Here is a 144179-nt window from a genome sequence, read left to right as displayed (position 1 = left end):
CCATATAGATGTCCATATCTGACCTGTTGAACTTATTTGTGGTCAAAGTGTCCTAAAATTTTTCAAACTATATAAAGTTATAGACTCCTTTTGATGATAAGTCAGCTATACAGAGGTCCGCCTTTGACCTCCAGAACATATTTCTGGCCAAAGAGTCCTCGATCTTGGGCTTTCTATACATACTCATAGATTCCTTCTGATGCTTCATAAGCCATATAGATGTCCATATCTGACCTTTTGAACTTATTTGTGGTTAAAGTGTCCTAACATTTTTTCAAACTATAGAAAGTTATAGACTCCTTTTGATGATAAATCAGCTATACAGAGTGCCCCTTTTGACCTCCAGAACATATTTCTGGTCAAAGAGTCCTCGATCTTGGGCTTTCTATACATACTCATAGACTCCTTCTGATGCTTCATAAGCCATATAGATTTCCATATCTGACATTTTGAACATATTTGTGGTCAAAGTGTCCTAACATTTTTTCAAACTATAGAAAGTTATAGACTCCTTTTGATGATAAATCAGCTATACAGAGGTCCCCTTTTGACCTCCAGAACATATTTCTGGCCAAAGAGTCCTCGATCTTATGCTTTCTATACATACTCATAGACTCCTTCTGATGCTTCATAAGCCATATAGATTTCCATATCTGACCTGTTGAACTTATTTGTGGTCAAAGTGTCCTAAACTTTTTCAAACTATAGAAAGTTATAGACTCCTTTTGATGATTAGTCAGCTATACAGAAGTCCGCCTTTGACCTCCTGAACATATTTCTGGCCAAAGAGTCCTCAATCTTGGGCTTTCTATACATACTCATAGATTCCTTCTGATGCTTCATAAGCCATATAGATTTCCATATCTGACCTTTTGAACTTATTTGTGGTCAAAGTTTCCTAAAATTTTTTCAAACTATAGAAAGTTATAGACTCCTTTTGATGATAAATCAGCTATACAGAGGTCCCCTTTTGACCTCCAGAACATATTTCTGGCCAAAGAGTCCTCGATCTTGGGCTTTCTATACATACTCATAGATTCCTTCTGATGCTTCATAAGCCATATAGATGTCCATATCTGACCTTTTGAACTTATTTGTGGTTAAAGTGTCCTAACATTTTTTCAAACTATAGAAAGTTATAGACTCCTTTTGATGATAAATCAGCTATACAGAGTGCCCCTTTTGACCTCCAGAACATATTTATGGCCAAAGAGTCCTCGATCTTATGCTTTCTATACATACTCATAGATTCCTTCTGATGCTTCATAAGCCATATAGATGTCCATATCTGACCTTTTGAACTTATTTGTGGTCAAAGTGTCCTCAAAATTTTTCAAACTATAGAAAGTTATAGACTCCTTTTGATGATAAATCAGCTATAAAGAGGTCCCCTTTTGACCTCCTGAACATGTTTCTGGCCAGAGAGTCCTCAATCTTGGGCTTTTTATACATACTCATAGATTCCTTCTGATGCTTCATAAGCCATATAGATTTCCATATCTGACCTTTTGAACTTATTTGTGGTCAAAGTGTCCTAAATTTTTTTCAAACTATAGAAAGTTATAAACTCCTTTTGATGATAAATCAGCTATACAGAGGTCCCCTTTTGACCTCCAGAACATATTTCTGGCCAAAGAGTCCTCAATCTTGGGCTTTCTATACATACTCATAGATTCCTTCTGATGCTTCATAAGCCATATAGATGTCCATATCTGACCTTTTGAACTTATTTGTGGTTAAAGTGTCCTAACATTTTTTAAAACTATAGAAAGTTATAGATTCCTTTTGATGATAAATCAGCTATACAGAGTGCCCCTTTTGACCTCCAGAACATATTTCTGGCCAAAGAGTCCTCGATCTTATGCTTTATACATACTCATAGAGTCCTTCTGATGCTTCATAAGCCATATAGATGACCATATCTGACCTTTTGAACTTATTTGTGGTCAAAGTGTCTTAAAAAAAATTCTAACTATATAAAGTTATAGACTCCTTTTGATGATAAATCAGCTATACGGAGGGCCCTTTTTGACCTCCAGAACATATTTCTTGCCAAAGAGTCCTCGATCTTATGCTTTCTATACATACTCATAGACTCCTTCTGATGCTTCATAAGCCATATAGATGTCCATATCTGACCTGTTGAACTTTTTTGTGGTCAAATTGTCCTAAAATTTTTCAAACTATATAAAGTTATAGACTCCTTTTGATGATAAATCAGCTATACAGAGGGCCCCTTTTGACCTCATGAACATAATTCTGGCCAAAGAGTCCTCGATCTTGGGCTTTCTATACATACTCATAGACTCCTTCTGATGCTTCATAAGCCATATAGATTTCCATATCTGACATTTTTAACTTATTTGTGGTCAAAGTGTCCTCAAAATTTTTCAAACTATATAAAGTTATAGACTCCTTTTAAAGATAAATCAGCTATACAGAGGTCCCCTTTTGACCTCCTGAACATATTTCTGGCAAAAGAGTCCTCGATCTTGGGCTTTCTATACATACTCATAGACTCCTTCTGATGCTTCATAAGCCATATAGATGTCCATATCTGACCTTTTGAACTTATTTGTGGTCAAAGTGTCCTAAAAAAAATTCAAACTATATAAAGTTATAGACTCCTTTTGATGATAAATCAGCTATACGGAGGGCCCTTTTTGACCTCCAGAACATATTTCTTGCAAAAGAGTCCTCGATCTTATGCTTTCTATACATACTCATAGACTCCTTCTGATAATTCATAAGCCATATAGATGTCAATATCTGACCTGTTGAACTTTTTTGTGGTCAAAGTGTCCTAAAATTTTTCAAACTATATAAAGTTATAGACTCCTTTTGATGATAAATCAGCTATACAGCGGGCCCCTTTTGACCTCATGAACATAATTCTGGCCAAAGAGTCCTCGATCTTGGGCTTTCTATACATACTCATAGACTCCTTCTGATGCTTCATAAGCCATATAGATTTCCATATCTGACATTTTGAACATATTTGTGGTCAAAGTGTCCTAACATTTTTTCAAACTATAGAAAGTTGTAGACTCCTTTTGATGATAAATCAGCTATACAGAGGTCCCCTTTTGACCTCCAGAACATATTTCTGGCCAAAGAGTCCTCGATCTTATGCTTTCTATACATACTCATAGACTCCTTCTGATGCTTCATAAGCCATATAGATGTCCATATCTGACCTGTTGAACTTATTTGTGGTCAAAGTGTCCTAAAATTTTTCAAACTATAGAAAGTTATAGACTCCTTTTGATGATAAGTCAGCTATACAGAGGTCCGCCTTTGACCTCCTGAACATATTTCTGGCCAAAGAGTCCTCAATCTTGGGCTTTCTATACATACTCATAGATTCCTTCTGATGCTTCATAAGCCATATAGATGTCCATATCTGACCTTTTGAACTTATTTGTGGTCAAAGTGTCCTCAAAATTTTTCAAACTATAGAAAGTTATAGACTCCTCTTGATGATAAATCAGCTATACAGAGTGCCCCTTTTGACCTCCAGAACATATTTCTGGCCAAAGAGTCCTCGATCTTATGCTTTCTATACATACTCATAGATTCCTTCTGATGCTTCATAAGCCATATAGATGTCCATATCTGACCTTTTGAACTTATTTGTGGTCAAAGTGTCCTCAAAATTTTTCAAACTATAGAAAGTTATAGACTCCTTTTGATGATAAATCAGCTATACAGAGGTCCCCTTTTGACCTCCAGAACATATTTCTGGTCAAAGAGTCCTCGATCTTGGGCTTTCTATACATACTCATAGACTCCTTCTGATGCTTCATAAGCCATATAGATTTCCATATCTGACCTTTTGAACTTATTTGTGGTCAAAGTGTCCTAAAAATTTTTCAAACCAAATAAAGTTATAGACTCCTTTTGATGATAAATCAGCTATACAGAGGGCCCTTTTGACCTCCAGAACATATTTCTGGCCAAAGAGTCCTCGATCTTGGGCTTTCTATACATACTCATAGACTCCCTCTGGTGCTTCATAAGCCATATAGATGTCCATATCTGACCTTTTGAACTTATTTGTGGTCAAAGTGTCCTAAAAAAAATTCAAACTATAGAAAGTTATAGACTCCTTTTGATGATATCAGCTATACAGAGGTCCCCTTTTGACCTCCTGAACATATTTCTGGCCAAAGAGTCCTCGATCTTGGGCTTTCTATACATACTCATAGGCTCCTTCTGATGCTTCATAAGGCATATAGATGTCCATATCTGACCATTTGAACTTATTTGTGGTCAAAGTGTCCTAAAAAAAATTCAAACTATATAAAGTTATAGATTCCTTTTGATGATAAGTCAACTATACAGAGGTCCCCTTTTGACCTCCTGAACATGTTTCTGGCCAAAGAGTCCTCAATCTTGGGCTTTCTATACATACTCATAGATTCCTTCTGATGCTTCATAAGCCATATAGATGTCCATATCTGACCTTTTGAACTTATTTGTGGTCAAAGTGTCCTCAAAAGTTTTCAAACTATAGAAAGTTATAGACTCCTTTTGATGATAAATCAGCTATACAGAGGGCCCCCTTTGACCTCCTGAACATATTTCTGGCCAAAGAGTCCTCGATCTTGGGCTTTCTATACATACTCATAGACTCCTTCTGATGCTTCATAAGCCATATACATTTCCATATCTGACATTTTGAACTTATTTGTGGTCAAAGTGTCCTAAAATTTTTCAAACTATATAAAGTTATAGACTCCTTTTGATGATGAATCAGCTATACGGAGGGCCCTTTTTGACCTCCAGAACATATTTCTTGCCAAAGAGTCCTCGATCTTATGCTTTCTATACATACTCATAGACTCCTTCTGATAATTCATAAGTCAAATAGATGTCAATATCTGACCTGTTGAACTTTTTTGTGGTCAAAGTGTCCTCAAAATTTTTCAAACTATAGAAAGTTATAGACTCCTTTTGATGATAAATCAGCTATACAGAGGTCCCCTTTTGAACTCCAGAACATATTTCTGGTCAAAGAGTCCTCGATCTTGGGCTTTCTATACATACTCATAGACTCCTTCTGATGCTTCATAAGCCATATAGATTTCCATATCTGACCTTTTGAACTTATTTGTGGTCAAAGTGTCCTAAAATTTTTTCAAACTATAGAAAGTTATAGACTCCTTTTGATGATAAATCAGCTATACAGAGGTCCCCTTTTGACCTCCAGAACATATTTCTGGCCAAAGAGTCCTCAATCTTGGGCTTTCTATACATACTCATAGATTCCTTCTGATGCTTCATAAGCCATATAGATGACCATATCTGACCTTTTGAACTCATTTGTGGTCAAAGTGTCTTAAAAAAAATTCTAACTATATAAAGTTATAGACTCCTTTTGATGATAAATCAGCTATACGGAGGGCCCTTTTTGACCTCCAGAACATATTTCTGGCCAAAGAGTCCTCGATCTTATGCTTTCTATACATACTCATAGACTCCTTCTGATAATTCATAAGCCATATAGATGTCCATATCTGACCTGTTTAACTTTTTTGTGGTCAAAGTGTCCTAAAATTTTTCAAACTATATAAAGTTATAGACTCCTTTTGATGATAAATCATCTATACAGAGGGCCCCTTTTGACCTCATGAACATAATTCTGGCCAAAGAGTCCTCGATCTTGGGCTTTCTATACATACTCATAGACTCCTTCTGATGCTTCATAAGCCATATAGATTTCCATATCTGACATTTTGAACTTATTTGTGGTCAAAGTGTCCTAAAATGTTTTCAAACTATAGAAAGTTATAGACTCCTTTTGATGATAGATCAGCTATACAGAGGGCCCCTTTTGACCTCCAGAACATATTTCTGACCAAAGAGTCCTCGATCTTATGCTTTCTATACATACTCATAGACTCCTTCTGATGCTTCATAAGCCATATAGATGTCCATATCTGACCTGTTGAACTTATTTGTGGTCAAAGTGTCCTAAAATTTTTCAAATTATATAATGTTATAGACTCCTTTTGATGATAAGTCAGCTATACAGAGGTCCCCCTTTGACCTCCTGAACATATTTCTGGCCAAAGAGTCCTCAATCTTGGGCTTTCTATACATACTCATAGTCCAACTCCTTCTGATGCTTCATAAGCCATATAGATGTCCATATCTGACCTTTTGAACTTATTTCTGGTCAAAGTGTCCTCAAAATTTTTTCAAACTATATAAAGTTATAGTCTCCTTCTGATGATAAATCAGCTATACAGAGGTCCCCTTTTGACCTACTGAACATATTTCTGGCCAAAGAGTCCTAAAAGATTAACCCTATACATTCAGACTGATATCTTCGGATGTTATATCATCCTGACAAAAGTCCATATTTGACCTACCGAATTTTTTTCTGGCCAAGGAGTGAGTACTCGAAACTTGACCTTTCCATATATACTTGTTGACTCTTTCTGATGTTACGTCAGACATACAGAATTCCATATTTGACCCAAGGAACATATTTCTTGCCAAAGAGTCCTCGATCTTGGGCTTTCTATACATACTCATAGACTCCTTCTGATGCTTCATAAGCCATATAGATGTCCATATCTGACCTTTTGAACTTATTTCTGGTCAAAGTGTCCTCAAAATTTTTCAAACTATATAAAGTTATAGACTCCTTCTGATAATAAATCAGCTATACAAAGGTCACCTTTTGACTTTCTGAACATATTTCTGGCCAAAGAGTTCTTGAACATTATCTTGCTATACTACAGATTGACTTCTTGTGATGTTATATTAACCAGCCAGTAGTCTATTTTTGACCTACTGAACATATTTCTAGCCAGAGACCGTGAACATCAACTCACTTTACATATAGACTGACTTCTCGTAATGTAAAATCAGGCAGACAGTAGTCCACATTTGACTGATTGAAAAAAAAATTGACCAAAGAGTTCTCAAAAGGATTTTGTCTATCATAAATGTATAGACTCCTTCTGATGTTAAATCAGCCATACAGATGTCCATATTTGACCTTCTGAACATATTTCTGGCCAGAGACCTTGAACATTTACCTTACTATTTATATTTCTCCTACCATAAAGACTTATCGTGATGTTATGTCAGCCAGAATGTAGCCATATGACTGATTTCACATGTTTTTGGCCAAAGAATCCTCAAAATGTGTTTTACTCTTAGAAACTCATAGACTCCTTCTGATGTTAAATCAGCCATACAGAAGTCCATATTTGACCCAAGGAATATATTTATGGCCATAGAGTTCTCGATCTTGACCTTTCTATACATACTCATAGACTCCTTCTAATGTTACATAAGCCATATAGATATCCATATCTGACCTTTTGAACTTATTTCTGGTTATCAAAAGTTTTTAAACTATATAAAGTTATAGACTCTTTCTAATGATAAATCAGCTATTCAGAGGTCCCCTTTTGACCTACTGAACATATTTCTGGCCAAAGAGTCCTAAAAGATTAACACTATACATTCAGACTGATATCTTCGGATGTTATATCATCCTGACAAAAGTCCATATTTGACCTACCGAATTTTCTTCTGGCCAAAGAGTCCTCGATCTTGGGCTTTCTTTACATACTCATAGACTCCTTCTGGTGCTTCATAAGCCATATAGATGTCCATATCTGACCTTTTGAACTTATTTGTGGTCAAAGTGTCCTAAAAAAAATTCAAACTATAGAAAGTTATAGACTCCTTTTGATGATAAATCAGATATACAAGAGAGCCCCTTTTGACCTCATGAACATAATTCTGGCCAAAGAGTCCTCGATCTTGGGCTTTCTATACATACCCATAGACTCCTTCTGATGCTTCATAAGCCATATAGATTTCCATATCTGACCTTTTGAACTTATTTGTGGTCAAAGTGCCCTCAAAATTTTTCAAACTATTTAAAGTTATAGTCTCCTTCTGATAATAAATCAGCTATACAAAGGTCACCTTTTGACCTTATGAACATATTTCTGGCCAAAGAGTTCTTTATTATCTTGCTATACTACAGATTGACTTCTTGTGATGTTATATTAACCAGTCAGTAGTATATTTTTGACCTACTGAAAATATTTCTGGCCAGAGTCTGTGAACATTAACTCACTATACAATATAGACTGACTTCTTGCAATGCCAAACCAGGCAGGCAGTAGTCCATATTTGACCGATTGAAAAAAAATTTGACCAAAGAGTTCTCAAAAGGATTTTGTCTATCATAATCTATAGACTCCTTCTGATGTTAAATCAGTCATACAGAAGTCCATATTTGACCTACCGAAAATATTACTGGCCAAAGAGTTCTTAAAGATTAACACTATACATTCAGATTGATATCTTCGGATGTTATATCATCATGACAAAAGTCCATATTTGACATACTGAAATTTTTTCTGGTCAAAGAGTCTAAACTTGACCATTCTATATATACTCATTGACTCTTTCTGATTCTTCATTAGCTATATAGATGTCCATATCTGGCGAATTGAAAATATTTTTGGCAAAAAGGTCCTCACAAGTTAACTTACTAAATACTCATAGACTTCTTCTGATGATACATCACTTTAGGTATGTGACCCTCTGAATATATTTTTGGCCAAAAAATCACTGAACATTAACTATCTATACATATTGACTCAAGAGTCAAAATTTGACCTCTTTTGGTCTGATTTATCATCAGATGGAGTCTATAATTTTACATAGTTTAAAAACTTTTGAGGAACCTTTGACCAGAAATAATAATAGGTCATAAATATGGACATAAATATGGCTTATGAAGAATCAGAAGGAGACTATGAGTATGTATAGAAAGTTCAAGATTGGCCACAAATATGTCCCTTGGGTCAATTATGGACTTCTTTATGGCTGATGTAACATCAGATGGAGTAATGTATAGAAAGAAACAGCATAAGGAGTCAATGAGCATGTATAGAATGTTCAAGATCGAGGACTCTTTTACTAGAAATATTTTCAGTAGGTAAATTATGGAGTACTCTCTGGCTGATGAAGCACTAAAAGGAGTCAATGAGCTTGTAAAGAAAGTTCAAAATCGAGGACTCTTTTACCAGAAATATTTTCAGTAGGTAAATTATGGAGTACTCTATGGCTGATGAAGCACTAAAAGGAGTCAATGAGCATGTATAGAAAGTTCAAGTGCATAGACTCGTTGGCCAGAAAAAAAAAAAAAAAATGTCATTATGGACAGTTGTCTGGCCGATGTACTATCTGAAGGAGTCTATAAGTGTGAATAGAAAGTTCAAGATCAAGGACTCTTCAGTCAGAAATATGTTCAACATGTTAAATCTGAACTACTTTATGGCTAAAGAAACAAAATAAGGCGTCACTGAGAATGTATAGAAAGTTCAAAATCGAGGACTCTTTTACCAGAAATATTTTCAGTAGGTCCATTATTGACTACTGTCTGGCTGATGAAACACTAAAAGGAGTCAATTAGCATGTACAAAATTTTCAAGTCAGAAATATGTTCAACATGTCAAATCTGGACTTCTGTATGGCTAAAGAAACAAAATAAGGCATCACTGAGAATGTATAGAAAGTTCAAGATCGAGAACTCTTTTACTTCAATAGTCAATATCTACAATTGTCTGGCCGATGTACTATCTGAAAGAGTCTATAAGTATGAATAGAAAGTTCAAGATCGAGGAATCTTCGGTCAGAAATATGTTCATTATGTCAAATCAGAACTACTGCATGGCTGATGAAACACCAGAAAGAGTCTATGAGTATGTTTAAAAGGTTCAAGATCGAGGACTCTTTTGCCAGAAATATGTTTAGTGGGTCAAATATGGACTGCTGTCTGGCTGATGAATCAGAAGTCAATGAAGATTGAGGAAGAAGATTATGAATAGAAAGTTCAAGTTCAAAGACTCTTCAGGTAGATATATGTTCAGTGGGTCAATTATCTATATGGAGTCACTGAGAATCTATAGAAAGTTCAAGACAGAGGACTCTTTTACTATAAATATGTTCAGATGGTCAATTATGGACTATTGTCTGCTTGTGAAACATCAGAAGGAGTCAATGAGCCTATATAGAAAGTTCAAGTTCAAGACTCTTCGGGCAGCAATATGTTCAGTAGGTCAATTATGGACTAATGTCTGGCTGATGAAACACTAAAAGAAATCAATTAGCATGTACAGAATGTTCAAGTTCATGGACTTGTTGGCCAGAAATATGTTTAATAATTAATATGGACAATTGTCTGTCCGATGTACTTTCTGAAAGAGTCTATAATTATGAATAGAAAGTTCAAGATCAAAGACTCTTTGGTCAGAAATATGTTCAACATGTCAAATCTGGACTTCTGTATGGCTGAAGAAACATCAGAAGTAAATGATTATGATCTATAGAAAAGTTCAAGTTCATAGACTCTTCGGGCAGAAAAATGTTCAGTAGGTCAATTGTGGACATATCTGGCTGATGAAACATCAGAAGGAGTATGTATAGAAAGAATAAGATCAAGGTCTCTTTGGCCAGAAATATGTTCAATTGATCAAATTTTGAAATACTATATTGCTGTTGTAAAATCAGGAGTCATTGAGTATGTATTGAAAAATGTTCATAGACTCATTGGTCAGAAATAGGTTTAATAGGTCATATTGATACAATACAATACAATAATGTTTTGCTATTGTAACATCAGAAGGAGTCAATGTATAGAGAAATCAAGATTATAAACCCATCGCTCAGAAATGAGTTTAGTAGTCAATTATGGATCATTTTTTGGCTGAAGTACTATCTGAAAGCGTCTATGAGTAGCCTATGTATAGAAAGATCAAGGACTCTTCCAGACAGAAATATGTTCAATTGTCAAATATGGATAATAGCCTGGGTGATGAAAAATCAGAAGGAGATAGTAATTATGTATAGATAATTAAAGTTCTAGGTCTCTTTGTCCAGATATATGTTCAATGGGTCAAATTTGGACTAACAATATGGTTGATTTAACATCAAAAGTAGTCGATGAGAATGCATATAAACATACCTTTTGATGACTCTTTTGGCCAGAAATATGTTCTCTTGGTCAAATATGGACTACTGTATGGTGGATGTAAAATCAAAAATAGTCTAGGAGAAGGAGCAGTAAGTTAAACTTTGATGATTCTTTTGCCAGAAATATGTTCAGTAGGTCAATAATTAACTTCTGTCTCAATGATGAAACATCAGAACAAGCCTATGATTATGTATAGAACGATCAAGATCGAGGACACTTTGGTTATAGAAATGTTCAATAGGTCAAATTTGAACTATACTGTATGGCTGATGAAACATCAGAAGGATTGTAAGAGCAAATAGTCTAGAAATTTAAAGTTCAAGGTCTCATGTCTAGAAATATGTTCAAAATATAAAATTTGAACTACTGTTCAAATACATTGGATAGCAGATTGGATAGAAGATACATAAATTAACAAGTCTACAAGTATGTTTAGAAAGTTCAAGATCGAGGACTCTATGGTCAGAAATATATTTAATGGGTCAAGTATGGACATCTTTCAGGCTGATGAAACATCGGAAGCTGTCAATGAGCATGTACAGAAAGGTCAAGATCAGGGACTCTTTGACCAGAAATATGTTAGTAGGTTAAATATGGACTTTTGTATGGCTAATGTATTATTAAGAGAAGTCAATAAGCAGAGAAAGTTAATGTTCAAAGACTCTTTGGCCAAAAATGTGTTCAGTAGTTCAAATAGGATCCTCTGTATGGCTGAATTAACATAATAAGAAACCCTTTGAGGACCATTTGACCAGAAATAAGTTTAATAGGTCAAATATGGAATTCTATATGTGGCTTATGAACCATCAGAAGGAGTCTATGAGTTAGAATGCAAAGATCAAGATTGAGGACTCTTTTTTATCAGAAGGAGTCAATAACTTTATACAGTTTGAAAAATTTTGAGGACACTTTGACCAGAAATAAGTTCAAAATGTCAGATATGGACATCTATATGGCTTATGAAGCATCAGAAAGAGTCTATGAGTATGTATAGAAAGCCCAAGATCGAGGACTCTTTGGCAAGAAATATGTTCCTTGGGTCAAATATGAAATTCTGTATGTCTGACGTAACATCAGAAAAAGTCAACAATATGGAAAGGTCAAGTTTCGAGTACTCACTACTTGGCCAGGTAAAAATTTGTTAGGTCAAATATGGGGTTTTTTTCAGGATGATATAACATTCGAGGATATCAGTCTGAATGTATAGTGTTAATCTTTTAGGACTCTTTGGCCAGAAACATGTTCAGGAGGTCAAAAGGGGACCTTTGTATAGCTGACATCATCAAAAGGAGTCTATAACTTTCTATAGTTTGAAAAATTTTGAGGACACTTTGACCACAAATAAGTTCAAAAGGTCAGATATGGACATCTATATGGCTTATGAAGCATCAGAAGGAGTCTATGAGTATGTATAGAAAGCCCAAGATCGAGGACTCTTTGGCCAGAAATATGTTCTGGAGGTCAAAAGGGGACCTCTGTATAGCTGATTTATCATCAAAAGGAGTCTATAACTTTCTATAGTTTGAAAAAATGTTAGGACACTTTGACCACAAATAAGTTCAAAAGGTCAGATATGGACATCTATATGCCTTATGAAGCATCAGAAGGAGTCTATGAGTATGTATAGAAAATGCAAGACCAAGGACTCTTTGGCTAGAAATATGTTCAGTAGGTCAAAAGGGGCCCTCTGTATAGCTGATTTATCATCAAAAGGAGTCTATAACTTTCTATAGTTTGAAAAAATGTTAGGACACTTTGACCACAAATAAGTTCAAAAGGTCAGATATGGACATCTATATGGCTTATGAAGCACCAGAAGGAGTCTATGAGTATGTATAGAAAGCATAAGATCGAGGACTCTTTGGCCAGAAATATGTTCTGGAGGTCAAAAGAGGACCTCTGTATAGCTGATTTATCATCAAAAGGAGTCTATCATTTTATATAGTTTGAATTTTTTTTAGGACACTTTGACCACAAATAAGTTCAAAATGTCAGATATGGAAATCTATATGGCTTATGAAGCATCAGAAGGAGTCCATGAGTATATAAAGCCCAAGATCGAGGATTCTTTGGCCAGAAACATGTTCAGGAGTTCAAAGGGGACCTCTTTATAGCTGATTTATCATCAAAAGGAGTCTATAACTTTATTTGGTTTGAAAATGTTTTAGGACACTTTGACCACAAATGAGTTCAAAAGGTCAGATATGGACATCTATATGGCTTATGAAGCATCAGAAGAAGTTGGATTATGAGTATTTATAGAAAGCCCAAGATTGAGGACTCTTTTGCCAAAAATATGTTCAATCAGTCTAATATGGACTACTGTCTGGCTTATATAACATCACAAGAAGTCAGTCTTGTATGTTTTGTAAGTTAATGTTCATGGACTCTTTATCCAGAAATGTGTTCAGTGGACTTCTGTATGGCTGATGTAACATCAGAAAGATTCTACGAGAATGTATAGAAAGTTTAAGATCGATTACACTTGGGTCAGAAATATGTGCAATATGTGAAATAAGTTTGACCAAACATGGACTACTGTCTTGCTAATACAACATCACAAGAAGTCAGTAAGAACTCTTTGGACAGAAAATATGTTCTGTAGGTCAAAGAGGGACCTCTGTAGGCCTGATTTGGCATTTCACAATAACTAACATATTCATTTTTTCTTTTAAGGGAAATTATTGCATTTACCTCTTGCGTTACAATGCATAGAATAAACTACTTCATACCTCATGTGCAATGAAAACATAACATGAGTGTTGCATTGCACAAACGATCTAAGAATTAGCGTTGAATAATAATGTATTATTATTATATCAAACTATATCAGTTAGATCTTTTATGCAGTGGAATGTAACTCCAAAAATGGTATCTCTTCAATGCATATCGGAATGAGATAGTTATTGTATGTTTGTGATGCACTCATAGCTTATATGTTATTCTTCAATGCACAACGTTAGATCGTTTGTGCAATGCAATGCAACAACACACATTATCTCTTTAATGAACATGGGAATGATTTAGTTCTGGTGTGCAATGCAATGCGAAAAGTGCATAACCTATATGTTTTTCTTCAGTGCACAACGGGAGATCGTTTGTGCAATGCAATGCAACAACACACATACCATCTATTTAATGAACATGGGAATGGTTAAGTTCTAGTGTGCAATGCAATGCAATGCAATGCAACAACACACGTTATCTCTTTAATGAACATGGGAATGATTTAGTTCTGGTATGCAATGCAATGCAATGCGACAAGTGCATAACCTATATGTTATTCTTCAGTGCACAACGTTAAATCGTTAGTGCAATGCAATGCAACAACACACATACCATCTATTTAATGAACATGGGAATGGTTAAGTTCTAGTGTGCAATGCAATGCAATGCAAAAAGTGCATATCCTATATGTTATTCTTCAGTGCACAACGTTACATCGCTAGTGCAAAGCAATGCAATGCAATGCAACAACACACATATCATCTCTTTAAAGAACAGGGGAATGATTTAGTTTTGGTGTGCAATGCAATGCGAAAAGTGCATAACCTATATGTTATTGTTCAGTGCACAACGTTAGATCGCTAGTGCAATGCAATGCAACAACACACGTTATCTCTTTAATGAACATGGGAATGATTTAGTTCTGGTATGCAACGCAATGCAATGCGAAAAGTGCATAACCTATATGTTATTCTTCAGTGCACAACGTTATATCGTTAGTGCAAAGCAATGCAAATCAATATAATGCAATACAATGCAATGCAAAAACCCTCATTATGTCTTTAATCAACATGGGAATGAGGTAGTTCTGATGTGCAATGCAATGCGAAAAGTGCATAACCTATATGTTATTCTTCAGTGCACAACGTTAGATCGTTAGTGCAATGCAATGCAATGCAATGCAGTGCAAAGCAAAGCAATGCAAATCAATGCAATGCAATGCAATGCAATGCAATGCAATGCAATGCAATGCAATACAATGCAATGCAACAACACACATCATCTCTTTAATGAACATGGGAATGATTTAGTTCTGGTCTGCAATGCAATGCAATGCAAAAAGTGCATAACCTATATGTTTTTCTTCAGTGCACAACGTTAGATCGTTAGTGAAATGCAATGCAATACAATGCAATGCAACAACACACGTTATGTCTTTAATCAACATGGGAATGAGGTAGTTCTGGTGTGCAATGCAAAAAGTGCATAACCTATATGTTATTCTTCAGTGCACAAAGTTAGATCGTTAGTGCAATGCAATTCAATGCAATGCAATGCAATGCAATGCAATGCAATGCAATGCAATGCAATGCAACAACACACATATCATCTCTATAATGAACTTGGGAATGATTTTGTTCTGGTGTGCAATGCAATGCGAAAAGAGCATAACCTATATGTTATTCTTCAGTGCACAAAGTTAGATCGTTAGTGCAATGCAATGCAGTGCAAATCATTGCAAATCAATGCAATGCAATGCAATGCAACAACACACGTTATGTCTTTAATGAACATGGGAATGATTTAGTTCTGGTGTGCAATGCAATGCAGTGCAAAAAGTGCATACCTATATGTTATTCTTCAGTGCACAACGTTAGATCGTTATTGCAATGCAGTGCAATGCAGTGCAATGCAGTGCAAAGCAATGCAAAGCAATGCAAAGCAATGCAAAGCAATGCAAAGCAATGCAAAGCAATGAAAGCAATGCAAAGCAATGCAAAGCAATGCAAAGCAATGCAATGCAATGCAATGCAATGCAATGCAATGCAATGCAATGCAATGCAATGCTATACAATGCAATGCAACAACACACGTTATGTCTTTAATAAACATGGGAATGATTTAGTTCTGGTGTGCAATGCAATGCAATTCAAAAAGTGCATAACCTATATGTTTTTCTTCAGTGCACAACGTTAGATCGTTAGTGCAATGCAACAACACACGTTATGTCTTTAATCAACATGGGAATGATTTTGTTCTGGTGTGCAAATGCACTGCGAAAAGAGCATAACCTATATGTTATTCTTCAGTGCACAAAGTTAGATCGTTAGTGCAATGCAATGCAATTCAATGCAATGCAACAACACACGTTTTGTCTTTAATCAACGTGGGAATGAGGTAGTTCTGGTGTGCAATGCAATGCAATGCAAAAAGTGCATTACCTATATGTTATTCTTCAGTGCACAACGTTATATCGTTAGTAGTGATTTTGTTCTGGTGTGCAATGCAATGCGAAAAGAGCATAACCTATATGTTATTCTTCAGTGCACAAAGTTAGATCGTTAGTGCAATGCAATGCAATGCAATGCAATGCAATGCAACAACACACGTTATGTCTTTAATCAACATGGGAATGAGGTAGTTCTGGTGTGCAATGCAATGCAATGCAAAAAGTGCATAACCTATATGTTATTCTTCAGTGCACAAAGTTAGATCGTTAGTGCAATTCAATGCAGTGCAAATCATTGCAAATCAATGCAATGCAATGCAATGCAACAACACACGTTATGTCTTTAATGAACATGGGAATGATTTAGTTCTGGTGTGCAATGCAGTGCAAAAAGTGCATACCTATATGTTATTCTTCAGTGCACAACGTTAGATCCTTAGCAATGCAAAGCAATAAAAGCAATGAAAGCAATGCAAAGCAATGCAATGCAATGCAAAAACACTCGTTATGTCTTTAATCCACATGAGAATGAGGTAGTTCTGGTGTGCAATGCAATGCAATGCAAAAAGTGCATAACCTATATGTTATTCTTCAGTGCACAAAGTTAGATCGTTAGTGCAATGCAATGCAATTCAATGCAATGCAATGCAATGCAATGCAACAACACACATATCATCTCTATAATGAACTTGGGAATGATTTTGTTCTGGTGTGCAATGCAATGCGAAAAGAGCATAACCTATATGTTATTCTTCAGTGCACAAAGTTAGATCGTTAGTGCAATGCAATGCAATGCAATGCAACAACACACGTTATGTCTTTAATCAACATGGGAATGAGGTAGTTCTGGTGTGCAATGCAATGCAATGCAAAAAGTGCATTACCTATATGTTATTCTTCAGTGCACAACGTTATATCGTTAGTGCAATGCAATGCAATGCAATGCAATGCAATGCAATGCAATGCAGTGCAAAGCAATGCAAATCAATATAATGCAATACAATGCAATGCAAAAACCCTCATTATGTCTTTAATCAACATGGGAATGAGGTAGTTCTGATGTGCAATGCAATGCGAAAAGTGCATAACCTATATGTTATTCTTCAGTGCACAACGTTAGATCGTTAGTGCAATGCAATGCAATGCAATGCAGTGCAAAGCAATGCAAATCAATGCAATGCAATGCAATGCAATGCAATGCAATGCAATGCAATACAATGCAATGCAACAACACACATCATCTCTTTAATGAACATGGGAATGATTTAGTTCTGGGCTGCAATGCAATGCAATGCAAAAAGTGCATAACCTATATGTTTTTCTTCAGTGCACAACGTTAGATCGTTAGTGAAATGCAATGCAATACAATGCAATGCAACAACACACGTTATGTCTTTAATCAACATGGGAATGAGGTAGTTCTGGTGTGCAATGCAATGCAATGCAAAAAGTGCATAACCTATATGTTATTCTTCAGTGCACAAAGTTAGATCGTTAGTGCAATGCAATTCAATGCAATGCAATGCAAAGCAATGCAATGCAATGCAATGCAACAACACACATATCATCTCTATAATGAACTTGGGAATGATTTTGTTCTGGTGTGCAATGCAATGCGAAAAGAGCATAACCTATATGTTTTTCTTCAGTGCACAAAGTTAGATCGTTAGTGCAATGCAATGCAATGCAACAACACACGTTATGTCTTTAATCAACATGGGAATGAGGTAGTTCTGGTGTGCAATGCAATGCAGTGCAAAAAGTGCATACCTATATGTTATTCTTCAGTGCACAACGTTAGATCGTTAGTGCAATGCAATGCAATGCAATGCAATGCAGTGCAAAGCAATGCAAAGCAATGCAAAGCAATGCAAAGCAATGCAATGCAATGCAATGCAATGCATTGCAATGCAATGCAATGCAATGCTATACAATGCAATGCAACAACACATGTTATGTCTTTAATAAACATGGGAATGATTTAGTTCTGGTGTGCAATGCAATGCAATTCAAAAAGTGCATAACCTATATGTTTTTCTTCAGTGCACAACGTTAGATCGTTAGTGCAATGCAACAACACACGTTATGTCTTTAATCAACATGGGAATGATTTTGTTCTGGTGTGCAAATGCACTGCGAAAAGAGCATAACCTATATGTTATTCTTCAGTGCACAAAGTTAGATCGTTAGTGCAATGCAATGCAATGCAATGCAACAACACACGTTATGTCTTTAATCAACATGGGAATGAGGTAGTTCTGGTGTGCAATGCAATGCAATGCAAAAAGTGCATAACCTATATGTTATTCTTCAGTGCACAACGTTAGATCGTTAGTGCAATGCAATGCAATGCAATGCAACAACACACATATCATCTCTATAATGAACTTGGGAATGATTTTGTTCTGGTTTGCAATGCAATGCGAAAAGAGCATAACCTATATGTTATTCTTCAGTGCACAGCGTTAGATCGTTAGTGCAATGCAATGCAATGCAATGCAATGCAACAACACACGTTATCTCTTTAATGAACATGAGAATGATTTAGTTCTGGTGTGCAATGCAATGCAAAAAGTGCATAACCTATATGTTATTCTTCAGTGCACAACGTTAGATCGTTAGTGCAATGCAATTCAATTTAATGCAATGCAAAAAGTGCATAACCTATATGTTTTTCTTCAGTGCACAACGTTAGATCGTTAGTGCAATGCAATGCAGTGCAAATCATTGCAAATCAATGCAATGCAATGCAATGCAACAACACACGTTATGTCTTTAATGAACATGGGAATGATTTAGTTCTGGTGTGCAATGCAATGCAGTGCAAAAAGTGCATACCTATATGTTATTCTTCAGTGCACAACGTTAGATCGTTAGTGCAATGCAATGCAATGCAATGCAATGCAATGCAATGCAGTGCAAAGCAATGCAAAGCAATGCAAAGCAATGAAAGCAATGCAAAGCAAAGCAATGCAAAGCAATGCAATGCAATGCAATGCAATGCATTGCAATGCAATGCAATGCAATGCAATGCTATACAATGCAATGCAACAACACACGTTATGTCTTTAATAAACATGGGAATGATTTAGTTCTGGTGTGCAATGCAATGCAATTCAAAAAGTGCATAACCTATATGTTTTTCTTCAGTGCACAACGTTAGATCGTTAGTGCAATGCAACAAAACACGTTATGTCTTTAATCAACATGGGAATGATTTTGTTCTGGTGTGCAAATGCACTGCGAAAAGAGCATAACCTATATGTTATTCTTCAGTGCACAAAGTTAGATCGTTAGTGCAATGCAATGCAATGCAATGCAACAACACACGTTATGTCTTTAATCAACATGGGAATGAGGTAGTTCTGGTGTGCAAATGCACTGCGAAAAGAGCATAACCTATATGTTATTCTTCAGTGCACAAAGTTAGATCGTTAGTGCAATGCAATGCAATGCAATGCAACAACACACGTTATGTCTTTAATCAACATGGGAATGAGGTAGTTCTGGTGTGCAATGCAATGCGAAAAGTGCATAACCTATATGTTATTCTTCAGTGCACAACGTTAGATCGTTAGTGCAATGCAATGCAAAGCAGTGTAAAGCAATGCAAATCAATATAATGCAATACAATGCAATGCAAAAACCCTCGTTATGTCTTTAATTAACATGGGAATGAGGTAGTTCTGGTGTGCAATGCAATGCAATGCAAAAAGTGCATAACCTATATGTTATTCTTCAGTGCACAACGTTAGATCGTTGGTGCAATGCAATGCAATGCAATGCAACAACACACATATCATCTCTATAATGAACTTGGGAATGATTTTGTTCTGGTGTGCAATGCAATGCGAAAAGAGCATAACCTATATGTTATTCTTCAGTGCACAGCGTTAGATCGTTAGTGCAATGCAATGCAATGCAATGCAATGCAATGCAACAACACACGTTATCTCTTTAATGAACATGAGAATGATTTAGTTCTGGTGTGCAATGCAATGCAATGCAAAAAGTGCATAACCTATATGTTATTCTTCAGTGCACAACGTTAGATCGTTAGTGCAATGCAATTCAATTTAATGCAATGCAAAAAGTGCATAACCTATATGTTTTTCTTCAGTGTACATCGTTAGATCGTTAGTGCAATGCAATGCAATGCAATGCAATGCAATGCAATGCAATGCAATGCAATGCAACACACATATCATCTCTATAATGAACTTGGGAATGATTTTGTTCTGATGTGCAATGCAATGCGAAAAGAGCATAACCTATATGTTATTCTTTAGTGCACACCGTTAGATCGTTAGTACAATGCAATGCAATGCAGTGCCAAGCATTGCAAATCAATGCAATGCAATGCAATGCAATGCAACAACACACGTTATGTCTTTAATGAACATGGGAATGATTTAGTTCTGGTGTGCAATGCAATGCAATGCAAAAAGTTCATACCCTATATGTTATTCTTCAGTGCACAACGTTAGATCGTTAGTGCAATGCAATGCAATGCAATGCAGTGCAAAGCAATGCAAATCAATATAATGCAATGCAACAACACTCGTTATGTCTTTAATCAACATGGCAATGAGGTAGTTCTGGTGTGCAATGCAATGCGACAAGTGCATAACCTATATGTTATTCTTCAGTGCACAACGTTAGATCGTTAGTGCAATGCAATGCAATGCAACAACACACATATCATCTCTATAATGAACTTGGGAATGATTTTGTTCTGGTGTGCAATGCAATGCGCAAAGAGCATAACCTATATGTTATTCTTCAGTGCACAACGTTAGATCGTTTGTGCAATGCAATGTAATGCAATGCAACAACACACGTTATCTCTTTAATGAACATGAGAATGATTTAGTTCTGGTGTGCAATGCAATGCAATGCAAAAAGTGCATAACCTATATGTTATTCTTCAGTGCACAACGTTAGAACGTTAGTGCAATGCAATTCAATTCAATGCAATGCAAAAAGTGCATAACCTATATGTTTTTCTTCAGTGCACAACATTAGATCGTTAGTGCAATGCAATGCAATACAAATGCAATGCAATGCAACAACACACGTTATGTCTTTAATCAACATGGGAATGAGGTAGTTCTGGTGTGCAATGCAATGCAATGCGAAAAGAGCATAACCTATATGTTATTCTTCATTGCACAACGTTAGATCGTTAGTGCAATGCAATTCAATTCAATGCAATGCAATGCAATGCAATGCAAAAAGTGCATAACCTATATGTTTTTCTTCAGTGCACAGCGTTAGATCGTTAGTGCAATGCAACAACACACGTTATGTCTTTAATCAACATGGGAATGAGGTAGTTCTGGTGTGCAATACAATGCAATGCGAAAAGAGCATAACCTATATGTTATTCTTCATTTCACAACGTTAGATCGTTTGTGCAATGCAATGCACCAGCAAACATTATCTCTTTAATGAACATGGGAATGATTTAGTTCTGGTGTGCAATGCAATGAAATGCAAAAAGTGTATATAAAACCTATATGTTATTCTTCAGTGCACAACGTTAGATCGTTAGTGCAATGCAATGCAATACAGTGCAAAGCATTGCAAATCAATGCAATACAAAGCAATGCAATGCAATGCAATGCAATGCAACAACACACGTTATTTTTTTAATGAACATGGGAATGATTAAGTTCTGGTGTGCAATGCAATGCGAAAAGAGCATAACCTATATGTTATTCTTCAGTGCACAACATTAGATCGTTTGTGCAATGCAATGCAATGCAATGCAATGCAATGCAATGCACCAACAAACGTTATCTCTTTAATGAACATGGGAATGATTTAGTTCTGGTGTGCAATGCAATGAAATGCAAAAAGTGCATAAACCTTTTGTTATTCTTCAGTGCACAACGCTAGATCGTTAGTGCAATGCAATGCAGTGCAAAGCAATGCAAATCAATGCAATGCAATACAATGCAATGCAAAAACACTCGTTATGTCTTTAATCAACATGGGAATGAGGTAGTTCTGGTGTGCAATGCAATGCAATGCAAAAAGTGCATAACCTATATGTTTTTCTTCAGTGCACTGCGTTAGATCGTTAGTGCAATGCAATTCAATGCAATGCAATGCAATGCAATGCAATGCAAAAAGTGCATAACCTATATGTTATTCTTCAGTGCACAACGTTAGATCGTTAGTGCAATGCAATGCAATACAGTGCAAAGCATTGCAAATCAATGCAATACAAAGCAATGCAATGCAATGCAATGCAATGCAACAACACACGTTATGTTTTTAATGAACATGGGAATGATTAAGTTCTGGTGTGCAATGCAATGCGAAAAGAGCATAACCTATATGTTATTCTTCAGTGCACAACATTAGATCGTTTGTGCAATGCAATGCAATGCAATGCAATGCAATGCAATGCAATGCAATGCACCAACAAACGTTATCTCTTTAATGAACATGGGAATGATTTAGTTCTGGTGTGCAATGCAATGAAATGCAAAAAGTGCATAAACCTTTTGTTATTCTTCAGTGCACAACGCTAGATCGTTAGTGCAATGCAATGCAGTGCAAAGCAATGCAAATCAATGCAATGCAATACAATGCAATGCAATGCAAAAACACTCGTTATGTCTTTAATCAACATGGGAATGAGGTAGTTCTGGTGTGCAATGCAATGCAATGCAAAAAGTGCATAACCTATATGTTTTTCTTCAGTGCACAGCGTTAGATCGTTAGTGCAATGCAATTCAATGCAATGCAATGCAATGCAATGTAATGCAAAAAGTGCATAACCTATATGTTATTCTTCAGTGCACAACGTTAGATCGTTAGTGCAATGCAATGCAATACAGTGCAAAGCATTGCAAATCAATGCAATACAAAGCAATGCAATGCAATGCAATGCAATGCAACAACACACGTTATGTTTTTAATGAACATGGGAATGATTAAGTTCTGGTGTGCAATGCAATGCGAAAAGAGCATAACCTATATGTTATTCTTCAGTGCACAACATTAGATCGTTTGTGCAATGCAATGCAATGCAATGCAATGCAATGCAATGCAATGCACCAACAAACGTTATCTCTTTAATGAACATGGGAATGAGGTAGTTCTGGTGTGCAATGCAATGCAATGCAAAAAGTGCATAACCTATATGTTATTCTTCAGTGTACAACGTTAGATCGTTAGTGCAATGCAATTCAATGCAATGCAATGCAATGCAATGCAATGCAAAAAGTGCATAACCTATATGTTATTCTTCAGTGCACAACGTTAGATCGTTAGTGCAATGCAAATCAATGCAATGCAATGCAATGCAATGCAATGCAATGCAATGCACCAACAAACGATATCTCTTTAATGAACATGGGAATGATTTAGTTCTGGTGTGCAATGCAATGAAATGCAAAAAGTGCATAAACCTTTTGTTATTCTTCAGTGCACAACGCTAGATCGTTAGTGCAATGCAATGCAGTGCAAAGCAATGCAAATCAATGCAATGCAACACAATGCAATGCAAAAACACTCGTTATGTCTTTAATCAACTTGGGAATGAGGTAGTTCTGGTGTGCAATGCAATGCAATGCAAAAAGTGCATAACCTATATGTTATTCTTCAGTGCACAACGTTAGATCGTTAGTGCAATGCACATCAATGCAATGCAATGCAATGCAATGCACCAACAAACGATATCTCTTTAATGAACATGGGAATGATTTAGTTCTGGTGTGCAATGCAATGAAATGCAAAAAGTGCATAAACCTTTATGTTATTCTTCAGTGCACAACGCTAGATCGTTAGTGCAATGCAATGCAGTGCAAAGCAATGCAAATCAATGCAATGCAATACAATGCAATGCAATGCAACAACACACATATCATCTCTATAATGAACTTGGGAATGATTTTGTTCTGGTGTGCAATGCAATGCGAAAAGAGCATAACCTATATGTTATTCTTCAGTGCACAAAGTTAGATCGTTAGTGCAATGCAATGCAATGCAGTGCAAAGCATTGCAAATCAATGCAATGCAACAACACACGTTATGTTTTTAATGAACAAGGGAATGATTAAGTTCTGGTGTGCAATGCAATGCGAAAAGAGCATAACCTATATGTTATTCTTCAGTGCACAACATTAGATCGTTAGTGCAATGCAATGCAATGCAATGCAATGCACCAACAAACGTTATCTCTTTAATCAACATGGGAATGAGGTAGTTCTGGTGTGCAATGCAATGCGAAAAGTGCATAACCTATATGATATTCTTCAGTGCACAACGTTAGATCGTTAGTGCAATGCAATGCAATGCAATGCAACAACACACATATCATCTCTATAATGAACTTGGGAATTATTTTGTTCTGGTGTGCAATGCAATGGAAAAAGTGCATAACCTATATGTTTTTCTTCAGTGCACAACCTTAGATCGTTAGTGCAATGTAATGCAATGCAATGCAATGCAATGCAACTACACACATATCATCTCTATAATGAACATGGGAATGATTTTGTTCTGTGTGCAATGCAATGCAATGCGAATTATGCATCTATAAGTTATTCTTCAGTGCACAACGTTAGATCGTTTGTGCAATGCAATTGCAACAACACATATGTTATCTCTTTAATGACCATGGGAATGAGTTAGTTCTGGAGTGCAATGCAATGCAATGCGAAAAGTGCATAACATATGTTATTCTTCAGTGCACAAAGTTAGATCGTTAGTGCAATGCAATGCAATGCAATGCAATGGCAGTGCAAAGCAATGCAATGCAATGCAGTGCAAAGCAATGCAAATCAATGCAATGCAACAACACATTATCTCTTTAATGAACATGGGAATGATTTAGTTCTGGTGTGCAATGCAATGCAGTGCGAAAAGTGCATAACATATGTTATTCTTCAGTGCACAAAGTTAGATCGTTAGTGCAATGCAATGCAATGCAATGCAATGTAATGCAATGCAATGCAGTGCAAAGCAATGCAATGCAATGCAGTGCAAAGCAATGCAAATCAATGCAATGCAACAACACACGTTATGTCTTTAATCAACATGGGAATGAGGTAATTCTGGTGTGCAATACAATGCAATGCGAAAAGAGCATAACCTATATGTTATTCTTCAGTGCACAACGTTAGATCGTTTGTGCAATGCAATGCACCAACAAACGTTATCTCTTTAATGAACATGGGAATGATTTAGTTCTGGTGTGCAATGCAATGAAATGCAAAAAGTGCATAACCTATATGTTATTCTTCAGTGCACAAAGTTAGATCGTTAGTGCAATGCAATGCAATGCAATGCAATTCAATGCAATGCAATGCAATGCAATGCAATGCAATGCAACAACACACATATCATCTCTATAATGAACTTGGGAATGATTTTGTTCTGGTGTGCAATGCAATGCAGAGCAAAAAGTGCATACCTATATGTTATTCTTCAGTGCACAATGTTAGATCGTTAGTGCAATGCAATGCAATTCAATGCAATGCAATGCAATGCAATGCAATGCAATGCAATGCAACAACACACATATCATCTCTATAATGAACTTGGGAATGATTTTGTTCTGGTGTGCAATGCAATGCAGAGCAAAAAGTGCATACCTATATGTTATTCTTCAGTGCACAACGTTAGATCGTTAGTGCAATGCAATGCAATACAGTGCAAAGCATTTCAAATCAATGCAATGCAAAGCAATACAATGCAATGCAATGCAATGCAATGCAATGCAACAACACACGTTATGTTTTTAATGAACAAGGGAATGATTAAGTTCTGGTGTGCAATGCAATGCGAAAAGAGCATAACCTATATGTTATTCTTCAGTGCACAACATTAGATCGTTTGTGCAATGCAATGCAATGCAATGCAATGCACCAACAAACGTTATCTCTTTAATGAACATGGGAATGATTTAGTTCTGGTGTGCAATGCAGTGAAATGCAAAAAGTGCATAACCTATATGTTATTCTTCAGTGCACAACCTTAGATCGTTAGTGCAATGCAAATCAATGCAATGCAATGCAATGCAATGCAATGCAATGCAATGCACCAACAAACGATATATCTTTAATGAACATGGGAATGATTTAGTTCTGGTTGTGCAATGCAATGAAATGCAAAAAGTGCATAAACCTTTATGTTATTCTTCAGTGCACAACGCTAGATCGTTAGTGCAATGCAATGCAGTGCAAAGCAATGCAAATCAATGCAATGCAATACAATGCAATGCAAAAACACTCGTTATGTCTTTAATCAACATGGGAATGAGGTAGTTCTGGTGTGCAATGCAATGCGAAAAGAGCATAACCTATATGTTATTCTTCAGTGCACAAAGTTAGATCGTTAGTGCAATGCAATGCAATGCAGTGCAAAGCATTGCAAATCAATGCAATGCAATGCAGTGCAATGCAACAACACACGTTATCTCTTTAATGAACATGGGAATGATTTAGTTCTGGTATGCAATGCAATGCAATGCAAAAAGTGCATAACCTATATGTTTTTCTTCAGTGCACAACGTTAGATCGTTAGTGCAATGTAATGCAATGCAATGCAAAGCAAAGCAAAGCAATGCAATGCAATGCAATGCAATGCAACTACACACATATCATCTCTATAATGAACATGGGAATGATTTTGTTCTGTGTGCAATGCAATGCAATGCGAATTATGCATCTATAAGTTATTCTTCAGTGCACAACGTTAGATCGTTTGTGCAATGCAATTGCAACAACACACATATCATCTCTATAATGAACTTGGGAATGATTATGTTCTGGTGTGCAATGCAATGCGAAAAGAGCATAACCTATATGTTATTCTTCAGTGCACAACGTTAGATCGTTTGTGCAATGCAATGGCAACAACACATATGTTATCTCTTTAATGACCATGGGAATGAGTTAGTTCTGGTGTGCAATGCAATGCAATGCGAAAAGTGCATAACATATGTTATTCTTCAGTGCACAAAGTTAGATCGTTAGTGCAATGCAATGCAATGCAATGCAATGTAATGCAATGCAATGCAATGCAATGCAGTGCAAAGCAATGCAAATCAATGCAATGCAACAACACACATTATCTCTTTAATGAACATGGGAATGATTTAGTTCTGTTGTGCAATGCAATGCAATGCAAAAAGTGCATAACCTATATGTTTTTCTTCAGTGCACAACGTTAGATCGTTTGTGCAATGCAATGCAATGCAACAACACACGTTATCTTTTTAATGAACATGAGAATGATTTAGTTCTGGTGTGCAATGCAATGCAATGCAAAAAGTGCATAACCTATATGTTATTCTTCAGTGCACAACGTTAGATCGTTAGTGCAATGCAATTCAATGCAATGCAATGCAATGCAATGCAATGCAATGCAATGCAATGCAATGCAACAACACACATATCATCTCTATATTGAACTTGGGAATGATTATGTTCTGGTGTGCAATGCAATGCGAAAAGAGCATAACCTATATGTTATTCTTCAGTGTACAACGTTAGATCGTTTGTGCAATGCAATGCAATGCACCAACAAACGTTATCTCTTTAATGAACATGGGAATGATTTAGTTCTGGTGTGCAATGCAATGAAATGCAAAAAGTGCATAACCTATATGTTATTCTTCAGTGCACAAAGTTAGATCGTTAGTGCAATGCAATGCAATGCAGTGCAAAGCATTGCAAATCAATGCAATGCAATGCAATGCAACAACACATATCATCTCTATAATGAACTTGGGAATGATTATGTTCTGGTGTGCAATGCAATGCGAAAAGAGCATAACCTATATGTTATTCTTCAGTGCACAACGTTAGATCGTTTGTGCAATGCAATGCAATACAATGCAACAACACACATATCATCTCTATAATGAACTTGGGAATGATTTAGTTCTGGTGTGCAATACAATGCAATGCAAAAAGTGCATAACCTATATCTTATTCTTCAGAGCACAACGTTAGATCGTTAGTGCAATGCAATGCAATGCAATGCAGTGCAAAGCAATGCAAATCAATATAATGCAATACAATGCAATGCAAAAACCCTCGTTATGTCTTTAATCAACATGAGAATGATTTAGTTCTGGTGTGCAATGCAATGCAATGCAAAAAGTGCATAACCTATATGTTATTCTTCAGTGCACAACGTTAGATCGTTAGTGCAATGCAATACAATGTAGTGCAAAGCAATGCAATGCAACAACACACGTTATGTTTTTAATGAACATGGGAATGATTTAGTTCTGGTGTGCAATGCAATGCAAAAAGTGCATATCCTATATGTCTTTCTTCAGTGCACAACGTTAGATCGTTTGTGTAATCTAATGCAATGCAATGCAAAGCAAAGCAATGCAATGCAATGCAATGCAATGCAATGCATCAACACACATATCATCTCTATAATGAACATGGGAATGATTTTGTTCTGGTGTGCAATGCAATGCAAATGCGAAAAGTGCATAACCTATATGTTATTCTTCAGTGCACAACGTTAGATCGTTTGTGCAATGCAATTGCAACAACATATATGTTATCTCTTTAATGAACATGGGAATGAGTTAGTTCTGGTGTGCAATGCAATGTAATACACGAAGTGCATAGCCTATCAAAGAGTCCTCGATCTTGGGCTTTCTGTACATACTCATAGACTCCTTCTGATGCTTCATAAGCCATATAGATGTCCAATATCTGACCTTTTGAACTTATTTGTGGTCAAAGTGTCCTCAAAATTTTTCAAACTATATAAAGTTATAGACTCCTTTTGATGATAAATCAGCTATACAGAGGTCCCCTTTTGACCTCCTGAACATATTTCTGGCCAAAGAGTCCTCGATCTTGGGCTTTCTATACATACTCATAGACTCCTTCTGATGCTTCATAAGCCATACAGATGTCCATATCTGACCTTTTGAACTTATTTGTGGTCAAAGTGTCCTAAAAAAAATTCAAACTATATAAAGTTATAGACTCCTTTTGATGATAAATCAGCTATACAGAGGTCCCCTTTTGACCTCCTGAACATATTTCTGGCCAAAGAGTCCTTGATCTTGGGCTTTCTATACATACTCATAGACTCCTTCTGATGCTTCATAAGCCATATAGATGTCCATATCTGATCTTTTGAACTTATGGTCAAAGTGTCCTAACATTTTTTCAAATTATAGAAAGTTATAGACTCCTTTTTATGATAAATCAGCTATACAGAGGGCCCCTTCTGACCTCCTGAACATATTTCTGGCCAAAGAGTCCTCGATCTTGCGTTTTCTATACATACTCATAGACTCCTTCTGATGATTCATAAGCCATATAGATGTCCATATCTGACCTTTTGAACTTATTTGTGGTCAAAGTGTCCTCAACATTTTTCAAACTATAGAAAGTTATAGACTCCTTTTGATGATAAATCAGCTATACAGAGGTCCCCTTTTGACCTCCTGAACATATTTCTGGCCAAAGAGTCTTGAGCTTTCTATACATACTCATAGATTCCTTCTGATGCTTCATAAGCCATATAGATGTCCATATCTGACCTTTTGAACTTATTTGTGGTCAAAGTGTCCTAAAAAAATTCAAACTATATAAAGTTATAGACTCCTTTTAAAGATAAATCAGCTATACGGAGGTCCCCTTTTGACCTCCTGAACATATTTCTGGCCAAAGAGTCCTCGATCTTGGGCTTTCTATACATACTCATAGACTCCTTCTGATGCTTCATAAGCCATATAGATGTCCATATCTGACCTTTTGAACTTATTTGTGGTCAAAGTGTCCTCAAAAGTTTTCAAACTATAGAAAGTTATAGACTCCTTTTGATGATAAATCAGCTATACAGAGGTCCCCTTTTGACCTACTGAACATATTTTTGGCCAAAGAGTCCTCGATCTTGGGCTTTCTATACATACTCATAGACTCCTTCTGATGCTTCATAAGCCATATAGATGTCCATATCTGACCTTTTGAACTTATTTGTGGTCAAAGTGTCCGAACATTTTTTCAAACTATATAAAGTTATAGACTCCTTTTGATGATACATCAGCTATATAGAGGGCCCCTTTTGACCTACTGAACATATTTTTGGCCAAAGAGTCCTCGATCTTGGGCTTTCTATACATACTCATAGTCCAACTCCTTCTGATGCTTCATAAGCCATATAGATGTCCATATCTGACCTTTTATAAGTTTAAAAGGTCAGATATGGACATCTATATGGCTTATGAATCTGGTCAAAGTGTCCTCAAAATTTTTCAAACTATATAGACTCCTTCTGATAATAATCAGCTATACAAAGGTCACCTTTTGACCTTCTGAACATATTTCTGGCCAAATAGTTCTTGACCATTATCTTGCTATACTACAGATTGACTTCTTGTGATGTTATATTAACCACTTAATGGTCACCAATATCTTCTTGTGATATTATATTAAATAGTAGTCTATTTTTGACCTACTGAACATATTTCTGGCCAGTCCGTGAACATCAACTCACTATACATATAGACTGACTTCTCGTAATGTAAAATCAGGCAGACAGTAGTCCATATTTGACTGATTGAAAAAAAATTTGACTGAAGAGTTTTTTACCAAAGAGTTCTCAAAAGGATTTTGTCTATCATAAATGTATAGACTCCTTTTGATGTTAAATCAGCCATACAGAAGTCCATATTTGACCTTCTGAACATATTTCTGGCCAGAGACCTTGAACATTTACCTTACTATTTATATTTCTCCTACCATAAAGACTTCTTGTGATGTTATGTCAGCCAGACTGTAGCCATATTTGACTGATTTAACATGTTTTTGGCCAAAGAATCCTCAAAATGTTTTTTACTCTTAGAAACTCATAGACTCCTTCTGATGTTAAATCAGCCAATATATTCCTTGGGTCCATATTTGACCCAAGGAATATATTTATGGCCATAGAGTTCTCGATCTTGACCTTTCTATACATACTCATAGACTCCTTCTAATGTTACATAAGCCATATAGATATCCATATCTGACCTTTTGAACTTATTTCTGGTCATCAAAAGTTTTTAAACTATATAAAGTTATAGACTCTTTCTGATGATAAATCAGCTATACAGAGGTCCCCTTTTGACCTACTGAACATATTTCTGGCCAAAGAGTCCTAAAAGATTAACACTATACATTCAGACTGATATCTTCGGATGTTATATCATCCTGAAAAAAGTCCATAACTTTCTATAGTTTGAAAAATGTTGAGGACACTTTGACCACAAATAAGTTCAAAAGGTCAGATATGGACATCTATATGGCTTATGAAGCATCAGAAGGAATCTATGAGTATGTATAGAAAGCCCAAGATTGAGGACTCTTTGGCCAGAAACATGTTCAGGAGGTCAAAAGGGGACCTCTGTATAGCTGACTTATCATCAAAAGGAGTCTATAACTTTCTATAGTTTGAAAAAATATTAGGACACTTTGACCACAAATAAGTTCAAAAGGTCATATATGGACATCTATATGGCTTATGAAGCATCAGAAGGAGTTGGACTATGAGTATGTATAAAAAGCCCAAGATCGAGGACTCTTTGGTCAAAAATATGTTCCTTGGGTCAAATATGGACTTCTGTATGGCTGACGTAACATAAGAAAGAGTCAACTAGTATATATAGAACGGTCAAGGTTCGAGTACTCCTTGGTCAGAAAAATTTTTCAGTATGTCAAAAATGGACTTTTGTCAGGATGATATAACATCTTTAAGGGCTCTTTGGCCAGAAATATGTTCAGTAGGTCAAAAGCGTACGTATGTATAGCTCATTGTTATAACATTATGTGCTTTGCACAAACGATCTAACGTTGAGCATCATTAAAGAAACATAGGTTATGCACTTCATGCATTGCATTGCATTGCACACCAGAACTAACTCAATCCCATGTTCATTAGAGAGATAACATGTGTTGTTGCTTTGCACAAACTGTCTAACGTTGTGCTTAGAAGTATAACATATAGTCTGTGCACTACTTGCATTGGATTGCACAACAGAACTAACTCGATCCCATGTTCATTAAAGAGATAACGTGTGTTGTTGCATTGCATTGCATTGCACACACAATCAGTTGTGCATTGAAGAATAACATAGGCTATGCACTTCTTGCATTGCATTGCACACCATAACTAAATAATTCCAATGTTCATTAAAGAAATAACGTGTGTTGTTGCATTGGATTGCATTGCAATGCATTACATTGCATTACATTTTATTGCATTGCATTGCCCTAACGTTCTAACTTTGTGCACTGAAGAATAACATATAAGTTATGCACTTTTCGCATTGCATTTCATTGCACACCAGAAACTAACTCATTCCCATATTCATTAAAGAGATAACATATGTGTTGTTGCAATTGCATTGCACAAACAATCTAACGTTGTGCACTGAAGAATAACATATGCACTTTTCGCATTGCATTGCACACCAGAACTACCTCATTCCCATGTTGATTAAAGACATAACGAGTGTTTTTGCATTGCATTGATTTGCATTGCTTTGCACTGCATTGCATTGCACTAACGATCTAGCGTTGTGCACTGAAGAATAACATAAAGGTTTATGCACTTTTTGCATTTCATTGCATTGCACACCAGAACTAAATCATTCCCATGTTCATTAAAGAGATATCGTTTGTTGGTGCATTGCATTGCATTGCATTGCATTGCATTGCATTGATTTGCATTGCTTTGCACTGCATTGCATTGATTTGCATTGCACTAACGATCTAACGTTGTGCACTGAAGAATAACATATAGGTTATGCACTTTTTGCATTGCAATGCATTGCACACTAGAACTACCTCATTCCCATGTTGATTAAAGACATAACGTGTGTTGTTACATTGCATTGTATTGCATTGCATTGCATTGCATTGCATTGCATTGCATTGCACTAACGATCTAACGTTGTGCACTGAAGAAAAACATATAGGTTATGCACATTTTGCATTGCATTGCATTGCACACCAGAACTAAATCATTCCCATGTTGATTAAAGACATAACGTGTGTTGTTGCATTGCATTGTATTGTATTGCATTGTATTGCATTGATTTGCACTGCATTGCATTGCATTGCATTGCACTAACGATCTAACGTTGTGCACTGAAGAATAACATATAGGTTATGCACTCTTTGCATTGCATTGCATTGCACACCAGAACTAAATCATTCCCATGTTCATTAAAGAGATGCTATGTGTGTTGTTGCATTGCATTGCTTTGCATTGCATTACATTGCATTGCATTGCATTGCATTGCATTGCATTGAATTGCATTGCACTAACGTTGTGCACTGAAGAATAACATATAGGTTATGCACTTTTTGCATTGCATTGCATTGCACACCAGAACTAAATCATTCCCATGTTGATTAAAGACATAACGTGTGTTGTTGCATTGCATTGTATTGCATTGCATCGCTTTGCACTGCATTGCATTGCACTAACGATCTAACGTTGTGCACTGAAGAATAACATATGCACTTTTCGCATTGCATTGCACACCAGAACTAACTCAATCCCATGTTAGAGAGAGAGATAACATATGTGTTGTTGCTTTGCACAAACTATCTAATTGTGAATTGTGTGAACTAATTGTGCATTGAAGAATAACTAGTAATAATATTAATAACAACTATAGTCTGTGCACTACTTGCATTGCATTGCACAACAGAACTAATTCAATCCCATGTTCATTAAAGAGATAACGTGTGTTGTTGCATTGCATTGGATTACATTACATTGCATTGCACACACGATCTAACGTTGTGTATTGAAGAATAACATAGGCTATGCACTTCTTGCATTGCATTGCACTAACGATCTAACTTTGTGCACTGAAGAATAACATATAAGTTATGCACTTTTCGCATTGCATTGCATTGCACACCAGAACTAACTCAATCCCATGTTCATTCAAGACATATGTGTGTTGTTGCATTGCATTGCATTGCATTGTTAGATCGTTAGTGCAATGCAATGCAATGGAATGCAACATCACACATATCACCTCTTTAATGAACATGGGAATGATTTAGTTCTGGTGTGCAATGCAAGAAGTGCATAGACTATGTTATTCTTCAATGCACAACTTTAGAACGTGTGTGCAATGCAATGCAACAATACATATGCTATCACTTTAATGAACATGGGAATGAGTTAGATATGTTGTGCAATGCAATGCAAGAAGTGCAAGGCTATATGTTATTCTTCAATGCACAACGTTAGATCGTTGTTTGTGCAATGTAACAACACATATGTTGTCTCTTTAATGAACATGGGATTGAGTTAGTTCTGGTGTGCAATGCAATGCAAATTTGCCTAGTGAAAACAGAGTTTGTGTTGTTGAATCATATTTTTTTCTAGTACATCTTAAATATAGAGCTCATGACAAATAAAAGTTCCAGATGGACAAACATTAAACGCAAAACCCAGTGTGAATAACAATATCTTAAAATAAACCAGAGTGGATACACAGATATGGCCTATTTATGAATGATATTCATGCATTTATTTGTCATTTAAACTGATGCAAACAGGGAAAGAGAGTAGAAAACACTTATTGTCCTGTCGCCCCCTCTAGTGGACAGCATTGAGTATTACGGCCTTCATTGCTCAGAGAACGCAAGTCAATGGATTATTTGGGGAAAGTAAGTCTTTTTTTTATTTTTATTTTTTATTAATGTTTATTACAAACTCTCGTGGAGACAACAGCAAAGAAAAAGGCAAGGTATCAACAAAATGCAGGTTTGACAATGAAAAAGATCAAATAAATAAAATAATAAAATAAAATAAGGCATTGTTCTCAAATAAATAATATGTGTTACAGGACCAAAAACATTTTAGCAGCATAACAAATAGCTCCTACAGTTTGTTTAGAATTTTTTACAAGGTTCAAGGAGGATAATAACATACGAAATTCATTTTTAAAACAGTTTACATTTGGCAATTGTTTTTTCCATTTATTTTTGTGAATGTTCAAACCCATAATGATGATAAGGTTAATCAAAAGTGAAATGTCCCTCATCAGTTTAGAATTATAAATAAGAATATCTTCGATTGTAAATTGTTCAAGTTCACTAATTTTATTAATTAACCAGCTATGGACATCTTGCCAGAACTTCCTACTAACTGAACAAAAAGGAAGAGTAAATGTTCTGTTCGTTCTGGGTTTTCATGACAAAAGTCGCAAGGGTCAACTTCAAAACCAACTTCAAAACCAAATCTACCCCTCAGTGTCTCCACAGATGGATAGTAGTTGTTAAGAATTTTAAATTGCATTTCTTTTACTTTGGGTGCAATTGGCCATTTTATAAATTTCCAATGTTTTTCTGCAATTGTTGGATCATCTAATATTTTAAGTTTTATCTTCCTATCATAATCATGATATATATATATATCCTTTGAAAGCTTTATTTAAATATTTGTTGTAACATTTTTTGTCCATAATGTTTAATTCTCCTAGCGTTAAGTTTGGAAGTTTGATTTGGACTTTAGAAAAACTAACTGTGTTTCGATAGATTTACAGATTTTCTTATATTCTTTAAGAGAACATTGAATATTATTAAATTTGTTTTTTAAATCTTGTAACTGTAAGATTTCACCGTTTATATCTAAAATGTCATGTACAAAGATAATGCCTTGGTCAAACCAAAGCTGGTTGAACAAAGACTTTTTGTTTGATACAATTACTCTATTATTCCACAAGGTGGCACAATGAGGGCTTATTATTAAGTTATGGGTAAATTCCATCTTCCAATGATGCAAAACTTGTTTATGAAACTCAGATAATTTAAAAGGTATTTTAGAAATGTCAAAGTCACATTTCAAAAGAAAGTTTAACCCACCGAACCTCTTGAAAATACTTTTTGGAATGTGAAACCATATTGAATCCGGCTTCAATAGAAACTCTTTCAACCACTTTATTTTAAATGTTCCTAACATTGCCTCAAAATCCAATGTTTTGATCCCCCCCTTTAACCAACATCGTAGGTCTTATTTCTCCATATAAATGTATATATAATGGAGTTAATTTTCCTCGCGTTTTTTGGAGCAATGTAAAGAGATTGACATGGATAAATCAGTTTGGATATACCCTCAGCCTTGGACAATAAGTAACGCCCAAAAATGGAAAGATCTCTACTAAGCCAGTGGTTTAAGGATAATGAGAAAGTTTCTCATAATAATGACTTAACATCTCATAATAATGAGAAACTTTCTCATAATAATGAGAAACTTTCTCGTAATAATGACTTAACATCTCAAAATAATGAGAAACTTTCTCGTAATTATGACTTAAACATCTCGTAATAATGAGAAACTTTCTTGTAATAATGAGAAACTTTCTCGTAATAATGACTTAACATCTCGTAATAATGAGAAACTTTCTCATAATAATGACTTAACATCTCGTAATAATGAGAAACATTCTCGAAATAATGACTTAACATCTCGTAATAATGAGAAACTTTCTCGAAATAATGACTTAACATCTCGTAATAATGAGAAACTTTCTCGAAATAATGACTTAACATCTCGTAATAATGAGAAACTTTCTCATAATAATGACTTAACATCTCGTAATAATGAGAAACTTTCTCGTAATAATTAGAAACTTTCTCATAATAATGACTTATTTTCTAGCACTTCTACGCATGCGCAAAGCAGCTTAGCAGAAGGGCGTGCCACGCAGCGACATCCGCTGGTCAAAGCCGTGTAAATGCATCACAGCAAACATGGCACGCTCTGCAGTGAATAACATTAATGATAAATGATCAGTATATGAGACGGGCTTCCATAGCTAGATAGTCTTTTATTCATTTGTAATATTCATTTGTATTTTTGTGTATGAACAAGCAGCAACCATAGAAGGGTGATCCATGGATTTCAAATAGATGGAGGAATGATAAGACAGCACACCTTTCCAAATCTGTTTAAGAACACTTCATCTGGAAATCTGTGTAAGGGTCCGTTCATACAGAACGCGCTTTTTCATTGCTTTTCTAGGCATATGCGCACTAGACGGATGTTGCGCTCGCTCTTCTGCAGCGTCTCGCGCATGACACGGCGTTCTAAAAACGCGGCGCTCAATTGAAAAGAAGTTCAGCTTTTAAAAACACGTCTCGACCTTGCGTTTTCCCCCATTCCACTGCCCACTTATGTTTAAATGTCCCCAAAGTCATAAACATCTTAAAGGTGATTTCTGTATTGATATCTTCCAGATGAACCTGCTCATCAAATATCCTAGAAGCATCTGCAAAATACGTGTTATATATTAACACACATACCCATATATTTTATGAAGATGTTACACTTAAACTTGACGAATAAATGTAATATTCCAACTTTAATCTGATAGTTTTGTAAATTCATGTAACAATTTCCATCGGTGTGCACAAGCAGGCGTCCTTCGTTACCATGGTAACCGTCCTGCTTCTGCATTCCACTTTCACACCTTATCGTGCGCATGGAAAAGTATGGAAGATATAGGCCTACTGATGACGTTATTTAATGATACTACAGATTGCACTTAGTAGATCACACTGACTTTAATGAAAACAACTGTTTTACAGAGCGTGCCATGTTTGCTGTAATGCATTTACACGGCTTTGACCAGCGGATGTCGCTAGTTTGGCACGCCCTTCTGCTCCGCTGCTTTGCGCATGCGTAGAAGTGCGAGAAAATAAGTCATTATTACGAGAAAGTTTCTCATTATTATGAGATGTTAAGTCATTATTTCGAGAAAGTTTCTCATTATAATATGGAAGCCCGTTTCCGCCACGTTGAGTAAAAAATAAAAAATAGATTCTTTAAGTCATAATAATGAGAAACTTTCTCATAATAATGACTTAACATCTCATAATAATGAGAAACTTTCTCATAATAATGACTTAACATCTCGTAATAATGAGAAACTTTCTCATAATAATGAGAAACTTTCTCGTAATTATGACTTAAACATCTCGTAATAATGAGAAACTTTCTCGTAATAATGAGAAACTCTCTCGAAATAATGACTTAACATCTCGTAATAATGAGAAACTTTCTCGAAATAATGACTTAACATCTCATAATAATGAGAAACTTTCTCGTAATAATGACTTAACATCTCGTAATAATGAGAAACTTTCTCGAAATAATGACTTAACATCTCATAATAATGAGAAACTTTCTCGTAATAATGACTTATTTTCACGCACTTCTACGCATGCGCAAAGCAGCGGAGCAGAAGGGCGTGCCAAACTAGCGACATCCGCTGGTCAAAGCCGTGTAAATGCATTACAGCAAACATGGCACGCTCTGCAAAACAGTTGTTTTCATTAAAGTCAGTGTGATCTACTAAGTGCAATCTGTAGTATCATTAAATAACGTCATCAGTAGGCCTATATCTTCCATACTTTTCCATGCGCACGATAAGGTGTGAAAGTGGAATGCAGAAGCAGGACGGTTACCATGGTAACGAAGGACGCCTGCTTGTGCACACCGATGGAAATTGTTACATGAATTTACAAAACTATCAGATTAAAGTTGGAATATTACATTTATTCGTCAAGTTTAAGTGTAACACATATGTGTGTTAATATAACACGTATTTTGCAGATGCTTCTAGGATATTTGATGAGCAGGTTCATCTGGAAGATATCAATACAGAAATCACCTTTAAGATGTTTATGACTTTGGGGACATTTAAACATAAGTGGGCAGTGGAATGGGGGAAAACGCAAGGTCGAGACGTGTTTTTAAAAGCTGAACTTCTTTTCAATTGAGCGCCGCGTTTTTAGAACGCCGTGTCATGCGCGAGACGCTGCAGAAGAGCGAGCGCAACATCCGTCTAGTGCGCATATGCCTAGAAAAGCAATGAAAAAGCCCGTTCTGTATGAACGGACCCTTACACAGATTTCCAGATGAAGTGTTCTTAAACAGATTTGGAAAGGTGTGCTGTCTTATCATTCCTCCATCTATTTGAAATCCATGGATCACCCTTCTATGGTTGCTGCTTGTTCATACACAAAAATACAAATGAATATTACAAATGAATAAAAGACTATCTAGTATGGAAGCCCGTCTCATATACTGATCATTTATCATTAATGTTATTCACTGCAGAGCGTGCCATGTTTTCTGTGATGCATTTACACGGCTTTGACCAGCGGATGTCGCTGCGTGGCACGCCCTTCTGCTCCGCTGCTTTGCGCATGCGTAGAAGTGCGAGAAAATAAGTCATTATGAGAAAGTTTCTAATTATTACGAGAAAGTTTCTCATTATTACGAGATGTTAAGTCATTATTATGAGAAAGTTTCTCATTATTACGAGATGTTAAGTCATTATTTCGAGAAAGTTTCTCATTATTACGAGATGTTAAGTCATTATTTCGAGAAAGTTTCTCATTATTACGAGATGTTGTCATTATTTCGAGAAAGTTTCTCATTATTACGAGATGTTAAGTCATTATTATGAGAAAGTTTCTCATTATTACGAGATGTTAAGTCATTATTACGAGAAAGTTTCTCATTATTACAAGAACGTTTCTCATTATTACGAGATGTTTAAGTCATAATTACGAGAAAGTTTCTCATTATTACGAGATGTTTAAGTCATAATTACGAGAAGGTTTCTCATTATTTTGAGATGTTAAGTCATTATTACGAGAAAGTTTCTCATTATTATGAGATGTTAAGTCATTATTATGAGAAACTTTCTCATTATTATGACTTAAAGAATCTTTTTTTTTTACTCAACGTGGCGGAAACGGGCTTCCATAGGAAACGGGCTTCCATAATTTTAAGATATTGTTATTCACACTGGTTTTTGCATTTAATGTTTGTCCATCTGGAACTTTTATTTGTCATGAGCTCTATATTTTAAGATGTAGCCTACTAGAAGGCTACCTACATACTTTATTTGGTAGGTAGCCAATAAGCGTCTACATTATCCCTTACTTATAAGAATTTTAAACAAAATAAACCACTTTGTGTGATTTATTCTCACACAAAATCTGTTGCTTTCTGCAATTATACACTGGGAGCAATGAAAAGCACAAGGTGTGCCTTTAGCCCTGTTGTACCCTTACGATAATAAATACAATAATAAGTCCTATATAATCAAAACAATAGACTCTGAATAAGTTGAGGGATTCAGGCAATTACATGATGATATCGTTGTCATCATCAATAAACAGCCAACATCACCTGATCTCATTTTCTCATGGCTTTTTTAGTCACAACAAATGTGCTTTATAAGCACACAATTATAGCAGCCAGAGAAATTTTATATTAAAGAGTCAAGAGCCCAACTAAAGCAAACGCTAACCACCATCATGGTGACTTTAAAATGCAAAATATGATTTCATTAACCAGATTTACTTTATTTAATTTCCGTTTTAGTTTTAAGTGAAGCTGGTAATAAGTGTACGGCCATGCATATCACCTTTTTGTTTGGTTTATTCCAACCAAAATTCAACGACTGCTCAATGTTGGTGCTTGACGTCAAACAAACATTGGATTTAGACGTCAACCCGACTTTCATTTTCAACCAAAATCCAACGCCTGACCGACGTTCTATATCCTGTGCCTGCTGGGATCAACATCATGACATCTTGACATCAAATAAATGTTGAATTGACATTGAAATAACATCAAAATGACATCAGCAGAGATCAAAATCTTGACAACAAATTGACATCGACACTTTGACGTCAATATGACTTTCATTTTTGACCTATTTCGTGACGTAATTTTGACATCAATGTTGATGTCATATTGATGTTAAATTGACGTCAAGGTGCCCGCTGGGATGTATAGTTTAATATTTAAATAATATTATTTAATACAAGATTATCCTATTCAAATCAATATGATAAACGGGTTAGGTAAAAAGTAATATAAAAAGTCAGAAAAGTAGTTAGTAATCAAAAAGTAGTCAGAATACATTACCTAAAATGCGTAATCTAGATTACATTAACTACAATTTTTGTAAATGTAATTTTTTTTAATTTTCATATAATTTTGACTCAGTTACGGATTACAATTTGTAATTAATCTACCCAACTCATGTAATCGTGATTAATCTCATGAATTTTCAATATAGCCTATTTTTTCCACACACAACCCTTATTGTTTTAGGGTATTATTGTAATAATTACCATTTACATATAGTTTGTTTTAATTGTTATAATTATAATTGTTATAATGAATTCCTATTCAGTATTTAGTAAACATCTTTTTTTGGTGTCCAGGTGAATGAGGTGGAACAGCAGTCTGAGTTTCCAGATTTTTTATGTATGAAATGTGTAACTATGCACAAAATAAAGTGTAAGCTTTATGTAGCTTTATGTAAACCCACGCATTACCTCATGAAAGAGAAATGCCATACGTTTTTCAATAAAGCTATTTTATATTTAAAAAAAAATGGTGCAGTTTTTGTACTCATTGCTCTATATTTTTTTATCAATATATAACCATACATGGCCCATGCATATACAGCAGTATATTGAAAAATTTGAGCACTATAGTTTCCCATATATGTAAATGTATTATCTAATATAATATTGCATCATATTTTCCAGTATATTCCATACATTTTTGTTTTATAAGGGGTTACAAGACAAATAACCCAATTCTGGTGCTATTCATGGCCATTTTCTATACTTTCTTCAACAGAGAACAATTGTAATTTTACTGCATATTGTGATGAACTCTGTTTCTCAGAAATGATCTGATGGGTCATGCAGATGATTATGGTCATTGAGGTGCAGGGTTGCCAAATCTGCAAAACAAAAACAGCCTGTTGACTAATCAAAACTAACCCCAAATTCCAAAATGACATGCCACTCCCAAACCTAAAATGTATATCTGAATGATTTTCAACTTGAAAAATTGTTCTCTAGTAGCATTCATAAACACAGTCTGTTTTCATAAAGCTTATGAAAGATAGAGCTAGCAGGAGCAAGCAAAGGCTCCCAGCCAGTGTCCCTTCCTGACAAAAATATTCTTACTCTAGCACAGTTACATCACTGGTATATTAAGTGGAGTGAAATATCAGTTTTAGCATTTCAGTCAAATATAATTTATGCAATACATCAAACCTTTAACCCTCAGAAAAAAATCAGCCTATGACAACAGTTTAAAAGTAGCCCAATAGTAGACTTGGCAACCATGTTGAGCTGCGGTTATGTCTGCCATCAGAGGTGTCCCAGAACACAGGACCCTTTTAATATCATGTGATCGCTGTCTTGAAATGCATTATCATGCTTTTTCATGCAGAGAGTCACATTGAGATACAAAAATCATACATTTCTTCTTCTGGGTAAGTGCATTGGGTAAGTGCTGTTATTTGATTATTTGATTAATTACTTTCTATCATAATTGTATATTTAATACATGTAATACCTATTTGTGAAATGTGTCATTGTCTACTACAATATGTAGTTCTTTATTAAATTGCTTATTAACTAGAGGAGAAACATGGTCATTGTGTCATTATAAAGGGATGTTTAAAAATATGTCTGGTGTTATAGATTTAATATCATTTTTTTTAATTAAATAAATATCTCATTAAAACGGTCACCTTTTTATAATGCCTTTATGAATATTTGCTTTTAAAATGTTTGTAATACAGTTGCAATCAAAATTATTCAACACCCTTGACCTGCAAGACATTTTGCTGCTTTTATGAAAACAATTCAACAAAGGCAACAGTAGCCTAAACTATTATAGAAAGTTTATTTATACACATTTGAGGGATTCTGAGAATGTAAAGTTGCTGAAAAATGAAAGAAAATAAAAAAAATATAATAAAAATATTTACTTGACAAAATTGAAAATTATTCAACCCCCAAAAAGTCAAATTTTGTGCAGAATCTTTTATTCGTTACAACTTTAGCACGTGCGGTTAAATGTTTGTATAACAGCACAAGCTAATTCAGTCTTGTTATAGAGTTTCCAAAGGCTTAATTGTGTTTTAACACAATTTTGTACCATACCATACAAATAACTTATGACATAGTCTATAACTCAAAAGCATTACATATATATATATATATACAGTATGTCAGTGGCGGCTGCTGGTCTTTCAAAGAGGGGAAGCTCATTTAAAAATTGTCCATTTATTTATACGTAAATTCTGCTCTATGTTCCTTTACAAGAAAATGCTCTGTGACCCTGTCGTACAACTAGACGTATTTTCCAGTGACTTGACCAGTGTACTCTCAATGGCCAGCAGAGCTAGGTATAATTGTATAAATGTAATAATATAATAAAGGTATCAATAATAATATAATAAAGTATAATACTACTACTACTACTAATATTTTTTTAATTATTACTATTTTTTTTTAAATTATTACTAATAATAATATAAAAAATATAATAAGTAATAATATAATAATAAAGATATAATTGTATAATTGTGTGAAATGTATTATGAAAATTGGCTGCAATTTCGACAAGAAATAGCTAGGTTGCAGCAGTTTGTCTTTCAACTACATTTGCAAAATCCGCAATGGGACTGAGCTCGAATAGCTTCAGCGGCAGCGACTTTTTATTGTATGAAATCGCTGTCAATCAAAAGGAGATGCAGCGTTTCGACAGACCCTCCAATCATCCAATCATCACGCAGAAGCCCGGAGTCCAGGCCAGCCCACTCCTCCATCTACCACGCTGAGCGTCCGTGGGCGGGACATAATCGCAGCATTTATCCAATGACCGTCTAATTTCGAAGCACTAAAAAAAAAAAACTGTTCTCAACAGGGAAATGCACTGTGACGATGAGAAGGAAATCGAGTCAGCCGACCTGCAACTGATTCTGAACGAACTCGTCTTTGAGATGAACGTGTTCTGACGCATTTTTAGTCAATAAAATGTTAACACAATAGTACATATTTGACCATTAATTTTTCGCCATTATAGGGGAAGCCGAGCTTCCCTTGCAGTCTTAAAGAAATTCCCCACTGATATATTACATAGCCTATATATTGACATTATCACGTTTAATTTGCTACTAAACTGTTATAGATGCAATTAAAATTAAAATCTGTATGTTTAGAAAAGCTTACATTTGCAAATAATTACAGTCTCCGGGGGGTTGAATATTTTTGATTGCAACTGTAACATTGAATGTGTAGATTTAATGTATATACAGACTTTCAATCTTAAATTATAAAAATCCATTATGGAATTATCATTACATGTTTAAAATATCTTTTTTTGTTTTTTTGTTGTTGTTGTAGTTTTTAAAAAATACAATTATTGTGTGAAAATTATGTAATTTTTGTTATATTATGGCTGTCCTACAGGTAATTTCTACCAAAACAAACACTGCACCAAAGGTTTTTCAGATGTTTATGTATTTGTGTACCAATGAGACAAAATTTTGACATCAGTTGAGATTAAATGTGTTATTTTTGTAAGATATACCTAAGCAGTGTTGAGTAATTTACTCTAAAAAAGTAATTAATTACTAGCTACTAATTAGCCTACATATTCAGTGTATTTAGATAACTGTACTATTTACTCGCTCTAAAAAGTACTTTCTTAATCCCATATCAACCTCGACCAGTTAAACAATATGAAACTGCTCTTTTAACATTTACATTTACATTTAGTCATGTAGCAGACACCTTTGTCCAGACTGACTTACAAATTAGGATTAAAATAAGCGAGTTTTAAATAAATAATATCAAATGGCTTGGCTGTATTTTGCATATAATTGCATCATAGTATATACAGTATTTAACACAATTATATGTCATAAGTAACTGTAATTAAATTACAGAAAAATAAGAGTAATCCATTACTTTAATTTTTCAAGGGAAAAGTAATAAACTTACAATAATTAATAACTTAGTAATGAGTAATTATTACACCCAACACTGGATATAAGATACTTTTCTGAAATTTTAAATTAATAAATAAAATTACATTTTTAAAAGGTATTGTGTGCACTTAGGATAATTAAAACACTACCTATGGAATTAGCCATATAAAGTCAAGGAAGGCAGCTATTTTATTGTAAACATATTTAAAATGTTACTAAACACAATCAATTGAGACATGGTCAAAATGTTTAAAAACATGACAAATGACAGAATGTTTCTGTTGCATGCTTTTTCAGAACAAATTACAGGTAGTGTGAAAACTCAAAAGTGTGTTTTAAGAGAGTCTAATTCTTTATAAATCCACAGAGTTTCTTTGGTCTCGCCACAGTACATAAGCAGGTGCTCTAGTGACGTTTGCGAAGCCCTATAAAAGCAAAAGAAGAAGAAGATCAGATCCCCGCTTGATAGACGGCTTGCTATCCAATTACTGACATGGAGCAACAGATTTTCACCAATCAAGGTAAAGCCCAGCTTTGCCCTCCGCCAATCGCTGTGCGTCATCTTTGTATATGTGTACTTTATCCTGATAGGTCAGATTTCGCTGTTTGCTTGAGTTGACTGGAAATCAGTCTAACGTTACTAGTTCACACTTTCACAGCGAATGGACCTTTGCTCTCTGCTATGCTCATTACTATTACAAACTTCCAAACGTGGCTGTACTTCAGGAAACATGGAGCAAGTGGGGAACAAGTATTTGTGGCAGGATTATTTCAGGTGTTGTTGGTTATAGTTTATAATATTCATGTTAGTGGTAAAGCATGTTGTTAGAAGCTAGTACACAACCTTACAAAAATTCTCTAACGTTACAATCATAATGTCTAACTCATCATAGTTACTACTGGTATATTTAAAACAATAAACTTATAATAAATTATATCATAATAATTATAAGATATTAAGTCCCATATTATATTATAAAATCTCAGATATTCTCAAAATATCTGTCAGTTTTCTACAGTTCTTATTTTGGATGATATTGACTGTGATATTTAATAATAACAATAATAATAATCATAATATTTTGACAAACTAGCTACAGGATATACTGTCACAGAGGAGCTGTAGTTGTACAGAAAATTAGCATGACAGATTTTTGAAAGGGAAGGTAGCATTAGGATTACCAATCAATTTTAACATGATAATTTTTTTATCCTGAGAAAATAATAAGCAACATTTGGTTGACATTTCACTCTATTCTGTTTGATTTTCTCCATAGCTGTGCGCTCCTCAATGAACATTCAATTTGAGGATGGTATATTCATCAAAGATTACATCAAGATGATGACGTATATGATCGTGTTGTGTTTCACACTGGCAATTTCATTATCGTTCTGGGTCCTGTCTATAACTGCCAGCACTTACTATGGTGAGAGCTCACTTTCTCATGCTTTGGAGTTACTTAGTCATATCTGAATCCATAAGGGCTGTGTGTGAAACCAGCCTTGTTGCCCAGTCTGTCAGTGTATAAAAGGACCTCCTATGGAAACTGGTTTCAGACACCTTAGCATCACAACTAGTAATCTAAAAATGAATTCAACTTAATATATAATTTAACTTTATGGATAGTCAAGGGCACCTTTCGAAATTACAATTCTTATTTCTCACTAGAAATTGTGACTTAAATTGGTAAAAATGGACATTTATACATCATTCTTTCCACCATCTACACACAGGATAGTGTGTCCTTATGCTTGGGATTTTTGAAGCTTTTGCAGCAATCAGACTTAGCCAATTTTCCATCACAGAACAATTTGGCTGTTTATCATTAATTCATGTGTGTTACTTTGCAAATACAGGGACACTTTCAATAATTTGAAAACTGGAGTAAAATTTATTGTGACAATTGACAACAAAGTGTGACAACAGTATGACAATGAAAAGATGTTGTTAAAACGTAATGATTACAGTGTGCATTTCAACAAAGTGCAAAGTTAAGTTCAAAATTTATTTTAAGCATTTGCAAATAAGTGTGCTTTTTGTCATTAAATGATTGGATTTGAAAGCAAATTGAAATTGTCTGCTGCGTAAACAGCAGGGGTCCCACTTTCCTGGAAATATTAGGGAATATAAAAAGTGTCATTTCCAGGCCTAGAAATGTCGTGATAGTTAACTAAATTTCGAAAAGTAATGTTTAAGTCAGAGGATTCTGACTTTTCATTTACAATTCAATGTATATAAAATGCTGTTTTACAGGTACTCTGCAGCCAGTCTCACCATGGCGGTGGCTGTTCTCAGTGCTGGTCCCTCTTTTCATCACATTTCGAGCCTTTAAACGTAGGAGTCTTGATCATGGTGGTGCCATAGGAGGTGAGGAATATATTTTAAAGTTCAAATGGCTTTATGGGTTCATTGTAATGACACATTTTAATGTTTCAACACTCGTTACAGATTGTAAAGAGATAGTCCACTAGAATATGTCCCAAAGCAGCTCTTTCTTTAAAAAAAAACCCTCCCAGACATTTCTAACAATTTTTTTATACAACCCATAAAACAGACACGCTTGGAATTTCACATATGTACAAAAAGAACACAAAAAACACACACACACACAAAAACCCTAAACAATCTAAACCAGGGTTCACCAATCTCGGTCCTGGAGGGCCGCTGTCCCTGCAGAGTTTAGCTCCAACCAGCTCCAACACACCTGTTTGAAAGTTTCTAGTATGCCTAGTGAGACCTTGATTAGCTGGTTCAGGTGTGTTTAATTGGGGTTGGAGCTAAACTCTGCAGGACAGCGGCCCTCCAGGACCGAGATTGGTGAACCCTGATCTAAACTAACCCATCCTATCGCAACACACACCAAGATATTAATTATACACCCTTAACAGAATTGTCCTAGGCAAAAATGCTTTAGCCACTTAAATCCTTGAAGGTAAATTTAAGACAAAATGACAAATGCACAATCCATCTTCATAAGAAACATGAGGATGATACCTGTAAACATTTTTAGAAGCACTGGATCAAGAGTTACCCTCAGCCACCACCACACGAAACGTAAAAGACAACTGTTGAAAATGCAGCAATGCTAATAAAAGATCAGATCGTCTAAACAGAAATAATTCAACATCAGGACCGATATCCTTTTCAAAAGCGTGTGAATACCACATGAATATGTGAGCATGAGTTCCTTCTGAGCTCCTGCATTGATCACATAAGGGTATAATGAAGAGTAAGTTTTGTTAAGTTGTTAACTTTCAAATAATGTAACCTAGTTTCACTCCCTCTTCCCAAAAGTCTTTTGAGATTTTGACTCTGTTGTTATCCTCCCTGGCGTCACTAAGTGCCAAAGCAGCTTTTTTAACTGAACCTTTAAAAGACAACTTACTATATAGTAATTATGTTACGTATTATATTATTATAAGAACAAATTCTAAAATATAAAAAAACTAATATTCTTGACTCAAGGCCACATTATTTGGCCAAAATGTCATATTTCAAATATTTAGAAACATTCCAGATTGCAGTTTTAACTGTGACATGATTGGGGCAGCTGATTCACTGAAAAGATCTGGCTCAAAACATTGAATCATTCAAATTCATTCTCTCATGAATGTGCCAAAGAAAGCTAAGGTGTATTTTATACTTTTTTTATGTATTTTATTTTTTAAATATATGCAGTGCCACTACTTTCACTACTTCACTACTAAAGTTAGTATTAATCAGTTGTAATGTTACACCTCCAAAAATGTTACACACTGTGTAAAGATCCACTCCAAGCTACTTTACATTCATGCTTGGATTTCTGAAATAAATGTATCTAATGAAAGGAAGTTAGTCCTCAGCATTATTATTGTCAGCCCATGTTTATTATGTTAGTATATTTTAATGTTATCTTTCCTTTCTTTTCAGTCAAATCCACATTCAGCAGGAAATGTCCATAGTAGAGTCCATCTGTTCTTAATCTTTGGCTTTGAGGAAGTAGTACTGTAGGCCTGTCATGATTGTTACATAATCGCCTGATCATGATTGTTTGATCAAATTATGATTATTTAGGATAACCACAATCATTGTGCAGATTCTAAACATATATTCCAAATATAGAAATGGCATGGAATCATTATTTCTTTGTGTCAGCAGTATGTGAAATAACAAATGAATTGAGGTCCTGCTGTGTGTCTGCATCAATGCAGAATACAAGGCTTAAACATGCATTGTGAATGCAAAGTGGTTTCCTGTTATTTGGAATTCATGCGTGAAGCGCTGAAACATTATTGTAATTAGGGGTCCAAGCACCAAAGGTGCTGAGCCTTGGTGTATTTGCACTGTTTTGCTAATTATTCTTTTTCTACCCTCAAATTTTACCCGATATCAACTGAATGGGCTACTGTTACAATAATGGAAATATTCTCACATTGTGTGTAAATGAGAGTGTGTACCAAATTCATCCAGAAGGTGGTGTCATAACAAGCAACTTTACGTTTTTGCTAAAAATTAGTGCGTAAATCCTTGCCCAGCATTTTACTGGGGCAGTATGGACATCTTTGTACCTTATTTAGTTTCATAGTAGTACTTCAAGGGAACATATTACTACTCTATTTGTACATAATATGCCAAACATGAAGGTTCGATAGGTCAGGCCTGGGATGGAATATTGTGCCCTCTGCCTGAGACAGAAGGTCACTCCTTTCCGGAATCGCCCATGGCGAGCCGTCGAGGAGAGATATTATCTCCGAGAACCATACTCTGTTCGGCCAACGTGGCGCTATCAGTAAGAGGCAAGACACTTGTTGGCGAACTCTGGCTAGAACTCCTGGGAGCAGAGAAACTGGAGGAAACGCATACAGGCGCATTTTGGGCCATGTGTGCGCCATCGCGTCCAGACCCAGTGGGGCTGGGTGACTCAGAGAGAAGTAGAGGGGACAGTATGATAAGAGGCGAAGAGGTCCACCTCCGCTTCATAAAATCTGGTCCAGATCTGTTTCACTACTTCTGGGTGGAATTTCCAATCCCCCATCTGTAATTACTGCCTGGACAGTAAATCCACTCCCACATTCAGATGCCCTGGAATGAACTGGAATGAACTTCTCCTAGGCCCAGCGAAAAATCTGCCTCGCTATTCTGTTCAGATTGCGTGAGCGCAGACCTCCCTGGTGATTTATGTAAGAGACTGCCTCTGTGCTGTCCCCCAACTAGGACATGACAGCCTCTCAACTGAGGGAGAAAGTATTTCAGGGCTAAAAATTTGTAATCCATCAACTTTGAGGCAAATGATTTGCCAATCGAGATGATGCCTCATTTTTTTGTCCAGAAAGCTTATTATTTCATTTTGATAATATTTTTCTATTTTTTTAATGCAATTTTTTATTTTTTTTATTTACCTTTAAATTACTAGATTTAATCAATGAATCACAATTTCATGGCTAAACCTTTTAATTCAGCTCAAAGTATCTTACATTTTTTGTCTTTGCTGACCTCTTTTGGAAAAAAAATTATACAACATGATATTTCATGACTCTAGCCACTAGATGGCCTTATAGCTCTATATGGAGCAAATGAGCTGTTTCCGCTGAGTCCTAAAGTCAGTTTTTCTTCAGTATGCATTCAGATACACATGTAGACACATCACAAGAATTTGACTTGTGTAATTTTATATAATATTAAAGTTGGATCATCTTGATGTTGCTGCCAATGGACTTTACTGTACTGTTGATGATGTGACTAGATTAATAAATTGCAAATAAACAAATTTTCCTCCTCTTTACAGCGATGCTGGTTGGCTTTGTTCTTACTATGGCCAACATGAGCTTTTTTGCAGCTTTGTTCACCTTTTTCGTCACATCCACCAAACTAACCAAATGGAAGGGGAACATCAAAAAACAAATTGACTCCGATTACAAAGAAGGTAAGTTGCTCTAATAGCAGAAGAAATCTCTAATTTAGTTGTTTGTCTTGTGTTTAACTCACTGAATGAGTGCATAAAACGTCATTCAATAAGCCCAAAGACATTAGTTGTATTTAAATACTTTGTGTGCAATTCACATTATTTTTTAACATAAGGCAGGGATGTGATTCCGTATTTATACGGATTTCCGTATTTTCTGTCCTGAAAAGTGGGGGGTGCTGGTTATTGTATGATGATTGAAATTGTGAAATGGCCTTAAACAATTGCTAAAACTCCAAAATGTTACATTATCTGATACATTTATTTCATGGGCGTAGCTATTGACTGAAAGATTTTACTTAATATTTTTTTTATTAATATTTTCAACAGTATATATGCATATAATGTAGCTATTTTAAAACATGTTAAATAAATTAATAAATCAAATCAAACTTCCTAATGCCTCCCCCAATCTCATTTGCCTAAGAAGTTGTTGCATGACGAATCTGCATTTTGGCAGATAATAGCCTAACGTTAACTGAGATTATCATTGTCATACTTCATATGTTGTTGCAATGACATACAATTAGTCAACCAGTACAAATGTCCCATCCCACGTCCTTAACAAGGCGTCTGTGGATGAAAGTCTGAAGAAAGCACTGCTAGGATTTTTTCCTGCTCCACTTCACAGACGATAAGTGGAAGCAGAATTTTAGAACGTCACAACAGTCATTTATTACACTATGTTCATCAACAGCTCGTTCTGTGTGTCATACTTTATTACGCCATTTCTACATTATTGGACATGTGCAGACTTTTTTAATCCGGTCAAGTGTTTATACAGTATGTCCTATCGAATGGATTAAGGTTTAAACTGCTCTGCTCTGCTTGGCCCTCATAATTCTCTTCACCGTTTCTGAATTCTGCAGAGGCTTAGTTGTTTCTATCAGCTCTGGTGATATCATGAGATACATTTCAGGTTGTGTTCCGAAAATCTAATTTGGTCTGAGCCATATGGCTCTCATTTTCGACCTCAAAAATCCAAAACATCCTTAAAAAAATGATTAAGCTTTTTAGTTCTTGTTTATAGACACATCATTCCAGTGCTGTCTAACCCAACCTTTCTAAAACCACCACTGAAATTATGACAGATGTTGACTTCTCTAATCTCTGCAGGTGGCCAGAGGAACTGGTTGCAAGTTTTCTGTAATGGTGGAGTTCCTACAGAATTAGCCCTGCTATATATGATCGAAGCTGGTCCTGGAGAAATACCTGTGGATTTTGTGAAGCAATATTCTGCTTCATGGATGTGCTTATCCCTATTAGGAGCCCTGGCTTGCAGCACAGGGGACACCTGGGCTTCTGAGGTGGGTCCTGTTCTTAGTAAGAGCACGCCCAGGCTCATCACCTCATGGAGAGATGTCCCACCAGGTAAAAAGCACAAAAATGAAATTGTGGAAATTAGCAGAATATGTGGAATCAGTTTATGTTTATATAAAACACAAACTGATGCCTCAGATGCTGTAAATGGCCACAGACAATAATTATGGTCCAGGGCTTAAAATGAACTTTTTAATTCACCAGTCAAATTGGCTACAAAATTAAGTTACCTGCCTTTCAGAACTTCTACTAGCCAACACAGAAATATCAGAAATAAAATGACATCTTAGATTTAAAAATATTTATTATAAATCTGATTCTGAATGATTGAATTGCTTTGTTTTATGACTGCCTTGTCGATACCATAAAAATTAAATAGTAGTACCATAAACGGAATGTTTCGCCAAAAGTGTTGTCCGGCCTAGAAAAATTGACATCTTCACCCTTTATTTAAATATTATTTAAGTACTGTTAAAGATTTTGTAAGTATTTTGCTTAGTTGTGCTTAGTCAATTGTTTTATTTGTGATAACACAATGAAACATGCTAAATTGTGCAGACACAATTTTTTTTGCTAGGCTGTCATAAAAAAAAGAAAAAAAAGAACCCATGCAAAAACAAGAGAAAAATTCATAACAAAAAAAGAACATTTTGTGTTCAATGCTTTTTCCTGTGAGCTATTTTTTTCTATGATTTTTTTATTTATTTTTTTGCATAGTAAAATAAAGCCTGTAGCTTTTGTTTTTACCTTTGTTGCCAAATCATTTTGTTAGGTAAATCACCTTGTTTTTCCTTTACATTTAAAATATTTGAAAAATATAAAATATTTTTCCTACATTTTGAACATTTAATCGATCATTAATCGGATTTAATCAAATAAATATTCCCTCTGGACATCACTTTGGCCACTACTGTACACTACCTGTCAAAGTATTTTTGTTTATGAAAAAAATGTACCTTATGCTCACCAAGGCAAAATACAGTAAACAGAGTAATATAGTAAATGTAATAAATACAGGAAAAATAGAAATTTTAAAATACAGTAATATAATTGTATTGTTTTACAGTTTTATTGTTATATTTTAAAATGTAATTTATTCCTGTGATGGCAAAGCTGAATTTTCAGCAGCTATTACTCCAGTTTTCAATGTCACATAATCCTTCAGTTTATTTGGTGCTCAGTTGCCCAATAATAATTGATGCACAATTATTAAAAATGTTTCTTATTATTATCAATGTTGAAAATGCTGCTTAATATTTTTGTGGAAGCTGTGATACATTTTTTTTTTCAGGATTCTTTGATGAATAGAAAGTTCAAAAGAACTGCATTTTTTATAACATTGTAAATGTCTTTATAGTCACTTTTTATCCATCCAAGAATCAAGTATTCATTTCTTAAAGTCTTATTTACCCCAAAATATATCATGGTAATGGCCTTCACAGGGGAGAGACTAGTTGACACTTTAGGACTGCGTTGTCGTCGTGTCCAGGCGCAACATCAGATCTGGATATGGCTTGAATCTGGCGGACTGCGGTAAACCTCGGGATAAACAGAGAGACTGAAATTAGCATAGACACCATTCTTCTTATGATGTAACGAGTACATCAGGATTTATGGGAAGTGTTCCCGGTTCCGGCTGACCTAATCTATGCAGCCTAACATTGAGTTATAAAAATTGATAATGTGTTATGTGTAAACTAGGTCAAAGAGATGTTTTAGTCTAGATTTAAACTGACAGTGTGTCTGCTTCCCGGACAATGTTAGGAAGACTGTTCCAAAGTTTTGGTGCTAAACAGGAAAAGGATCTACCGCCAGCAGTCATTTTTGATATTCTAGGTATTATCAACTGGCCGGAATTTTGAGATCGCAATAGACGTGAAGGACTATAATGCGTTAAGAGCTCGCTCAAGTACTTGGGAGGCTAAACCATTTAGTGCTTTCTAAGTAATCAGCAATATTTAAAAATGTATAAGATGTTTAATAGGGAGCCAATGCAGTGTTGAGCCAATGCAGAACTTGGCTAATATGGTCATACTTCCTGGTTCTGGTCTGGACCAGCTGTAGTTTGTTTATTATGCGTGCAGGACAACCACCCAAAAGAGCATTACAATAATCTAGCCTTGAGGTCATGAACGCATGAACTAACTGTTCCGCATTCATCATTGAAAGCATATGTCGTAATTTAGATATTTTTAAGATGGAAGAATGCGGTTTTACAGATACTAGAAATGTGACTTTCAAATGAAAGATTGGTATCAAAGAGCACAACCAGGTTCCTAACCGACGACGAAGACTTGACAGAGCAGCCATCAAGTGTTAGACAGTATTCTAGATTATTACGTGAGGAAGTTTTTTGTCCAATAATTAGAATCTCTGTTTTTTCAGAATTAAGTAGTAGGAAATTACTAGTCATCCAGTTTTTTATATCAGCTATGCATTCTGTTAATTTTGTGAATTGGTAAGTTTCGTCAGGGTTTCGTCAAAACAGGTTTTGGGGACCATCAGGAGTTTTTGGCCTGAGGACCGGAGAGTGCTGGAGGAGGAATAAGGGGTCAAAAGGTCTGTGATGTACTGGGGGGCCTGTCCATGTACTGCTCTAAAAGTCAAAGCTAAAACTTTATAATCAATTCTATGTTTGACTGGAAGCCAATGGAGTGTGGATAAAACCGTGTGTAATGTGTGCCCTTCTGTTGGGCCTGGCTGCAGCGTTTTGCACCATTTGGAAGACGACTCAGAGAAGATTTGTTAAAACAAGTAAAAAGAGAATTACAATAATCTAAACGAGATTCTAATAATTCAGTTAACTTAATTAACTCCGACTCTTTGAATGAACAGTACAATTGAAAGTCGTCAGCATAAAAGTGATAAGACACTTTTAAAATGACTAATTATTTCACCAAGAGGGCTAATATACAATAAAAACAAAATAGGACCTAAAACCGAGCCCTGAGGAACTCCACATGACAGAGGGGACATTTCAGACAGAGGGGACATTTCAGACAGAATGCTGTTAACAAACACAGAATGATCTGTCACTCAGATAAGAGGAGAACCATTTAAGAACAGACCCAGAGAACCCCATTTCATTTTGTAACCGATTTATCAGTACATTATGGTCCAATGTATCAAATGCAGATGATAAATCAATTAAAATCAAAACAGTGAAATGTCCTGAGTCTGCAGCCATCAAAATGTCACTTGATACTTTTAGAAGCGCAGTCTCAGCTGAATGGCATTTGTGAAAACTTTTTTCCATTAAGAAATGGAACCCCGTCACCACTCTCTCCAGGATTTTAAATAAAAAAGGCAGTTTTGATAGGCTTGTAGTTATTTGGTTCAAAAGAATCCAATTTGGGCTTCTTCAATATGGGGCTGACAACTGCTTGTTTAAAAAAGCTGGGCACAGAACCAGTTAAAAGGGAAAGGTTGATCAGTTTAACAACATACAGTACAGGTCAAAAGTTTGGAAACATTACTATTTTTAATGTTTTTGAAAGAAGTTTCTTCTGCTCATCAAGCCTGCATTTATTTGATCAAAAATACAGAAAAAAATGTAATATTGTGATATATTATTACAATTTAAAATAATTGGTTTTCAATTTATTATACTTAAATGATCATTTATTTCTGTGATGCAAAGCTGAATTTTCAGGATCATTACTCCAGTCTTATCACATGATCCTTTAGAAATCATTCTAATATGATGATTCATTATCAAAGTTGGAAACAGTTCTGCTGCTTAATATTTTTTCATAACCTGTGATACTTTTTTAGGATACTTTGATGAATAAAAAGTAAAAAAATAAAAATAAAAAAGAAGCAATTTTTTTAAAAATAGAAATATTTTGTAACAACAATATACACTACTGGTCAGTAATTTGGGGTCAGTAATTTTTTTCTTTCTTTTTTTAAAATAAATCAATACTTTTATTCAGCAAGGATGTGTTAAACTGATAAAAAGTGATAGTAAAGAAGATTTATATTATTAGAAATTATTTTTTTATTTTGAATAAATGCAGTTCTTTTTAACCTTTTATTCATCAAATATATTAGGCAGCAGAACTGACTGTTTCCAACACTCATAATAAATCAGAATATTAGAATGATTTCTAAAGGATCATGTGATAGATGTCACATGTGACACTGAAGACTGGAGTAATGATGCTGAAAATTCAGCTTTGCATCACAGGAATAAATTATTTTTTAAAGTATATTCAAATAGAAAACTATTATTTTAAGTTGTAATAATATTTCACAATATTACTGTTTTTTTTCTGTATTTTTGATCAAATAAACGCAGCCTTGATAAGCATTAGAGACTTCTTTCAAAAATATAAAAAAATCATAATGTTTCCAAACTTTTGACCTGTACTGTACGGTCCAACTAAATCAAACACATTTAAAAGCAATGAAGTCAGCAAAACATCTAGAGGGCTTGAAGATGTTTTTTTTTTGTTTTTTTTATTATTTTTTTTTTTAGTAAACCCTTTATATCCTCTAGAGCAGGGGTGGGGAACGTTGGTCCTGGAGGGCCACTCTCCTGCAGAGTTTAGTTCCAACCCTAATCAAACACACCTGAACAAGCTAATCAATGTCTTCAGGATCACTAAGACTACAATCAGGTGAGTTTTTTTAGGGGTTGGAGCTAAACTCTGCAGGACAATGGCCCTCCTGGACCAACGTTCCCCACCCCTGCTCTAGAGTGATGGGTGAAAAGTTATCCCAAGAGCACGAGGGAGATAAACCACAGGATAAAACCTCAGAAGATGGTTTTATAGTAGCTCTGATATCTTTATATAGAGCTGAGTATCATCAGCATAACAGTGAAAACTAATGCCATGCTTCCAAATGATATCTCCCAAAGGGTAGCATGTACAGAGTGAACAGCAACGGTTCTCCATACTGAACCTTGTGGTACTCCATACTGAACTTGTGATTGATAAGACATCTCTTAATTTACTGCTACAAACTGATAACGGTCAGATAAGTATGATTTAAACCGTGCTAATGCCATTGGCATTCCACTAATGCCAAAATAATTTTCGAGTCTATTTAAAAGAATGTTGTGGTCAATGGCATCAAATGCAGCACTCTGCACTCCAAAAACTCTGCATAGCCATCTTAAAGATCTGAGCATTACAAATGCGTGGCTGAAGTTTATTTTTAATGATGCACCTGAGTGACTGATGAATAAAGTTTTCGTTTGTTCTTCATATTTCTAAACGGACTGTTTTGCGAATTATTGGCACCCTTTATAAATATGAGCAAAACTCACTATGATTTTATTATTATTATTTTTTTCGTGTGCAATTTCTCCTCTTAGTCTTTCATTCAAAATATTCACAAAAATCTGAATTTGGATCATTGTCATGCTGGAAGATCCGACCACGGCCCGGCTTAAGCTTCCTGATGGGGTCAGTCAGGTGTTAATTTAATATCTGCTGATACTTGATGGCGTTTAATGATACTGTGAATCCTAACAAATTGTCCAGGGTCTTTGGAAGAAAATGAGCCCCACAATATTAAAGATCCACCACCATAATTCACAGTGGGGCTGAGGTACTTTTCTACATGGACTAACACTACATTACGTTTCTGTCTATGCCAAAGCCACCTCTGATGTTTTTTCAAAAGTCTCACCTGAACATAAACCCCTGTCCCACTGAAAGTTCCAGTAACGCCTGTCAAACTGTAGTTGTATTTGATTGCAGTTTGATGTCACCAAAGGCTCTTATATTGCAACCTTCCCAAACAAGTTGTGGTTATATAGGTGAGGTCTGATCATAGTTTTGGAGACTTTCTGACCCCAAGACCCAACTAGCATCTGCAGTTCTCATTACAATTTGTTTGGTGACTCAATCCATCCTCCTCAATCCATCCTCCTGTGTGGGGCCAATATAGACACACATCCTCTTCCAGGTAGATTGTTACCATCTCCACTTGATTTAAACTTCTTAACTATTGCCCAGATAGTGGAAATATAGTGGAGTATTCCAACAATTAAACTATTATCTTATAGCCATTTCATAATTTGTGCGGCTCAACAACCTTTTGTCACACATCATTACTGTATTCTCAGGTATTTTCCATAGTATTTTCAAAATATCACTACATATTTAGAGCCCAGTGAAACAGGAAGTGATGACCTATCACTTAGGTGTTCCTTATCCTAAGGTGAACTTAAAAACATACCATATGAATGGGAATATAATTCACCTAGATTTTTACTTATTAGAATTTGTAGGGGTGCCAACAACTGTGGAATACATGTATTTCAGAAAAAATATTTATTTTATAATAAGATTTTTTTTTCTATTTGACTTTAATTAAAGGTTAGATTTTTGTGAATATTTTGAATGAAAGACTAAGAGGAACGACTTAAGTCAGTTTTGCTCATATTTACCAAGGGTGGCAATTTTTGTGGAGCCCACTGTACATTTATTTTTAATCTGAAACCATGTCTACACAGGATGCAACAGCAACAGTTGTTGCGTTGCAAATCTATTTGTTCTTTCTTTGTGTCATAAGTAGCATGAGCATAGAACCATCTATGCAACACCTGCAGTTCTTATGTCTGCTGTCCATCAAGGCTCAGATAATGCAGATTCTTCTGTTCCTCAAGACCCTTTTGGTATGAGTCATCTTCAGCCATATCTTTGTCACTTTCTCACTTTAGGCCGTAGTGACGGTCCCCCTTTGGTCTCACAGATCCGTAGTTAAATTCATTACGTATAATAACCTCAAGAAACAAACATGATATAAAAATCTGTTATTTGAAATTGTAATATTTCTCAACATAACTGTTTTCACTATATTTTTTTAATCAAATAAATACAACCTTGGTGAGCATAAGACACTTTCAAATACAGAAAAAACATTAACAAATTGTATTATTCAAAATTTTGCTGGTAGTGTAGCTCCAAAATTAATGTTTAACGGTAAACATGTTTAAGATTAGTAGACAGGCTGTCAGTTCATCAGCTGTGATCAGCGGTTTCCACACAAAAGTCAGTGTACTGAACTCAGTGCTTTGAATCCACTTTTTCATTGACATCCGTATAAAAACAAAAAAAACAAAACATTACTCTCACTCCCAAGGTGCATAACAATGCTAGTAATAATAATCATGCCCCAAAATATCACAATGACAATATTATATTTTACGATGATACAATGACCATACCCTTTGCCCCTTTGCATCAGTGTGTTTACAGCAAATATTTCTCATTGAAAGCATGGGTTTACTGGCAGTGTTTAAATAAAGATGCCAGAGGACACTTTTGCTGGGTATAGTGACACGCAAAAGTGGATCTGGAGCATTTATCGAATGGAGTGAGAATGGGTTCACATGAAAATATCTCCTTGCTAGAATACTGTAGTGTTAAACTTTGTTTTGCTAATGTTGGAGGAGGTTCTGATAGCGATGGCATGCAAATTGACAGAACTAACCATAGCTTCCAAATTGGCTAGTATACTGTTACCCGCCATGGGGGATTTTCACCTACATTTGGCAGGTGTTCATTTTAAACCCTGATTATGGCCTCTTTGAAGTTATATACACATATATATATATATATATATATATATATATATATATATATATATATATATATATATATATATATATATATTATATATATTGCCTTTGTCCTCACTGAAATAAAATGGTTTATAGGTACCAATGGCGGAGTCACTCCTGTTGGATTAGTGGCCAGTGTTTTGGGTGGAGGCACAGTGGGTGTAGCGTACTTCTTCATGCAGCTCCTGTTGGTGAAAGATTTGCATCTGACAGTTCCTCAGTGGCCTATCATCTTGTATGCAGCAATAGCTGGCCTGTTTGGATCTTTGCTGGACTCATTCCTCGGTGCAACCATGCAGTATTCAGGTAAACTGGCTGATTAATATTATAAAATCAAAATAAGGTAAATCAATAGAAATATTATAAGGTAAATAAAATCAAATACTCATAATATTATTCCAGGTTTTCTGTACCAGTCATACTAAGAGTGGTAATTTACTTTTTATGCGATAGAAACTTCTACCCTCCTTTTACTCTAACTGGGCATGCCAAGTTACTGAGCATCTAATGTAGCATATAATGGGTGTTGGCTGTGGTGTTGGTTTTATTGTATTAATTCGAGCCCGAATCCTCATCCTTTTTGAAGTGCATGCAAAGTGAATTTGCTGTCACAGCACAGAAAACAGCTTCTCGTCGACAACATGAACCAAACACTTCCAGACCTACAACTACAGTGTTTGAGAGCAGGTCTAAGTAGATGTTGTTTACAGGCAGCCAATGAAGACCATAGGCTCACATTGTGCAAATTTGTTACAAACCTAAGTAGGTTCATGCAGGAAGTAAGACTTGAATTACTGATGTTTTTTTGGGAGACAAGAAGTTTAGGGCATTTATCATGCACTTTGATCTAAGAAACTTTGCAGACCTTTTACATTCACAAACAGCTATATTACACGCTACATAAAAGATGATATCCCATAAACAAAACAAAATAGGGGCACTTTAATAAAAAAAATGAAGGTGTTGATAACAGTTTTGAATATGCTCCTAACTCCAAATCTGGAAAAAATGCTGTCCATCTGTTGTTGCATTATATTAACTTTGCTTGTGATAATGAACAAAAATATTTGGTTTTGTTTTAAAATAAAAAAGATTTGGGGGTAAAAAGGTCAGTGTGACATAGCCAACACGTAAAACATGCTCTTTCATCATATTGGACAAACTTAATTATGATTGACCTTTGTGCTTAGTTTTCTTTAAGTATTTCTTTTAAATTATTCATGATGACCATTTCTCCCTCTCCATCAAGGATACGATGAATCCATCGGGAAAGTTGTGAGTTACGAGTCACCAAGTGTTAAACGAATATGTGGGAAACCCATCCTGGATAACAACGGAGTGAATCTGTTCTCTTCCGTCCTTATAGCACTGTTCCTGCCTGGGTTTGCTTGGATATTCTGGCCTAGGCTCTGAATCATGTGATTTTATTGGCCGCATGTCAGTTTATGCAAAAAACAAACAAACAAAAAAACATTATTATACAGTGGCTTCTTAAGAATTTTATCAAGTACAATGTGAACTCTCAATTTCTTTCTTTCTACTTATGATATTGAGATTTGTAATTGATTTTAAAGGTGAAGTGTGTCATTTTTTGGATGTTAAATTTTGGACATATATTCCCAGCGTTAAAATTAGCCATCAAATAGGTCAATTAATTTAAAGCAGTACAACATAGTACACCGAGCTCAAAATACTGTAAAATCTAAATAGTTCTATCTCACTACAGGTCAGATCACTTCATTAAACTCTATGCAATTTATGTAGTCCATTACTTTACTTAAAACTTATACTTATTACTTAAACATTTTGAGTAAATATCATTTTCTATACTTATACACAAAATGTATTATTATAGTATCTATGCCACTTATGTCTACTGTACACTTATGTCTATGTCAGAGATTAACACATTTAAGTATTCCATTGTAATGTATGTGTACTTCATTGAATAAATTACCCTTACCATAATGTTTTCATTGTCATGTCACATGGGTCAGTTGCATTGCATCATTGAAGATTCGGGCATATTGTTTTCACACACTGTTTTTGCTTACTAGTCTGCATAGTATGCATATTCACATGTAGCCTATGTGCCAAATGGTTAAGTGATCTTCATAGTTACTGTTAAAGCAATACATTTTTTAAGGATCACCGTCAAACAATGTATTATTGATTCTGTAATTTGTTTCATTTCATTTTTCTTTTTATGACAGTGGTGAATGATATGAGATGTTTACATTATACACTTGTAGTGAACGGTAGATGGCAGTACACTCTCCTTGTGTGCAGTACACAACTGAAAGAAAGAAGATGTGAGGGAGGCTTAAAGACACATTGAGCTGTTTGGGCGGCTAATGACACTAGCCTATAACAAAGAACGTAAAGTCCTTTCCTCCAGGGGGAGCCTGATGGCCCATGAAGACGGAGAGTCAATAGCACCTCATTCAAATTTCCAGAGGTTTTTCGTCTCACTAGAGATGTTTGTACACTGAAACGAATAATCTTTTAAATCATATTGATGCACAGATTGCCACCTGACAATCACATGTAATGTAGCCATTTTAATCTGTATACAATTATTTTTTTAAAACATCCGTATCCAATAATCACAAACGACTGTGATCGGTCCATCTTGAGCTCCGCTGAGAAAAGTGACGTATATCACGTGACAGACGTTTATGTACTGCTTCTGGTTTGGACTATATTTTTTACCCGTGTAATATTTATTTATTTTAAATATTTTTTTTTTAATTTTTTTTTTTAAATAAAATACATATTTTTTAAAAATAGATACAAAGTGAAAGTAAAAATTGGATAATTATTACTTGCGACCATCGTACCTGACCAATCAGAGACAAAGCCAAAAGCCGATGATCCCGCCCCTTTAAAAGAACATCTTTATGCTATTTTCCGTTCTAATGCGCAGTGTATTTCATACGCATGCGCAGTGTGTAAAGGAACGAGTCAACGGACGAAGTTGGGAACAAGACTGTTTGTCAGTCCAGATATTTTTAAAGAAAGAAGCAATGGGTATGTATAATTATTTACATTACAATTATTTATATTATTTGCCGTTAGATCTATAATGTCCAGAGCTACAGCATTTCTCATGGCTGGGCTGTTGATGTAACGTTAGAGGATCATAGCTTTGAAGTACACAGCTAGTACATCATGTTGGATGAGACTGATAGGTTATTTTCTGGCATTTTAACGTTATTATTAGTTGTTAGTTGTGTTTTTGCTACAATATTTTTACGTATAAATTAATATACATGTGTATGCAAAACATTGTTAAACATTTTCACAAATGTTTGCATATCTCTGTCTCTCTGTAGAGTCTGTCCCTCCTCTCTCCTCACTTCGCCTGCTGGTTTCTCCCCTTCGTCTTACATCTGCCTTCATGTGGCAAGTTGTCCAGAATCAGAATGTGGAGCAGTTTGGAAAACTGGAAGAATTTGTTTCCGTGATGACAAACCTCGTGCCAGAACTCTTAAGTAGGAGGCAGAGAGCCACTTTGATAGTAGGGCTGCGAGCCAAGGTTAGACGTGTTTATGTATTTGTTACTGTTTTCATTGAGCTCTGCTCTCCTCCAGTTACAGTGGTAAAATGTGTCAGTCCAATGTTACATAATCTATTCTTGCACATGCAACACATTTCCTGACACCCAGACATAATATAGGCTATTCAGTGTGCGTGAAGAAGACTACTACCTGTGTGTCATTTCACAAAAGCAACTATCACATTCTTAAGTAAGAAAGAAATTATAGTAGTTATGGCTCATAAGAGCTAATAGTCAATTGTATAATTGTTGCAGCTTCGACGTATGCGGCCAACCAATGCAACCTTCACAGCCTTTGAAATGAGACCCTACTTGCTTTCAGAGCAATATGCAGAAGCAATATTTAATAATTGTTTAATTGTTGAGCATTCTGTTGAAGTTGCAAAAGTGTTTTTCATTTTCAAAAAGTGGAATGTGGGCTAAATCTTTCAGTTCTTAAGGAGAGGCATGCTCTTTAATTTTGTTAAAGAGCATTTCATTTTCTTAGTTTTTTCATCGTTAATAAAACCCAAAGAGTAAAGTGTATCTGTCAATTTAAGAAGTGAAGCTGAATTTAAAATATGATTTGAAATATGAAAAAAAAGATTTTTTTCCAAAAAATTTAAAAAATATATTTTCTTTTTTTGCCAAGATTAGGCAAAGAGGTCTAAAGAACTCTTTGAGATGGAGTTAATTTTAAAACCTATAAGATACTGTCCATTGTGAACTGATTGTTGTATGCTTTGTTCACTGTGGATAATCTTTTAGATGATTCTTGAGATGTGTCGAGGCGAACTCCCCGCGGACCTTCACACTGTCAAATCACACATTCACCAAATTAAGACTACTGATTTATTAAAGGTATGTGAAGCCTCAATTTTTTTTATTACCCCCCCCCCCACAAATAAAAATCAATTATTATTATTATTATTATTATTATTATTATATATTTTCAGTCCAGTGTTAATATTACACTTTTTTTTTCTTTTTTTTTAAGACAAGTGTTCATTTTTTAATGTTAATCCCTGAGCAGGGTGATTTTGTCTGTTCACATTAAAGCCAGTGGAGGTGATGTGCAGGTCTTAATTTGTTTTTTGAAAGGTCTTGAAAATTCTATAAAAAATGATTAAAATGTTAGTGCTGATACCTGCAGATACAAATATCATTCAGCATTGTTCATACTAAAGCTGCATGATTATTAGTTAAAAGATAGCGATCTCGATGCAAACAACCACGCAATCTTATTCGTTTCGGCCATGTCTTAAACCTTTGACAAGTATGATACAGCGAACATTCAAATCTGCGTTCACTGAGCCAGAGAGAGCAGTTGCCATTAGAAAGGAAGACGCTTCACAGTCTTTTCAACCACACAATATCATTATTTCTGTTACAGTTATTCAATTTATCACCGAAGTACTGGGATAAAAGTTTAAAGTTCGGATATAAACACTGATGTATATGATAGTGACCAAAATGGAGCAAATCACCTTTTGAAAGTAACTTGACGCTTCAAATAACGATTGTATCAATTACATCATTGCTCTAGTACAGTGGTTCTCAACCTTTTTTGGGCCAGCGCCCCCTATCCAATATCCAGGTCCCTGAACGCCCCCCACCCCCAAACTAACGAGCGAGCAGGAACGAGTGAGAGTTAACAGATGAATTAAGTGCAAAATTGTCATTTATTAATACAATTGAACTAATCTCCACAGTGATGAATCCTAAAACAAGCTATAAGCTGCATTGGCATAGCAATACCAGTGTTTCTCACAGGATTTCTGTTAAATCAGTGGTGAGTGGACCTCTGTCCCTCTAGGGGGGTTCGGGGGCATGCCCCCCTGTAAGAAAATTTTGTGCATTTTAATGTTAAATTCATCAATCTGGTGCACTTTGAAAATTCAAAATTAAAAGCTCCAACCCATATTCAGTGTGCAAATTAAACAAAGAAAAATTCAAACCTCTTTTAGTTGTGTCCGTCTACATTACACTACTACATAATAATAGTTATAATATTAATTCCATAACAGTAATAGCCATATATTGTAAAACAAATGCACTGAAAAATAAAGGACGGTCATTAAAGCGGTAATGTTTGCACTTAGGTTTTATTACGCATATAGGAGAGTATTGCAAGAAGCAGCTTACATTAACCTTGCTTTCGAAAAATAAATAAATACAATCATGATTTTTCATGAAAAATTATGTTAGAATTGTAGGCCTAAAATACCTTGGTATCAGCTTGTTTTCATCATGGTATTAATTAATTAATAGTATTAATTTGGTTTGTCATGATTAATTTGTGTTCAAAATCAGTAAAAAAAAAAATCTTCTAACAAGAATAAACAATTAAATTATTATTGTATTATCAATTATTTTTATATCTTGAAAGTACCCAAGCAGCGTTTCGTGCTCAGATGTGACGGCAGAATGAATACATTACCAAAATGTGATTGCAGAATATATTTAAATGATCCATTAAATTGTCATTTTCTCTTTACTGTCTTGCGAGTTTAACAATAATGCCTGACCAGTAAATATAAACATTTTGGCATTAGGGATTGGAATTAGTTAATGCCTAAAAATGTAAAACCTTATAAATAGAATTTAGTTTAATTAATTTTAAAATTCGTCGCCGGAGTGAATGGGAACATGATTTATTTAAAATATTTGAAAAAATATAAGTGTTTCTTAAGTCAATACTTTTTAATGGCTTGTCAACTTTACATTCCTCCGCTGCATGATTCTAGTCAGCTGGATTGCTTGAGCACTGGTCTACTGGAAAAATAATAGAGTCGTTGAAAATGTAACAATACATAGCTTAAGCTACATGTCGCAATAAACTGAAAGATTTTAGAATGTTAGGCATTCTAAACTTTTGAATAAGAAATAATATCAAGTCGTCAAAATACAACTCGTCAGAACTCAGTGAATCACAACAAGCGTATCGGTGAGAACACTCATTTAAACAGCATACACACACCCGAACTTGACTGCACATTTTTTATACTGCGTTCAATCGTAATGCAATATAAATTAACACAAAAAAACCTGCCTAGTGCCTACCTACAACACTGACGGTATTCTTATGTGCACCATAGACGCGCATGCACACACAATATGACATCACACTCTGTGCATGTTTTACAACATAATTTAACATACACATAGTCCTAACACTTTTTAAATAGCCCACTTAAAGTGTTTATTACAAATAAATTACTAAATGCTTAAAATGAATAAAAGTAAATTAACAAAAATTTGCGTTATACATTTAAACTTGTGAACGCCCCCCATTTACACCTGAACGTCCCCCTTTCAAAAATCTTTCTTCCAACGCCCCCCGGTGTTCTCTGAACGCCCCCGTTGAGAACCACTACTCTAGTGACTGTTAAAAATGTATTTGTCATTAAATCATTCATTCAAGAGATAATTAAAAAACATTGATTCATCTAGTAATTAAACAAGTGAAGTCTTATGACGGAGTCATTGAATCATTTCAAATAGATAAAAAAAAAAATCTAATTAATTAAATATTTTTTAAATTAGACTTCAGCAATTAACATTTTGATGGAACCCCAAGTAATTTACATGTTATTTTGTTTAGTTGTCTATTCAGAGAATTGTGAAAAAATAAATAAATTTGTGATTCTCACTTTATTTAGAACTGTGCTGCTGTAGTCCATATTATGAAATTTTCAAACAAGTGTTGCATTTCTTAAATTTCAGTAGTCTATACTGGTGATAGCTACTCTGATTAATCAGCTGATATTTGCTCGATTTGAGATGATCAGCCCTGTGGCCAATTAACAGAAATATTTATCTACCCACTGTGTCAGCTTTGTCACTCTGAATGGTTTCAAACGCGATCCAGGATGGCAAATAAGAAAACTAAAAATAAGAAAACATTTTAGAATCCTGCATTATAATGCATTATAATTGTCCCAGATCCGTGTTAATGTACATAAAGACTTCATCCTAGTTTGTAAATTTGTACATTTTACATCCTAGTCTGTACATTTTAATATTAGAAACTGTGCAAATAGTATAAGGTAGATGCCAGATATATTATATATTCTTTAAAGCATAATTTATTATTCTGGATAATCTGCATTTAAAAAAAAAGAAAAAAAAATAGAGATCATGGCTCTCCCACGATTCTGAAGACAAAACATTAGACAATTAAACAAAATAACATGTAATTTACTTGAGGTTCTGTTTGATGTTATAAATGAGTCCATTTATAAATGTCTAAAATGTTATGTCTATTAAAAAATACTTTTTTTTGTATTTTTTTCCAGAGTTTTTGAATGAATCTCTTGAATGAATGATTCAATGATGCATCAAATACATTTTAATAGTCACTGGATGCCACCAACTGGCATAACAATGTAATGGATACAATGTTTACAATGAAGTGTCCAATGAAGTGTAACATTAGTTTCAAAGGTCATTTATTCATTTTGATTGCTTAACAATTTTTATCCCAATACTTCCATTATTATTTGATGTTTGCAACACAGAAATTGCAATACTGTGTGTTTAAAACTGTTTGTGAAGCATCAGTGGTTCTCAAACCTGTCCTGGAGTACCACCAGAACAGGGCTCTACGCTTACATTTCTTTTTAAGAGCACTTGTGCTCCTAATTTAAAAAATTTAGGAGCACAGTCAAATATTTAGGAGCTTCTGATCAATGACAGAAATTAACCTTCCCATTATGAGGCGATATTGGACTCTTTAAAATGACTTAACCGAGGCATGTTTTTAACCTTTGTAAGGGCATTTTTTCAAAGTTTATTAAATGTGTCATCTTTAATGTCAAATTCATAAATTTATATTTATAAATTGAGTTAGAATAATAGGACGCAATCAGGAAGAATAAGTTACCAAACAAATTAAATCAGTATCAACAAAAGAACAAAAAGGTGGCATTTAGGTTTATTTACAGACTGTTTAATGAGGCTCAGAAGTGGCTTGAATGCATTCAAATTCATAATAACGATGTTATGAGATTAGTGTTTTAAAGGGATACTCCACTTTAAAATGAAAATTCTGTCATCGTATACTCACCCTCATGTTGTTTCAAACCTGTATGAATTTCTTGCTTCTGCTGAACAGAAAGGAAGATATTTAGAAGAATATCAGTAACCAGACAGTTTCTGGTCTCATTGACTTCCATAGTAGGAAAAAAATATACTATGGAAGTCAATGAGACCAGAAACTGTCTGGTTACTGATATTCTTCTAAATATCTTCCTTTCTGTTCAGCAGAAGCAAGAAATTCATACAGGTTTGAAACAACATGAGGGTGAGTATATGATGACAGAATTTTCATTTTAAAGTGGAGTATCCCTTTAAATAGAAGGTTTTAAATATAGAAATATTAAATTATTTAAATAACTGAAATAATACTGTAATTTAAAAAAAAAACTAAAACCACCAGTAGGGGGCGGCAAGTCACTATCTTTGTCACTATCATTCATTCAATCGGTTCGTTCAAACGGCTTGATTCCAGTGATGGAGTACTCGAGTCCTGGACCCTATTCTCTGGACTCGAGTCCGACTCGAGACTCTATTCTAGGCATGTGCCGGTATCAAATTTTCATGCTGCAATTAATTGATTGAGCTTTTATCACGGTATGCGGTATTATCACGATATTTTAATTGCTATAATTATTAAAGGTTAAAAATTAACAAATTAAATTAAATACAATTTGGTTTTCATTATAATAAATTATGACACAAGTAAAAATATAATACAAATGTAATATAGTGCACATATTTAGCAAAATACTCCTCTCTATAGCTATTTTTTCTAGTCAACTAATGTGTTTGGTCATTAAATGGCTTTCCTGAGGTAAATGTAACGTTCTGTGACATAATTGTTCACCTGCAGTTTTATTGACCTCTTTCTGTGGTTGAAAAACACTGATTGATCGATATTATGTATGAGGCATAAATACCTTTCGGTAAGTTGTACTGTATCTTTAAATAAAAAGTAACAGAGGATCGGTTTACTTGAACTGAGGCGCTACAGCGATCGGTCATGTCACATTTACAAGTGCCAAAACGGTATTTATTGTCTGAATTTCGTAATAAAATGGACAGAACATGAGAGCTGAGATTTTTTTTCATATCAAAAGTAACCTGCTCTGTCTAGTCTGTCGGTGTCAGTGTCCTCTTTGCTCCGTGATTTTTCTCTGCGTGAGAAAATGGATGTGTGGCGCGAGAGCATGTGAAAAGTGTCGATTGCGTAGAGTTGACAGCCCTGCTTTTAGAAGGGGGATAAATCGTCAGCAGCGTTCCTCCTTCCGCCATGCTTCTTCTCCATGTGAGGATTATTTACATTAACTAGAGTGCGCACTGCGCCGCATACACACAGTGCTTCATGTGGGGATTGTTTACATCAGAGTGCGCACGTGTTTCGCGCAGCATATACGCAGTGTTTGTTTAAGCGGTTGATGGAAAATAAGCTAATGCGCGTTCTATAAATATAAATTCTGATCTATTATTTTTCACGGTATTTTGAAGTGCCCGCAATAACAATATCGTGCATATTCATTACCGCGATTTATCGCATTACCGAATACCGGCATGTCTACTCTATTCTCTAGACTCATGATTTGACTTGGGCCCTGTCCCAAATGGCACCCTAAGCACTCGTGGTCTTCCTATGAGTCCGCACTTTCGTGACGTAATGCCGCTTTGACTGTCGGGAAGAAGTCTGCTGCGGAGTCCGCATCAGTGCGGGCTCGGCAAAAGTGCGCATCGAGGGCGCATATCGACCGCCTAAAATGACAAATGGGACACCCTACGGTCTCACGGACTAAACGGACACGCGCACGCGGCAGCCATTGTAAGTCCACAAGACCGAATGTGCATATGAAGTGTGCCATTTGGGCAGTGTTGTGCCTGAACGCGTTCATTGAACGATAGTTTTCTTTATGTAAAATCTTCATTTTTATCCACACTCGTTAGAAAATCAAACAAATAAAAGAAAATAAACAAAATATAATCTTAAATCCTAAATATCACGGATGCGGTAAAGAAAACTGTGCGACTCCACTCTATTTCCTATAAAGGACGCACAACCGCATCACTTACAGTTGCAATTATTAAAGGGCCAGTGCACAATTTTAACATAATAACATATTTCAATGCAAATAGAGAGTATTTATCTAATTAGTACACACAAATAAAGAAAGTTTACAATCAAACACAAATATTCAAATACTGAAATGCAACATATAATTATGCAATAATTGTCACTGAACATAAGCAAAATTAGGCTCCTACATTCTGAATAAAGAAATCATTATAATGCAGTCAAAAATCGTTTACAGGGAACATAAATAATTACTTTACCTTCCGAGTCTTTCGTTCATTTGTCACGTGGCAGACGCAATGAATGGATCGTTCATGAACAACTCATCACTAACGTTAAATCAAAACAAAAAGCAGCAAGGAGGCATCCTATGATCATTTAAACGAGTTTTATGAGAAGGTCGGTGAGGATGGGAAAAATCTGAGGCATAGCTTCAGTGTTAAAACCACTGGTCATTCTATAGATCAGTGGTTAAAACTGATAAAATAATTGTCTGTGGTTCTATATGGGCTGTGGCAATCATTTTGAAAAATAATAGCTCGCAGCAACATGGAAAAAAAGAACTATGAACTAGTTCATTTTTGGAACTGTGAACTTAGTTCAAAATTTTGAGTATGAACTATGAACTGAATTTGTGAACTGAACTTTGAACTAGTTCATGTAGAAAGTGAACTTTCCCAACACTGCATTTGGGACAGGGTTCGCGGACTGATGACTTGTACTTGGACTCGGACTCGAGGATATATAAAATCGGACTTGAGCATTCATCAAATGAATGACGTGGGATGAAGTTTCTGACTAAATAGGTTTTAAAATTTGATATAAGATGTTACACTTTTCCTGTTTCGGGCTCCAAGGCCCTGTCCCAAATGGCACCCTAAGCACTTGTGGTCTTCCTACGAGTCCGCACTTTCGTGACGTAATGCCACTTTGACTGTCGGGAAGAAGTCTGCTGCGGAGTCTGCATCAGTGCGGGCTCGACAAAAGTGCGCATCGAGGGCGCATAACGACCGCAAAGGGGTTGCTCGCGAGCACCCTTATGAGGCCTAAAATGACAAATGGGACACTCTACGGCCTCATGGACTTAACAGACACGCGCTCGCGGCAGCCATTGTAAGTCCACAAGACCGAAAGTGCATATGAAGTGTGCCGTTTGGGACAGGTCCCAAGACCGGCCGGGATCTCTTTTTTTCCCGCATATAAGAACGAGCAGAGGGAAAGCCCTGGCTGCGCGCGCACACTCTCACCGTCTTCAAACAACACGAGCGCCGTCTTGCTCTCTCTCCCTCGCGCATATTAATCAAAATCAGTTGACACGATAGTAAAAGGTCGGAAGACCGAAGTTTGACGTGGAGCATTCAGAGATTTTTTTCTCCTGAATTACCACGGGGTGTGAATTGTGCAGAAATATTTTTTTTTTTTCTTATCTTCTCTGAAAAGCGTTCCGCACATTCAGCTGACATTAACCACAATTTCAATAAACGAAAAAACCTATCCAGTGATGAAATGTTTTCTGTGTTGACACAAATCTTGTGCGATGTCATGTCCTAAACTGCCGCGATAATCACACAAAGCGTGCCATAGGCTACACATCCATTAATGACACGTCCGATTCGCGAACTAATGACTCCTTTGAACCGATTCACTTTAATGAATGGTTAAAACAACTGTCCATCTGTCCAACAACGAACTCACGAGACGTCTGAATCGATGTATAACAAATCGGTAACACTTTACAATAATGTTCCATTTATTAAACTCTAGTTAACTACATTAGTTAACATTTACTATTAATAAACTGCACTTCTACAGCATTGTTAATGTTAATTTTAACATTGAGGCTACTAATAGCCTACATTATCGAAATCAAAAGTTGTATTTGTTAACACTGGTGTCATTTTTGTTTAATGTAGACCCTCTTTTATAATTATATCAGCTCTTTAAAGGTGCCAGAGTAGAGAAATGTAGGCAGTCTTGAAATATAACACAGACTCAACCTTGATAACTCCACTCGTACTTGAACACTGGGGACTCAAGACTCGACTTGACAGTTGGTGACTCGACTACAACACTGGCTGATTCATTCAGGAACAAAGCAAGCGACTGTCTTTATGAATGGGTCATTGAATCATTGACTCACTAGATTAGTTTGAAAACGCAGATAAATTCATAAACGAAACACCCATCTTTGCTCGGAGATGCGCAGCAGTTCAGCTGTGACTATTTTCGTTGACGAAATAGAGCAAAATCTGACAATACTGTTCCTAAAATGTAAGTCACTTAATATTAACTTCATGTTCATTGAATTGTTGTATAAAATCAATATTACATTTGCAAACTCCCTAATAATCATTAAAAAGCTGTCACTTGTCTCAGTTCATTGCAATCTCACAAACTTCCCTTACAATCAATAAAGTTGTCTAGACTGCACAATGAATCTCTTATTTACATCGTGTCCTTTGTTATAATGAGAGGATTCGCGAGCTTGCATGACTCAGCACTGAACAAACTCCAGGTTTTTATGAAGTGAGTGGGTTTTAACTTAAACGCCTCTGATTGGCCATTGTGTCTCAAGAAATCACCAGATATGTCTGTGATTGGCTCTATTGCTCAACGCTGCAAAAACACGTTCTCTCATCACGCTCTCCAGAGTGCAAACACAAATACGCACTGGCACTTTTGCAAAATCCGTTTGGACAATATGGTGTTATTAGTTTCAACTAGAACCGGGCCTGATCGGGTCAGTTGCACTGGTGCTCCTAAATACTTTTTCACAGTCGCATGAAGTAAAATGGTCGCATGGTAGAGCCCTGCAGCCCTGCACATTTTGTATGTCTCCCTCATCTATCACACCTGATTCAACTCATGAGCTCATTAGTAGAGATTGCAAGATCTGAAATGGTTGTGTCAAATATAGGGAGACATACAAAATGTGCAGAGCTGGTGGTACTCCAGGACAGGCTTGAGAACCTCTGGCTTACATGACCGCTTCTCTCTCTGGGTAAGTGGCAGCGCAAAATCAGGTTTAAATATTCTGGTGCGATCGTAATTTCAAAGACTTAATAGACATAGCGGAATCATTGTCATTTAGGAATAAAATCACGTGTGTGTTTGAATCGAGATTGCGGTCCTTTAATGATTAATTGTGCATACATATATGCCTAGCCTATGTACATTTTTATGTCATATATGTACCAGACCTCAATTACCCAGGCGTCTCAACTACAACTACCCCCCCCCCCACACACACACACACTTCTGCGATCCATATCTGATATATATCCAAATTAATCGATGATAAATTAAATCAAGATCTTGTGAATCAGAATCCAATCGATTTTTGATCTGTGTCAGTACCACCAGCCCTACATCCAGTCCTGGTTCTGGTCCACCTCTGATGAAGACCTTGAACTTTTTGTACATACCAGTACTGTGACATGTTTAATCAGGAAGTGGATTGAAGACAGTGCCGGCCAAAACAATATGGATGTTCCCCAGCTGAAAAACTAGGAGTAACGGGAGGAACACGGAGGAGCAAAAACATTCCAGTTACTTCCTCTGTAAATTTATCAGAGCAGCCAAGCACTTTTCTACTATTTTTCTCTACCAGTCATCTCCACAGTACAGTGGATGCACCTATAGAGAGAAATGCATGTTAAGTTGAACATGTCATGCAGTAAGTGCTATACTAATTTAGCTTCCACATGAACACTTGGATATGCACCGAATGATAGCGCACATTTACCTTGGTTAATATTAAAGTGAGTGGCTATTTAAAGAGGCTAATGTTAGTCTACTACTTGCATGTTTCAAAAGCCAATTTTGGAGTCGATAAATGATAGATGAATGTTTACCTACACAGTTTGCCACTTCTAGCGGCAATACTAGGGCTATTAGGGGACAGCCCTAGTACAGAGACAAAGTGAAATTGCAGGTGAACTCCACCGACACTTGAAGCTTCTAGCAGGGAATCAGCAACATCATAGACTGTGAACTTGGCTGTGAACACTGCTGTCTCTCCCCTGGATGAGCTCAGCACCTTCTTTGCTCTCAATAACATTAAGAACAATGCCACCCTCACAAAGAAAGCTCTTGTGGGTGATGCTGCACAGGTTGGTTCACTCTCTGCACAGTATTGTGTATATGTACAGCTCTAATGTCTGGACTACACACCTAAGCTTTTCACACATAATTTACTAGTTAGTACTGTTGTTACAAATTTGGTTTGAGTTGACTTTCTGTTTTCATGTTTTTTAATGATTTGAGTATATGCATCAAAAACTTGTTTTACACAAGTTGGTGTACATCCCATTTATCATCCCATCATTAAACTTTATGGGGCGGTTTCCCGAACAGAGATTAAGCCTAATCCTAGACTAAAATTGCCCTTTAAACCAGATTAACAGAAATCTGCTTTCTCGGTCAAGGCTTTAAATAGTCCTAGATTTAGTTTAGTCCAGAGTTTAATAAGATGATTTCCTGGAGGAAGACTAGAGTTACTCCAGGACTATATCGAGGCTTAAATTAAACCTACCAGGAGGCAGGTTTAACTTCAGATTAACACTGTGTTTCAAAGTGGACACGTGTATTACTTGGATACACAACACACACACACACACACACACACACACACACACACACACACACACACACACACACACACACACACACACACACACACACACACACACACACACATATATATACACACAGTACCGTTCAAAAGTTTGGGGTCAGTAAGATTTTTAATGTTTTTAAAAGAAGTCTCTTCTGCTCACCAAGGCTGCATTTATTTGATTAAAAATACAAACAAAAACAGTAATATTGTGAAATATTATTCCAATTTAAGTGCTGTTTTCTTTGTGAATATGCAGTAAAGTGTAATTTATTCCTGTGATCAAAGCTGAATTTTCAGCATCATTACTCCAGTCTTCAGTGTCACATGATCCTTCAGAAATCATTCTAATATGATGATTTGATGCTCAAGAAACATTCATTATTATTATCAATGTTGAAAACAGTTGTGTACAATTTTTTTTTCAAAATTCTTTGATGAATACAAAGTTCAAAACAACAGCATTTATCTGAAATCTAAAGCTTTTTTAACATTAAACACTACCGTTCAAAAGTTTGGGGTCAGTAAGACTTTTAATTTTATTTTTGGGGGAAAGAAATAAAATAAATCAATACTTTTATTCATCAAGGATGAGTTAAACTGATCAAAAGTTACAGTAAAGACATTTATAATGTTAGAAAATATTCTATTTTAAATAAATGCTGTTTTTTTTAACTTTCTATTCATTTTTTATTTATTTATAATTTTGAAAATTTGTACACAACTGTTTTCAACATTGATAATATTAGAATGATTTCTGAAGGATCATGTGACACTGAAGACTGGAGTAATGATGCTGAAAATTCAGCTTTGATCACAGGAATAAATTACAGTTTAAAATATATTAAAATAGAAAAGTCATTTTAAATGGTCATAATATTTCACAATATTACTGTTTTTTTTTATTGTTTTTTTGATTGCAGTCTTTTTCTGATTCCATTGTTTCCTTGGATTTGCTTCTCAGTTCCATGCAATTTTAAGCTTTTCTTGGTTCATTCCATGTTTTATAGGCAACCTCTATCATGTTAATTCAGATTAGCACAGTTGGTTTTAAATTAATCTGGTTTATTTTAGTCCAGGACTCCATAGTCCAGGTGTAACTAATCCGTACTTAATCTGTGTTACAGAAAGCCATTTTTTAAGACACGATTAACTATTCTAGATTAAGGCCTACTCCTGGCTTAATTTAAACCCTGTCCGGGAAACCGCCCCTATATATATTAGCATAATTACATATATATATTTACCTGTCCACAGGTGAGTGACACAGACATGGAGAGCTTACAAGACAGCGTACTTCAACTTGTACTGAGCTTGCTAGAGGACTCCATGAAAAGAGAATACTTCTTTCAGGTCAGTGCCTTCAAGATCCATTAAAAAAATCATACTGCATTTTTTAAAAGACATACTGCAGATGAACAAACACCTTAAGTATGAAATGTTCCAGATTAAAAAAACATGCATATAGATGTCTACATGATGTATGTTTTCTATCAGAATAGGAATTTGCTGAGGATGATGTAATATTCAGAGTGAAAGGAAATGCATTGATAGTTAACCAACTTAATGCCCTTTCTCTCTAAATTTTATGCAGAATGTCAATTTCCACAAATTCGCATGATCGATCGTCGTTTAAATTAACGATCAATTAATCGTTAACCTTAACAGGCTACTGCGGTAACTACTGCAGTATATAGTCACTGGCATGACAGGATGTGCAACACTCAAAACGCAAGCATCCTCACCCAAAAGAAAGGTTTTTTTCTGTAAATAAAAGGCTAGTAGGATTTTAAAATGAATCAATGATTGATCCTTTTAATAGAATTATTTAATAATCAAATATGATGACTAATATAACGCCGTCTCAGATGCGCACTCTGGCAACTGGTGCATGCGTGCGTCCATGTCTGCAAATAGTTTTTCTTACTGTAAGCGTCCTATTTTTTCCCCCCAAATGTGCTTAGGATATTGTGCATATTAAGGAAAATCTGGAGGAAAGAGCCACCGTTTACTCATGAATGTCTGTTACATGTTAAAGGCCTATGCCATTTATAGTTATTAGCCCACTTCTTTAAGTTGAGATTTACGTACTTCACATGGATAACATTCTCAGGGCTCGACATGAAGCCTTTTCACTTTCACAAATCTGTCATTCACTTTTCCAAGTAATAAAGTTGCTTGTCCAGATTTTCTTTTTAAATTTTTTGTGTTGTAAATATAATTTTTTTCTAAAGCAATATTCTCATCAGTGTTCAATTCAATCAGCTTTGATGCATTTAAATCAGCATATTGTCATATCTGAACCTTTAAAGGGCATTTCCCCCCTAATCTTATTAAATGTATGCTTCATCTTTCATTTTAAATCCCTACATTTGATCAATAAATTCAATTAGAATAATAATAGTGCCTTATTATTCTAATTGAATTTATTGTTCAAATTTAGTAATTTAGGGCTGTTAGGGCTGATCAAATTAAATCATTTACACTGAAAAATTACAGTTGCATTAAATAATGTTATGAGATTGTTTTAAATATTTTTGAATATACAAATAAGAAATGTTGGAAAGAATGATACTTTTAAAAATAACACTAAACCACCAGTAGGAGGCGGCAGGCGATCGTCTTAATGAGCCGTCTTTATTCAAACGATTCGTTCAAATGGCTGATTCATTCAAGAATGAGGCAGTTCCTTATGAATGGGTCAATGAATCTTTGATTCAACTGATTTGTTCAAAACGTTGAATCATTCAGTAATGAAAACACGGTTGAGAGTTGCTGTGAAATGCGTTATGGTTCTGCTGTGATCTTTGTGTGATCTTTGTTCTATGTTCGCTGATGAAACAGAACAAAAACAGTCAATAGTGCGTCTAAAATGTAAGTGACTTCATTTGACTCATTTGTTTCCATTTCTCCTCGTAAGCCTGCGCGAGCCTCAACAGCGCAAGTTACCATCAGTAATACATTTATTATCCACTATCGCTCGCAACTTACAATAAATGTAATAAAATCAGAATCATTCTCTCGTTTTAGTGATTCCCTAGTTATTTTTTATTAAGTTATTTTAATAATTATAGTTACTCTGCATTATTGACGTTTTAATCAGGGCAAGTAAAATTCTCTTTTACTTGTCCCTTCAAAAAATCCACAAGCGGACAAGTGTTAATGTCGAGCCCTCAATTCTAATATTTATATATTACATGTTCATGCTAATCCATTTCGGATAGTAAAGATCTGATGATGCCGTCTACACTGGACGCGGCTCGGCACAACGCAACGCAACACGACAACCCCGGACGGTAAACTGATGCCCCGTTCTGTTCTGACATAATCAAAGCATTCATGCATTAAAATAATCTTAATTTTCCCATTCCATCACTTTCATAATGTGAACGTTTCAACACTTTCAAAAAAAAATTAAAAAAAATCATGTTATTTAAAAACATGTTATTGTGTGAACTTTGCGACATACATTTTCTTTCTCTAATTTTTACCACATTTATGGTGTAATCGTAATATTTAAAGCAATAAACACTTTTTGATTTAAATATTATAAAATAAACACATTTGATGCATAAAAAGTTCAACGTGCAACATCTATTTTGACCTTTGACATTTAAAATTGCTACACATTTGTGCAACTCTGCAACACTTTTGCTTAATATATATATATATATATATATATATATATATATAAAGAAACACTTTTTTTATATATATATATATATAAAAAAGAAACACTTTTTTGCATGAACTTTGCAGTTTTTTTCTTGATTTCAAAATTTTAGCACGTTTACTGTGCAACACTTTTAGCTTTAAATATTTAAAAGAACATATTTGCATTTGAATTCTTTTAACAATTTTATGAAATGTACAATATGTATAACATTAATATGAATGTTTACTTTCATCTAACACAATTATGATACAAACTTCGTGTTTACACAAAGTTCAGGAGACGGCACACACAACATACAGCACAGCATACCTGAGGTGCACATCACTAGCCTGGTAATACCAAACTCTGCTACTTAGCTTTGCTTCGTAGACAGAGTCTGGCATGGCATAATTGAAAAGCGTTTTCTTTCTTGCGGGGGGGCGCTTGTCTGAAGTTTAAAATCATTGGTTACCCGTAAGCCAATCACATAACGTTTGGTTATGGCGTGTGTTATGCGCATGCTCAGCCGCATCTAACTTCCACTGTAAACACATGTATGATGTGAAAACAAAACCATCGAGCGAAATACCGGAGTGAACATGGCTGTGAACGACTTTTGCAGATTATGTGAAGTAAATCTACGCATCCACGGTACAATCAGCGTCTACGTCACGGCTCTCAGCCCGCCCTCTGTTCGTTGATTGGCCGGCTGTTTTCAGGCCGGAGGAAAACGGAAAGCTATTATGCTGTCTCAGACTGAGTACAGAAGCGAAATGAAATTGAGCGGAAGTACGAAGTCTGACGTAGTCAGGCTAGCACATCACTGGGTTTTGTTCAAAAAGATCAGCATGTTAACATGTTCCGGGGTTAGTCTTGTGTAGGGCTGGGTATCGTTTTAATTTTAACGATTCCGATTCTACTTATCGATTCCAACAAGGTGAAAAAAAAACCTTAGATAGTCACAGTCTTATTGTAAAACATTTCATTGTAGCTGAATACCATGAATAAAAATCAACATGCTAAAGCTAAAGAACAGAAGAAGAAGCCTATGGTTTAAAAATACCACAGCAAAAACAACTAGCCTAACTAATATAAATTTCAAGCATTATTAAAGACTAAAAAAGTTAATACTCAGTAATTAAAAAAGAACAAATAAAAGATTATCAATTGCAGCAAATAATTACAACTGAACAAAGATACGTTTGAAATAAACTGTTTTAAGATATTCAGGCATTCAGGTACACAAACTAATCAAACGTAAAATAACACTGCACTTTATAAATAAAATATACATTACAAATATAGTTACAAAAGTTATTCAAGTCAAGTCACCTTCATTTATATAGCGCTTTTAACAATATGAATTGTTTCAAAGCAGGTTTACAGTGATAATAGGAAATTACAGTAACAGAGATTGTTTTGGCTTTACAGCAGCTCTAGGATAAAGTTATTGTCCAGCTAAAGTTAGTTTTGATTGATCGACTGATCGTGTTGTTGTCGTGTCCAGGCGCAAGGTCCTTCATCAGATCTGGATACGGCCTGAATCCGGCGGACGGCGGTAAACCTCGGGATAAACAGAGAGACTAATATTAACATAGACGCCATCCTTCTTATGATGTAACAAGTACATCAGGATTTATGGGGAGTGTTCCCGGTTCCGGCTGACCTAATCTATGCAGCCTAACATTGAATTATAGAAGTCTATAATGTGTTATGTGTATACTAGGCCAAAGATATGTGTTTTTAGTCTAGATTTGAACTGAGTGTGTCTGCTTCCCAGACAATGTTAGGAAGACTGTTTCAAAGTTTTGGTGGTAAACAGGAAAAGGATCTACCGCCAGCAGTCGATTTTGATATTCTAGGTATTATCAACTGGCCGGAATTTTGAGATCGCACTAGACGTGAAGGGCTATAATGCGTTAAGAGCTCGCTCAAGTACTGTGGACCTAAACCATTTAATGCTTTGTAAGTAATCAGCAATATTTTAAAATTTATACAATGTTTAATAGGGAGCCAATACAGAACTGGGCTAATATGGTCATACTTCCTGGTTCTGGTAAGAACTGTAGCTGCTGCATTTTGGACCAGCTGTAGTTTATTTATTAAGCATGCAGGGCAACCACCCATAATAGCATTACAATAATCTAGCCTTGATGTCATAAGTGCATGAACTAATTGTTCCGCATTTGTCATTGAGAGCATATGACGTAATTTAGATATCTTTTTAAGATGGAAAAATGTGGTTTTACAGATACTAGACATGTGACTTTCAAATGAAAGATTGGTATCAAAGAGCACACCCAGGTTCCTAACCGACGACGAAGACTTGACAGAGCAGTCATCAAGTGTTAGACAGTAATTCTAACTATAAAAATGCATTTCCGGAGGAACTGCAAAGTGTGCTTGCTCGGGTGCAGTGCACTAACGTTAGCAGGTAGTGGATAAGGGTGCGTTGAAGTTTGCTTGATCTGAGAATTTCAACAATAGTACTTTTTTCAAGAATGTGCAAAAAAGTGAAAAGTTATGTGCATTAAGAGACATGTCTGCAATGTAGACTAGTGCCAATGGCTTTGTTTATGTGGCTTGGTTGTTGGTTTTGAAATATTTGGTTATGAATATACAGCAGAGAGTGGGAGTGTTTTGGGTGATGAAATAGTAGCCTATTGAAAAGATGACAGTCTTCATTTACTGTATCCAGTAAGCCAATACAAAACTCACCCAGCTGTTCTGTGGTTGAGTGTTCCCTTTGATTAGGAACAAATTTACTATCTCAAATTAAGGTCTACCGTAATTAGCGATGCATTGATTGCTGCTGTCAAGATGGTTGTCTTCACCTACACAGAAACGCTGATTTTTATAGCCTACCGTCAGTTCTCATATTGTAATTAAATGAAAAACGCTATCAGTTTCACTATTAGCTTACTCTAGCGATGCAATCGCAACAACATGGATAACGCTGTTTGGCCTTGTCTAACTTTATATGACACATGCGCCATATGCTAGAGTTACACATCCCGCTGCCATTTCAGGGCTTGAATTTCGGTGCGGGAATGTGGGGATTGCGCATAATTTAAACCATTTCCGCAAGGTTAGCTTTTATAGTGCGAGAAATCCGCACAAATATATTCGCTTCATCTCAGAACAAATGATTAAAAAATAAATTCACAGATGGGAGAAAAAAAGTGTCAAACTGTCTTTTATTTTCAAATTTAATTCCTCAATCAGCGCTGGACCGGCATTTTCTGTCTTCCGCTGAGCCCTGGCCGTAGACAGATCATATGTTTCACGCTGTCAATGCAGTGGTCTGCGTTGCGCTGATCTTATTCACACTATTGAGTGTAGTAGGTGCAGCATTCTAACATTGAGTCATAATGAGCTGTTTGTGAAGAAATTATCTGCTTCCAAATTATGTCATTTTAATCACGAAATTGAAACATTAAAAAACAATTCGCTCTTTATGGTGTGCGAGTGATAGAGCGCGGCAGCAACGAACCATCAGCTTGCAGCGTAACAACATTGAATGCTCGGCCGAACAGCTGATCATAGCTGTACAGGGCGCCTTATTATTTTTCATCTCCATAAATATATCTAGTAGTAAAGCTAATGCAAGGGCTAGAAATCAATTAATCTTTTGCTGATACTTCCTTGTCATCATGGAGAGCGCAGTTCATGGTTGCATAACTTGCATAGCAACGACAGACTTGGGAGAGCAAGCGCGAAAGGAGACAGCGGCGCCCGCGCTTTACACTTGTTTTTACACATCTAAGGTGCGTTCCATTCGACAGGGTCCATACGCAGTGTTCACTGCTCCCCTACTCCCTGAGCACGGTATATCAGTTGAAGTGGACTTCACTGACAATAACCGCTCATTTGAAACGCCCTGCAAACGTCATCAAAGAAAGTCAACTACGGGGTCGCGCAGATTATGATATAACATAAATATATATAGGACTACATTCATATTTTAATTTTTATTATTATATTATATATTTACAAGTATATTGCACTATTTTACAACTACCTAAAATAAAATCACTTTACTTCACAAACTAGCTAAGCTGGCTGCATTCACTGAGGTAAATTATAATCATCAAAAATAGTATATGTAATATTCACAACAATAACCGTTAAAAATACTGTCATTTAACAATGGCGAAATGTATGAATACTTACACACACGTTAGTTATGACCGTTTTGACTGGTGATGACGTGGTGCGCGAAATGACAGTTGGGTGATCATCGCTCTCCACTTTCTGTGAAGTGATGTATCGATGTTCCCTTATTCCCTATGCCGTGCGCAGTGCCCTTCGAACTGAACATGTTCGCTCCCTTCGGATTGGAATCTCACTTAAGATGGCGGCATACCCTGTGAAGTCCACTTCGCAGTCCACAACGCACCTCTAGAGCGACGTTGTTGATTGTTTGAGCATGTGACCTTGTTTTCTATTGTTATGCACAGCATATTTCCCGTGCGCACAAACACAGCCACAGACAATGAATTGTTTGTTCGGTTAGCGAAGAAGAGCATGATATATTTTGTATAAAGGTTTTTTTTTGTTGTTGTTGTTATTAACTGTTTGAGAACTGGAAATGCACAATTCATGCATACAAATCTGTATATATTAATAAATGAAGATGATTAAATTAGACCGATGCAAAAAACGAAATTCAGGCTCTGCATTTATTAAGACAAACCTAGTAAAAACGAATGCAGTCTATACACTGACTTGTTTGCCAAATGATGTAAAATTTTGTAATGTTTATTATCTTGTACATCCTCACATTGGAGTCTCGAGTTAATGTACAAAGTTTGGTTTCGATACGTGACAGCGTTCCTGAAATATGAACTACTTCCTGTTTTGGCGACTACGCCGCTGATTTCGTTTGGCTGTGACGGGCAAACGCTTCCGAAAATCTAAAATCCAGTAACTTTTGTGAGGCTTGGTCCAAGGATCATGTACGTCCAGTTTCGTGAAGTTCGGACCAAATTTGTGACCTGTGAAAATTTAGTTTCGCTTTCTGTTGAATCCACTATGGCGGACGAACGACATGGACTCGTGATGTCACCTTCGCGAGCAACTTACACCGGTACTGACCGTACGTTTTAAAGTTGGAACGGTGTCTCTGTCTCAAAGGGCCTAGGCGCAGGAGCTGGCCAAAATGTATCTCCCGGGAATAATAATAATAATAATAAGAAGAAAACTTAAGAAGAACAATAAGTGTGCTGCTTTCAGCAAGCACACTTAATTACGTGAGAATTTTTTGTCCAATAATTAGAATCTCTGTTTTTTCAGAATTTAGTAGGAAGTTGCTAGTCATCCAATTTTTTTATATCAGCTATGCATTCCGTTAATTTTGTGAATTGGTAAGTTTTGTCAGGGCGTGAAGAAATATAGAGCTGCGTATCATCAGCATAACAGTGAAAACTAATGCCATGCTTCTTAATGATATCTACTAAGGGTAACATGTACAGAGTGAACAGCAACGGTCCTAGTACTGAGCCTTGTGGTACACCATACTGAAATTTGATCGATAAGACATCACTTCATTTACTGCTACAAACTGATAATGGTCAGATAAGTATGATTTAAACCATGCTAATGCAATTCCATTAATGCCAACATCATTTTCAAGTCTATTTGACAGAAAAGGTAGATTCGAGATCGGCCTGTAATTGACTAATTCTGTATGATCAAGTTGCGTTTTTTTAACAAGCGGTTTAATCATAGCCAGCTTAAAAGTTTTTGGTATGTATCCTAATGACAAAGATGAAATAATGATATTAAGAAGAGGATCTATGACCTCTGGAAGCATCTCTTTCAATAGCTTACTCGGTATAGGGTCTAACATACATGTTGTCGATTTAGATGATTTAACAAGTTTAGTAAATTCTTCCTCTCCTATAGCAATGAATGAATCGAATTTTTCCTCAAGGAGACTACAGTGCACTGCCTGATGCAGTACTGTAGTAGACGGTTGCATAGTTATAATTTTACTCCGTGATGTTATCAATCTTGTAAGTAAGTTCATAAAGTCATTACTGCTGTGCTGCTTGGAAACGTCTGGGAATGAAGCTTTATTTTTCGTTAGTTTAGCCACTGTTTCAAATAAATACCTAGGGTTTTGTTTATTTTCTTCTAATAGGGTTGAAAAATAAGCAGATCTAGCAGCTTTTAAGGCCTCTCTGTATGCAATCGTGCTCTCTTTCCATGAAATGCAAAATACCTCTAGTTTTGTTTTCTTCCAGTTGCGCTTCATTTTTTTGGCTACTCTCTTAAGGGCCTGAGTGTGCTCGTTGTACCACGGCGTTGGACTACTTCCTTCAATCTTCTTTAAGCGCAACGGAGCAACTGTGTCTAAAGTGCTGAAAAAAAGAGAAAGTTAAAAGTTTCTGTCGCAATATCTAGTTCTTCTAAGCTATCTGGGATGCTGAGATGATGAAACTGATCAGGAAGATTATTAATAAAGCAATCTTTAGTGGCAGAAATGATAGGTCTAACATATTTGTAACACAGAGTCGGCTTTGCAGCCTTGGCTAAATTAAGTTTACATGAGACTAGATAATGATCTGAGATGTCATTGCTCTGCTGCAGAATTTCAACAACATCAACACTGATTTCATGTGAAAATATTAGATCTAGAGTATGATTACGACAATGAGTAGGTCCTGACACGTGTTGTCTAACTCCAATAGAGTTCAGAATGTTTTTAAATGCCAATCCCAATGCATCTTTTTGTTATCTACATGTATATCACCAACAATTAGGACTTTATCTGCAGCCAGTACTAACTCTGATAGAAAGTCAGCTAATTCTTTGATAAAGTCTGTATGGTGGCCTGTATACAGTAGCCAGCACACATCTCAAACGTGATTTATCGTTTACACTAGATAGTGTTACGTTAAGCACCAACACTTCAAAAGAATTATATTTGAAACTAGACTTCTTAGTAATTCTGAAGATATAACTATAAATTACAGCAACACCTCCCCCTATGCCTTTCAGACGAGGTTCATTTTTATAACAGTAATCTTGGGGGGTGGACTCATTTAAAGTAATGTAATCGTTTGGTTTTAGACAGGTTTCTGTCAAACACAGTACATCTAAGTTATAATCTGTAATCATATCATTAACAATAAGTGCTTTTGAAGTAAGGGATCTAATTCAGCAACCCAAGTTTTATCATTTGTTCATCTGTATTATATCGTTTTTTTATTTGTTGAACATCAATTAAATTTTTACCCTTAAATGGGTTTAGGAGTTTTTTGTATGTCCTAATTCGGTGAACAGACACAGTCTCTATATAATATCTAGGTGAAAGAGTCTCTATATGATGGGATTTATCTGACCTCAGTGACGCGAGGCAGCTAGCAGACGGTCAGTTTAGCCAGTCTGTCTGCTTCCTGACCTGAGCCCCAATTCATTCTGTCAAGAACATTGAGTGAATTTTCTCTGTCTTTTGTTTGAATAGTATAGAGATGGCAGATATAGTATATAGTATAGCATAGAATAGTATAGAGATATAGAGTCGTCTTGCGCGTGAATGGCTTAAAATCACATTAAAATCACTTTCTTTGTGAGCACGCTTTGGATGTGTGGCAGCATTAAAGTCATATTAAAGTGCACACAAAGGAATCGATAAGAGGAATTGAATTTTTAATTTTATAACAAGTATCCGATTCCTGACCTCAAGTATTTTCGATTCCCAACCCTAGTCTTGTGCGAAGTCTGTTGACCGTTAGGCCAGCTGCTGAGAAAGCGCGTTCTGATGGGACGGATGTTGCTGGTATGCATAAATACCCCTTTGCCAGCCGAGACAATGCTATTCTATTGGACTTGTCAAGCGAAGGAGGCTGTTCTCTAAGAAAGTTTTCGCTTTCCGAGATGTTGATACACCGTTCATTGTAATTACTTCCGAGAAGCAATCGAAAGGGCTCTTTTCCCGTCACCACTTCCTGCTCGGGCCTGCTGCGCGCTTTGAGTAACTCGACTGTTTGCATTTTCTGTATGGGACCTGGTCAGAACCACAGTATGCCATTTCGCGCAGCTTTGCGTTGGCAGCCAGCCTCTCTGATGTCGTTAGAAAACCTAGATGTTTGTGTCTGGCATCCAGCATCGTCGCTTTCATGGATGGTTTTGATGGGAGTGTGCTAGAGTGAACCTAAAGTAACACATTTAAACGATTAGGTGGCGCATCCCCCTATGAAATTATTTTGTATGCATGTTTCTCAAAACGTCTCTTACATGCATGCGTTGGGCCAATGAGTTTGTCATGCACTGTTGCTTTGAACTCCAAAATCCGAGCGCTGTTCTCTTCATTTCTCTTAAGATGTGAATGTAAGAGGCCGTTCGTGATAGGATAGATATTTGAGATGGACACATAAGATTCTGAAGACATTACAGTCGTGGCACACTTTAATGCTGCCAGCACAGGTGTCACATCCATCAGCTGCCAGTAATCATCTTTGAGCTCAAGGATTCTGGCATCCGCTAACTCGGTGACAGTGTGGTCAGACAGTACTGTCTCTGCCCACCTTTTTGACAGAGGCATGTTTATCAGACAAGCTCTCTGTAAGCAGGACCGCACACTTAGGAGTCTGCCATTCAGAGTCTATGCAATGACATTTGATTATGTAGCTTTCCCTTGTTACAATTTCCAAGGGAAATTGTCCCTTGTCCCATAACGATCTTCTAACTGGCTGGTTATCGTGGCTCTTGATGGTATGTTGTAGTCTGGCTGAATGAAATTGATCAACTCTCGAAAACCACCACCTTTGATGACAAATAAAATTATCGGCATTTGAAATAAAATGATCCCAAACAAAACTTTTGCTTGCTCGCTTCATTTTTCCCCTCGCATCTGCTGTACGTGGTTTGGCATAAGCCGCATGCGTTTGAAACTATGCACGTTAATGATGACCATGCTTAATCGACCATTGATAAGGTTTATTGATTAAAAGGATTATCGACAATTAATCGACCGTTGATTAATCGTTGGCATCCCTAGTATTGATTAATTTGATTAATCCATGTATTTCAAAAACTTATAAAAAGTATTTTTGTTGGAACTGTAGTAACTTGGTTTGGGTATCGAAAATCAATTCCAATTCTGAAATTGGATACTTAAGATCAGGAATCAGATACTTGTTCGATTACGCTTATCGATTCCTGTGTGCGGATTTTGATCTGATTTAAAACCATTCAAGTCCAAGAAGACAAGAAAGAACTAAATTCGGTACTCATGAACTGTTCTTTTTTGCGTTGTCTTGCACTTGAAAGAAGATTTTTATATAAATCGCCATTATGCCACTTCTCACAAAGAAATGTGAGAGTTTCTCTCACCTCATATAGGCCTATACAAGGTAAAATACAAAATCAGCCAAATCTTTTTGAGTCAATTGACCCTTCGCAGGGAGTTTGATTGACAGGCGATCTGACCAATCATAATCCGCCGAATCTGCCATTTTTGTCCGACAAAGCAGTCAGGAGAGTTAGTAGACTAACGTTAGAGAATTTGAACTTGAAAAACGGAGTGTACTGATGTCTTTCCGTGGTTAAAACAACATGCTATAAATTAACTAGAAGGAAGAGATGATCGATTCACGAGCAGCTTTAACTGAGACTCTACAGCGATCTGTCAGACACATTAAAGAGCCACAAAACGGTATTTATTGTTTAAATTTCTTAAAAAAAAGACCAAATTTGAAAGTTGAGGCTTTGTTTCATATCAAAAGTAACCTGGTCTGTCCTGTCTGTCAGCGCGTTGTCATTTTCCTCTCTCCTCCGCAATGTATTTTTCACTGCGTGAGAACATGGTGTGTCGTGAGAGTGGTGTAGCTTGCCGGACATAGCAACAGTAACTAAAGGGGGTGGGGGTGGTCAATTGTGCACCAGCAGGAGAGGCCACAAGTTTCTTATTGAGACTAGCCTTATTGATTGTGGAAATGTTGTCTGAACTGAACGCTAAATTCATGTGTTTGGGGGGTGCTTAATTATAGAAATGTATGCACTGAATTGTTATATATCCTATATACAGTTAAAAATAATGCTGCGTGTTTCAAGGCACTTCAGTGGGCCTTTAAAAATATTGCCTACTGATACAGCAAAGACAATGTCGGCAGTATTGACGGCAAAATAGGCTTCAGAATATTTCGTTCTGTATTGACAGGTGCAATATTTGAAAATCGATAATTATTTATTATTATTTAAAAAAAATTACATTTATATCTGTATTTGTCAAAACCTGGAGACTTTCAAACATCAAAATGTCATTCATTAATATGTATTCATGTCAAAATGACATATAAACATATTTTCCTATTCTATTTTGCCTGGAAACGCTTCCAACACGCTTGCTTCGCATGCGCGCGTTTTCGGCGTGGCTCGAGCCGTGCCTGAGACGTGCGTCACACAGGCAGTGTGCAAGCTCTAACCTGTTAACATGGGAGCCGAAATAAAAATGGACACGCAATGCAGCTGACACGCTCACGCCACGCAGTCAGTGTGTAGCCGGCCTAAGAATCTGTTATCTCCTTGACAAATAATTTATGCCACTGCCTACTGCTACTGTTATCTTTTTTTATTTATTTATTTTTTTACCTTCAAACACCTTAAAATGCACGTGTCGATGAGGAAAATAAAAATGTTCATGCCCACGAACTCCCATAGCAGGATCACTATAGCAAGGACCTCGGTATTTATAAAATCCTGTGTATGGCCCTGCTCATGCTGTTAATTTTTCATTTAATCAACATAAATGGTTAATTATATGTACGTCTACATCACAAAGAGTCAAGTCTTGTAAAAGCATTAGATTGAAAACACTGAAATTTCATAAAGTGTGTAAATAATAGAAACGCAGTTCAAATGGCCTTTCTTTAAATGCTAATTACAAGAAGAAGAAAGAACTGGTCTTAAACTGGGTGTGACAGTCTGTGGAATGGGGTTTGGCCGAGGAATTTTTTTCAGTCAAATTTTTTTTTTTTTTTTTTTTTGCTTTAACCCCAGTAACACTAATATAGTAATGTATATGCACGTTTGTGTGTGTTACATTCAGTCCAGTACTTCTGTATCTTCAGTGTCGCTGGTCATATTTCTTAAGTGAAAAAAATGTGATGTCCGCAACACTGCTCTTTGCTCTTTGCCCTTTTTTGAGATGTGTGGGTTTGTGGAGGGTTTGTGCTCCACAAACGCACACATCTCAAAAAAAGGGCAAAGAGCAGTGTTGTGGACATCACATTTTTTTCACTTTATTAGTTCCTTTTGTCCTGCACCTGCCAGAAGGTGGGATGTGCACACAATTACTTTTTTAATCATATTTCTTGATTCCCAGGGGTTAAACCCTGGGCGACGTCGTCTTTGGCCGCTGGTCCACCACCTCTCTACTGCCAGTCTGGCGTCAAAGTGCTTAAGAGCTGGGCCCTCCACAGATAAAAACATCAGTCGCTGGAGCTGGACTGGGTTTAGGCTGGTCCTCCAATCAGACTTCACCCGTTTAATGGTGGAGAATCCTCTCTCACACACTGCTGTGTTGACTGGTAGGACCAGATAGACATTCATAAGAGGCACCAGATTCTTGAACCTTGCACGCCTTTCCTCTGAAAAGCATGACATGAAGCTGTAAGTTTCTCAGTACAGGAACTTAAAGAAGGGACGAATGTTCATACTGAAATAGTCCTGTAAAATACGCAGAATACAAGGATTCAGAATTTAACCTTCATTCCTGTCAGTACAGTACTACACACACCTTACATCAGGATATTAAAAAATGTGTCCCTCATCGGGACAGCTGATCTGCCCCAGGCAAATGATTTGTAACTTTGGAAGTCAGACAGAACATCCTCAGTGCAAATTCCCTCTCTAGACAGAAGACCACTGAAGTGTTCTGTTAGTGCTCTGACATCTTCCTGACCACTCTCCCTGAACTGCATACATGACTGAGGTCTGATTTCTCACATTGTGGCCAGCCAGATGGAACTAATGCCCTAAACCTGCTGATGGGACTGTCCCTTTCTAGGTCCTTCATCCTCTCCTCTAAATGTAAGATGATGGCATCTATTTGGACCATAACAAATGGCCAATGTGCATAATTTACTTGCATAATACTCCATTTCTTACCAATCACTTTTGCCCTCTCTTCCTTCATGGCTGGTGGTGATGCAGGAAACTTTACTCCTTTGTACTCCCCATTTTTTTCTCACTGCCTCATAAACATAACTCAGTTGTGGGCCCATTTTAGGGCAGTCATGTTCCAGAAGCATTTTTCAGTGCTCTCAATTGCTTGACAGATAATAGTTGTGTATTTTTGGAACTCCTTGCTTAATTATGTTAGTTGGTCCATTGTGTCACACATGAAGTTTAGTAACAAGACGTTGTTGATGTTACGCAAGTAGTTTGTAACTTGATTTGCCCGGCCCACAATTGTCGGTGATGGTTGGTTCTTTCCACACTCAGCAGGTCTTCAAAATGGGTCACAAAAATCAGGTAACTGTCACACAAAATCTACAAAACAAACAACAACAAAAAAAGCCTAAATAAGGTCCATGTGCTTGTTCTGATTTCCATTAAAATTTTAAAACACTGCTGAAAAGGATTTTTCACTCACCTTTGTTGCACGATGCACATATGGCAGGCATCGAGCTCCATGCAGGTTAGATAGCTTAAGTACCTTCTCCTCCAGAGCCTCTGTGATTAGGTGGAGCTCTCTGAGGGCCTTTGGGGAGTAGTGGTACTTCTCATAAATCTGCCTCAAGGTTGTCTGAAGTTTAGCCATGTTGCAATCTTCTTTAATTGCTTTCATAACACCAAGCTTCAAGCGATGAGTGACACAGTGAATTGATATAAGGTGAGGGTAGGGCTGGGCGATATGATCAAAATCTCAATATAGTACCTTTTCTGTAAATTCAATCTATTAATAGTTCATATATACAGACCCTTTCCAAAAAATTTGAATGTCATGGAAAAGCTTATTTATTTCCATAGTTCCATTCAAAGCGTTAAACTTCCATAGATTATAGATTCAGGGCCCACAACTTAAACGATTTCAAGTATTTAGTTGTTTATTTGTACATAAGTTGGGCTTCCAGTTCATAAAACCCACGAAAACAGGATTTCAAAAAATTAGAATATTACATGAAATCACACAGTAATTACACAGCGATACCATGGTCATTGAACCAGGTTTTGGTTATTTTGGCAGTGTAAAAATATGATTTGAATATAAAACACTTTTCAAAAACAAATTATTACAGACCCAACATAAAATATTGATATATAAAATGGCAAATGTAAACATTGTACTTTCAAGTTTAAAATGTAGCAGTAATCAGGGCTCCGAACCAATTTTGACAGGAACATAACCAGAAATGGAAACAAAATCAAATTTAATCATTCTGAATAGAAACGCTTATTTGAAATGGCCATTAACCGGTTAAAAACGTAATTTTATCGTTCTGTTTAATATTTTAATTTGGCAGTCAACCAATCACAAATTAAAATAGTAGCCTACAGACTATGCAAATGTGATATTGACGCATAGCCTATCCAACGTGAGTGAAATGGCCTCGCTCAGCTGTCAAGTCATCATAGGGAAGTCGCAATGGCAATGCGCTGGCCTTAGTTTTTTCGAGGATATATAGGTCACCATCTGTCAAACAATTAGGCCTACATTTCAGTGAAACTGATTAACAGGTAATATGCAGCTTGTTGTGTGTTTTTTTTTTTTTAAACCAGCGAAAATTGCAGGATAGTGTAGAACATGAATTCACACGTCACATCACACACTTAAAACGCTTCTGTGAACGGAGAAAATAGAATAAAACCAAATATATAAAACTAATATATAGACCTATATGCGAAATATATTTTACTTAAATAATTACAGATTAACAAAACAAAATGAAAATTTTTGCTGTTTCGGTTTATTGTGACTGGCTCCAAAGTTCACAGAAAGGAAACCGAGACGGCAGAAAACGGCATCCTGCTATTTTTCTGTATTTAAAAAAAAGCTTTACAGTTTTGAATCATGTCTTGCTTCCATCCGTATGACCATAAATTACGGAGTAATAACAGGTTCCTCAGAAGGACAAAAATTCCCGTGGTCACGCCAGCGCCTCTCGTGCACACACAACATTTTCTAGCATTGCTAACATCGCAGCCTGTTCATTATCAAAATAAAATAGTCAACCAAACATAGAAAGTGTAGCAAATTAGCTCAAAATTTTATATATATATATACATACACAGTGAGGAAAATAAGTATTTGAACACCCTGCTATTTTGCAAGTTCTCCCACTTAGAAATCATGGAGGGGTCTGAAATTGTCATCGTAGATGCATGTCCACTGTGAGAGACATAATCTAAAAAAAAATATCCAGAAATCACAGTGTATGATTTTTTAACTATTTATTTGTATGATACAGCTGCAAATAAGTATTTGAACACCTGAGAAAATCAATGTTAATATTTGGTACAGTAGCCTTTGTTTGCAATTACAGAGGTCAAACGTTTCCTGTAGTTTTTCACCAGGTTTGCACACACTGCAGGAGGGATTTTGGCCCACTCCTCCACACAGATCTTCTCTAGATCAGTCAGGTTTCTGGGCTGTCGCTGAGAAACACGGAGTTTGAGCTCCCTCCAAAGATTCTCTATTGGGTTTAGGTCTGGAGACTGGCTAGGCCACGCCAGAACCTTGATATGCTTCTTACAGAGCCACTCCTTGGTTATCCTGGCTGTGTGCTTCGGGTCATTGTCATGTTGGAAGACCCAGCCTCGACCCATCTTCAATGCTCTAACTGAGGGAAGGAGGTTGTTCCCCAAAATCTCGCAATACATGGCCCCGGTCATCCTCTCCTTAATACAGTGCAGTCGCCCTGTCCCATGTGCAGAAAAACACCCCCAAAGCATGATGCTACCACCCCCATGCTTCACAGTAGGGATGGTGTTCTTGGAATGGTACTCATCATTCTTCTTCCTCCAAACACGTTTAGTGGAATTATGACCAAAAAGTTCTATTTTGGTCTCATCTGACCACATGACTTTCTCCCATGACTCCTCTGGATCATCCAAATGGTCATTGGCAAACTTAAGACGGGCCTTGACATGTGCTGGTTTAAGCAGGGGAACCTTCCGTGCCATGCATGATTTCAAACCATGACGTCTTAGTGTATTACCAACAGTAACCTTGGAAACGGTGGTCCCAGCTCTTTTCAGGTCATTGACCAGCTCCTCCCGTGTAGTTCTGGGCTGATTTCTCTCCTTTCTTAGGATCATTGAGACCCCACGAGGTTAGATCTTGCATGGAGCCCCAGTCCGAGGGAGATTGACAGTCATGTTTAGCTTCTTCCATTTTCTAATGATTGCTCCAACAGTGGACCTTTTTTCACCAAGCTGCTTGGCAATTTCCCCGTAGCCCTTTCCAGCCTTGTGGAGGTGTACAATTTTGTCTCTAGTGTCTTTGGACAGCTCTTTGGTCTTGGCCATGTTAGTAGTTGGATTCTTACTGATTGTATGGGGTGGACAGGTGTCTTTATGCAGCTAACGACCTCAAACAGGTGCATCTAATTTAGGATAATAAATGGAGTGGAGGTGGACATTTTAAAGGCAGACTAACAGGTCTTTGAGGGTCAGAATTCTAGCTGATAGACAGGTGTTCAAATACTTATTTGCAGCTGTATCATATAAATAAATAGTTAAAAAATCATATATTGTGATTTCTGGATTTTTTTTTTATAGATTATGTCTCTCACAGTGGACATGCACCTACGATGACAATTTCAGACCCCTCCATGATTTCCAAGTGGGAGAACTTGCAAAATAGCAGGGTGTTCAAATAATATTATATTATTTTCCTCACTGTATTATAATATTTTCCTCACTGTACATAAGGTACAAAATATTTTTTTATAAAGAGCTCATGCTCACCAAAGCTGAATTTGTTTGATCAAAAATACAGTAAAACTTGTAATATTGTGGAATAGTATTACAATTTAAAATCTTATTTGAATATATTTCAAAATGTAATTTATTCCTGTGTTGTCAAAGCTGAATTTTCAAATTCATTACTTCAGTTTCACATGATCCTTCAGAAATATGAAAACAGTTTTTGGAAACTATGATACATTTTTTCATGATTCTTTGATGAATAAATTCAAAAGAACAGCATTTATTTGAAACAGAAATCTTTTGTAACATTACACATGTTTTAAGGTCATTTTTGATCACTTTAATGCATCCTTACTGAAAAAAAATTCCGACCAACACATTTTTGAACAGCAGTGTACATTCAGTAGGTCATTATTGCAATATAAACACTGTCAGAGTGATCAACAAGGTATCTCTTCATTTACCAGTCAAAGACGGAGCAACTTTCTGCTCTTATGTTTACTCCGTGCACTGTCAAGGGCTTCATCATATCTGTCTCGGTACCGTCTTTGCAGCAATTATTTTACCGCAAATACTGCATCGCGCGCTGTTGGCATCGAGCCTGGAGAAATGTAGCCACACTTTTGATCGACTTTTCCACATCTTTAGGGTATTGTGAGTGTGTGTGCTCGCGTCTCATTGAGTATGTGCGCGAGTTTGTGTGTGTGTGCTCGAGTCTCATATGAGTATGTGCGCAGAGAGTTCCGCGCGTCTCGTGTGTGTAGAGTTTGCGTGTATGTTCGTGAGCGACTTCAGGCGTGTCGTCATTGTGCATTTCATACGTATTTGTTTGAGCACTGACGTTGACGAGTTAACCCCTTAGGTATCGAAATCTGGTACCGAAAAACAAGTCATTTTTCGATACTCGATAGTATCGAGGCAATTCGGTCGGTACCTAAAAAGTATCGAACTTGGTACCCAGCCCTACTATTAAATGAGTAGAAATATAATTATCTATAGACAAACACTGAATTCTTTCAGTCAAATAATTGTTGTGAAATAAACCTAATGTAGGGCAACCTGAAACCCTAAAACCCCTGGTTTAAACTTGGCGTTAAAATGACACTTACTTTTTATGTAGCTAATGCTACAGTAAGGCACTGGTGTTCACTTTCAGGAGGTGTAGGGTTGCTTTCTTCTCACAAAAAGAATGTGAAACATGTATGTTGCTTATATCATTTTCAGTTTTTAAATATAATTTACATTTATTTTACACACTTAAAATATCTGATCGAATATCAAATTTTATCACATATTCTTCAATATCGTGCAGTCCTAGTGCTCCTTTGTGCTCGATTTGTGCCCTGTACTGTAACTATCCTTCTTAACTAATAACCCCACTGTCTCCACACATAAATTGGGAATCAAACCCATGACCTTGGCATTGCAAGTGTATAATATGAGTGACATGATTAATGTTATTAGGCGCAATAAGTGAAGTAGGGCCTACTCACGCCTACAAGAAGCTGCCTCTCGGACAGCATGTAATCCCGATTTCAGTTCTGTTCCACAGCTTAAATGGCCAAATACATGCACAAAATTATGTCAAAATGCCTGTCTTGTGAGTATTCATGTATACGCAGTCAGCTATGTCTTAGGTGGAGTAAACAGTTGAAAAAGAAAGTGTGCGTGTGATTAATATATTGGATCTGTGCAGCTCTTAAATTGACAGCAGCCTAATAAACCTGCTTCCGTCTGTGTGCTTAATGTTAATCAAACAACAATAGACAAACAGAAAATCACTCACTGCTCTTGACAGAATAACTTTTGCAGCTTTAAAAATCTGTGTATATTTAATTCATACAGTAAAAAAATGACCTTGTCATTGCAAGTGTATAATGTGTAACTTTGTCAATGAATGTTCGTTCCCAATATGAATAGCTCTATAGGATTAATTTAAGTTTTCTCAAGCACGATTAATTTCAAAGGCTTGTGAATGTGCTAAAGACAATTAATGTTATTGATGTCCAGCCTGCAGCATAGGTGCTATGAACTGCAGTGGAAGTTGCAAAAAAATAATGGCTGTTTTTCAGATAGGTTTGCATGAAAACTTCAGGTGAAATTGTTTTTGTATTTCAGGAAGTATTTCCAGTCGAATATGGTCCTGACTTTGATAAAGCACTGCAAGTCCTTGTTGGCTTTTTCCTCTCCAGATTGGAGCAACTTCTGCCTGTACCAAACTTCAAACAGGTCTGATGATACACGCTTATCATATCTGAATGATTAAGGCCAGCTACTTGGTTATACAGAATTTGTTTGTGTTTGTAATGTGTGAAACTTGACTTTCTTTCATTTCAGCTTTCACTGTTGCTCAGCTGTCTCCCTGGGGAGCTAGATGCATGTGTGGACTCTGTTTGTAAATCACACAATTTGCTATCCTTGCTGCAAACAGATGTTTGTGGGACTTTGGAAAAAAATGGTAAAATCTAGTCCTTGAATATTAGTGTTATTCCATATGCTTTAGGTTGAACTTGGCTTGCTTGGTTAATCAGATATGTTAGAGAATTGTTTGACACAAACCTGAGATATCTACTTCGCCCAGCAAGCAGGTTTGAGAATTCTAATTCACTGCTTCTTTAATATAGCTGTATAAAGCTTTCTAGATAAAAATGGAAAATCACAAATTTATGTTGAGATATACCAAAACTTATCTGGCTAACCAAGGAAGCCCCAGATAAAGATTAAGACCCAATTCTATTACTAGAAAAATACAGTAATTAAGCACAATTGGTCAATGGCTAATTTTGTTTTCATATTTGTATTTTGAAAGTTCTTCCATCAATAGTTGAGGATCGAATAGTTTCATCATTGTCACTGCCACCTGTTGGCGACTCAGTCATAAACCAGCACAATGATGATGGAAAGTTACTGTCACTTGATTCTAAAAACCTGCCAAACCAACAACATGGTATGGACAAGGAGACTGTGACAGGTGATCCAAATGTCCAGGATGTGGGATCCAGCTCCAGCTGTGAATCATCAGAGTTCTCCAGAGACAGTGATGGAGAAAAGTTGACAAACTCAATTGCTGATGAATTGCAACGGTATGTTACCATATTACTAGGTGTGGGCAGAATTGTCAGCTAGTTATATAACAACCAGCTATTACTGAAGTTAACTAGATTGATTGATTATTTATTTATTTATTTATTTATTTAATTATTTTATCTTTAAGGAATAGTGCAAAAATCATTTCTATCACCCTCATGTCTTTAGATTTGTAATTATTTTTTTCTGTATGACACAAAGAAAGATATTTGAAGAATATTTCAGCTGTTTTTGTCCATACAATAAAAAGTCAATGGGGTCCAAGGTTCAAGGTCCAAAATCAGCAATATGGCCATTTTGTGTGATGAACACAGTGAAATTTAAGTAGTTTGTCACACTCAAATGAAGTCATTTTTCAGTGTTGGTGCTAATGGTGTAGGTGATCATTTTCTGATATGCAATTTCTGAGTGCATCTTGTGCCCAAAATTCCCCAAATTCTATAATTAAGATGATTACTGTCAGACTGTTGTCAAAATGTCTGCTTTGAGTAATATTCCCAATTATTAGTCTATTTGTGATTGAAAATCTCTGAGTGTCTATTTTTGAGGACTGAGCACATTACTACAAAATTTGCTCTGTAGTGTTCATGAATTAAGATATAAAATGTTTCATTGTAAAATATCCTGTTTATTCTTTTTGTAGGAGTAACTCAGAAGAGCCAAGTGTACCGTCATCCACCAATGATGCTCACAGAGGTACAGCCCTTCCGAATATCTGTCAAGATTCTCATTATACCTTTTCATCATCTATAGACTGAACCACTCCCATGTCCCATGTTTTCCTTTAGGTGATTTAATTTTTCAGACCGCTGTGCCACAGCGGCCTGCTGTCGACAACTTCCCAAACACACCTTCTAAAGGCTTCCACTATGCAGGCAGGACCGTACACAAATGTCAGCAGTGCACAAAATACTTCATCTATCGCTCTGATCTTGTCAAGCACCAGGAAATTCACACCCAGGCGGGGACACATGAGTGTCTTCAGTGTGGGCAAGTTTTTGACGATTTGACGCAGCTGGCGGCGCATAAGAGCACCAGCTGCAATACCAGAGTTTTTAAGTGCATCAAATGCACTGCCCACTTTAGATCCCTCAGGACCCTATACAGACACAACAGGATGCACAAAGAGAAAACCACACACAAATGCCCTGAATGTGGACGGCTGTTCACAAGTCTGTCAAGATTAGTCAGTCACCGGCGAGCTCACCGAACTCCCAGTGTTAAAAGGAACTATACCTGTAAACAATGCAACGAGACTTTCGGGTCGTACCGAGCCAGTTTAATCCACCAGAAGACTCATAAAGTTAAAGACGTCCACCAATCTAAACCGGAACGGCAGCCAGGAAAGTGTCGTTTTTGTGATTTGACATTTAGCGTCGACAGCGAATTAAGAAGCCACCTGAAGACACATGCAGAGTTCAGGCCATATATATGCGACCAGTGTGGGAAGTGCTTTTCGGCAAACAGCAGCCTACTCGCCCACCTCTCAAACCACACGGGCGAGAAACCTCTCCTTTGTTCGCAATGCGGAAAGCGGTTTTACAGCAAAATCCAATTAAAATCCCACATGAGATGTCATTCTGGCGAGCGGCCGCACGTTTGTCCGTACTGCGAGAAGCAGTTTTCACTATCTGGGAATTTGAAAATCCACATCAGAATTCACACTGGGGAGAAGCCGTACGTTTGTCATCAGTGCGGAAAGGGTTTTGTCTCTGCCGGATGCCTGCAGGTGCATCTGCGTTCTCACACGGGAGAGAAGCCGTATCAGTGTAAAATCTGCAACAAGAAATTTGTGGTTTCGAGTCACCTGACGGCTCACATGTGCTTTCACACCGGAGAGCGCCCACACTGCTGCTTACAGTGTGGGAAACGATTCATCCGGCGCTATGACTTGAGCAAGCACATGTACACTCATATTGGGAAGAGGCCATTCCCATGTCCTCTGTGCCCAAAGGCTTACACGTGCCGTACACACTTGAACAGGCACATGAAGAGCCACAGTGTTTGACTTGAATCATTTTGTCATCCTGAGTGCCTTGTGTGGGTTGAAAACAACTATGATCTTTAAAGTAATGGTTCAATCAAAAATTTAAATCCTGTCATTATTTACTCACCCTCATGACTAATGTCCATGTCCAAACCTGTTTACACTGTTGTTGTTTTTTCTGTGGATCAGAATTTTTTTAAAGAATCTGTCCACAGCTCTTTTCCAATTGACAGATCGTAATTGACCACATCTTTCAAGCTCTAAAAATGGCAAAAAGTCTGGAGAGTATCATTATAATCCATACAGTTTATGCATTATGTTCCAAGTCTTAAAACAGATGATTCCTTTCTGTGAGTGACAAATTGAAATTCAGGTTGTTTATTCAATGATAATATTCCCCTTCTTCTGAGCTGATCAGTCATTGAGTTGAGAACTAGATCAGTCTGATTTGTAAACCAAACCATATGATTTATTAAAAATAATTGTCTTAAAAAAAAGAAAGAAAACAGCTTAATGAAGGTGAGGTCACCCTTATGTTGTTCCAAACCTGTTTCTTTCATTGGAGCCCATCAACTGTTTGGTTACTGACATTCTTCAAAATATCTTTTGTGTTCAGCAGAAAAAGAAAATCATACAGTTTTGGAACAACATGAGGGTGTGTAAATGATGAAATTTTCATTTTTGGGTGAACTATCCCTTTAAGTTCCAGTCTGTTTTCCACACAAAACTAAGACTTAAGAAGACTAGCAGACATAAGAGTGAGTAAATAAGTTGGGGTGAACTGTCCCTTTAATTAAAATGTTTCAACTCTGTTTCCTTCTAATCTGAGGCTCTGCAGTTGTTAAAGTCATTTGAAGAACAGCTTCAACATTTTCTTGCATTACTAATGTGTAAAACAGTTTTGTGCCATGGATATTTTCTGTAGAAATATAGGTTTGGAGCCCACTGTTAGTTTTTCTTTTAGATTTAGGTTTTTCTAATATCATTTAAGATAGCATCATCCTCAGTATGCAACTATTAATGTAATGTGCTGAATATTTTAGCCTCATACTAAACTAAATAAATGTCAACAACTTAAAGTGGGAATTAAAAATCTCACAATATTGTGGTGCATGTCATTTTTTTATTATTTTATAAACAGCTGTGTAGCCTATTTTCTATTTGCATACATAAAAAGTAATTCTAGGTAGCAGTGATGTACAGTAAAATCAATCAAAAAAATAAAGGTTTGGCACATTAGGTATGTTTTTAAAATGCGGAAAAAGAAGAAAGCAACGAGAGACAAAGAAGCTGAAGGACCAGTTGAAGCATACAGGCTGTTATGACATCATCTGGATCCAATGCCATTTCATTATTCGTTCATTCATTCATTCATTTTAATTAACTAATTGTAATTTCCAAAAAAAATAAACTTTAAATCTTCATCAATAACTACAACTAAAGATTGTTTTAAAATGGTGTGTAAACTCACAAAAACAATGTCAGATGCTGCTCTGGCCCTTCTCTTCATATCAAAGTAAGTTATTGTCAATGAATGGCTAGTTCTAAGTTGTTGTAGACCTGACCTGCTAAAGAAAGATGTCTCCATCCCTCAGAAAAAGGTGCCACTCTCCTTTTCTCAAAATCTGGCTCAAAGTCTTCACAGTGTTCGTAGTTGTCTAACTGGGGCTCAGATCAGGAAGCAGACAGACGAGCTTTACCAACCGTATTGTTAGCTGGCTTGAGTTGTCAAGTAGCTCAAATAAATTACAACACATAGTGACTGCATCATCTAATTTAGAGACTGTGTCTGTTCTGCAGAATGCTTGTTAGCTCGTCTGAAAAAGAAAAGATGTTAACGGGAAAAGATCAAGATAATTATTTTCTAAAGTTTGAGCTTCTGAATATTAAATCACTCATCTGAATCACTAATTGTAAAATAAATGATTACTGATCATAAATTAGATGCACTCTGTTTGACAGAAACCTGGCTTAAATCAGATAAATATATTCGTTTAAATGAGTATCTCCCAGGTCATTGCTATAAACACGAGCCCTGCTTTGTTCTTGCTACAGACTTTCTTTAAGAATTAGCTGATTTTCTGTCAGATCTTGTAGTTTCTGTTGATAGAGATGTGATTGTAGATGATTTCAATGCTTGCATCGATAATGAAAATGATTTAAAATATTAAACATTTTAGAAGAATGTTTACTGACATTCTACCTTGTCTTATATGCGCTTAGCCAAGGTCACTCAGCCTGCTCAGCATTACCAAACTGGTAGAACTATTATTTGAATTACTAAAGATAACTTCATTAATAAAATTCCAGATCTATCGCAAATGCTCTGTGTATTGAAAGGAGCATTTCAAGGGATGAAAGAAGATTGTAACTGTTGTTGATTTTTTGGGCCTCTGCTCTTCTTCTTTACCTGAGCTCTGCCTTCCTAGAAAACTGGGTTAAAGCCGTAAGCCATACTGAATTCCCCAATGGCACCCTCTCTCTCTGGCTTTCTCAGGTAACATGCTACACACATCCTGGGTACAATTTACTGTGTTTTATTATCTTATACATATATTTTGTAGTCAAGTGTAATCATAACCAAATACTGGTTCTCAATCACTCAGCGATGTACTAGTGATTTTAAGAACGAATCACGATTCACAAAAAATTTTGTAATAAAATGTATTCTAAATATACCTAAAGATATAGGAACAACTGAAACCACACATACACAAAAAGCACTTGCTGCTTAACTGTGTGTCTCTGATACATATTTGTTATGGTAGGAATCCAAGAGAAACTAAGATCAGAATCACTTTTGGTCAGTTTTAGTGATGATAGTCATCATGCAGTGGCCTCATTTACTAATACCTGAAGTTTAATATCTGATTAAGTCGTTAACTATTAGTTGTTAATTTTGCACGCCAATACTGTGCTGTGAAACTCTGAAAGATTTTATGAAGTCATTATACAGAATTTTTTTTGACAGGATCATATAGACTGCCAGTCATTTGATTTTTTAAAGATTTTTTTACCAATGAAGGTATTTGATTTGATCGTAATAATTCAGGAAATACCTGTAAAATAAGTGTTTTTTCAGTTTATTTAAATTAATTTAATTTTATGGTTTTTGTTTGGCAGCCGTAGCTACCAGTCATTTGACCATTTCTTTACAATCTTTTTTTTTTTTTTTTTTTTTACAATGAAGGTATATGATCGTGACAATTCAGGAAATACCTGTAAAATAACAGTGTTTTTCAGTTTAATTAATTTAGGATGTTTTACTTTAATGTAACAGGGTTTTTTTGGGCTGCCAGTCATTCGACCATTTTATCATTTAAATGTTTTGTTATTTTTTAATTACAGATTATATTCATAATTTTACATACATTTTTATGTAATTTAAGAAAACAGAAAAAATACTGTATGATATTATTTATAATTTTAGAGTTTTGAGTACAATTTAAAATTTAAAGAAAATTAATGTAAAAAAAAAATCACAGTTATTTTCTGTAAAATTAGGATTTTCTTTTACAGTGCAAGTAAAACAGTGCGGGGACCGGATGGTCTGATTCCAGCCTTTTGCCAATAAACATTCATTAAATGATAAATTCTAGTCTTATTTTTGGATATTTTGAAGCAGAAGTGGCTGCTTTATAATAAACTTAATTATTTTTCTATTTAGATTCTATATTCAGAAACATAAGTTTTCAAACTTGAAACCTATTATTTTGTTAAATAAGATAAAACATTACATGATTACAGTTTCATCTTTTGTCAGCAAAAAACTAAACAAAACAAAAACTTGTACTATTGCACAGCCTACAAACCTATCACTTTATTGGATGTGTAAATTCTCAGCCATGTTCTTTTTGTAAGTTATGGAGTTTGCTATTGTTAAATGTTCCATTTAACTATTATTATGTTATTATTATTATTGTTAACTTTAATAATTACTGTTGTTATTTATTTTGTTGTATTATAAAGGTGTAAGAGAGCAATAATTAAAAGAAAAAGGCGGTTGGTATTTCCCCATAATAATAAGAAGATCCCTGCTCTGACCCGTATTAGAGTGACTTTTATTTTGAAACGTGCAACTTCCGGATGACGTCCGTGTTTACGATTGAACGCGTTTACGTTGCATTTCAAAACATTAACGATAATATCTTCCAGTCAGAGATTTATTTACAGCAAATGATTACTGGTGAGTATAGCTACTTACTATTAGTGTAACGTTATCTGTGGAAGGCTGTAAATATTTATCTTGATAATCCGATTGATCTATCAATCTGTCGATGGATAGATTTGACAGTGGTGTGGTGTGTAACGTTAGTGTTTGTAGATGGTCCAGTAGAGTGTCCTGAAGACTCCAGCCCCTTCTCTTCCTCCCCCTTTTGATCCAGACCCTTATAATGTGGCCCCTCTACACCTATCATCAACTGCTAGCCTTCCTCCTCACCTTCCTCAGGTATGCTGTCCTGTTCCTACCACCTTCTGGTCTGTTCTTGCTACGGTAACTTAACTTAACTGTTAATCAGTTTCTGCCTGCGTTACTGAGAGTATCTAACGTTAGCTTTTCTTTAATATTGCTTTAATATTGCTAGCTTTTCTATAATATTAATATAACATTTTCTACCTGCGTTGGCTGAAAGTCTGTGTGGGGGTCCCTGGATCTGTAGTGGATGAAAAGACCTTTACATGAATGATTTGGTGACGTGTCAGGCACTGTTTTATTGTGCATAATAAGTATACTGAACTCTGTCTTGTTTGCCATCTTAGATGACGTAGCGCAAAGTTCTGTGTGCTGTGTCATTTAACTAGCTGTATTCTGATTACTTAAAATGTTATGGGTCATTCCATGTCAAATCAACCAAATTTCAGAAACATACCTGGCTAAAATGATTTTGTTAATACTTTTGGTGAAGAAAGACAAATTGAAATAAGTTAGTGGCGAAAGCCAAAATATTAAATGCCATGGATCAATATTTACTGAATACTTTACAATTTTCAGATTTGGAGCCAAATTATATGAGGGTGAAAATGACTTTAGAAAAATGGCATCATCATTTTTATTTTTATACAGAAATTGGTAGGTCGGCTAGTAACCTTTTATAAGGGAAAAAGCACTTTTTGTGTTCCCCCGGAAGTTTGCATGCCTGTACTTTGAGAAATATTAAAGGTATCTAAATATCCTTTTAGATGTTGGTTCTTATCAGTTGTTTCTTTTGCATACAGCGAATACTTGTATTCAAAGAGGAATGTCTGACTAACAAATAGAGACTAGAAATGTATCCTGTTTCCTTTTATCAGAATGATTGCATAAGAACATACTTGTCAGACTGGCAAAATACACTTAAATTAACAATAGTGTATTCAATAGTTTTCAGTAGTGTATTCATAAGTTTCTTTATTTGAATATAGATATATTCTAAGAGTTCAAATACACAGTATCGTAACTACATGCTTGAAACTAGTTTCATGGCAAACAGGAGAGTGTGCTTTCTCTCCCCACACATGTGTATTCAATAAACCAATATTTGCCTCACCTGGATTGTTTAAGTATTACATTTTCGTCTTGTTATAAAATGTGCACATAGACTTAGTAGTATCCACTGCTGAGGAGCATATTTAACAGAATCACTGATATCACCTCAAACGAAAAGACATTCAAGGGATAATTTACCGGTATACCTTCCAGAGCTTGTTCGATATACTTGAAATCCAAAAATGAAGTATTGCACCAGCTAAACTTGTTGTTTATGCAATGTATAGATTCAAAAATCAAGATATTGACATTATTGTTTCTATGTGAATAAATAAAGGTGCATTTCTAGTTTTAACGTTGTTCTTATTCAGATATTCAAAAAGTATTTTCTGCGTGCAAAATTACCACATTAAAAATTTGTAAAATTCAACAGTTTGTAAATAGAGCCACATTGAGTATCCCAAATCCTAGGCTTTAAAAATGAAGATGCGAAAAGAAAAGGAAAGTTTAAGAACCAGAATCTATATTGATATTGCGATATCTGTAATACTTCTTGAGTTACAGGCATGTAAACTTTGGAAAAAGAATATTCTAGGTGTTCAGACAGTTACGTTCTATGTTATTGTTTTGATAAAGGGAAACAACATTTCTAGTTTCAAAATGATTTGTTCTTCAGACATTTCTCTTCAAAAGGAATTTTTTTTTTTAACTGTATGCAAAGTGACCCACATATGGTTTTTGATCACTGAAAATGTGGACAATTTAACAATTTTCTCATGGAGCCACACTGAGACCATATTTCTAGTTCTAAATCTTAGGATCTTGAGTTTGTTAAGAACCAGGATCTATAAAATGTGAAGATATCTTTTATATTTTTTTAGTTATAAGCATGCAAACTTGAGGTGGGAAAATGCAAAAAGAGCTTTTTCCCCATTTTTGGACTGTCACCATTGCCGTGTAATGCAACAAAGGATTGCTAAAGTCATCTGATTAAAAATAAATAACATCTCAGATCATTATCTATTCTCGTGTAAACTTCATTTAGCCAAGGCTGCAAAGCCCACTCCGTGTTACAAATATGTTAGACCTATCACTTCTGCCACTAAAGATTGCTTTATTAATAATCTTCCTGATCAGTTTCATCATCTCAGCATCCCAGATAGCTTAGAAGAACTCGATATTGCGACAGAAACTTTTAAATCTCTCTTTTCCAGCACTTTAGACACAGTTGCTCATTGCGCTTAAAGAAGATTCAAGAAAATAGTCCAATGCCGTGGTACAATGAGCACACTCGGGCCCTTAAGAGAGCAGCCAGATAAATGGAGTGCAACTGGAAGAAAACAAAACTAGAGGTATTTTGCATTTCATGGAAAGAGAGCACGATTGCATATAGAAAGGCCTTAAAAGCTGCTAGATCTGCTTATTTTTCAACCCTATTAGAAGAAAATAAACAAAACCCTAGGTATTTATTTGAAACAGGGGCTAAACTAATGAAAAATAAAGCTTCATGCCCAGATGTTTGCAAGCAGCACAGCAGTAATGACTTTATGAACTTCTTCAATTATAAGATTGATAATATCAGGGAGAAAATTATAACTATGCAACCGTCTACTACAGTATCGCATCAGGGAGTGCATTGTAGTCTTCCTAAGGAAAAATTCGATTCATTCATTGCTATAGGAGAGGAAGAATTTTCTAAACTCGTTAAATCATCTAAATCGACAACATGTTAGACCCTATACCGACTAAGCTACTGAAAGCGATGCTTCCAGAGGTCATAGATCCTCTTCTTAATATCATTAATTCATCTTTGTCATTAGGATACATACCAAAAACTTTTAAGCTGGCTATGATTAAACCGCTTGTTAAAAACACAACTTGATCCTACAGAATTAGTCAATTACAGGCCGATTTCGAATTTACCTTTTCTATCAAGGATACTAGAAAAGGCAGTATCTTCACAACTATGTTCCTTTTTAGAAAGAAATGATATCTTCGAGGATTTTAAATCAGGATTTAGACCAGTGATCTCAAACTCAATTCCTGGAGGGCCACAGCTCTGCACAGTTTAGCTCCAACCAGCTCCAACTCACACCTGCAAGGAAGTTTCTAGTAATCCTGAAGACCTTGATTAGCTGGATCAGGTGTGTTTGATTAGGGTTGGAGCAAAACTGTGCAGAGCTGTGGCCCTCCAGGAATTGAGTTTGAGATCACTGATTTAGACCGTATCATAGTACTGAGACAGCTCTCATTAGAGTAACAAATGATTTGCTCTTATTATCATCCGATCGTGGTTGTATCTCTATATTAGTGTTACTCGATCTTAGTGCTGCATTTGACACTATCGACCACAGCGTTCTTTTAAATAGACTCGAAAATTATGTTGGCATTAGTGGAATTGCATTAGCATGGTTTAAATCATACTTTTCTGACCGTTATCAGTTTGTAGCAGTAAATGAAGAGATGTCTTATCGATCACAAGTTCAGTATGGCGTACCACAAGGCTCAGTACTAGGACCGTTGCTGTTCACTCTGTACGCTACCCTTGGGAGATATCATTAGGAAGCATGGCATTAGTTTTCACTGTTATGCTGATGATACGCAGCTCTATATTACTTCACAACCTGTCGAAACTTACCATTTCACAAAATTAACGGAATGCATAGCTGATATAAAAAACTGGATGACTAGCAATTTCCTACTACTTAATTCTGAAAAAACGGATTCTAATTATTGGATAAAAAACTTCCACACGTAATAACCTAGAATACTGTCTAACACTTGATGGCTGCTCTGTCAAGTCTTCGTCGTCGGTTAGGAACCTGAGTGTGCTCTTTGATACCAATCTTTCATTTGAAAGTCATGTGTCTAGTATCTGTAAAACCACATTTTTTCATCTTAAAAATATATCTAAATTGCATCATATGCTCTCAATGAAAAATGCCGAATAATTAGTTCATGTGTTCATGACATCAAGGCTAGATTTTTGTAATGCTCTACTGGGTGGTTGCCCGGCACGCTTAATAAACAAACTACAGCTGGTCCAAAATGCAGCAGCTCGAGTTCTTACCAGAACCAAAAAGTATGACCATATTAGCTTGGTTCTGTCAACACTGCATTGGGTCCCTATTAAACATAGTAAAATTTTTAAAATATTGCTGATTGCTTACAAAGCAGTAAATGGTTTAGCTCCGCAGTACTTGAGCAAGCTCTTAACGCTTTATAGTCCTTCACGTCTATTGCGATCTCAAAATTCCGGCCAGTTAATAATACCTAGAATATCAAAATCGACTGCTGGCGGTAGATCCTTTTCCTATTTAGCACCAAAACTTTGGAACAATCTTTCTAACATTGTCCGGGAAGCAAACACACTCTGTCAGTTCAAAGCTAGACTAAAAACTCATCTCTTTGGCCTAGTATACACATAACACATTATAGACTTCTATAATTCAATGTTAGGCTGCATAGTTTAGGTCAGCCGGAACCGGGAACACTCCCCATAAATCCTGATGTACTTGTTACATCATAAGAAGGATGGCGTCTACGCTAATATTAGTCTCTCTGTTTATCCGAGGTTTACCGCAGTCCGCCGGATTCAGGCCGTATCCAGATCTGATGAAGGACCTGCGCCTGGACACGGACAACGCAGTCCTGAAGTGTCAACCAGTCCCTCCCCTGTGAATGCTTCCCTCCCCTCCCTTTACCTCAGTACAGATAAAATGTTGTCGGGATAATTCCGGTTTGCGTGGCTACGCAGACGCGACAAAAATATTCTGTATTATAAATTTTTAAGGCCAGACATGTAGTTTATTGAGGGTTGATTTATAAAGAAGGACAACACGCCTGCGCACATATATATTCAAACGTGCATACCTTTGGACTGAACACGTAATGCGCATGTGTGCGACGTCTGCATTTTTGAGGTTTGCGCAGAGATAACGGATAATCGTTTGCACCTTCGAACCTATTTCAGGGAGTGCATTCTCGAGACACCAGGCACTGTTTTGTGTGGATTGGGCGGCTGGAGCGTGTTAAGGGTTTTCCTGTTAGAATGGTGTTGTGTTAGCGGCCCCTAAGTTAATAACTAATGATCTTCGCAATGGAAGTGAATCAATCAATCAAAACTAACTTTAGCTGGACAATAACTTTATCCTAGAGCTGTTGTAAAGCCTAAACAATCTGTTACGGTAATTTCCTATGATCACTGTAAAGCTGCTTTGAAACATTCCATATTTTTAAAAGCGCTATATAAATGAAGTTGACTTGACTTGACTAATGATGCTGACATTTTTCTAAAGGCATCCCCCCCCCCCCCCCACACACACACACAATAAATATTCATCTATGGGATTTATTATTATGACTTTCCTTATGTATTTCTTTTACCAGAACCAGACATTTCAAAATAATTTTTTTTAGCCAGGTTGACAGAATTATGACCTTTATATGATTAATCTACAGTAACTGTTATGCAGAAACCTAGCAGTGATTGGCTATAAATTAGCAACATCACAATAAAAAATATTCACTCACTTCCACACTCAACTGAGTATATGGGTAAGTGATGTACAGTGACTTGCCAAAGTATTCATTCCCCTTCATTTTTTTCCACATTTTGTAATGTTGCAACCTTATGCTAAAATGCTCTAGATTACTTTTTTCTCACACCATTCTAAGCCCCATATTGGCAAGTTGAAGACCAGATATGTGATAACAATGGTCTCTATGATCATCACCTTAGCTCACATTGTTTTTGGGAAATGCTGCCCTGGTTATTTTAAACCTCTTCCATTTAAGAATTATTGAGCCCGTCTGTGCTCATGTGAACCCTTTACCTAAAAAAATGTTGTAGTCTTTCCCAAATCTGTTTCTGAACTGTGCAGGTAGTCCCTTTGACCTCATGGTTTTTGCTCTGTAATGATGTTTCAGCGGTGACTTGTAGGCAGTTGTGTGTTTTTCCAAATCATGTGAATTAATTCAATTTGTCACCAGTTAACTGGATAAAATAAGTGCCACAAGAAAGGCTTTGAATACTTATGCAATGTAATGTGGAATTTGCCTTGTCATTATTGGTGTAACATGACAAAATGTGAAAAGAGTGAAAGGGTGTGAATACTTTTGTAAAGAACTATAAGAGTGTTCACGATAAAGAAATGGAAAATGTTTTAAAAAGAAGGAAAATCTAGTTTAAAACGCACGTGGCAAGTTCTTAGAAATGCATGCTTTGTATTAATGTTGGTTTCATGTGGTTTTGAAAAGTCTAATGATTCATGTATAATCATGCAGAAATGAAAAACATTGAGGAGTTACAGTAAGTGTATGTGTTGACCCATATACATGAAGAACTAAATGAAGGACATCGTGTTAATGAGCTTGCATAATACATGTACTCATCTCCATTCATACTGTCTATTCTCCCCACTCTCTCCAGCTATGTCCTGCTTCACTCGTCACGTAAGACTTTTAGTAATGTGAAAGTGAGCATCTCAGCACAATGGACACCGTCAGGATTGCAGCAGAATGGCAGCGCTGTAGCTTTGTCTCCTGGAGTGGTACGCATATAATACATACTTCCCAATTTCTCTTACTTGTTTCATTTCCCATTTTTTTCAAATGATTTCTTTCTATATAAAGAAGCAACATTTTCCCTAGCCTGATAGATAATGATGTTAGTAATGAGTATTTCCAGTAATTTTGTTTTTGTCGGAAAAAAAGAGTTACTGATTACTCAAATTTGAATCTTAATTCAATTAAAAAAAATATATATATAAAAACAGAAAATCAGAAGAAAACAACTTTCGAGAAGTAGATTGCAGCCATTAGTGTAATGCACAGAAACTGTATAAGGTCTTTCACATTTGTTATGGTTTAACAGTCTTATTCAAAACCAAGTAGTCCATGTCTTATCTGTTAACTTTACTGTGTGCTTTGGAGAAAATGTGCTCTGCCAGGTAGGGATGACACAACACTGTATTGATGCTTGTCTTTTGAATGCCTCACAGTACTGTATCAATATTATATTTCACATGAATACTTTTGTGAAAAAGGCGATGAGTCTGTGAAAGGGCAACACATGGTCAAGCATTAAGTCAGTACACACTTTATTCTTTCTGTTTGGCAAAAATACAAACTAACATTCTCACAACTTGCAATATAGTTGTACAAAGCATTGGAAAAGTCCAATGCAGACTTTTCAGTTTTTAATATTAATTTATAATAATAATGCTACTCACTTATTTTTTGTTTTACTTTTGTAGACATGGGAGGATAACAAACTGTTTGCTGATGTGGGGGAGGCCACTTTGTTTTTGGGTGCTCTGGACTCAATCTTTCTCTTCTCTTATGCTGTGGTAAGTTAAAAACAGTAATATTTTGTGTGTTTGCACTTTTTACTGTTTTGTTTCTGTATTTTTTTCTGTTTTGTGTAATTGCACTTTTTACTTGTGCAATTACACAAAACAGAACAATAAAGCTTGAAATCATTTTTAAAGTAAGAAAAGTTAGGTTTGGAGTCAGACCATTTCATTTTATGAATTAATTAATATTAACAATTGTATGAAGTGTGCCTTATCTTTCTCAATCCCATGATCATTGAAGTGTATCATTATGTCAAATCCACTCAGCTGCAAATCAGTGTTCAATTTTTCATTAATTAAATGCTCCACATCAATCCAAAATATTTTTGTATGTATGCAATGGAAAAATAAATGAAAAATAGTTTCCTTTTCACCTTTACAGAAATTACAAGAGTAATCTAATTTAAAGCGTTCCAGCACGTTTTATTGGATCTATTCTATGGATTATTTCAAAAGAGACTTATTTTACTTTGTTATTACTTTAAAATTTATTCATAAATTGGCATTATGCCAATTTACATCTTTAAACACAGATGACCAGAAAAGGCGAGCTGGAGGATAAACAATATCATTAAATATATTTGTAATGCAATTATTTGAGACTCTATTTTGTAAAATATTTGTATTGTAGAAATATGTTACCCATGATATCTGTAAAATTTAGATCTTCCTCCTGTAATGTATTTCTCAGAGGGATCTATACTTTCCAGAGGATTGAATCCATTACAACAGCAAAATCTTTAGGTCTAACTGGATGGAGAAAAAAATCTCTAAAAGTCATTGTTTAAAAGCTGACTAACTAATATTAATATTATATAATAATATTATTTTCTTTGAATTTTTTATTCAAATAGTATCTTTGGATTAAACAGTGTGATATCATCTATATCGACTTTATATTGTCATCGGCCATCAAAAAATCCTTATCAGTTGTGCACTAGCATATCCTGCTAAGCTGCATCAAGCAGTTTTTGTTTGGTTTTTGAAAAGTGAGTGAGACTTGATAATGTCAAATCGCATATAAAACAATAATTGTGATATTGTCGTAGAGGATTGCACACATCCTTATGTGACAGTGATTTGTTTGCTTTTCCTTCAGGGTTTGTATATCAGTGGGGTGATGGGCGATCGGTTCAACCTCCGCTATGTTCTGTCATTTGGTTTATGTGGATCAGCAATCACGGTTGGTATACTGTAATTAGAGCTGTGAAACAATTCAAATATTTAATTGTGATTAATCTAATATTTTATTAAGTTGAGCTGAATGCATTAAGTATAAAGCAAAGAAAAGCTCTCGGTTACGTTTGGAGCCCTTGTTCCCTGAATATTAGATGGTGCTATGGAAACACCCACCAGGTGGTACAATTGCTTGAATTGATATAGAATCAATGCGCCAATAGTGCAACAGTTGGATTCCGGAGGTAAAATTTCCATACATTATCTCCATGGTGGAATTGATTTGTAACAACAACTTATAAATGGTAAATGCTTTTGTTGAAGTCGTTAGTCCACATTTTCAACTTTTTTTTATAATCATGTTTTACAATGAAATTCTTGGTAAAAAAACGACATTACCCAAGATTCTGCAAAGAATCTCCACCAATCAGAGAATCGAAGTATGAAGTTGCTGCAGAAGAACTCCTTAGTGTTTGATCAAATTGTTGATCAAAAAAGCAGTTGAACTGTTGTCATCCAAGCCTGGGCAGATAAACCTTCATTAAGAAGAACAATCTGTGGAGTGATGGCACGCACATGTCCTTTCAAAGCACTGATTTCTGCTTTAGAGTGTAACTCTATCACCATCAGCCAATGAGAAAATTGTCACTCACACCTGGTTGGTGTTCCCATAACGTCAGCTACTGACACAGTGTCGAGCGAACCTATGAAAGGGAACAAAAATTCATGTCTTTATTTAATTACATTCACCCTCTCTTCTCTTTAGGAATTTATTTTTGGCACTTTGACAGAATGGCTTCACTTTTATAATGTGTACTTTTATTGCGTTTTGTGGGTGATAAATGGACTGCTGCAATCTACAGTTTGGCCCTGTGTGGTCGCCATCATGGGCAACTGGTTTGGGAAATCTGGGTAGGTGTCAGTATTTCACCTCATCCGGTAATACACACACATGATTCCAGAAATTCGTGATTATTAAAAAAAAAATGTTATGCATGACTTCAGACTTTCATGCAAACATGCAGAATTTTTATGCAAAAATATCTGCAACTTATCATCCTTGATCTAGTTTAATTAGGTGCTAAATGCGTTGAAATGACACTGTGCTGTGTGTTTTTACTCCAGTGCAAACTTGCCTCCTTTCTTAGGCTTATTATTGAGAGAAACTGTGTTTTGATTTCAAGGAATTCACAGACATGTAACAGTATGTTTCCTTATGGCAGTAATTTTGCTTATACATTTTTCATATCTTCTATCTGCCAGCCGAGGCTTTGTGTTTGGACTGTGGAGTGCATGTGCATCCGTGGGGAATATTCTGGGTGCGTTTCTTGCCTCCAGTGTCCTGAAGTATGGCTATGAGGTAAGAGCACAGTACATTACATTTTAGATCACGTCAATTAATGTTCCCATGAGGAAAACAGCTTAGGAAACATGCTAAATAACATCTTAATGTAAATGTCAAAATGCAAAAAGATTTCTGTGAAAGTTAATCTATATTATATTATATTATACTAAAATTCATAAATGTTTGTGTGAGGGTTATGCTTAGAGGAGGGGGATCATTAGGTGTGTATACAAACAATATAGTCTTGAAAAGTGTGTTTTTGAATGTGTATGTGTGTTTCAGTATGCTTTCCTCGTGACATCAGTGGTGCAGTTTGCGGGTGGTGTGGTGGTGTTTTTTGGCCTGCTCACATCCCCAAAAGAAATTGGTAAGTTCATTATGGACGCTGCCGATTCTTTGTTTCTCAGTGTTTCAGTTTCATGTCTCTTTTATTTCTTGCATCCATGTACAGTTATAGGATTAGTTCACTTCAGAATTATAATTTACAAAGCGAACGTGCAAAGACTTATTTGCCCTTTACAAAAAAAAAAAAGGTAAAACAACGATGTTGGACAATTTTGAAGTTGGAGGAGAAAATGAGATGAAGTTTTTCGGCCTACCCTACATTTTCCGCCTACGTTAGGTTACCGCCTGACCTTTCCAACGTGATTACGTAATGTGTGAAGTCGTGGAACGTGAAGGACGAGCATTTGTGGTTTTTTGGTTGTTGAAAATGACAGATGGTTTGGCTAAATAAGACTCTTATTCCTCGGCTGGGATCGTGTAGAGCCCTTTGAAGCTACATTGAAACTGCAGTTTGGACCCTGTTGAAGTCCAATATATGGAGAAAAATCCTGGAATGTTTTCCTCAAAAACCTTTATTTCTTTTCGACTGAAGAAAGAAAGACATGAACATCTTGGATGATATGTGGGTGAGTAAATTATCAGGAAATTATAATTCTGAAGTGAACTACTCCTTTAAGGCCATTTCACACTTACAAAAATGTTTTGCACGAAAATTCATTCTGATTTCGCATGTGCAAAATTTTTTAGACAGACTGAATGAAAGTGCAAATTCACTGGTTACCTCGGTTACTCGGGCACACAAAGCACTTGTCACAGAGATGAAAGGAAGTCACACAGTGTGTACAAGTTTTCAAATAGCCTTTCAGATTTTTGTATTTACAGTGGTGAAAACCAGGGAGCATCGATGCTTGCTATGTTCTCTTAATGGAAATTCTGATGCGTGAGACATACTGTAAATTGCGCAAGCCAACTCAGTACACATTATGACATGTGAAAGATGTTATTTAATTAAATAACATCTTAATTAAATAACTGTATTATAACAGTTATTTAATTAATTTTTCAGGATAAACAAACATTGATAGATAGGTAGTTAACATAATCTTGCTACCATTTACAATTAAATTACAGCTGAAACGTTGAAGGGATGTGTAACAATAAAAGTATTTATCATAATGTACTTTTCGATCTTACACTATCTTGGGAGCTGATTGAGACGCACCCCATAGTTGTATGTAACAGCAGCAGCTCTGGGCATGTGAACAAAAGCACACATCTTATTTGTGTTTTTGCAGTGTGATAGATCCATAAAAGAGATTAGATCCATAAAAAAATCTTTCACATTAATGACATGTGTCTGTGTCAGTCTGATCAGGCACAGATTACGACACAAGTCGTTCATTCATATCCAAATGTTTATCATACTAAATCAACTTTCGGCTCCAATCAAACTCTCAAACACTATCAATGCCACTTACAAGCTAGCCAAATTAGACAGATACACATTGTTTATTCATTTCAACTTTATTCAATTTATGTAGTATTTCATAACTGAATAATACCTACCTGAAAAACTTATAGCACTATTTATTTAATTTGTATCTATGTTCTGTTGTATTTATTTGTGCTATTGACTTATTTGTTTATTTGGTCTTATTTTATTTCTGACTGTTTATTTGTCTTTAATATTTTTTATCTTTATATTAGTTAAGCTAATAGTTTTTGCTATGGTGTTGAAATTGGAATGGAGAATAATGAAATTTCACTGGTATCTAATATTCTGTTGTCGTAACAACCTTATTTATTCAAATACAAGGTTTTATTTTTGGTGGCGGGGCTAGTAGAAATTTTTTTTTGCGTTGATCCCACAAATGGGCCCCCTGCAATATTGAACTTGATGTAAAAGAGTGTTCTCATCTGTTGGTCTCTTTTTAAGGACTAAGTGACCCCTCTGAGACAGGTCTGAGATCAATGACAAGAGACTCAGACAGTCAGCGTCCTCTGATGAGTGATGATGAAGATGAGTTATGTGAGGAATACTCATCCATTCAGCAGCAGGAAGAGGAACCTGAACCACAGCCCAAAGCCATCGGCTTCCTACAGGCCTTCTGCCTGCCTGGAGTCCTTCCCGTCTGTGTCCATTTAAACACTTCCTTACTTATCCTTATCCATTATTGTCGACTAGATTTGAAATGTATTTATTGTCTGTCTCTTGCAGTATTCCCTGGCTTATGCATGTCTGAAGCTGGTCAACTACTCTTTCTTCTTCTGGCTGCCATTTTATCTCAGCAATAACTTCGGCTGGAAGGAAGTTCAGGCCGACCGACTATCTGTGTGGTATGATGTGGGAGGAATTGTTGGTGAGTACCCAGTTTGGTCCTAAACAGATGTTACCAATCAAGTTTTAGGGCCAGATTTACTAACAGTAACAGTGGACACAGTTATTTTTGCGGCCGATCTTATTACATATGCATTTGTAGGACTTTCACTTTTTCAGGCGCAAAATTTAAGGGAGGAGAGTATTTAAATGAATCGCGCAAGGTGATTTACTAAGCTTTGCACTTGTCAATGTACTGGTGTTTGCGCCATTATTTGCCACCCAAAAAAAGCACGTCTTAAACCAGACGTTACCTGGTAGATTACGGTGGTCATTATGGAAATGATCCAGCTGCGTCTGTGTTCTTTAATTTGCATGTCCTCAGCAGATCACATGCAGAACTTTCCACTCCCATCTGTGCTGTTTTGGAATTGCGCTCTCACGCTAATTTGTCCTGTTTAGTAAATCTCCCCCTTAGCATTCTCTGATCACTCTGAAAGAAACAACATCACATCTAACTGAAAGATGTTTGCTGTTACCAGTGTTTATCTCATCATTGGAATTACTGATGAAACTGGTTATTAACCAAGTTTTTTATTTATTTATGTCACTGATGGTAAACACAAAACAAAAAATGCACATCATACAGTAGTAACATAGTAACACACTGATCTTTTGGTATCTTTCTGTGTGGTATGAATTGTGCATTTACATAATTTTGTGAAGATGTAAAGGCCAAGTCAACCTGATCTAAATAACATGCTAGTAAGAATGTGTGAGTCACGCTGTGAATGACTCTTTCCATAACAATGCGCTAAAAAACACGGACAATGTATAACTAAAGCACGAAGAATTTACACTATTGTAATTGACGCAGCAATGAAATGAAATGGTTCAGGGAAGCAGACACATGTGTTAGAAGTATAGACCCGGAAGTATAAAAGGAGCGTCTAGAGAACATGTCATCCCCTTTCGTCTGAAGGGACTGTTCAGCAGGCATCACTGAGGCATGGCTAACGACAAAGTGTCTTGTTCCCTGTTCTCAGGGAACAGGTTACAGTCGTAACCTAGACCAGGGGTTTTCAAAGTGGGGGCCGCAGCAAGTTGGAAAAAAAAAAAGTTAAAAAAAGTTAAAAAATAAATATTTGCTAATATGAGTATTGTTATGAAAAAACATTATAATAATTTGTTGCATAGCCTATCTGATATCTGACTGATCGGCTAGTGACAAGAATTGGCCGATTTTCACGTGATTTTCAGTCTGACATATGCTGATTCAAATGCACTCGGGCGCCGCATGAATAACATCGCGCAACATCAACATCACACATGCACACAGAACGCACATGTAGGAAACCTTGTGAATTACGGCCGTTTCAGATCGCGAGCGGTGCGTGAGCAGCGCAAATTTTTTTCGGCGTGCATGTTCAGTGAGTGCATTCACACCGCGAGCAGGAGCAGCGCGTGAGCGTCAAGCAGGAGCGTCGCATGAGCAGCAGTGAAGCGGAGGGTTTCGACGCCGAGTCTATTTTTGTAGCGCTGCTCACGCTCAGTTAAAGTGAAAGCACACTTTTGATGGACAAAATATAATATGATTTCACTAAAAAAAATGCACATAATTTGCATGTATAGTGTGTTTTAACAAGGAGTAGGCTATGTCAGAAAAGAAAATGAAGACAAAAATATTTATAGAGAATGTATCCATTTAAACTTGTTTTTATTAACCAGTTTGGGTAAAAGTGGTGTTTTATTATTTATATATATATATATATATATATATATATATATATATATATATATATATATATATATATATATAAATAAATAAATAAATAAATAAATACTAATACTAATACTAATACTAATAATAATAATAATAATAATAAAATAAATATTTGTGTGTGCTGTAAAGTGGTTAGAAAAAATGAAATCAAAATCTGTATCGGCAGGTCAAACTCAATGAAAAATCGGAATCTGCCTTGAAAATTGTAATCGGTGCATCTCATCTTTCTGATTGGCTGGTATCAAACACCATCACATAATCTGATGTTCACCTAGATGTTTTATTTATTTATTTCTACATGTGCCGTGCCGTAGTATTGTCGATGGGTTCAATACACAGCACAGCTGTTTTTAACCTTGTTTTACCCCTAAGCAAAGAATGAAGAAATACTTTGGCGCCTTTAGACCTGAGGTAGTTTGCAAACACAGTTTAAGGATTTTGCTCATCTCTTCTAGGAGGAACAGTACAAGGCTTGATCTCCGATCTTTTGGGAAAGCGAGCTCCTGTGTTAGTAGTCAGTTTGCTGCTGGCCATGGGAGCATTAGTGGGATACAGCCGTAAGTTTAGAGAAGACTAAATCATATTGTCTTGAGAATCTGAGTACCATTTCTGACACTTTCTTTTATTGCTTAATTTGAGAAATGACAGCTGAATAAATGTTTTTTGTAACTTTTTTATTTCTTTCAATGCTTGCTCAGACTCTCCAAATGACCAGATAGTGAATGGAGCTCTTCTAGCAACAACAGGTGACACATTATAATATACTGAAACAATTTTTAATTATTTAATTTTTAACTATTAAATAAAAAATGTTAAGCTCAGTCAACAGTTATCCTTATCTAAGAATTTACCATTGAATATTTCGGGATAATTTTATTTCAGGTTTCCTTATTGGAGGCCCATCAAACATGATCAGTTCAGCAATCTCTGCAGATTTGGGCCGACAGGAGGCGCTGCAGAACAGTCAACAGGCTCTGGCCACAGTCACAGGAATCGTGGACGGCACAGGCAGCATTGGAGCTGCGGCGGGACAGGTAATGCATCTTCTAAAAGCATTCTTTAAATTGTTCTCTTTGGTTTTAAACCATTAACTTAGAGATGTCAAACCTCAGATTATTTATGGAAGTTTAAAGTCAAGTCAAGTCGCCTTTATTTATATAGCGCTTTTTATAATACAGATTGCATCAATGCAAATTCACAGTGATAACATGAAAATAATACAACAAAGTTTGTTTCTAGAAGAAAATTGTGTCATCGTGCACCCTAAGTAAGGCAGATCAATAATATTGTTGATTATTAAATGTCCCCAACTAAGCAAGCCAAAGACCAAGGCAACAGTGGCAAGGAACCAAAACTCCATCAGGTGACAGAATGGAGAAAAAAACCTTAGGAGAACCCAGGCTCAGTCAGGGGCCAGTTCTCCTCTGGCCAACGAGCGAACAGTGTATGATTATGATCCAGGCCGCATTACAGGTCAGAAGTCAGATTGGTTGTGTCGATCAGGCCCTTCACAGGGCTGATGAGGCTGGCACTTCAGGGATGCGTCATGGATGGGTCCAGGTGCAGGTCCACCATCTGATCTGGATATGGCCGGGATCCATCTGACTTCAGTAAACAGGGAGGGACTGGTTAACACTTCAGGACTGTGTTATCATCGTGTCCAGGTGCAGGTCCTTCATTGGATCTGGATCCGGCGGACTGCGGTATACCTCGGATAAACAGAGACTAATATTAGCGTAGACGCCATCCCTTCTTATGATGTAACAAGTACATCAGGATTTATGGGGAGTGTTCCCGGTTCCGGCTGACCTAAACTATGCAGCCTAACTTTGAATTATAGAAGTCTATAATGTGTTACGTGTATGCTAGGTCAAAGAGAAGTTTTAGTCTAGATTTGAACTGACAGAGTGTGTCTGCTTCCCAGACAATGTTAGGAAGATTGTTCCAAAGTTTTGGTGCTAAATAGGAAAAGGATTTACCGCCAGCAGTCGATTTTGATATTCTAGGTATTATCAACTGTCCGGAATTTTGAGATTGCAATAGACGTGAAGGACTATAATACGTTAAGAGCTCACTGAAGTACTGGGGAGCTAAACCAGTAATTATGCAATAATTAGAATCTCTGTTTTTTCAGAATTAAGTAGTAGAAAGATACAACCACGATCGGATGAGAAAAGCAAATCATTTGTGACTCTAATGAGAGCAGTCTCAGTACTATGGTACGGCCTAAATCCTGATTGAAAAATCTCACAGACATCATTTCTTTCTAAAAAGGAACATAGTTGTGAAGATACTGCCTTTTCTAGTATCTTTGACAGAAAAGGTAGATTCGAGATCGACCTGTAATTGACTAATTCTGTAGGATCAAAATATCCTAATGACAAAGATGAATTAATGATATTAAGAAGAGGATCTATGACCTCTGGAAGCATCTCTTTCAGTAGCTTAGTCGGTATAGGGTCTAACATGTTGTCGATTTAGATGATTTAACAAGCAATTTTAGCAAATTCTTCCTCTTCTATAGCAATGAATGAATCGAATTTTTCCTTAGGGAGACTACAATGCACTCCCTGATGCGATACTGTAGTAGACGGTTGCATAGTTATAATATTCTCCCTGATATTATCAATCTTATAAGTGAAGAAGTTCATAAAGTCATTACTGCTGTGTTGCTTGGAAACTTCTGGGCATGAAGCTTTATTTTTCGTTAGTTTAGCCACTGTTTTAAATACATACCTAGGGTTTTGTTTATTTTCTTCTTATAGGGTTGAAAGATAAGCAGATCTAGCAGCTTTTAAGGCCTCTCTGTATGCAGTCGTGCTCTCTTTCCATGAAATGCGAAATACCTCTAGTTTTGTTTTCTTCCAGTTGCGCTCCATTTTTCTGACTGCTCTCTTAAGGGCCTGAGTGTGCTCGTTGTACCACGGCGTTGGACTATTTTCTTTAATCTTCTTTAAGCGCAACGGAGCAACTGTGTCTAAAGTGCTGGAAAAGAGAGAGTTAAAAGTTTCTGTCGCAATATCGAGTTCTTCTAAGCTATCTGGGATGCTGAGATGATGAAACTGATCAGGAAGATTATTAATAAAGCAATCTTTAGTGGCAGAAGTGATAAGTCTAACATATTTGTTGCAGCCTTGGCTAAATTAAGTTTACACAAGACTAGATAATGATCTGAGATGTAATTGCTCTGCTGCAGAATTTCAACGGCATCAACGTTGATTCCGTGTGATAATATTAGATCTAGGGTATGATTACGACAATGAGTAGGTCCTGACACGTGTTGTCTAACTCCAATAGAGTTAAGAATGTCTTTAAATGCCAATCCCAATGCATCTTTTTCAATATCTACATGTATATTAAAATCACCAACAATTAGGACTTCATCTGCAGCCAGTACTAACTCTGATAGAAATTCAGCAAATTCTTTGATAAAGTCTGTATGGTGCCCTGGTGGCCTGTATACAGTAGCCAGCACAAATCTCAAACGTGATTTATCATTTACACTATATATTGCTACATTAAGCACAAACACTTCAAAATAATTATATTTGAAACTAGACTTATTAGTAATTCTGAAAATATTACTAAAAATTACAGCAACACCTCCCCCTTTGCCTTTTACTCGAGGTTCATGTTTATAACAGTAATCTTGGGGGGTGGACTCATTTAAAGTAATGTAATCGTTTGGTTTTAGACAGGTTTCTGTCAAACACAGTACATCTAGATTATAGTCTGTAATCATATCATTAAGAATAAGTGCTTTTGAAGTAAGGGATCTAATATTCAGCAACCCAAGCTTTATCATTTGCTCATTTGTATTATATCTGTTTTTATTTGTTGAACATCAATTAAATTTTTACTCCTAGATAAGTTTGGAAGTTTTTTGTATGTCCTAATTCGGGGAACAGACCCAGTCTCTAAATGATGATATCTAGGTGAAAGAGTCTCTATGTGATGGTATTTATTTGACCTTGGTGACGTGAGACAGCTGGTAGACGGTAGGTTTAGCCAGTCTGTCTAATCCTGACCTGAGCCCCAATTCATGTTTGAGCTCTAAGACTATGTGCCATATTACTAGAGAGAAGAGCAGCACCATCCCAGGAGGGATGAATACCAACAGGTCAGGTCTGCCCCAAAAACTTTCCCAATTGTCTATGAATTCTATATTATTTTGCGGACACCACTTAGACGGTAGACGGAAGAGCAGTGTTTTGTCCCCCGACTGCAGCGCCTCACCGTCAACCAATTGCCCTGCTGCACATGCTCTACTACAGTCTGAACCAAACAATGTACAGAGTTCACTAAGTTAGTCGCATCCAAAGCAGTATCTAAAGCCCTTGCACTCTTACAATTAACCTCGATTATTTATTTATTTATATTTTTAAACAGGAAAAGATTAAAGACAATCGGGCCTGACTGATTTTCAGCAGGTTCCTGCTCTGCAGAACATAAATACCACATACACAACAAAACTCCTAGACAACAACAAACACACAAACCAAGAGAATGAGCATCAGGGGGAGGCCATGAAGCCATCTCAGTGGTCACAGATATACCTGTCCATTAGATGGCGAGCAAATGTTATTTTAAATAGTCTTATTGATGTTATAGTTCTGATGTGTTGTGGAATCTCATTCCAGGCTTTAGTGAGCACATGAAAAAAGATCTCTGTCCATAGCAGTTCCTAAAAGCCGGTAAAGGCAGAAGTCCATTTGTAACAGATCTCGTAGTGCGCTCGAACCTTGAGCTGAGTTTTGGAACCAACGAATGCAGTCAGTGCTGCTGAAGTGTGTCCATTTAACATTTGATAATACAAGTTTTTCCCATGGCTTATTTTATAATTCTGAAATGTCAAGGCATTACACAAAGATAGTGCAATACAGTGGTGAGTCCAGCCTGGAAGCCTGTTGTGGATCTTATAGGCTCTATTATAGAGTCTTATTACTGGTTCAAGGATCTCAATTGTTGTGAGTGACCAAACAGGTAAACAATACGACAGAGTGGACATGATGGCATGAAGATATGTTTTAGAGACAGAAAGCAACAAATATGGTCTAATTTTACTATAAACAAATAACTTTTGGTTTAACTTTCTGGTTAGGGTTTGGACATAAAGGACCTAAAATGCTGCCCTGTGGAACTCCCATAGAACACACTCGTGGCTGTGATGTTACTGAGCCGATTCTTACAGTCTGAGATCTGTCACTTAAATATGATATAAACATATCTATTGCGGAGGAGGACAAATGAAAAGAAATAAGTTTATTTAACAAAATTTGATGATTAACTGTATCGAAGGCTTTTCGAAAATCTATGTATATAACTCCGGTAACCTGACCCTTATTTAAAGACGCACGTATCTGCACAGTAAAAAGCAGCAAAGCCGACATGGTTGACCGCAAGGGTCGAAAGCCATGCTTGCAATCACTGAGCAGGTTATTGTTTTCAAGGTAATTGATTAGTTGATTATATAATGTTTTTTCAAGTAACTTGGAAACAGTTGGGAGAATTGCAATTGGGCGGTAATTGGAGACATTGGTTGGATCATCAGACTTAAAAATCGGGGTGATCTGAGCCGTTTTCCACATGGCAGGAAATACTGATGGCCTAATACACAGATTAACTAAATGATGAAAAAGTGGTATAAGAGTACTGGCATGAGTTTTAAGAAAAATCATGTTTAAATTATTTACATCACAAGCATGAGAAGCGTTCAAAGAACACAAAATATTAGTTATATCATTTTGTGCAATTTCAGAAAAAGAGAATTGCTGAGATGCTGCTGGTACTGATGTGAGAAACAGAGGAACAGTAAATCTAGAGGATAATTCTTGTACAGATGCAATAAAATACTCTTTGAAAGAATTAGCAATTTTATCATGATCAGTGAGAAGAGTACCATTTATGGATATTTGTAAACTGTTTTTAATTTTGTTTTCACCAGTTATAGATTTAATTGTTTGCCATAATGTTCTTGGGTTGGAAACCGTTCGATTAATTTGATTTTCAAAATAGAACTGTTTTGCTTTCTACAATTCAAAATTAAAGTTAAAGAGATTAAAGATTAAAGTTTGGATGCGTGTCTCTAGTTCTGAAATCTTCCTCGTCAGCTTTACTATCTCCCTGCATTTATCACATGTAAATCCTGTGCTGACTAGGGTGACCAGACGGTTGTCGTTTGTCCCGAATATTCCGAATCCGGCCCTAATTGTCCTGTAAATTATAGCCTACTAAAGCAAAATATTGAGTAGTTATTGTCTGATAAAACATTAAAAACTGTCTGTGGAGGTTGAGTCGTCGTGCAGTTCTTTTTTTGAAGTTCTACAAAGATACCGTTGGCGCGAATGTAGAATATGCAAGTTGCAGCAGCCGCGGGGACAGTGAATGTGCAAGCAGCCAGTGGTAAAGGAGTGATTGATTGGTCCAAGTGGTTGATTGCCTGCGTTTCCAGGCTAGCGGCACTGTGTGCAAAAAAATACTTTGGCCTAATGTCTGATGTTGGGTTACACAAAGCAAATCATCTACACAATTATTTTTTATTTTTATTTAATGACCGACAATTTAGTTGTAGGCTAATAATAATTTTGGCATAAGCCTTATTAGCGTTAGGCTATAGCCTGAAAGGTCTGATTTATGCACTGGTACAACAGTCATTGTTTTTTTTTTTTTTTTCACAATGACATTTGAGTTCATGATTTTAATGTTGATTTTTTGTGGCAGACTAAAGATTAATGACAGACTGTTGATCTTTGAATAAAAATATGTTTGGTTCAGGTTTGAAATTCATTTAAAAAATCACATGGAAACAAGATGTGGAACTTGATTATGTTGTTACCATGTTTGTTGACTGATCCTACTCACCTAAGTTGTTTGATGAACTCGTAAAAGGCGCGAGCGCGTGCGAGAAAAAATAAATAGAGCGGACGGATGTCACGCTAACAGGCTAGCGAATTACTAGCGTATTGTGCTAGCAATAACGATTAAGATTGAAGCTAGCGATGTCAGGTTAATGTGTGATGTTGAGTAAGCTATGTTTAGCAGTATAAACAACAAGGAATGATAGTAAATAATGATTAAAAACAGAGATATACGAAGCTTACAGACGCAAACCAATGCAACAGCAGCAGCAGGAGCAACAAGGCAGACAAGAGCAATCGCAATGGGTAACTCTGGTGAGAGCAGGAAGAGTCTGTCTTAAAAATAATAATAATAATACTACTTATTGAACCTTGCTGTATTAATGTGGCTCATGAAGTCCAGAATAATCCTTATGCTGCTTTAATAACTTGTACAAAACATTATTAATCAATAATGTCATAGTCCTCCACTCATAATCCAATCAAATGCAAAAGGAATAAAATCAAGTCCCTATTCCACTGTATTTTCTTTTTCACTCTGAAATATGTCACACTGCCAAAATTATATGCATTTTAGTTCTATGTGTGATATTTATTTTGTTTTTAAATACATTATTTTCATTATTATGGACCCTTTTCACATTTCCAGGGTTCTCTGAAGCAGAAATCGCCATAGTTGGGTAAACTTCTATAGTGGTGAATGGGAGGGACAGCAAATATAATTTTTTCCCTTTTGCTCTAATAGCTAAAGAAAAAAACTACGTTTCCACGACTTTCCAAAAGAGAAGAAAAAATAGAGAGACACTGATTACAACAGCCAGAAGAGAAAAAGATATCAAATTTGCCATCACTCCCTCGGCCATTGTATTAGAAACACCCGCACAGCAGCGTTAATTCTTTTTATTTGTCATTTACTGACAAGGTTGAATTATTATTATTATTAGAAAATAATGGACACGGCCGCGTAAAGTGAATTATTTTCTAATAATTAAATGGACTGGGAGTCAATATTTCGCTAGTAACAGAGGCTTGAGCCATTTATAGCAGTCTAATGCAGTTATTAAAGAGAGTGAGAGAGAGAGATTAAGCGGGTTTGAATTACTTGAGAGTCTGCGCATCTCAACGGTTCGGCACCAGCGTCTCTACAAATAGCAAAACTGTAAGTTTATTTGCTTCAAGTACAGCGCCGTTATTACGTGTAGCTTTTAAGTTGCAAAACTATTTTATTTATAAAATAATCAGAGCAGCACTGACAACACATTTCTGTGCAAGTGTGTGTCCTTACTGTATGTGTGAATTTGAATGGGAGAGAGAGAGTGGGAGAAACAGTATGTGCTTTCCATACATAATAAAACGTTATTTTGTGGCAAAATACATGGAAATAATTTGACGTTTTTATCCTTCTATATTTAATATAAGCTTAAGCTTGGTCAGTGTCATTGTGGGTTTTGGTTCTTTTGCTGTTGTAGGCTGTAAAGACCTTTGAAATAACTGAAATCTTTTTTCTCAAAAAAATTTAATTAAAAATTAAAAACATATAGTTGATACTAGATTTGTTGACTGAGGAAATGTCATCAAAATCTGTGAAAAAGGTTCCATTATTGTTGTTGTGTTTTTGCTGCTAAAACTTGATGTACAAGTACTAATTTTAAAAATTTCTCTGTCTTGTAGTACCTGGTGTCACTTATTGAGAGCAAATTTGGATGGATGTGCGTCTTCTATTTCTTCATAGTCATGGTAGGTAATTGTAATGGAACAGTGAAGCACTAAAGGCACATCTTTTCATTAGACAAAAACTATTCAGTGAACAGTGACTCATTTTTAATTGTCAAATTAAAGGTGAAGTGTAATTTGTGTAATTAGCATCAGACTGAATCATTAAAACAGGAAATGGACCAAAAATATGAATGACTCATCCTGAACCACACAGAATTGTGTCCAATCAAATGATCTCTAGAATAAGAATGTACCTCCCTTTAATACCATTTACCACTAACTAGCAAGCAGAAAATCATGCTTCATAATAGTAATGTAACAAAACCGTATCGGCTATACTTAAAAAAAAAAACTAAAGGAAGGGCACAATCTTTTTACTGTGTACAATCCAAACTTCCTGTTTCAATAGGAAATACATCAACACAAGAAAGAAAACTGTGCTTATTAAACCATTTCATGGATCTTTAAGTTTGTAAACGATTTGAACACTGCGTAAATGAGCATGATCTTCTCCTTAAATGTGCCATCTACTCTAAAGTCAGTGTTCTGAAAGCTGAGAAGACATTGAGCTGAGACTTTAACATTTGTCTTTCTCTCATCCACAGACAGGGTGCAGCGCGCTCTTCATCATTCCACTCCTCTTTCGTGAAATCCGCTCTTTATGCCGAGACAGTCAAGCTCGTACACACCAGCTCTGAAGTCATTCGGGTGACTTCTTTTGCCTGAATCTTCATTGAAAATCTGACATTTTGAAAATACAGACTTGCTTTTGTAGCACCTCTTATTTAAGTTTTTTTTCTCGAAAACAGAAACCTCACATTTAGTCTGGCTACTCTACATCAAGTAATTGTTCAGACAGGCAGCAATTCTGTGTTTATTTTTCCTGTATTCTAGTCTGATCAGCAAACAAGAATAAACCTATCCTCAAGTAATTTCATTTATGAAGACAGTGAATGTTGCTTAAGGTCTGTTTCTGTTTTATTTCTGTGTATTGCTGTGCTGTTTTTTTTTTTTTTTTTTTAACCATTTGTTTTTTAAATTCTAATTTTATAATTGTTAGAGGGCAGGACCCTCTTGTGTTTAATTCATGGTGGTTGTAGCCTGATTAAATTGTTGTACTGAATGGTTGCTTGAACTAAAGAAGTAGATTCATAGCATCATCATGGGGTTGCAATTTATGTGTTCAATTTGCACCAATTTTTAAATTCACACTGAAAACACTCAGTTACACTTTAGTATCACACATGTTAAGTGTATTATGGGATGTTTAAATGTAACACTACAGTTCAGCAATTTGATGTTTTGTTTCAACTGTTGGAACCTGTACAGGTATTGCTCGAATGTTTGAATTATGTGATCCATTGTTCCTGCATATACCTGTATATAAGTAATAATAAATTCAGGCAAACATCATGTCTTTATTGATTTAACACATTAGAGTCAATCATTTATTCAGTCAAGGACTGATTAACAGAGCTTGACTGTTTTTACTGAGCTGTATGTCAATGTCAGTAAAGTGCATATGCGTCTCTTATCATCTTGTCCTAAATTAGTTGTATTCACTGTAGTTATTGTTTATCTTCTTTTTTCAGTCAAGTGGCAACTGTTCAGTGGCAAACATTTTTGGCATCCAGTCAAAACTATCCCTTAAGAAACAAAAATATATGGGAATATACTGAAAAATGTGATATATTAGGTATATATATACAGTGGTGGACAGAATTAATGGCACCCCTGGTAAATATGATCAAAAATGGCTGTAAAAAAATAAATCTGCATTGTTTATCCTTTTGATCTTTCATTCAAAAAATTCGCAAAAATCTAACCTTTCATTGAAGTAAAAGAATTGAAAGTGTGGAGGAAATCACATTATGAAATAAATGTTTTTCTCCAAAACATGTCGGCTACAATTATTGGCACCCCTAGAATTTTTTACGAGTAAAATATCTCTGAAGTACATTCCCATTAATATTTACCTTTATTTAGCACACTAGGGTGACTAGGAACATGAAATTGTCTAGCTATGACTTCTTGTTTCACAGGAGTTTAAATATGACGAATACACAAAGGCCAAATTTCTTTAATCATCCATCACAATGAGTAAAACCAAAGAATATAGTTCTGATGTGCATCAAAAGATTGTTGAGCATCACAAAATAGAAAGTGGCTGTAAGAAAATAGCTAAAGAATTAAAAATCCTCATTTTGACCATCAGGGCAATAATTAAGAAGTTCCAATCAACTAAAGATGTTACGAATCTGCCAGGAAGAGAACGTGTGTCTATATTGTCTTAATGCACGGTGAGGAGGAAAGTTTGAGTGGCCAAAGACTCTCCAAGGATCACAGATGGAGAATTGCAGAGATTACTTGAGTCTTGTGGGTCGGAAAGCCTAAAAAAATTTATCAAACAACCCCTACATCACCACATGTTGTTTGGAAGGGTTTCAAGAAAAATCCTCCTCGCTCCTCCAAAAATAAACTCAGACATGACTGGAACTTCAAAAGGGACCAGATTCTATGGTCAGATGAAACAAAAAAAGGACTTTTTGGCAGAAAACCCACCAGATGTGTTTGGTGCAAACAGGGATAAAAAGTACCCCCTGCCTACGGTTAAATATACTGCTCGATCTTATATGTTGTGGGCCTGTTTTTTTGCTGGAGGTCCTGGACATCTTGTTCAGATACATGGTATTATGGATTCTAGCAAATACCAACAGATAAAAAATCAAAACCTGACTGCCTCTGCTAGAAATCTTATAATGGGCCGTGGTTGGATCTTCCATCAGGACAACAGTCCAAAACAAACATCAAAATCAACACAAAAATGGGTAACTGAGCACAAAATGAAGCTTCTGCCATGACCGTCCCAGTCCCCTAATCTGAACACTATAGAAAATGAGTGGGCTGAACTGAAGAGAAGAAGCACCAACATGAACTTGTGAATCTGAAGGATCTGGAGAGATTCTGCATGGAGGAATGGTCTCTGATCTCTAGTTATTCTCCAAACTCATCCGGCATTATAGAAGAAAACTCAGATCTGTTATCTTGGCAAAAGGAGGTTACAAAAAGTATTTAATAACAGGGAGCCAATAATTATGGCCAGCGTGTTTTGGAGAAAAGCATTTATTTTATAATGTGATTTACCCCCCACTTTCAATTATTTTACTTCAATGAAAGGTTAGATTTTTGCAAATTTTTTGAATGAAAGATCAAAAGGATAAACAATGCAGATTTATTTTTTACAGCCATTTTTGATCTTATTTACCAGGGGTGCCATTAATTCTGACCACCACTGTATATATATATACATTTCCATATATGGGAAACTGGTGCTCATATTTTCTAATATACTGTAATATATGCATCGACCATGTAGGGTTACATGTTCATACATGCAGTCCTGGACCACTAATGGTCTCTAAGATCAACTTAGGCTTACGATGCTTTTGGGAAACGCAGACCTGGTCAGAATTATTGGGACTACTGGTAAATATGAACGTAGTCGTCTGTGAAAATAAATCTGTATTGTTAATGTTTTTGACCTTTTATTCAAATAATTCACAAAAAAATTTAACCTTTTATTGAAGTAAAACAATTGAAGTCTCATTATGTAATACATGTATTACTCTAAATACATATTGGCCACAATTAATGGCACACTTTTATTCAATACTTTTTACAACCTCCCTTTGCCAAGAAAACAGCTCTGAGTTATCATTATAGGTAATTCCTGATGGATTTGGAGAGCACCTGACAAGAGATCAGAGAGCACTCCTTACAGAATCTCTAGAACCTACAAATTCCCAGGTCAATGTTGGTACACTGTTCTCTTCAGTTCAGATCAGGGGATTGGGATGAGACCCATTTTTGTGTTGATACTTGTTTTGAATCATTGTCTTAACCAGGGGCCTGTTTCAGAAAGGAGGTTCAACCAACTCTGGGTTAAAACTTGAAGTCTAAGTTGACTTACCCTGAGATGGGAAACTCTTAAGTTTTCGGTTACAGAACAGCTGAAATGAGTTAGTTCAATCAACGAACACATATTATTATTAAATATCGGCTCCGGCAGCGAAGGACAGAGAGTTATTTTTTAAATTTAAATTTTAATTACTGTTATAGGTGATGGTATATGTTACTGTATACAGTGATGGGTGTAATTAATTGCCAAGTAATCTAAATAATGTAATTTAATTAAAGGGATTACTCTTAATTCTTCTGTCATTTAAAGTAAAATCTGATGTAATTGCATTAGACTATAGAACAATTCTGTATATTTAACATACATTTTTAAAAGGTTTATTTTTAATATAACCTTCTCCCTCTACACACTTTGGTCAATTCAAGAATAATTCATGCAATTGTATATTGTTTATTTGAAAGCATTAAAAGTGCAGTTTCTTGTCTCTCCTTGTATTGTTCAAGTGGTTGAGGTTGATATGGGATTTAGTAATTAGTAATAAGTAGACCAATACTTTCTAAAGATAGTCATTATTACATTAATCTAATTACACTGTTGAAGATGTCATTTGTAGTTAGTAATTAATAACTATTTTAGAGTAACTTAGCCAACTGTTATAATATCAGAGGTGAAACTGGAAGAACAGTATGTTATTCAACCTAATTTTAATTTTCATGTAGGTGCAATCCTGCAGGTATTAAAAGAACATGGCAGCAGCTGAAAATTAAATATAAAAACATAATTCAATCAGGTAAGGCTTGAGCATATCATGGGTGTAGACTACCTGACTTTACAAACATTTGACATATTAAATAACTAAATAGCATCCAGTGTCTAGCAGTGCAGCAGCACTTTTTGGCTGAGGGAATTCCTGGAGGGACTTCAGAGCCAGTCACTCCCGAAGATCCAAGGGCCTTCATAAAATGTAAGAGGTTTACTATGTGTTATTTTTTTATATAGGCTATTTTTGATATTTCCATTTATTTTACTTTGGGTTGGGTTTTTTGTTGGTCCCAACAGATTCTGATGGTAATATCTGTTTTTTTGGAGCCTCCTGTCCCAACAGACCCCCAGGCAGTTGTAAGTAGCCTACTCAATACACCAGAAATTATGACAAATAGTGTTATAAAGTGTACTCAACCAAATGCTCATCTTCACGTGACAATCTGGGCCTCAGGTCAGGAAGCAGACAGACTGGCTAAACCGACCGTCTGCTAGCTGTCTCACGTCACCAAGGTCAGATAAATCCCATCACATAGAGCCTCTTTCACCTGGATATCATCATATAGAGTCTGTTCCCCGAATTAGGACATACAAAAAACTCCTAAACCCATTCAAGGGTAAAAATGTAATTGATGTTCAACAATTAAACAGATATAATACGGATGAACAAATGATAAAGCTCGGGTTGCTGAATATTTGATCCCTTACTTCAAAAGCACTCATTGTTAATGATATGATTACAGATTATAACCTAGATGTGCTGTGTTTGACAGAAACCTGGCTAAAACTAGACAATTATATTACTTTAAATGAATCCACCCCGCAAGATTACTGTTATAAACATGAACCTCGTCTGAAAGGCAAAGGGGGAGGTGTTGCTGTAATTTATAGTAATATCTTCAGAATTACTGAGAAGTCTTGTTTTAAATATAATTATTTTGAAGTGTTGTTGCTAAATGTAACACTATCTAGTGTAAATGATAAATCACGTTTAACATTTGTGCTGGCTACTGTATACAGGCCACCAGGGCACCATACAGACTTTATCAAAGAATTTGCTGATTTTCTATCAGAGTTAGTATTGGCTGCAGATAAAGTACTAATTGTTGGTGATTTTAATATACATGTAGATAACGAAAAAGATGCATTGGGATTGGCATTTAAAGACATTCTGAACTCTATTGGAGTTAGACAAAACGTGTCAGGACCTACTCATTGTCGTAATCATACTCTAGATCTAATATTATCACATGGAATAAATATTGATGCCGTTGAAATTCTGCAGCAGAGCGATGACATCTCAGATCATTATTTAGTCTCGTGTAAACTTCATTTAGCCAAGGCTGCAAAGCCGACTCCGTGTTACAAATATGTTAGACCTATCACTTCTGCCACTAAAGATTGCTTTATTAATAATCTTTCTGATCAGTTTCATCATCTCAGCATCCCAGATAGCTTAGAAGAACTAGATATTGCGACAGAAACTTTTAACTCTCTCTTTTCCAGCACTTTAGACACAGTTGCTCCTTTGCGCTTAAAGAAGATTAAAGAAAATAGTCCAACGCCATGGTACAACGAGCACACTCGGGCCCTTAAGAGAGCAGCCAGAAAAATGGAGCACAACTGGAAGAAAACAAAACTAGAGGTATTTCGCATTTAATGGAAAGAGAGTTCGATTGCATACAGAGAGGCCTTAAAAGCTGCCAGATCTGCTTATTTTTCAAACCTATTAGAAGAAAATAAACAAAACCCTAGGTATTTATTTGAAACAGGGGCTAAACTAACGAAAAATAAATCCTCAACCCCAGACGTTTCCAAGCAACACAGCAGTAATGACTTTATGAACTTCGTTACTAACAAGATTGATAATATCAGGGAGAAAATTATAACTATGCAACCATCTACTACAGTATCGCATCAGGCAGTGCATTGTAGTCTCCTTGAAGAAAAATTTGATTCATTCGTTGCTATAGGAGAGGAAGAATTTACTAAACTCGTTAAATCATCTAAATCGACAACATGTATGTTAGACCCTATACCGACTAAGCTACTGAAAGAGATGCTTCCAGAGGTCATAGATCCTCTTCTTAATATCATTAATTCATCTTTGTCACTAGGATATGTACCGAAAACTTTTAAGCTGGCTATGATTAAACCGCTTGTTAAAAAAACGCAACTTGATCGTACAGAATTATTCAATTATAGGCCGATCTCGAATCTACCTTTTCTGTCAAAGATACTAGAAAAGGCAATATCCTCACAACTATGTTCCTTTTTAGAAAGAAATGATATCTGTGAGGATTTCCAGTCTGGATTTAGACCGTACCATAGTACCGAGACAGCTCTCATTAGAGTCACAAATGATTTGCTCTTATCATTCGATCGTGGTTGTATCTCGCTATTAGTGTTACTCGATCTTAGTGCTGCATTTGACACTATCGACAACAACATTCTTTTAAATAGACTCGAAAATTATGTTGGCATTAGTGGAATTGCATTAGCATGGTTTAAATCATACTTATCTGACCATTATCAGTTTGTAGCAGTAAATGAAGAGATGTCTTATCGATCACAAGTTCAGTATGGCGTACCACAAGGCTCAGTACTAGGACCGTTGCTGTTCACTCTGTACGCTACCCTTGGGAGATATCATTAGGAAGCATGGCATTAGTTTTCACTGTTATGCCGATGATACTCAGCTCTATATTTCTTCACGCCCAGACGAAACTTACCAATTCACAAAATTAACGGAATGCATAGCTGATATAAAAAATTGGATGACTAGTAATTTCCTACAACTTAACTCTGAAAAAACAGAGATTCTATTTATTGGACAAAAAACTTCCTCACGTAATAACCTAGAATACTGTCTAACACCTGATGGCTGCTCTGTCAAGTCTTTGTCGTCGGTTAGGAAACTGGGTGTGCTCTTTGATACCAATCTTTCATTTGAAAGTCACGTGTCTAGTATCTGTAAAACCGCATTTTTCCATCTTAAAAGTATATCTAAATTACGCCATATGCTCTCATTGACAAATGCGGAACAATTAGTTCATGCGTTCATGACCTCAAGGCTAGATTATTGTAATGCTCTACTGAGTGGTTGCCCTACACGCTTAATAAACAAACTACAGCTAGTTCAAAACGCAGCAGCTCGAGTTCTTACTAGAACCAGGAAGTATGACCATATTAGCCTGGTTCTGTCAACACTGCATTGGCTGCCTATTAAACATCGCATACATTTTAAAATATTGCTGATTACTTCCAAAGCACTAAATGGTTTAGCTCCGCAGTACTTGAGCAAGCTCTTAAAGCATTACAGTCCTTTACGTCTATTGTGATCTCTAAATTCTGGCCAGTTGATAATACCTAGAATATCAAAATAGACTGCTGGCGGTAGATCCTTCTCCTATTTAGCACCAAAACTTTGGAACAGTCTTCCTACCATTGTCCGGGAAGCAGACACACTGTCAGTTCAAAGCCAGATTAAAGACACATCTCTTTGACCTAGCATACACATAATACATCATAGACTTCTATAATTCAATGTTAGGCTGCCAGAACCGGGAACACTTCCCATAAATCCTGATGTACTCGTTACATCATAAGAAGAATGGCATCTACGCTAATTTTAGTGTCTTTGTTTATCCCGAGGTTTTCCCGCAGCCTGCCGGATCCAGGCCGTATCCAGATCTGATGAAGGACTTGCGCCTGGACCCGATGACAATGCAGTGCTGAAGTGCCAACTAGTCTCTCCCTATGGAGGATCCCTTTACCACTCTACAGATAAAGCGTTGTCAGGAAATTCGTTTCGCGTACCTACCCCAAAGTGACAAAATAAAATAAAATTCTGTATCAAAATTTATAAGGAAAGACCAGTACTTTGTTTAGGCTTGGTTTGTAGGGAATTACAAACCTGCGCACATACTGTATATTCAAATGCACATAACTATAGAACCAATTCTTAATGCGCATGTGAACGCCATTGTCACAGTTCTGTTCTGTTTGAGTGTTTTTGTCACTGGTCACATGTCTTCCTTTGTTCTGTTTTCCCGCCACTTCTTGGTTTCCATGGTTACCCTCATTAGTTCATTTGTATCACCTGGTTCCTCGTTAGTCTTGTCAGCTGTGTCTTGTTTCCCTGATCTGTTCTCCCCTGTATTTAAGCCCTGAGTGTTTCAGTCTTCACTTGTCGGTCAATGTTGAATGTTAGGTTTTCACTGTTCTGAGCACACGTTCCCTTTTGTTTGTATTTGTTTAATATTGAGAATTAAAACCTTGGAATTCATAGTCTTCGTGTTCGTCTCCTACTTCATCCACCCAGGAAGCCTGACAGATTGACCGACCATAAAAAAGGAAAATATGGAGACATGGAGGCAGGCCTTTGTGGGAACCCGCCAAGCTGTGTTCAGGGGGACCCGTGGAGGTCACAGGGGAGGATGTGGGCGATATGGGGCCGGACACTTTCTCCAGAGCCAACATCTACGTGTCCAACCAGATCTTCACACCCAGTCCTATCCTCATCTCATCAGTTCAATCGAACCAATCTCCAGGGATGATGACTTCTCTGATCTCCCTCCTCTCATCAGTCCAGCCGAGCCTGCACTTCACGCCCGTCCAGCCGAGCCTGCACTTCACGCCAGTCCAGCCGAGCCCGCACTTCACGTCAGAGCTGCCGAGACCAAGGCAGTATGCGTCGTGCCCGCCGCCCCTGAGACTGTGAGCGTTATGCCCGCTGCGCCTGTGACAGACAGCGTCATGCCCGCAGAGCTTTTGTTTTCTTTTATTCCGTCGACCCTGAAGCTCCCTTCGCCGCTGGTTCCGTCCAGCTCAAAGCCTTCACCGCTGGTCCCGTCCAGCACAGAGCCCTCTTCATCACTGGTCCTGTCCAGTTCAGAGCCCTCTTCGCCGCTGGTTCCGCCCAGCTCAGAGCCCTCTTCGCCGCTGGTCCTGCCCAGCTCAAAGCCTTCTTCGCCGCTGGTCCCGCCCAGCTCAGAGCCCTCTTCGCCGCTGGTCCCGTCCAGCTCAGAGCCCTCTTCGCCGCTGGTCCCGCCCAGCTCAGAGCCCTCTTCGCCGCTGGTCCCGCCCAGCTCAGAGCCCTCTTCGCCGCTGGTCCCGCCCAGCTCAGAGCCCTCTTCGCCGCTGGTCCCGCCCAGCTCAGAGCCCTCTTCGCCGCTGGTTCCGCCCAGCTCAGAGCCCTCTTCGCCGCTGGTTCCGCCCAGCTCAGAGCCCTCTTCGCCGCTGGTTCCGCCCAGCTCAGAGCCCTCTTCGCCGCTGGTCCTGCCCAGCTCAGAGCCTTCTTCGCCGCTGGTCCTGCCCAGCTCAGAGCCTTCTTCGCCGCTGGTCCTGCCCAGCTCAGAGCCTTCTTCGCCGCTGGTCCTGTCCAGCTCAGAGCCTTCTTCGCCGCTGGTCCTGTCCAGCTCAGAGCTCTCTTCGTCGCTGGATCTGCCCAGCTCAAAGCCCTCACCGCTGGATCTGCCCAGCACAAAGCCCTCACCGCTGGATCTGCCCAGCACAAAGCCCTCACCGCTGGATCTGCCCAGCACCGAGCCCTCGTCGCTGGATCTGCCCAGCACCGAGCCCTCGTCGCTGGATCTGCCCAGCGCCGAGCCCTCGTCGCTGGATCTGCCCAGCGCCGAGCCCTCGTCGCTGGATCTGCCCAGCGCCGAGCCCTCGTCGCTGGATCTGCCCAGCGCCGAGCCCTCGTCGCTGGATCTGCCCAGCGCCGAGCCCTCGTCGCTGGATCTGCCCAGCGCCGAGCCCTCGTCGCTGGATCTGCCCAGCGCCGAGCCCTCGTCGCTGGATCTGCCCAGCCCTCGTCGCTGGATCTGCCCAGCGCCGAGCCCTCGTCGCTGGATCTGCCCAGCACCGAGCCCTCGTCGCTGCCCTGCCGGATCCAGGCCGTATCCAGATCTGATGAAGGACTTGCGCCTGGACCCGATGACAATGCAGTGCTGAAGTGCCAACTAGTCTCTCCCTATGGAGGATCCCTTTACCACTCTACAGATAAAGCGTTGTCAGGAAATTCGTTTCGCGTACCTACCCCAAAGTGACAAAATAAAATAAAATTCTGTATCAAAATTTATAAGGAAAGACCAGTACTTTGTTTAGGCTTGGTTTGTAGGGAATTACAAACCTGCGCACATACTGTATATTCAAATGCACATAACTATAGAACCAATTCTTAATGCGCATGTGAACGCCATTGTCACAGTTCTGTTCTGTTTGAGTGTTTTTGTCACTGGTCACATGTCTTCCTTTGTTCTGTTTTCCCGCCACTTCTTGGTTTCCATGGTTACCCTCATTAGTTCATTTGTATCACCTGGTTCCTCGTTAGTCTTGTCAGCTGTGTCTTGTTTCCCTGATCTGTTCTCCCCTGTATTTAAGCCCTGAGTGTTTCAGTCTTCACTTGTCGGTCAATGTTGAATGTTAGGTTTTCACTGTTCTGAGCACACGTTCCCTTTTGTTTGTATTTGTTTAATATTGAGAATTAAAACCTTGGAATTCATAGTCTTCGTGTTCGTCTCCTACTTCATCCACCCAGGAAGCCTGACAGATTGACCGACCATAAAAAAGGAAAATATGGAGACATGGAGGCAGGCCTTTGTGGGAACCCGCCAAGCTGTGTTCAGGGGGACCCGTGGAGGTCACAGGGGAGGATGTGGGCGATATGGGGCCGGACACTTTCTCCAGAGCCAACATCTACGTGTCCAACCAGATCTTCACACCCAGTCCTATCCTCATCTCATCAGTTCAATCGAACCAATCTCCAGGGATGATGACTTCTCTGATCTCCCTCCTCTCATCAGTCCAGCCGAGCCTGCACTTCACGCCCGTCCAGCCGAGCCTGCACTTCACGCCAGTCCAGCCGAGCCCGCACTTCACGTCAGAGCTGCCGAGACCAAGGCAGTATGCGTCGTGCCCGCCGCCCCTGAGACTGTGAGCGTTATGCCCGCTGCGCCTGTGACAGACAGCGTCATGCCCGCAGAGCTTTTGTTTTCTTTTATTCCGTCGACCCTGAAGCTCCCTTCGCCGCTGGTTCCGTCCAGCTCAAAGCCTTCACCGCTGGTCCCGTCCAGCACAGAGCCCTCTTCATCACTGGTCCTGTCCAGTTCAGAGCCCTCTTCGCCGCTGGTTCCGCCCAGCTCAGAGCCCTCTTCGCCGCTGGTCCTGCCCAGCTCAAAGCCTTCTTCGCCGCTGGTCCCGCCCAGCTCAGAGCCCTCTTCGCCGCTGGTCCCGTCCAGCTCAGAGCCCTCTTCGCCGCTGGTCCCGCCCAGCTCAGAGCCCTCTTCGCCGCTGGTCCCGCCCAGCTCAGAGCCCTCTTCGCCGCTGGTCCCGCCCAGCTCAGAGCCCTCTTCGCCGCTGGTCCCGCCCAGCTCAGAGCCCTCTTCGCCGCTGGTTCCGCCCAGCTCAGAGCCCTCTTCGCCGCTGGTTCCGCCCAGCTCAGAGCCCTCTTCGCCGCTGGTTCCGCCCAGCTCAGAGCCCTCTTCGCCGCTGGTCCTGCCCAGCTCAGAGCCTTCTTCGCCGCTGGTCCTGCCCAGCTCAGAGCCTTCTTCGCCGCTGGTCCTGCCCAGCTCAGAGCCTTCTTCGCCGCTGGTCCTGTCCAGCTCAGAGCCTTCTTCGCCGCTGGTCCTGTCCAGCTCAGAGCTCTCTTCGTCGCTGGATCTGCCCAGCTCAAAGCCCTCACCGCTGGATCTGCCCAGCACAAAGCCCTCACCGCTGGATCTGCCCAGCACAAAGCCCTCACCGCTGGATCTGCCCAGCACCGAGCCCTCGTCGCTGGATCTGCCCAGCGCCGAGCCCTCGTCGCTGGATCTGCCCAGCGCCGAGCCCTCGTCGCTGGATCTGCCCAGCGCCGAGCCCTCGTCGCTGGATCTGCCCAGCGCCGAGCCCTCGTCGCTGGATCTGCCCAGCGCCGAGCCCTCGTCGCTGGATCTGCCCAGCGCCGAGCCCTCGTCGCTGGATCTGCCCAGCGCCGAGCCCTCGTCGCTGGATCTGCCCAGCGCCGAGCCCTCGTCGCTGGATCTGCCCAGCCCTCGTCGCTGGATCTGCCCAGCGCCGAGCCCTCGTCGCTGGATCTGCCCAGCACCGAGCCCTCGTCGCTGCCCTGCACCGAGCCCTCTCTGGTACCCGGGACTTTTCCCAAGTATTTTTTGGGGGGGGGCCATAGGGCTCCGTCCTGGCCACTCAAGGGGCCATGGCCACCTGAGGGGTCCTCACCACCATGGCCACCTGAAGGGTCTTCACCACCATGGCCACCTGAAGGGTCTTCTCCGCCGTGGCCACCCGAAGGGTCTTCTCCGCCATGGCCACCCGAAGGGTCTTCTCCGCCGTGGCCACCCGAAGGGTCTTCTCCGCCGTGGCCACCCGAAGGGTCTTCACCGCCGTGGCCACCCGAAGGGTCGTCTCCGCCATGGCCACCTGAGGGGTCGTCTCCGCCATGGCCGCCCGAAGGGTCCGCACCGCCATGGCCACCCAAGGGGTCGTCTCCGCCATGGCCACCCAAGGGGTCTTCTCCGCCATGGCCGCCTGAAAGGCTGTCTTCGCCCTGGTCACCTGAACTGCCAGCTCCGCCCTGGAGGCTCCCTGTCCTGCCAAGCCACGCCCTTGTCAGCCTCCAGGGCGCCCACCCTCCCACCCTATTTGTTGGTCTGTCTACGGCGCGAGGACGCGCCTACCGGGAGGGGGGAATTATGTCACAGTTCTGTTCTGTTTGAGTGTTTTTGTCACTGGTCACATGTCTTCCTTTGTTCTGTTTTCCCGCCACTCCTTGGTTTCCATGGTTACCCTCATTAGTTCATTTGTATCACCTGGTTCCTCGTTAGTCTTGTCAGCTGTGTCTTGTTTCCCTGATCTGTTCTCCCCTGTATTTAAGCCCTGAGTGTTTCAGTCTTCACTTGTCGGTCAATGTTTAATGTTAGGTAGTCTGTTCCTGAGCACACGCTCCCTGTTCCGTGTACCGTTGTTATTGAGAATTAAAACCTTTGATCCTTCATCTTCGTGTTCGCCTCCTACTTCATCATCCACCCAGAAGCCTGACAGACATCAGCGTTTCTCACAGGTTCACGTTTAAAGTCCGCGTAGAGAGAATGGTGTCATCTTAGCGGCCCCTAATTTAATAACAAAGGATCGTTGCGACGGAAGTGAATCAATCAAAACTAACTTTAGCTGAAAAATAACTTTATTAAAGAACCGCTATGAAGCCAAAACAATCTCTGTTACCATAAATTATACGTTTATCTCTGTAAAGCTGCTTTGAAACAATCTACATTGTTAAAAGCGCTATATAAATGAGGATGACCTGACTTGACTTGGGGATAAAGAGTTTCTGCTGCCACAGAGAGGCCTACAGAGGTAATGTTAATATTATGTCTACACATCAAACAATCTACACATTCAGATTTTTTTCACATTTTTATGTGGAGTAGCCTATAGAATCTAAGTTTAAATCTAAGTATAAGCGGGTATTCTTATCTCTCCCCCCGCCTCCAGAGTGTGGAAGAACAGCAGGAGGAGGGTCCATCAACTTCTGTTGCACAGATGAACACAGTTCAGTGTTTTTCAGTAAATGCCAGTTTAATTCTGTAGAATTTGTTTAGAACTACATTATGTAATTCTAATCTACTACTGTATTTTCAGTTGCCAGTTAAGGAGTTATATAGACTTCATCTTATTAAAAAATAGAAAAAAACAGCAGTAAAAACAGCAATGAATAAATTTACAGAAATAATGAATGAGGTGTTTAAACACCGCTTCCTCTTTAAAACAGGGGAGGAGACCAAAAGAAACTCTGGGTTTACCGAAGAAAACCTGCTCCTGACCAGGTTAGGTTCACAGAGTAAGTTACCATGGTAACTGACTCTGAGTATAAGTTACCTCTCTTTCAGAAACGGGCATGACTTACTCTGCTTTCTCAGGTTTGACATACCTCCCATTCTGAAACAGAAAACCCAGAGTTTCCCTCAGAAACCCAGAGTTTCCCTAAAATCTTACTTGCCCCGCTCTGTGTGGGCCTCAAACCCGGGTCTCCGGCGTGAGAGTCATGCGCTCTAACAAGGAGGTTAAAGACTGCAGCCTCTAGCGTCTACCGCTAGATTGCCTATTGAGATCAGAGGAGTGAGGTAAGGTTTACTCGCACAATGACTACTAGCTGGTCTCCGTTACACTCACCCCCCTAAACCTCACTCCCATCCGGGTCACGGCACCAATGTAACCCCTCCACCCGGGTCCTACTTGCCCCGCTCTGTGCGGGCCTCAAACCTGGGTCTCCGGCGTGAGAGTCAGGTGCTCTAACAAGCTAAAGACTGCAGCCTCTAGCGTCTGTCGCTAGAGCGCCTATTGAGATCAGAAGAGTGAGGTTTACTCGCACAGCAACTTCTAGCTGTCCTCTGTTATATATATGCATTGAGGGAAAAAAATAAATAATGATGTACTAAACACAAACTAAACAAAATTTAACAGCAGTATCAAATTTCAAATGATTTGACCCTTCAAAATCTGTAAATTGAGAAAAATGTAAAGAAAAATTAACAACTCAAAAAACAAAGCACATCACATTCAGTGTTGGAAATTTCCCTTTTAGATGACCAGTTTCTTCTCTTATTTCACCAGTATTATATTTGTGCAGTTACCACTTATTTAATCCCTGTATGAATACTCTTAATTTGTAGCTTTCTTTCCTACTTATTTATTTTATTTTATTTTTGAAATGTTCAGGTAAATAATACACACAAATTAATAGAATCAGCTAAATCAAATCTCACATATCGATGAACACATCACATGAACAGTGAATACAATTCTAAATGTCCATACACTGCAAATGAGTTATGGAAGTCTCCATGGAAATGGGAGGATCAGTAGATAACATCTTTTTTTAAGTGCTCAGTTCATTCAGTAAGCAAACATTTAAATGTTCTGTCCAAGAAAACTCAAAGAGATGTATCCAACCAGTTTATCTGACGTGAAGCCAAGAAATTTCAACCCATTCTGCTCTTTGGGTGGCCCGCCATCTGTTCCAGCCATCTGTTTATCTCCTCGAATACGCAGTCCAGCATCAGCGATTCGATTAACTCGAACACAGTCCGCAAAAGCACAAAAAAATTCGGCCTGCACATAACCAGACCGCACACTCACATTAAATCATAAGCATCGTTCATTTAACAACTCAACAGATCACAAGATCAGTTGTTAACCATCAAGTGATATTACAAACATAAAACAACACATTATTCAATCTGAATATTGAACTCACCAATTCCCTTGTAAACAACTCATTTAATATGTTGTTTTCCCTTGTGTGATGCAGCTGAAAGTTGATCAATTCAATCTCAAAGTATATAACTTGGTACAAAACTCCCTCAAAATGGCAAATCTCATTCATTATATATTTCTAAACAATTCAGGTCTTGGTTTAACTAATAATTTCTCTAAAATTCTTCTTTTTCAGGGTTCTCTGCAGAAAAAGTTCAACCAAATTGTCTCCGTCTAACTTGTGGATGGAGTAACCATTAGTGAATCAACCTAATTGGTTGATGTACCTCTACAGTGTGATTTCATTTCACTGGGAAAGGTTTTCCGCAGTATGTCCTAATTATATTAAAATTAATATAATTTTGATATTATTGCATTTCGTAAAACTAAAACATTTATTTGATCAACTAGGAGTTTTTCATTCATTACTTTTTTTTGGAACTGTTAACTGTTCGCTGTTAATTTGGTCCTATTTTGGCCCTGGGCTACACTCTCCCCCTTTTAACGTGCAATTCCCTTTGCAGATCATCAATGATTTCAAAATTGGTTGTCCACATGAGTGACATTTTGAAATAACTCTACCAGTACCATATTAAGACCTTGGAGAAGGGACTGAACAATTGTTACAACAGGATTTCCCAATTCAGGGTAAGTCAGTATCTTTGGTTTTTCTCTTCGTCTTGAAGATCTCCTCACTTCATGCTAATGTTATTCTGTTGCAGGTTCAACTACAGCTCCCTTATTCAGCTCTTGGCCACTTGAACTTACCTCTTGCCAAGGTCCTCCTTCACTCCGAATTAATGTAACTCCTGACTCTCTTTGCATATTCAAGGTAGGTGAACTACTTGGTTCATTGACTTTTCCTTCCACAGGTTGGACTTTGGGACTCGCAGGTAAATTATTTCTCACAGAAGGTTACTGTAAGTCATCTGCAGTGCCTTGATTTACCAGCAGACTGGTGTCAGATGTAGCTTCATTTGCATTGTACTCCACAAATCCTGTATAGAACAGTCTGACAAAGGACTCGTCAACAATGTCAAACACAGGTCGATAACAATAGACAACCTCCTCTTCCTCAGAAGTCTCGCCCGCCGTGATCTCTATGTAATGTTCGAATGGGTCCAGCTTGGATCTCAGGACATACCTTAAAGACAGGTAGGTCACCACTTTGACTCACCACTACATAAACCGCTCCCTCCCATT

At 36.9% G+C, this 144179-nt stretch overlaps 3 protein-coding genes across 5 annotated transcripts; all 3 read left to right on the top strand.

Annotated features, from left to right (window-relative positions):
- The first annotated feature begins 45638 nt into the window (after positions 1 to 45638).
- Positions 45639 to 61846, top strand: tmem19 (transmembrane protein 19). Its single transcript, XM_084110665.1, has 7 exons — positions 45639 to 45808; positions 46311 to 46460; positions 47288 to 47401; positions 50799 to 50936; positions 52092 to 52346; positions 59971 to 60180; positions 61124 to 61846. Exons 2-7 carry the CDS (start codon positions 46325 to 46327, stop codon positions 61285 to 61287), a joined length of 1017 nt encoding a protein of 338 aa, XP_083966791.1. The 5' UTR covers positions 45639 to 45808; positions 46311 to 46324; the 3' UTR covers positions 61288 to 61846.
- Positions 61847 to 62804: 958 nt separating this feature from the next.
- Positions 62805 to 100843, top strand: LOC311081077 (uncharacterized protein). Its single transcript, XM_084111474.1, has 9 exons — positions 62805 to 62904; positions 63210 to 63412; positions 64181 to 64273; positions 76387 to 76482; positions 96785 to 96895; positions 97004 to 97124; positions 97476 to 97749; positions 98397 to 98449; positions 98542 to 100843. The coding sequence occupies exons 1-9, from the start codon at positions 62901 to 62903 to the stop codon at positions 99759 to 99761; spliced, it is 2175 nt and encodes a 724-aa protein (XP_083967600.1). The 5' UTR covers positions 62805 to 62900; the 3' UTR covers positions 99762 to 100843.
- A 2945-nt stretch (positions 100844 to 103788) lies between these two features.
- On the top strand, positions 103789 to 128472 carry slc37a3 (solute carrier family 37 member 3). Of its 3 annotated transcripts, none has more exons than XM_084111413.1 (15): positions 103789 to 103926; positions 104056 to 104190; positions 110639 to 110759; positions 111465 to 111557; positions 112663 to 112746; positions 113506 to 113651; positions 114003 to 114099; positions 114367 to 114451; positions 116306 to 116499; positions 116588 to 116729; positions 118925 to 119026; positions 119168 to 119215; positions 119352 to 119503; positions 126998 to 127063; positions 127648 to 128472. In XM_084111413.1, the coding sequence occupies exons 2-15, from the start codon at positions 104135 to 104137 to the stop codon at positions 127738 to 127740; spliced, it is 1479 nt and encodes a 492-aa protein (XP_083967539.1). In that variant the 5' UTR covers positions 103789 to 103926; positions 104056 to 104134; the 3' UTR covers positions 127741 to 128472. The 3 variants fall into 3 exon arrangements, with proteins under 3 accessions (XP_083967539.1, XP_083967541.1, XP_083967540.1); XM_084111414.1 differs by having other exon boundaries at positions 103818 to 103926; positions 104065 to 104190; XM_084111415.1 differs by lacking the exon at positions 104056 to 104190.
- Positions 128473 to 144179: the final 15707 nt, after the last annotated feature.

The sequence above is a fragment of the Abramis brama genome, assembly GCF_963993115.1.
Source record: "Abramis brama genome assembly, chromosome: 4".
NCBI classification, from domain to species: domain Eukaryota; kingdom Metazoa; phylum Chordata; class Actinopteri; order Cypriniformes; family Leuciscidae; genus Abramis; species Abramis brama.
This window is presented reverse-complemented; position numbering and strand designations above follow the sequence as displayed.

Excerpts from the sequence above, each read along its gene's own strand:
- LOC311081077 (XM_084111474.1), top strand. Across the intron at positions 63,413-64,180 it reads TAGTAGGGCTGCGAGCCAAG|ATGATTCTTGAGATGTGTCG; the intron begins GTTAGACGTGTT and ends ATAATCTTTTAG. Across the intron at positions 76,483-96,784 it reads AAAGAGAATACTTCTTTCAG|GAAGTATTTCCAGTCGAATA; the intron begins GTCAGTGCCTTC and ends TTTGTATTTCAG.
- slc37a3 (XM_084111413.1), top strand. The coding sequence starts at position 104,135 with ATGTGGCCCCTCTACACCTATCATCAACTGCTAGCCTTCCTCCTCACC. Across the intron at positions 104,191-110,638 it reads TTCCTCCTCACCTTCCTCAG|CTATGTCCTGCTTCACTCGT; the intron begins GTATGCTGTCCT and ends CACTCTCTCCAG. Across the intron at positions 113,652-114,002 it reads AACTGGTTTGGGAAATCTGG|CCGAGGCTTTGTGTTTGGAC; the intron begins GTAGGTGTCAGT and ends TCTATCTGCCAG.
- tmem19 (XM_084110665.1), top strand. The coding sequence starts at position 46,325 with ATGAACATTCAATTTGAGGATGGTATATTCATCAAAGATTACATCAAG. Across the intron at positions 46,461-47,287 it reads AACTGCCAGCACTTACTATG|GTACTCTGCAGCCAGTCTCA; the intron begins GTGAGAGCTCAC and ends GCTGTTTTACAG. Across the intron at positions 60,181-61,123 it reads TGCAACCATGCAGTATTCAG|GATACGATGAATCCATCGGG; the intron begins GTAAACTGGCTG and ends CTCTCCATCAAG.